At 39.7% G+C, this 144,179-nt stretch overlaps 1 protein-coding gene across 2 annotated transcripts; it reads left to right on the top strand.

Moving 5' to 3' along the window:
• Positions 1-44,085: 44,085 nt before the first annotated feature.
• On the top strand, positions 44,086-124,872 carry PTCHD4 (patched domain containing 4). 2 transcript variants are annotated; one of them, XM_054383718.1, is made up of 3 exons: positions 44,086-44,511; positions 69,289-69,769; positions 123,239-124,872. In XM_054383718.1, the coding sequence occupies exons 1-3, from the start codon at positions 44,086-44,088 to the stop codon at positions 124,870-124,872; spliced, it is 2,541 nt and encodes an 846-aa protein (XP_054239693.1). The 2 variants fall into 2 exon arrangements, with proteins under 2 accessions (XP_054239693.1, XP_054239692.1); XM_054383717.1 differs by having other exon boundaries at positions 44,086-44,685.
• The last annotated feature ends 19,307 nt before the right edge of the window (positions 124,873-144,179 follow it).

The following is a 144,179-nucleotide window of genomic DNA, read 5'->3' as shown; positions in this document are numbered from 1 at the left end:
TTCATGAATGCAGATATAGCTATAATGTCCAACTTCAGCAATTGCAATCAGCAGCTCTCTGTGGCTAACAGATACCCATGGCCTGTATGCATGATGTGAGGATTCCAGATTTAACAGCATTGTTATGAGTGATCCTTGATGGCCCTCTGTACTCAGCCATCAAAAAGTATTTGCCAGCAGAGAGAGTCCTCTTGAACTGCTATGAGATCAACAACTATCACCAGCAGAAAGCTATTTTATTAAATAAAAAACAGCAGTGGTGACTGCAGTTGCACTTTATCTGCACTACCTCAAATGTGTCAATTGCTTGGCTTACCAAGTGAGCATCTTACATGGCTTGATAAAAGTCATCCAAACCTGCCTGCTTCACATCAACACTTCTATGAAGACAGGACAAGGTCTTTTTTTTTTTTTTGTCTCTCCTTCTCTCTCCTGGGAACTCTTGAAGAATACTTTAAGAACCACTTAAGCAGAGCAGCAATTCCTTGCCTTGTGATATCTCATAGCCAAAGTGCAGCACCTTCTTTCTCAATGGTGCTTTCACTGTGGGCAGAGGACAGAAAGATCTCACCTCATCATGGGACCTCTGCATAGCGACAAGCGAAGGCTCTGGTCTGCCACTCCAGAGGCCTTAGAGAAAATCAGACAATCAAGAGACATAGGTAGGCTTGACAAATTTGATATTTTTTTCTGCTAGGATGAGAGGAGCAAATGAACTATTACAGTAGTTTTTGTCCAGATGACAAATTATATGTTAGCTCAACTTAGCCTAAGCACAATTTCACAATCAAAGCCTAACCAAAACGTGCTTATATTAGAGAATGCAAATTCCACTGACTGACCAAATGCAATTAAGCTATCCAGCTCATTTTAGGATGTGAATTTATATAAGACTCATCTTTGTGGAAGATGCCTCCCTCTGATGGACACTTCAGTTTTGGTTGAAGAGAAAAAGAGATTAATATCTTATTATTTGCTCAGCTCTGCTATTAATAGAGACATCTGGTTTGGGTCATTGCCAGACTGCAGTAGAGATATTTTTCTGAAGCTAAAGAAGTTTTTAAAATGTCACAGAGAATGAAGGAAGAGAGATATGAACTTAGACATGTTTTGCTCAAAGTCTTATATTGGTTTCCCAGAAGGCAGGATCCAAAATAACCATCTGTATGAGTGGGCAGATGCCTAGAACTAATTTTTATGCAACATGTGCAGAGAAGGGTGTTTGAACTTCCAAATTGTCCCAGTTCTTAGAATCTTGAGGCAGAACAACAGGTCCATGGAATTCCAGACCTGCAGCTGTCTGCTGGGAGTGGAAATTCTATCCATAATTTGAAAGAATCAATCTAAAATAAAAGATCAGGCTTTCTCTACACTGCAAAGTCTGGATTTATTCTAATAATCATATGTAGATCATAGTGTCACAGCATCACAGTACATTTGAGGTGGGAAAGGATCTCAGGGATTATCAGGTCCAACCCCTCTGCCACAGCAGGATCACCCAGGGCAGTCTGCACAGCAGTGCATCCAGACAGGTTTTGAATGTGTCCAGTGAAGGAGACTCCACAACCTCTCTGGGCAGCCTGTCCAGTGCTCCATTACCCTCACTGTAAAGAAGTTTCGCCTGGTGCTGAGGATGCATAACTGTAGGGTTAATATTCTAGCCATATGGGGTTGTGTGAGAAAAACTGCCCTAGATTCAGGTTCCCAGAATTATTTCTGATTTTTTAATAAAGCTAGAATGGTGGAGAGCAACTAGATATGTATCTGTGCCTCACTTCTTCCCTCTTCTCAGCCCAATTCCTCACAGACAACATCTTGTAGCCCGCTGAAAGACTAGCTAAATCACTGGGACTGCCACCATTTTCCTAGACTCAGAAAATCAGAGAAGATAAATGATAATGGTTAACTGTTGTAGCACATAATGCTTTTCATCTGCAAAGCATGCAGCCAATATTCATACAAAACCAGAGGGGTTTATGGAATAAAATTCTACTTACAGACACTTTCTAAATCACTGTAAAAAAGACTATTAGCCAAAAATCAATGAGGCATTGCCTCAGACATTAAACACTTTGTAGATGTTTCTTAAACTCATAACAGCTGGATTTTTGAGGAAATTACAGTTCAAACAGTCAAGAGAACATAAGGTATAGTTAATTTTGCCCTTGCCCTTGGAGTTATTTGCTTTAGACATGCAGTACCCTTTCAGTGTCTATGCATATATGTTTAAAACCAGGCACTTTTAGGTGCAATGTCTCTGACCTCTTTTAAACTTCCATTTTAAGATGAAACTATTCCATCTCAAAAACCCACAGTTCTCTTTACTAAAAGATAAGTGTGGTTTAGTCAAGTGTAGGCACTTTGATTAGAGACAACCAGCTTTGGTCAGACGAATGCTACTTGAAGTGAGTACAATGGCTAAAACATACTGCCTGTGTTGTAAATAATTGTGGACACTCTGTCCACGACAAATATATACATTTTCATTGTCATAAGAAGATTGTTTAGGTTATTTTTTATATAGTTAAATATTTTGATAAGTTTTGTTGTGCCATATGTAGGTCTGGCAGACTTTGCCTACATTAGTGAAAACAAAATGGGACTGGGACATGGGGTCAAATATTGCCCAGAAGAGCCTATGCTGCTAGTGCAATTCCCAGGCCAAGACTGGCTCATGAGATTCAAAACTCTCCCAAATGTTGTACAGGCCTGAAACAGGGAATAGCATCAGCCAGGGACTGCTCCCAGTAAACAATTTAGACTGAGGAATGTACAGAAGCAGATGTGCAGAAATGAGGTGGTTTATGCTGTTTGACCTCAATATTGGAATAACACCCTTGGATAATTTTATTTGATTGTACAAACATGGGTATGCCACCTTAAAATGCTTGAAGACATTGCTGAACACTTCAGTAGAAAAAATCCCAAATGGCTGCAATGTAGTATGGACAGTTGGCATTTGGTCAAAATAAGGTATAAGTGTAGTGATGCATGATTATGATGCCTTACAAGGCTGTCATATTTTTTTTCCTTGCTTGCATAAAGCTCTTTCTTTTTCTTGCATAATGCAGTGGATGCTGTGGTACAAGCTTGTGTTCTTTGAGGCAAAATCATCTGTCAGATATTAGAGCTGAAAGCATTGATTTTATTTTTGAGGCATGACGAAAAGAGAAGTTTGGAAGTGGGCTGAATGGTTTGATGCAGTCAGTCACAGTTCCTTCACTTGACTTGTAGTGTCAGTGGAAACACACAAAAAACCAAAGCAAACCATCTTTACCTTTATTACTAAATATAGATTGAAAAATCTGGTACTATGAATTGCTGTGGCAAACAAGTCTTCACTGATTTGGTGCCTTCTATGTTTTGGGCTCATTACTACCCAAATTTATGAGAAGTGAGGAAGCTGTAAGGTTTAGATTTTAAACTTTCACTTAACATGTCATTTCTGACAGCTGTGATGATCTGATTTCCTGCCACCTCCCTGTGATTTCAATTCAAATCTGACTGAGCACTTGGGAAAAAAAAAGTCACTTGGATGAGTCTGCAAATAATGTTGGGAACTTTCAGTTAGTGCTTGCATAGCTTTGAAAACTTAAGGCAGAAATTAATTAGGACCAGAGCTGTTCTCAGCTCAGGAAGTGTCCCAGAATGCTCATGGAAGTCAATGGCTGTGTGATGCAGTCTCACAAAGCACTCAGCAAGATGAAAAACTCAGGAGCCTTGATGGGTGCCTAGACTTGCACACCACGTTGCTGTAGCTAGATTTAATACAGCACCCAAACTAATCTGTTTAAAGATAGCTCAGTTAACAACAGTGAGGAATGTGCTTACTTTGTATTGATTGCAAAAGAAGAACAGTAGTTTCCTGTAGCATCAACAAGATTCAAAGAGCATGAGAAACAAGCAAAGAGACTTTTATTGAATTATTAATGAGTTATGGCAAATGTGATCTTACAGAAAGAACAGAGATAAAATGGATCACTCTCACAACCAAAGAGAAGAGGAAAAAACTGAAGCCTGTATATTTATCAGAAGAATCAATTCTGCTACCGAGGCCACTTTGGCAATGAAAAAAACGAAATACCATGAATTATGGAAATTCTTTCATATATGTGACTGCTCTGAATAGAGGAAGGTAGAAAGGCATGTCAAAGAGCAGGAAAATTAGCACCTGAATTTAGCAGTTTATAGGAAAGGCATCCATACATATGGACATATATAAATATGGACATACATATGGACAGAATACATATGGACATACATAAATATGGACAGAATACAAAAGTAAACACTTGGAAAGGGCTGAGATGTGGAAGCTGGGTAAGAAGCTGAGCACAGGCTTCATGTGGTAACAGAAAACTACATTAGTACTTGGTGAGAAAGCTTCTAGTAAAGGTGGACAGAGATATGACAGCTATCGTGCTCTGAAGAGGCCAGGAGGTGTGTAGGCAGCATAACAGAAGGCTGGAAAAGTCAGCCAAAAAAATGGAGGCTAGCACTGTGCTCATTTGGGATAGCTGAAATTAAGAGATTAGAAAGGTTTGTGAATTTGTTCTCACCATGGTTTTGAAGCAGAACACTACCCTGTTATATATTCCCCACACCAAATTTAAGGTTTAGTGCAAATTCTGATGCTACCAGATGTTTGCCTCCAAGTGCAATACTCTGTTTGAAGAATGATGTTATGCTCCCTCACAGGAGTAATAATCTGAGTGATTTAAACCTTTTTCTCCTTCGTAGGTAGAGATTTTGCTTAGAATTCATCCCCATAAGGTCATGATGTTCCCAGTTGTGGGAGTTACACCTCAAAAGAATTGTAAACCACTCATGTTACTGAATTCAGGAAACAGGGACATGAGGCTACTAACCCGTGACTTGCATGAGATCCGTAAGAAAAAGTCACTGAGTTTCAGGGCATTCAGTTTTTCAACAGAATTTTGAAAATTTATCTTTAAAGAAGCCTTTTCTGGGAAAAATAGCTTTAATCAGGAATCCAGTCTTGTGTTGGTGAAAAAACTTCAGTGTAAATTCCTCATATATTTCTGGAAAAGAAACATGATAGGGTATGAAATGTCAAAACATAGGTGGTTTGAGATGGAAAGATGGTAGAGTTACTACTAATGGCCAAGTTGTATGATTGATCAGTAAGGTGGAACATGATGGCATCAGAGGGAACAGGTAAGAAAGGAAGAGGAGAAGGAGGAAGAGCAGAAGGAAAATAACACAGCATGACAGCATTTCATATGGTGGACCTGGGTTTGGAAGAGTGAGCAAAGACAAAGAGCTGCAAGCAAACCATTGTAGTTTGAACACAGTGAAAAGTGCAGAAGCTTTTCGTTTCCTTCTCTTCACATTCTGAAATCAGAAGTTAAAGGAAAAGAATGAAAAAAATTAATAAAAGGGAAAAAAAACCAGTAAGTTCCTCTCCCAGGTGAGGATGACTATATCATTCTGTACCCACATTGCTATTAGTGAAAACATTTTAATTCAATTTAATGCTTTGGCATAATTTATCAGTGCAGCATGAAAGTAATCAAACCAAATATGGAGGTCTGCAGAGGCATCTAATTCCCACCTCCCACCTGTATTACAGAGGTTAAGGCTGGCTGCAGATGCAGACCAAGCAAAGAAGTTTGCTAAACTTTTATTTCTTAAAAAAATGTGCCCTTCATTTTCCCTCACAGAAAAGGGTCATTGTGTCTTAGTCTATCAGTGGGATTCCTTTCAACCTAAACCTGATTTTATACAATGATTTTTATTCATAATTGTAGCTGTGGGACTTGGTCCTATTTTCACATGAGAAAAACGTAGTCGATTTCAATACAGTCAGTTGTGGTCAGACTTCAGCAAATGAGATTAGAATTGAGCCTCTGTCAAACACAGTAGAGCCAGAAAAAGATTTATTTATATCATTGAACTCTTTGGGTTAGGATTTGTGCCATTAAAATGTATTATCTATTATACTTTGGACAGCATGGCCAGTCCAAACTCACACTCACAACTGGATATTTGGAAGGAGCAGGCTTCTGTTTTTCCCTTTCAGCACAAATTCATTTGAGAGATTTTGCTGATCTGGGAACCTTTTAAAGAGCCAAAGAAACAATCCTGCAAAGATCATGAGGACCTAATACCTGGTCTGGACTATGTTTGAATGAAACAAGAGGGTGCTGTTCTTCAGGATACTCTTGAGTTTGAAGCTGCATGATCTTTTGTAGACATTGATGCATTGGCTAGAAAAAATTTTGCATGCCCAAGGCTGCAGGTGCTTTGTGTTTGTGGCACGAACAGGACATTGTGCTCACTTCAGGCCTGTGCAAGCGACCTGCTGAATCTTGAGGTTTTTTCTGATTCCCATTCAACAGTAAGTAAAGTAATTCCATTTCTTTAGCACTAATCAGAAAACAGATGCAGTCAAAACAACCAGCCTTATCCACAGGAGTGCATATCCCCACTTTATCGGAAGCCTAAAACTTGCCAGAACTAATCTTGCAAACTTCCAGCATCACCCTCAAACACTCTTGGGTGAAGCAGCTAGAAATATGGTTTTCAATAACTGCAGCTATGTCTGCCAACAGAACAGGATCCCCAGGAGCAATATTCCCATTCCCTGTTTATGAATTTTCTTGTCTGACCTTGAATATTTCTACTCCGTCTCTGACAGACATGGCTGTTGTGTGTCCCACCATTTACCCCAGATAGTCAGGCCTCCAATACAGTATCCTAACTACATTAATAGGTACCTAAATTCCCAGTGAAATTCAGGTGGGATTATAAATTTGAAAGAATTCTAGGCATCCAAATATCTTTGAGAATTTGAAAGTAAGCTTTTTTTTTCATTCTTCTATACTGACCTTTATTGCTTTCCCTTGAGTTTCTCTCTGTTTCTTCCATTTCTTGAGGTCTCTGTGGTGCATTTGATTCTGTCTCTCAAAAGAAACGCATATCCTGATCCTGTCTCTCTCTCTGTCTTCTGCAGATCTCTACTGCTTCCACTGAAGTCTTAAAATAAAACTCCTTTTCATTACCCTTTGGCATTCATTTCTGGGTACAACACTAGGATAGTAGCAGTATTTACTAAAACTATAAAAAGAACATGAAAAGCTGATGTGATGAAGGGGTAAAATAAGCAGGAAAGTAATACTCCTTAAACTAGCCCTTTTAAACTTAGGTATTACGTTCTAAAGATGCCATGGTGCAGATAAAAAGGAATCACATCAAGAAATGTGAGTCATAACCCTGTTCAAAGGACTACACCATAATTAGGTTTTTCTTCATTTTGGCAGACTTACTAAACAAGTATTGAGGGAAACACTAATGGCATCGGGAGTGCGGGAGTGCAGGGTTGCAGAGTGCACACCACCACAGCCACCCCACTTCTCTGCTGCGGGGTCCTGAGGTCACTCATTACACCAATACCCACTCTGAAAGGGAGACTTAATGTGGAAACTGCCATTCCTTTATGGATCTGGGAATGGCTTAAGAGGTCAATGACCCCCTTCCAGTGTTAGCTAAGAAATGATAACTGATCATTAGAGAAGTCCTAAATCCATGCTAGAGCAAAGTGAAATGGGTTTTATAAAGAAAGGCCTCCCATTTTTTTAGTCCACATCTCACTCAAGTCGATTAATAACCATTTTTCAGCTCAGGGTAGAAAACAGCTCTTGAGGCTGAAAAGATGAGTGGTGCTAGTCACCTCATTTACTGTTCATCCAGATCTATCTGAGAGATGTACCTCAGGAATTAACAATTACTGATGTCAGCTACCCCTTACAGGGCTGTTTCATGTCAGATAGCTACTGCATAAGCAAATATTCATTATTTACATATACTGTAGCTTCAAGAATGCTAGTGAAACATTTCAGGATGCACATAGTGACTCCTAGATATGAGCTAGAAATCAAGGAAGTCAAGAAATTATGCTTGCATTGATATAGGAAAAAAATAGTTACAACCATAAACATGCATTACCTATGTTTAAATAGGCAATTTCAGTGTTTACAGGCACAAAGAACAGTCATATGGCATTTATAAAATCACTAATTACAGGAATAATTAGCTGGTAGTTTACATTCAAGATTTAAGTTTTAAACTGGCAGGTGGTCAATGTACTGGGAAGAACCCTTACCTAATTAGTATCTGAGTTCAGAAATTACTTTTGTAAAGGTATCAGTGCATCTGAAGGTAGGATTCTCAGCCTGATCACAAGTTTAGTGCCAGGGAATGGCACCTCAGCAGAGAAGCCTTCTCTTATTCTCATATCACCTAGTATAAAATCATCTGACTCTATGCAATTATCAAGTGTCCTCTATATTAAATTATTTTAATCTTTATAAAGTAAATAACTGCAGACATTGGTATTCTAAAAACAGTAAACAGCTGTATCTCATGCAAGCTGGTTTTCTGATCAGCATGACAAAAGCCCCATCCATTGTTTATTTCTTGCATATTACTACTTACATTTTCTTACCCTATTTTCTAATAAGTAGCAGCTTTAAACTGACATTGTATCCAGCATTTTTTTTCATATTGTTATTTCTTTCTGCTTCTGAAAAATTGAAGCATATTAAATGAATAATATTTAAATGATAGGCTTTATACTTTGTAGATGCATCAGAAAATCAACAGATGTTGTCCTGTAACATATAGGTAATAGAATTTAAAAGGAAAAAAAACCAAAACAAACAAACAAAAAAAAACCACAAAAGCATAAGCTAGTCCACTGATCTCCTTCAATGAGAGACAGGATTTAAAAAATACATTACATGGAAGCCTGCAACCAGGCTGGTGAGACCACATAGTCCTCTTTGGGCTGAATAGGCATCCTGCATTCATTGCTCAGGAGATGCACAATGTAGAGCTCTATTAATCATAATAAGGATTGCAATAAATCATAACAAGGATTCTGCCTTAGACAAGGAATGGAGCAAACTCCAAATGCAGGGCTGAATGCGGAGATAAGTTAATTAATCAATGAATTGTCAACAAAGAATGCACCTTAATCTTAATTACTGATAAACCACCATGTCAGAGCCCTGAAACATGTCTGAGTATTAATACAAAGAGCAAACAAAGTGTCAGCATGGAGTGATGTGCTAATTTCACATCTTCAGGTGATATTGGCTACAAATGGGAAAGCTTCTCAGATTTGTGGGCACCTTTAAGTCTCTACCATCCTCTCTTTTATATGTGATGCTGCCCTGGATGGAGTACATCAGCCAACAGCAAACTCCTTCCTCTGCCTTCTCTGCTGGAAGCTTATGGATCTTAAGCTGCTAAAAAAATGGTATTTTTTAATTTGCCTTTGAGCATGACGTAGGTGTTGGTCTGTTCTTCTGAGTGACAGGACAAGGGAAAATAGCCTCCTGTTGCATCTGGAAATGTTTGGATTGGACACTTGGGAAAGCATCTTCACAGAAAGAGTTGCCAAGCACTGGAACAGGCTGCCCAGGGAAGTGCTTGAATCATCATCCCTGGAGACAGTTAAAAGACATGTAGTTGTGGAGCTTAGGGACACAGTTTAGCTGTGCAATTGGTATTGTTGGGTTAATGGTTGGTCTCAATGATCTTAGAGGTCTTTTCCAGCCTAAATGGTTCTATGATTCTATGGTTCTATGACAGAGGAGAACATATGGCTTCTTGCCCCCAGTGTAATCTGTACAACCTTACAGTCAGCCCCCTGGTGGGGTATTAAGTCAAATATAGTTGACAGCAATGATGATTTTTATATGTGACACAGGGGTCAGGAATCCCTTTTTAATAATGGAGAAAGAATTAGATGCTTGTAAGCTGAAATGCATTATGACTTTTTACTCTTGGGAAGGCAAGACAATCATTTTTAGAAGTCACATACATATGTAGGCTTCCTTCTATTCTACTGTTACTGAGATCTGTGTTTTCTCTGTCTTGAGGGTGATGCTGGCAGAAGAGGCCTAAAGTCCTCTGTGGCTTTGTCTAAAAAAGGTATGCACACTTTTATTAAGTCCCCAAATACCTATTCCTTACATATCCAGTGCATTAAGGTCTAGAGGTGTTTAGTTACAGTAAACCTGACTGGATTTGAGGGTAGTTTTTCTTCAAGTAAGAAACTGCTGAATAAAGTTTTTAAATTTGTATTCTTATCACAAGAGGAAAATTAATGAATTTTTGCAAGTGTTAAGTGCCTGATCTGTCACACACACCATGCTAGCACTAGTTTCTGATCCAATTTAGGGTTTTTTTGTTGAGAAAGAAGTAATTAGTCAAAATATTCTCTGCTTCCTTGCCAAGATCTTTGTCTCGCAGTGCTGATTTCAGCAGTGTATTGTCAATGCCATTTATTTCTTTGTCTAAATGCTATACCAGAAACTTTTCAATCACTTTGGATTTTTATCCTCAAACATATTAAAGTGATCTGCATTCTCTTATTAATTTCTGCTATTATTATTCTCCCCTCTTTTCGATATTAACACCTGGAAGCTGATGCAAAGAAATTACTGCTCTTTTTCTAACTTGACCATTTTTATTTGTGGTTCATACCATTTTCCTTTCAAACTTCTCTTTCTCCTTACTGTACTTCGTATTTCACTTATGACTGTGAGCTGTCCCTTTCTAAGGTGACCTACAAAGGATTTTTTTTAATTGGACTTATACTTTGTCTCTTTCTGGTGTACAAAGATATTCTTTCTTTTTGTTTGTTTATTCATAGCAATTATTTTTTTTTCTTGGCTATTTCAGGAATGTCAGTGCTGGCCTTTTCTGATTTTCTGGATGCTACTTTGAGTCTTCCCAAGGACAGTTATTATTAGCTCTTGCATTGCAGCTGACTGGGTATGAGTGTTGAAAGTTTAATCTGTTATCTCCATAAAATATAATTACTTGTACCCACCAACCTTGAAACGAGCCCATATTTATATAAAACCCCTAACTATTTTTCAGTGAAAGCAAAATTTACTAGCTACGTCGTATCTTCCAGAAATGTTCTCCAAAACTGCTAGCTTCATTAGATACATATCATCTTGGATAAAACACAGCCAGGATTTCTTATCTATATAGATGTGCCTAATAATAATAAAGTAAAATCTTGCAACCTCCCACTCCCTTATTACATTAAAAAAAAAAAAAAGTTGTATCTAATTTCTTTCAAAATTTCCCAAAGAAGACTTTGCTGACACTGTGTAGCTGTCTAGCTAGCTGTTTCTTATCCTAAGATTAGTGTTTAAAGCTGGTCAGATGACTCAAACCTTAAATGCCTATTTCTCTTTGAATATCAAGAAGCATACTAGCTCTTACAGCAGTACCCTTTGCTAGGTAAGACAAAACTTGTGTCTTGTCTCCATCCCTTATTTTCCCTTCCCCAGAATGTTGTTCTTGTCCTCCCTAAGTCTGTATGGTTTTCATCAGATCATATGACGTGCAATATGTACAAACATTGGTCTCTGTGCTGCCAGAAGTAGCAGTTAAATTGCTTATGAACTTCAAAACTTCACGCACAGGTTGACCTTGACATACACAAACCACATGCAATCTATGACACTGGAACTCTGTAAAATGTGCGGCCAGGTGGTGACTTCTGCTAGCCCTAAGGCAATCTATTCTGAGCTGTAATGCACCCACATCACCACAATGAAGCCATGCCTAAAAGAAAAGGTCACAGCTTCTCATGTCTTTTATACACACATTTTCCACAGCTGACAGTGTCCCTGCCCACAGCAGTGGGTTGGAACTAGATGATCCTTGAGGTCCCTTCCAACCCTGACAATTCTGTGATCCTGCAACTTTAAAAAACGTTTTTTGTGACAATTTGGGCCTTGAGGTTAATTAATTCTCACTCTCCAGGTTTATTTTTTACCCCAATGGATTCTCATCCCTCTGTTCTCACAGTTTGTTTTATCACACTGAATAGACCAATATCCTTCAGGTTTTTTTTAACAGGAAGATCCTTTTGCCTTGTAGACCTCAGCAATTTCTCTTTCTTGATGAAGCACAGCCAGGAAGGTATTCTAGATAAGGCCTTACAGGGAATTTCTACAGGGCCATTGATAAGAAATCCCTCTCATTTCATACTAGTACTTAACTGTTGTGTAGAAAAGAAGACAGTGCTGAGGAGGAAATAGGTAGGACTGTTCCACTCAGCAAAATGCCTCTCCTCAAATTTTGCTACTATTGCTTTGTGGCCATTTGGGGGAATAAACAGCAATCCTATGTTAAAAAAAGGGACCCATGACTTGAATACCAGTGCAAAGAAGTAGCTGTTGAATTGTGTCCTCGCCTGCTGTGGCTGACTAGCTCAATGACAGAGATAAATGCAAGTTGGCAGCGTTACTGGGTCCATATTTTAAACAAAATTGAAACCTCCCTTCTACAAAGTGCTGACATGGCTATGTGGAAGGATGAGCTATTAAGTGTAGGATCCACCCTCCCTTACCTGCCGTGATGAGTGCTCTGCAAGTTGATATTTCACACACCAGTAGAAAGCTGTCTGATGTATCTAAGCAAATCTGATTGGAAAAAATGCCCTAAAAGCAATCAAGGTCAGAAGGTCTGTAAGTGAGAGTGATTCTAGGGCAGAAGTGTTTGGGGTTAACTGACCAGTGCTCTTTGGGACGTCCTAAGATACCATGTCTGGTAGCAGACTTCTCCTACATACAAGGTGGCTCTATCTTAGACCTGTGTCTTAGATGTTCTTATGCATCTCATACACCACCAGGCACAAGTGCTGAGAAATAAGTTGATGCCCTAGTTCACCAGGCCCCTAAATGTGAACTGTTATATTTCACTGTCTTAATGGCAAGTTGACTCCCATCATTGTACAGCTGAATCCCACCTCATGTTTGTGTCTTGCTATACATGCTTGCAAAAGGAGACTGTGAGTTGATATGAAGGTACGGATGCAGGACAGGAGATGAAACATGATGAGCTGGTCTGTTGGGGGACATAGACATACTCTTTGAGACCAAAATATTGTCATTATTTCTTGATTACTTGGTCCTAATTGAAAGGAATGTGCCATTTGTTTCTACATAGAGAATTAAAATTGTATCTGTGAATAAGATTCTGGCAACCAAATATGGTCTATTCCAAGAACAGGTTCATAAGGACATCATTCTTTTCCATAACAATTTGTTTCTCATTTGTTTTAGAGATTCATCCATCCATCCCTCCATCATGTGTAATTTCCAGATTCGTCCCACAAAATTCTGTCTGATTTCAAAATATTGGTTGATTGCTCAGTGAGAACCATTTGGAGTTGTCATCACCTTCAATCAGTTTCCTGACCTGTTTGTTGTCTAGTGGAGAATTTCTTACTTGCTATGTATGAAACATCAAGCCAGTCCATGTAGGCCATGTTTCCTATATGGTTATCCCTATTCCCATAATTTTCATGGAAGAGTTTGCTGTATTTCATATATGATAGTTGGTCAATTGCTTATACAAATGGTAATAGTGACACCAAATTATTTGGAAATGGTAAACATACTTCACTGTTAAATATCACCTATAAGAAAGCCCAGAATAAAAGGTCTAGGCATTAATTTAAAGAAGCATCTTATCTAGAGGTTTACATTGAATTAGAGAGAGTTGGAGCTGTATGGCTAATACAGTGATGATTCTTCTGTGTATCCCAGAGGCAGAGTCCCTTTGTGCTGCCTGCTAGGTGCTTCTTCAGAATTATGTATTACCTTCAGCTATATTCAATTTGCTTCTATACTACTACTGTCTGACAACAACAAAAATGTGTGCTCTTAAAAGTGCAGCCATTATGGTACCTTCTTTTATTGTCTGGTAGTTGCAGTGTGTTCTATTACATTACATGAAAAATAGACTCTGTCTGTTCTGTGATTAGATAGAGAGGAGAGATGGGTTCTGTATTTTGTCAGAATTTACAGCAGCTGATAGGGGTAAATGAATAAAATATTTTAAGTTAGCATTTACCTTTCTTTTTTTCCTCTGCAGAGTGTTGAGATCACTTCATATTCTTTCCTTTTATATAACAGACTCAGCCAAATATAAATTTTTCTTTCTTTTTTTTTTTTTTTTTTAATCTTCACCATATTTAGTGAATGTTGGAACTTATGACAGTGAATCCAAGTCTTGCAGGGAATGTCTGCTTTCTGAGTGGGCTGGGGGAGGATTTTTCTTGCACTCCTTGAAATGAGTCTTTTAAATTAAAACACTACAACTGATGATTATTTTTGATCCTTTAATTCCTATGAAATCATCATTGTCTGAGGAGTGTTTCTTCTGCTGCTCTATACATACATGCAGAAGTGGAACAGTTCTGTAACAGATAAATCCAAAGCCAAAACCCAGAAATAAAGATTATTTTTTTTTCTCCCTAGGTATTTAGCTTTTAATGCATGCATTGTTTTCCTGTTTCTCAGAAAGCTTTGGAGATCTTTCACATGAAAGCTGCCACAGGAAAACTAGCACAGGGAAAAATTCATGAAGCATTCCTGATATCTATTGCTAGCTCTATCAAAAACTAACCCAATAGAAGAACATCATGGCCTACATTTCTGAAGGAGGCTAGTAGTTTTGGGATGCCTAATTCTCAAAAGAGTCAAGTACCCAAAAATGTAAATGAATTCCCTTTGAACCATCCTTGACATCTGTGGTAGTCAAATTATGTGTCTTCCTTTGGTCATGATATTTTTTTTTTTTATTTTTTAAGCCTGAAAAACAAAGACAGCTTTGGAAATGTAGGAACTTGGGACTATTTGGGAGAAATAAGTTTCCATTTATGCAAAACAGAAAAGAAAAAAACAAACAAACAAATTCTTTTATATGTAATCCATAACCCATTTCCCATGCCCCATTCAAATGTCAGTATATTTCTAGTCTGACTCAACACTGTTAAAACAACATTTGTAATATCCACTCCTTCACTGTACTTGCTTGCTTCTCTCTTTTAGTCATTCTGAAAAATACCATCATCTTTGCCAATCAAGCTTATTGTTTGGGCATGATAATCACCCATACTGTTTCTGTCCATGACATCAAGCTGTTTCTAAATCTCACAGACGCTTCTAATCCATCCATCCATCAATCCATCCATCCATCCATCCATCCATCCATTATTCCATCCATCCATTCATCCAACCATCCATCCATCCAGTTCAGTTCTATCTAGATTCTGAGTACCTACCTGATGTCTCAAGCATTGATAAATATATTTTTGTCTTATTGATGTCTATTTAGAATTTGGGTGAAAAAGCAACTTTTCTACCAGAAAAGGAATTAAGATAATAACCTTCAAATAAAAGCAAATCTGAAAACATTTGGAATTATCCTTCCCTGTAAGATTCCAAGGCACTCATTTTAAATGGATCAGTGTTTTACCTCCCATCTTTACTAAACTCATCACTTACTTTTTCCAGCTTGGTTACTCTCCAAAATTAATCTAATGCCTTCTAATAAAGATTGGCACAGAGAGCCATGTTACTTGGGCATATTTACATGAATTTTACATAAATTAATAAGTAAAGTAATGGTGGTTGTCAGTGCAATATTTATCATTACTTGAGGAATCAGGAGTGCAGAGCTTAAAGGACAACTTACTAGCAGTGAGGATCTGCACAGGTTGTTGTAGCTAGAGTCATCTTTCGTGATCTAAGCAGACCAGACATCCATTATGTGATGGCCAGGGTCAGGCTGGATGAACTATACTCCCCACTGAGAAAGCCTAAGCAACAGCCTGCAGCTCCACTTTAAAGTACATAGCTTGAGTTAGGAAGTGATAGGTAAAGACAGATTCATAGCACTAAGATTTCCTTTGACATATTTACAAACTGCACACCCTGGCATGGTGTAGGATCCCAGTCTTATGCTGGGAAGATGCTCCTTCACTGAGTTACCTTTCACGCTCCAACACTGTGCACAACACCACTACTTCTGCATTCAAACTTATTGCTCAGGCTTAAATTAGCTTACTTAGTGGCATTGATTTGAAGTGAGAATCATGGGGGTGGGAGGAACGTGCCTCATAATTTTTCAAGACTTTTTGCTGATTAAATTCAGAGTTGCCAAACACTGGGAGGATACTTGTGGATTCTCAAGCAAAATGGAGTCAATACTGTATTGGACTGTGGCCCAAGTTCTATGCAAGCTCTTTTTAACATTAGATAGATAGTTGATAAAAAAAAAAAAGAGCAGTGCTTTAAAACAGTTTTATATGATCAGCTTGTTGTGATGCATGACAGCAGTTTGTTATGCCTGCCTAAACCGGAGCCATCCTGGTTTTAAGTCAGTGACACACTGGAAGCTGGGCTGCTCTCAGCTGGCCTCTGGGAGGATATCTGCACCTTTTCAGAGTTTGTCCCATTGAATGTACCCTGAGTCTTCCCTTCTACAGAAGAACAGCTATGACTTGGCCTTGGTAAGGTTGTAGTAGATGCTTTCCTTCTATCAATGGACTCCACAGTGTCACATCTCCATAATCTGTGAGAAGTCATGGAGATCAAGAAACATCCCTGAAGACTGGAAGAAAGCTCATGCTACCCCCAATCTATATGAAAGGTTCCAAGGAAGACCCAGGTCATTATAGACCCATTAGCCTCACTTCAACCCCTGGGAAAGTTATGGAACAAATCCTCTTGGAGACTGTCACAAGTCAACTGAAGCACATAATCAGGAAAAGTCAACTGGGATTCACCAGGGGCAAATTGTGCTTGACAAACCTGATCACCTTTTTTGATGAAGCAACTTGTTCAGTCAATGCAGGGCAAGCAGTTGACATTGTCTACCTGGACTTCTCCAAGGCTTTTGACATGGTCCCCCACAACCTCCTCCTAGAGAAACTTTCACATTATAGCCTAGACAGGTGGTCTGTGCAGTGGATGTGGAAGTGGCTGACAGGCCCTACCCAAGGGGTGGTAGCAAATAGTTTGTTCTCAGCCTGGCAGACAGACACAAGTGATGCTGGGTTCAAGAGCCAGGTGATACCAAATGACTGGGGAGGTGGATACTGCAGAAGGGAGAGCCACCCTCCAGGAAGACCTGGATAGGCTGAATGAGTGGGCTAGCAAGAACCTTAGGAAGTTCAATGGCAACGAATTTAGGCTCTTGAACCTGGGGATACATAACCTAGGACTGCAGATCAGATTGGGGTCCACCTGGCTGGAGGGCAGCCCTGTGGAAAGGAACCTGTGGGTCTTGATGGATAACAAAATCAGCATGAGTGAACAGTGTGCTGCAGCAGCAAAGGCAGCAAACAGGATGCTGGATTGCATCCACAAAGGCATTACCAGCAAAGTCATTGTCCCACTCAGTGCTTGTCGACCATACCTGGAGTTCTGTGTACAGTTTTGGTCCGTGCTGCACAAAAAAAGATGAAGACAGGCTGGAAAGTGTCCAGAGAAGACCTGTCATATGAGGAAAGGCTGAAACAATTGGGTTTGTTCAGCCTTGAGAACAGAAGACTTACTACAATGTACCAGTACATAAAGGATGTAGACTCCCTTTTTAGACGGAGTCATGTGAAAAATACAAGGGGTAATGGGTACAAGTTACTCCTCCTCGTTACTCCTGAGGAGATTCTGATTGGAATCCAGAAGAAATTTTTCACCATGAGAACAGTTAGACATTGGAATCATCTCCCAAGAGAAGTGGAAGATTCCCCTCCATTGGTCAGTTTTAAGATTTACCTTGACAGGGTGCTGGGCTGTCTCATTTAAACTACACTATCTCCTAGAAAGGTTGGTCCAGATGACCCTTGGGATCCCTTCCAACCTGGCATTCTGTGGTTCTCTCTGAACAAAATTGTCACAACTATTAGTTTTTGAGCATTAGGTTTCCAACTTTGGAAAGAAATGTGCCAGGGGCAGGATGATCTAGTTTTATCACAGTTCTCGGAGAGAAAAGAGATGTTAAAGAGGATAGACTCACTGACAATCTCTCTAATTTTCTTTGCTCACAGGATGATCTGAGTTATTTTAGCTGAGAGATCACATTCAACATGCAGAGCCAATGTTTGATTACACAGTTTATCACACCCCTGAGTTTAAATCTGGAGTAACACTCCCTGGTGCTTATCATGGCCACTGTGCTGCATATAAAAACTGTGAAAGCTTGTCCTCCATGAAGTGAAGGAAATCCATGTAAATATCAGCAATCAAGGTGGCAGTCCCAGCTGTGCAACAATGCCTAGCTTATAAATATAATTGTAGCTATAATAGAAATATATTATCGTCAAGAGCTGAGGCTGAGCTGGCCTCCAAAGGAATAACTGATGCTCTTTATTAACCCCTCTCCCCTCCCAGAAGGAGAAGGGAAAGGGAATAAATAAGAGAGACTTAAGCATTGGAAAAAATGTAAACCAGCTTTAATGAAACAATAAAAAGAAAATACAATTTTAATAAGGAAACAATCAAATATATATGAATATATACAAAACCAACATAAAATTCCCCAGAGTACAGGCTGGACTCTGTGGCAGATGGGAACTGGAATCAGGAACTGGATTCAAGAATTCACAGATTGGGATTGAAGGCAGTAGAATGGACATAGTCCTTCTTGGACACTGAACCATAGAAGAGAGGTCTTGTGATTCCTCAGCTTTATACTGAATATGATGTCCATGGAATGGAATACCTTGTTGGTCGGTTTTGGATCACCTGTCCTGCCTGTTCTTCCCCACTAAGGTAACATTTCTACATAGTTACAAGCCTTTCACTTGTGACAATACAACATGATACACAAGATTTAGCAGTGACCTTGATCTGCACAGGAGCAAGTATAAGCAAGAGCCTTTCTGCACACCAATCCTTAGTAGTAACTATAAACATCAAGTGTTAACACCTTCAGAAGCAGATACTGTCTGCAAAAATATGCTGTTAACTTCAGAACGTGCAGTCACTTAGAAGAGACTTAACTGAAAAGTGAAATTACGGAACAGAGAACTTGTTCTTTTCTAGTTCAAACTGGGACAATTCCATATATAACATTATGCATAAAATATGTGTAATACATGGTATAACTATAGCTACAATAGAGCTATATTGCATATACGGTCTTATCCATGCAAGAAAGTGTGTAAGGTATGAGTGTATATATAAAAATCACAGCTTTTACTCTTTCTTGCATAAATACTAAATCAGGTCTTGGTATGTATCAAGTTGAATGCAAAGAGTGTCTTCAACAGTTTTTCTTTTGGCTTGTGTAGGCACTCCCCACATGCCCTGTCCCTGTAGGGGCAGCCATTTTATGTTGGGGTTATGATTTGCACAGGATATAATATGCCATGTGCTGCTGTGTGTCCACAGTGACTGCATTTTGGTCAAAATTTTCCCTCCAGATAACACAGAAAACATCCTCCTTGAGATTCTCTGACTACTCCTAGTACATGGAGCAGGATTGCAATGTCCATATTATTCCCAGCAATCCCTCAGGCAGCTTTATTCCCTTAAACTCTTGGGTGTTTCACATTATTCAGCACATCCTCTGTAAATGGCTAGGATAAATTAGAAGATTCAGCTAGTGGGGTAGTAACTTAATCAACCCACAAGGTCACATTCAGAAGCTTGAATGTTACTTCCCAATTGGAGCTATGTATCAGATGGAAGGCTAGAGATTAAATATTGATGATTTTCCTCATTGGATAGTGATCTTTTTCCAGGGAACAGGTTATAGTTTCTCAGGTGGTGTCTGTGTGCAAGATGCATTCTTCCACCATGTATTTTTTTCTTTCCTAAGCAAGCAAAATAAATTTCAACTAATATTTGAAAAAGTGACCTGCAGTTAAGACAAATTCAGGGGTTAGGTTTTTCCATTATTCACGTTGTGTATTGAAATCACAAAGATAATTTGATACATTTGGTTTCCAATTACCCCTATTTCCACTCTGTTTATATCGTTAGGGATTATACAGATGCTGCAGTAGAAAATTAAGTTCACATCTCTTCAAAGTGGCAGGTACTTCCATGTGATGGGTAGGTTGTTCAATAGGAGAACTTTATAGATGGGTGGGATAAACAAGACCCAGAGGCAGCCATGGTACACTTAAACAGCTGAATCTAAGCACCATGAGAGGTGTTTGGTGTAAGGATGCTGGACCAGAGTAGCAGTGATTAGGACTTTTCCCTTCTGCAAATGGCAAAGTATTCTGGAAGCAGCTTTCAGACTGTATCTTTCTTAACAGCTCTTTGTGGACAACAGCTGTCACCCATTCTATGCAGCCATAGGCTTGCTATTCACTGTTTCCTTGTTCTTTTGCTCATTACAATAATTCATTGTCTTCTCTCAGCAGCATACATTTGCACCACAGAAGAACTGGGTGATATTTTTCAGTGAATTGTAGACTCCTTGAACAAAAGCTCCAAAGCTGTTTGAAAGTCTGGATGCTATTTGGAGAACATTTTTTGACTACAAATATTGTCATTTATTTGAAACTGTTTGTTTTCAAACTGAAGTACCCTGTGCAAAAAAAGCCTTATGTTCCCACATCACCTGATATTATGAAATGATCTGATGAAAATGAAAAGGAAAAAACCCTAAAAGTCCCGTAGCTAGCCCATCTACACTGAGTGCATGGATTTGATAGCCAAAGGGCAGTAACTGAACTGAAAACACTTTTTTGAAAGCTCCCAGTCTTTGTCTATACTCTTCCTATTTGTTGATCACTGGATTTACATCTTATAATATAACAGCTTCATTGTGTAATTAATTGAATGTATTTGCACAGTTTTTGCTTCACATTATTCAATAATTAATTCCCTATAAGCAGGTTCATGTATTTTGTATATTCCCCTATTACTCCTGGATTGTCTTCATTTTGGTAAAGCGATTGAAACAATCTCCTCAGCTCTTCTCTCTGTCATTCTTTTGTCTCTCTTACTCTGTCATCCAGTCCTGAGAGCTACAGCACCATCCAGTCCTCATTCTTGACAAAGCAAAGACAATTTTAATTCCTTGAACATGATCAGCAGAAGCAATTTCAGGACACAAAGAAAGTAGATAGATAAGACAGCTACAAGGTTCTTTGGAGGATGGTTATCTAATGATATAAGGACATCTAAGGATTCAAGCTTATGACTGGCTGGCTCTGGGCTTCTCCACAGTGCTAGGGTGGTCCCAGGGATGGCAGAGTGGGCTGAAAATGGTCAGTAAGTGTTTGTGAGGTCTAAGATTAACTACTGCGAGGAGTTCAGGAGACTTTATGAGGTTCCCAAGACCTGGAGTGAGTCACGGAATATGGGATGTCAGATGCCCAGTGGGTGGAATTATAGGATGAACAGGGTTTCAGAGTCCTTTCTGCATCACTACTGTGAAAGATGTCATAATATTTTTCCTGTGTGATACATTATACTGATCACTAAATATTATTATTGACATTATACTGTCAATAAATAAATGGCTTTTAATTTTTTACTCTCCTTAGGTGGATGCAGTTAGGAGAGATGAATCCTTTGCATGGTCTCTTAGAAGAAATTATTAAGTAAATTTGCATGTTTACAGGTTTGTGAATTTGGATTTGCAAGTATCTTCTCTTTCCCTCAAGCCCTTTTTTGTTCCAAGTGAAATTTCTGCCACAAAGCTTTATTACTCCAACATTTGTCTAAAGGAGATATATAAATGCAAACTCAAAATGTTGGAGCTACATTATTAGTTGACTCCTTTGCTCAAACCAAAGGGCACAATCCAAACTTTCCTGATGACTCTATTTGATTTTGGATTAAGATCTGAATGCAAAGTTTGGGTTTCAGGCACATTTCTGAAGCATAAGACACTGTTCAAATCACCAGCCCAAGAGATCTGTGCTTCAGGGCAAAGCAGTCAAAGTACAATTAAAAAATTATGTCTGGATTTGTCAAGCTTATGGAGACTTTTTTTTATCAGAGTAGCAATCACATCTTCATAATGTTAAGGCTCATCTACCTTAAATAGTCCATGGTATTCCAAATAATAGCTTCTAACTTGCTCATCTGAAATGCTCTCAGCAACTGTCATTACAAAAGTAATGCACTCTTTAGGGATTAACCCAAATATCATTGGAGTCGCTAGGAGATTTACTTTAAACATGTTGGACTGGAGATATACCTGATTAATCAGCTTTTAATCTGCTTGTTTTGTAGCTGATTTCATGATCTTTGCAGGCTGGTATGGGTTCATTCAACCCACAATATACAATGGCTGGAAACTTTGAAGTATGATTCCCCCCTCCCCCCACCCCCCCAGCCCTCCTGTGTAGCATCAGAGCTGGTTTCACACTGATCATGACTATGCAGCTTCTTGTCAGCAGTGGATGAATGAGTTCAGGTCTGCCCGCAGAAGGTGCTGCGGCACATTTTCCTCCATCAGTAGTGAACCCTAGCAACAGAGAAAAGCAAACATCTATACCTCAATCATTCAAGCCTCATCCTTTGAAAGACTCTGGAAGGACAAACTTATGCCATTCACAGAATGCAACAACACACCTGATACTTGGCCCTGTTGGAGGCACAAAACCTTTGCTGTTGGAGTTCCTTGAGCAGGCACAGCATATCAAGATCAGCAGATGGATTCAAATGCTCGGAAAGTGTGCCCTTGCTTATTCTCTCATTAAAACAAGATTTAATATGAACTTTATTTGAATGCATTAGCATAAATATATTACCATCATTCCTTAATATTTTATCATGAGAACACATTAAGATGGCTATATATGGGGACTGAGTCTCTGCTGGATGAAATATACCTGTATAATGCACACAGAGGTTTCAAACTTTCTCTTATTCCTACCAGTGTAAGGTTTTTAATAACATTAAAATCAAAATTAAAAAACCTAAGTGAAGACAGAAGTGGGGTGGCACACAGTTTCTTGCCATGGGAATAAATTAAATTTACAGTTCAGGAAAGTCTAATTAGAAAAAGGAGAAATTAATTTAGTTTTAACATTCCTCAATGAAGTGACAATCCCAAATTAAAACAGCTGTAAGTTATACACAGTAACTTGTTTAAAAATTTTGTTCTGATTTAGGATGAAAACATTTCAGAAAATAGTTTCCAAAAGTGTAAGTCTCAGTATTTCCCTCAAGATGGAACCTCACATTTGCTATTTGGTTGCAGACTCCACAAATGTTGTGTACAAATACTTGCACAGACTATGTCCTCTGTCAGAGAAAAGGGAAAATGTTCTCACTTGGCTAAGGATCTTGCTCCAAGTTCAGAGAATACCTGTAACAGATCTCCAGCTCCCCAGCATTTCTTTCTTCTTGCTCCTGTAATGATCTATGTCTGTGGTCCATGGTGTCAGCCTATGTCCTTTATGAAGGTATCTCCCATGAGTCTACTTTATTCTCCAAACTAGTGATGGTATTAATTCTTATCATTAATATCAAACCTTGGCATGCAGTTTTCTGGTAGCATCCTAATCCTAAAGATTAAATACATGCAAACCATGCTTTCCTTGATGTTTCACAGAAGCCTTTCAGTGAGATTGAAACTGTAAACTACTGCATTTGAGAAATTCATATCAGTTTTAATCTGAGAGGTGTGCAGAGTTTACATGTTCAGCCATCTTTGCAATCAGCTGTTAGCTTCTGCAGTTGCTGCTGCAGAGTCTACAGTTTCTACCAGTTCCTTCTTAGGAAGTCATCTTTACAGAAATGACTGTCTTTGGATATGTAAAGGAAACTCCCATTTTCCTCAAGATTTTGAAGATATGTAAGCTCCTCAAGAGAATGCAATTTTCAATAAAGGACGAGTTTCTTCATTGAAATAGATTCCTATGACAGTCTATGCTAACACTGATTTAATTTGATTTTATGTTAATTTTAACAAAGTCACATATTCCAAAGGAAAAATCGTTCCCAGTCAAAAAATTTGACCAGCTTTGGTATTGTCTGCGCAAATCTACACCGAATCTAGGAGGAGTACCTGTGGTCTCCAAGAATATTAAAACATAATTGATTGTTATTTAAAACAAACTCTGCACCTATTTACCTCTCACTTTAATTCCCTTTCCTATCTGGGTTTTACATTATGTGTTAGACTTTTTTAAATGCACATATTCTTTAATGTCAATGAAAAGGTAAGGAGGAAGAGAAGGGAATGTGTTTCAGTGTTGGATGGCAGCCAAAGATTTTTGGCAGGTATGACTTAAGAAAAGAAGGGCAAAGTTTTCAGAATCCTCTTCTGAAGGGAGATGCTTACCAAAAAAAAAAAAAAAATCAGATTGCCTCAGCATACTCAAAGATATCAAAAATTTTAGAAGTGAAATCGTGACTCCATTGAAATCCCTGGCAAAACTCTAACTTGTTTCAATGAGGCAAAGAAATTTCTTGTAAACTCTCCGATTTTGGACAGTTTTGGCTGGTGGAAGCAGTTGCAGTGGATCTGTTAATCTGAGCAAAGAACAATCAGTTAAGAGATGAGGGACTGCATATTGTTCAGCAGCCCATAGAAGAAAAATATCTTGGCCTTTTGTACAGAGCAGGTTTAGCCCCACCCAACCTTTGCTCTTTAAAAAGTAGGTCGCTTCTCAAAGCTTGCTGTAGAAGCTGGGATTCAGCTCCAGCTTCAAACATCTACATGTTGGCATACACATCTGGGTGGATGCATGAAAGTTTTTAAATTGCCATTATGCTCAGTGGGAACCTAGCCAATACTGTACCATAACCTGCAAAGCAACTTGATTTACACTACACTCAATGTTATGATGCTGTTTCCAGTTACAAGGAGGAAAACGTCACCTCTGGAGGGAAATTTATCCCACTGATTTTGAAATAAGATGGACCCCGATGGGCCATTTGCCTTTCCAATGGCCACAGGAGGAACTCAGAAAAAAAATTCAGGTTAGACTTCTGAATTGCTGTACAAAATAAAAGTACCTTTTAACAGGATGGATTTTGCAAGTGTTTGTGGTAGGTTAACATGTCAATCAAATTGATTCCTAATCACTACAGATTACTTGACTCCAGCAGGCTCTTGGCAGAGAGAGGATGGTGCTGGGATAATTGCCTGGGTTAAAATTTCTGGCTGGAAAAAAGTAAAGGCAGAAAATCACTGGCATTAAAGCTTTAAAATCAATAAGATGCTTGAGATTTCTGTTCACAAATATTTGTGAATGCTTACACCTGCCTTGAGCATCATTGTCATGTATCATTATATCTTCTCTGTGGAAATATGTTTTGGAACATTTTTGTCCTTTGTCATGGGACTTTTTCTGGGGGTTTTTGTGGTTTTTTTTGTTTGTGGGTTTTTTTTCTGACTCACTCGTACTGAAGAATGACTTTTGAAAGGAAGATGGCTGAAAATATAAGGAATACTGTGTTAAAAATAGGACACTTCAGCTTGGGAAAAAAAAAAAAAAAAGGAATGGTTTTATAAGTAATGACTTTTTAAAAAAGCAGTTCCATGAGTCTAATATTCACAAGGTCTTCCAACCCAAAATTTACAAAATGACAGGGATGTAGCATAGAAAGTTCATCCACTTACTATTGTAAATAAGGTAAAAATGTCAGAACAGGACAGATTTTTATATGGTGACAATGCATAAGTGTTATCTAATACCCATCAACAACTGAGTGTATTTTTCAGAGCTAGGCAGTAACACAATGCTGAACTTTACTCTCCTGGAGCTACAAATTAACAATTTGGAGGTGATTGAAGAAAAGCTGAGGTACCAGAAACTTCACTGAATCACAGAATGTTAGGGGTTGGAAGGAACCTCGAAAGATCATCCAGTCCAACCCCCCTGCCAGAGGAGGATCACCTAGAGTAGAGCACACAGGAACGCATCTAGGTGGGTTTTGAATATCTCCAGAGAAGGAGACTCCACAACCCCCTTGGGCAGTCTGTTCCAGTGTTCCATCACCCTCACTGGGAAAAAAATTTCCTCATGTTCACATGGAACTTCCTATGCCTCAGCTTCCACCCCTTGTCCTGTCACTGGGCATCACTGAGAAGAGCCTGATTCCATCCTCTGGGCACTCACTCTTTACATATTTATAAATATTAATGAGGTCATCCCTTAGTCTCCTCCAAACTAATGAACCCCAGCTCCCTCAGTCTCTCCTCATAAGGAAGATGTTCCCCTCCCTTAATCATTTTTGTGGCTCTGCACTGGACTCTTTCAAGCAGTTCCCTCTCCTTCTTGAACTGAGGGGCCCAAAACTGAACACAATATTCCAGATGTGGAGGGCAGAGTAGAGAGGGGAGGAAAACCTCTCTTGACTGACTAAACACACCCCTTCTAATACACCCCAGAACGACATTGGCCTTCTTGGCCACAAGAGCACATTGCTGGCTCATGGTCAACCTTCCAACCACTAGGACCTCCAGATCCTTTTCCCCTTCACTGCTCTCCAGCAGGTCAGTCCCCAGCCTATACTGGTACATGAGGTTGTTCTTTCCCAGGTGCAAGACTCTACACTTTCCCTTTCATTAAATTTCTCCCTGCCCAGCTCTCCAGCCTAAGTCTCACTGAATGGCAGCACAACCCTCTGGTGTGTCAGCCACTCCACCCAGTTTTGTCATCAGCAAACTTGCTGACAGTGTCTTCATCCAGGTCATTGACGAATATATTGAATATCACTGCTCCCAGTACTGACCCCTGAGGGACTCCACTAGTTACAGGCCTCCAGCTAGACTCTGTCCCATTGATCACAACTCTCTGACTTCTTTCCTTCAACCAGTTCACAATCCATCTCATTACCTGTGCATCCAGACCACACTTCTCCAGTTTAGCTGCCAGGATGCTGCGAGAGATACTGTCAAATGCTTTATTGAAATTAAGATAAACCATATCCACGGCCCCACCGTCATCTGTCCATATGGTTATGCCCTCATAAAAAGCAAGCACAGCAAGATTGCTGTCTTTGCAAGTAGGAAATTGCATGAAACTGAAGAGACTCTAAAGATGCTAAACGAACACCCATAGGCTCCTTACCATGTTGCACATAGAATATCATAGAATCAAGAAGGCTGGAAGAGACCTCAAAGATCATCGAGTCCAACCTGTCACCCTAAACCTCATGACTATCTAAACCATGGCACCAAGTGCCATGTCCAATCCCCTCTTGAACACCTCCAGGGATGGTGACTCCACCACCTCCCTGGGCAGCCTATTCCAATGGCCAACCACTCTCTCTGTGAAGAACTTTCTCCTCACCTCCAGCCTAAACCTCCCCTGGCGCAGCTTGAGACTGTGTCCTCTTGTTCTGGTGCTGGTTGCCTGGGAGAAGAGACCAAACCCCTCCTGGCTACAACCTCCCTTCAGGTAGCTGTAGACAGCAATGAGGTCACCCCTGAGCCTCCTCTTCTCCAGGCTAAACAGTCCCAGCTCCCTCAGCCTCTCCTCATAGGGCTTGTGCTCAAGGCCTCTCACCAGCCTCGTTGCCCTTCTCTGGACATGCTCCAGCAATTCAACATCTTTCCTAAACTGAGGGGCCCAGAACTGGACACAGTACTCAAGGTGTGGCCTAACCAGTGCTGTGTACAGGGGTACAATGACCTCCTTGCTCCTGCTGGCCACACTATTCCTGATGCAGGCCAGGATGCCATTGGCTCTCTTGGCCACCTGGGCACACTGCTGGCTCATGTTCAGGCACCTGTCAACCAGTACCCCCAGGTCCCTTTCTGCCTGGCTGCTCTCCAGCCACTCTGACCCCAGCCTGTAGCTCTGCATGGGGTTGTTGTGGCCAAAGTGCAGCACCCGGCACTTGGACTTGTTGAATGCCAACATGTTGGACTCTGCCCATCTGTCCAGCCTGTCAAGGTCCCTCTGCAGAGCCCTTCTACCTTCTAACATCATACACTGGAAATTCAGTCCCTCAGTAGGGACTGTTTCTAATTAATATCAAAATTGCAAAGGTAGGGCTTATGTTCTCCAGGTGAAGGCTCTATGCTTGGATTATGATGGGTAACAGAAGCAGGAGACTCAGGCCACAGGGAAAGTGTAAATGGTCAAACCAGAAAAGGAACAGCCTTGCAAAGCTGAATGCCAGATTATGAAGGAAGGAGGAGCTGCTGTCTAAGAGCTATGATACATTTTATAAATGAAATTGAACTAGAGGGTCAAAATGCTGCTACAGACTTAGCACTGGAAGATTTTCATCAGCTGTCTACCCTGGGGACTAACTCTGTGAAGTTTAATAGGCTGCAAAAGGCTATGGCTGCTACCATGGCTACTTCCATGGATTTCTTTTTATTACAATGTGTGACAAGATTAGTCAGGCTAACAAGGAGGATGGTTCTTATGGGTCTCTAAAACAATATGTCTTCAAGATATTGAGAAACTGTCCTTTGTAGTTTCTTCCAGGAAGCACATATTTCTAGAGGCGTTTGTAGACTATAAACAGTGGCTTTTCACTTGATGCACAATTTAATGTCTATTCAAAATATATTTTTGTTATATTAGCACTGGAAAAGCTACAAAGATTATGGCAGAATGAACATCATTTTCATGTTGCATTGGGTTGGTTTTGTCAGTGACCACATCTGTCCGGTCCTGGAATCTTTTCATGCAGAAGTAAATTGAGGCAAATTAACAGTGGGTTGTGTTTCCATTCTATTTTAAAGTTTCATTACTGGGCACATGTTTAGGGTAATAATTCCTCATAAGATGCATGATATTAGCAGGTTATTCTCTTACTTTTTTTTTTCCCTGCAGTAAAAGAAGTTTTGATTCTGTGATGATGGCTTGCTCCATGTTCTTTGTGCAGTAGCAAGCCCTGTTCCACTCCAAGGACGGGAATAGGCTTCCTATTTTCAGGACTTTCCCCACCAGCACCAATTCTTCTTTACCAGGCACCTGATCCAGTCCATTCCATGGACCTTGGTGTGCCTGTGTGCACATAACCTATCTGTTCAAAGACCTGCCCTAAGATGCTTTGAGCCTTTAGCAGTGTATGGCTGGAAATATCCACAGAACTGTAAATTCAATACCAAAATTTGCTTAAGAGATAATGTCAGTGCAATACAGTGCTGTGACAGCATAATGGTCTCCTGACACAATAAAACTGCCAAAAAAGAAGCCAAGCAGTTTATAGGTAATAAATGTCAAGATGGAGGTAGATGTTTATTTTCAGAGCATCACAAGCCTATTATCCTGTCAGACCCTTCTGTTTCGATTTCTTTATTTCCATTATACTAAATGAATAAAGAACAGTAAGGAATGAGATATCCCAGAGGCCAACCACACGCCTGTTCAGCCTCCAGCAAGGCATTAGCTCACATCAATGTATGTCTTTATTGAGGAGTTGCACTTCTCTGGGTCACTGACACAGGAGCTTCAGGCAAACAGAAATCCCTCCACCTCTTGCAGGAGGTGTTTACTTGCCAACCATAAAGTTCTGGTTGCTGTTAAACCACCTTCACTTCATTCAAAGGGGGCAAATGTGGAGGAAACAAGGAGAAAATATTTGTCCCTACATTACACTACTGGCTTCTGTATCAACTTGGCAGAGATGAACATTAAATGGCTGTTCAGAGGGTGTTGATGAGGGTCGTGGGCAGAGTCATTTGGGTAGGCACAATGCTCACGAGCTTGTAGAAGGTATTGTCATTTATGTCCACATTGCTGACAGATGTGGGTTGAGTAAACACAATGTCATCTCTTATTTTGACATCTTTCTTCAGATGAGAATTTAGCATCTTTCACTCATCTTTTGTTAATACTGTGATTAGTCATAAAATTATTATTTAACAATAAGTGTGTGTTTTATGGAACGGACTGGTAGAAATAATCTCTGCCCCAAAAGACGATACAGCCTGGAAGTGAAAAAAAAAAAATCTTGTATGTTGCCAAACAAAACAAAACAAGAGAAGTAGAAAAGGATCTGGTTGTGCTTTTATTTGCTGCTGCATGTAACAAATATAATTCAGAGCTCCTGTAGTGGGTAAGATTTCTTGAACAGGGCATGCTGGCTTGGGTCTGAAGCGTGGATCTAAAGGGAAGCAAGTAGGATTATCTGAAATAAGGTGAAAAGGAAGTTTCTAGAGGAAAATACACTGAGAAGCAAAACCATCTTGCAAGAAAAAGCTGTAGTGACATTTGGTCTCACAAACATCATTTCTTTTGTGTGCAGCTTTCCATTCACCAAGTAAAGTCAAAAGGCCTCCAGAAAAAAGCAGCATGACAAGGGGAACTGTTGGCAGCTTTCCTACACAGAGAATGCCAAGGGCACAGTATTAACCTCCAGACCTCTCTGGTCCCTTTCTCCTTCACTGGTTTCCTTGAGGCTGCCTCACCTTCTCTTAGGGGAATGGCATTGCATTAACATTTTTCACCCATCTTTCTTTATGACTGGAAGAAAAATGCCCAAGACAACAGCCCTTCACAGAGGAGTGTTCCTCTTGAGAGGAACCCTAATATTCCCCAGGTGGCAGCCTAGGGTACAGGAGTACAACTCATATACTGCCTAGGAATGCCTGAACATCCAAAGGTCAGCACATAAAAGGTGCAGTTCCAAGGGGAAGACTGATCTGGGAAGGGAAAGTGCCAGCCTGTTGTGATGAAGCTTTCTTGGGATTATCTCACGGTAGGTGCATGCAGTCCTTTATCTTTAATGTGAATTGTCATTGCATCTGTCTATCACTACAGAAGAGGAACAGTCTTACTGAAACATTCCACAATTTCTGCCCTGAGGGAAGCATTCATGCCCTTCCTGACCAGGTTTTTCAGCCCCAATGAACGGAATGATGTCTTTGGTAGACCGCTTGGATGAATTACAGTAGCTGACAACACAAATGACCCACAAGTCTCCAAAAGTACATTCATTTCACCTGACTTCAGCTATCTGAAGATCCAGTATCTATTTTGAACTAACCATCAAGGAGCCATCAACAGTCTCTAGAGACAGACAGTCATGTCCAAAGGCTGTTTTCATCCCCATTAACAGAAAATTCTGATAAGTCCAAGAGGAATTCCTTGGTGAATATGTCTTTTTGATGATTATTAAGGGACTAACTAAACTAGGTGAGATTTCAAAACAGATTTCCTCCTTTTTTTAAATGTAAACTGCTTTTATTTAATTTTTAAGCTATTTTGTTTAATTTTAAATGTATTTATAATTTAATTTTTAAGCTGCAACATTTTTAAACAGCTAATGTTAGGTGAGTTGTACCCTGTCCAATCAATTTTGTGACTTATTATTGCATGTTATTTCAATATTGCAATACAAAGTACACTGTGTAAAGTGACATCACAAGAAAAATGGGCAGACAAAAAAATAAAAAAAAAAATATTGGATTATACGTTGAGATTTTCAATTATGTTTTTTATTTCAATAGTAAACGTCCTTAATATTTAATTTTCAACTCTGACAGCACTGTTAATCTACTTGGAATAAAATAGAACTAATATATACAGTTACTGTCATTTATATAAATTATTTAAATTAAAACAATTTCAAGCAGTTTGAGGTTCTTACCAAAGTTATAAAAATGTGAAACCATTTAACCTGTGAAAAGCACTGACCAAGTAGCAGGGAGCAGAATTTGTTGAGAGATAAATTAATGCAAATGTCACTAATCTCTGTGTCAGTGCAGAGTATTTTCTACTTATACTGATAGTCACTGTGTTTAGATGTTAACACATTCAAAGTAAGGAAATAAAAGAAGCAGAAAAATTATTTTTTCCTATCTGGAAAGATGAGATCTGCTACTTTAATGCTATGGTGAGGTTTAGGGTGACAGGTTGGACTCGATGATCTTTGAGGTCTCTTCCAGCCTTCTTGATTCTATTCTATTCTATTCTATAAATCTTGTGGAGGTCTGAAGCAACCAGTTCCGTGTATTGGTACAGAAAATAGTTTTGCTTCATCCTAGATTCAAAACGTGTCATTAAAAGCTTTCCAATTCTGCTTATGCATCTCAGACATTTAAGATAATTTTATTTAATTAATAAATATTATTTTAAGGAAACCTTGGGTTTTGTACATTAATTAAATTCCTGGATCTGTGTGAAAGCTATTTGGCACTTACTATGTAGGGGGAGGAGAAGTTAGTTACATCTTTAAAAAATAAAAAAATTGTCATTCACACTTTTCAGCAAAACAGAAAAGCAAAAATAAAGAACATAAATGGGTTATTGTGTGTATTTTCTTATGTGAATGCATATAGATAAAGAATATCCAATATTTGCAAAGTGTGTCCCAGATTCTGCCGACCACTGAAGATGATCATAGGAACATATTCCCTGGACAGCAGCCTGTAGTTTTCTTTACCCTTTTTGCTTTAAGGGAAAAAAAAAAACCACAAACAACAAAACAAAGCAAAGAAAAAAAAAGCATCAGCCAGGTTTTTATCTGTTTTTTTTTTTTTTTTTTTTTTTTATCCCTGAGGAGTGTGAGTTTGGAGAAATATCTTCACAGCTGATTAATTTTGCACCCATATTCCTCCATTAGGAGAAACTGCAGGACACGGACTAGTAAGAAACTCATACCAGACTCATAAAGCCTTCTGGTGTTTTGAAATTGGACCATTGGCAGTCCAACCAAGAAGAAATCAGCAGTCAGTGTTGGTTCTTACCTGCACTCTGTGTTAGAAGGTTTTGGTGCAATATCCATCAACCTCTTTGCTGAAGTTTATTACATGTTATCCTAGTTGCCAATGATGTGCAAAACACAGTAGTTGTTCCAATTTTTACATCTGCTTTCCATATATTTGTAAAAGACCGTCCTGTCTCCTTTGTTCTTTGCCTTTGCATATGCGTACTGCAAGGAATATTTCTCTTAAAGCGAGGAGTCTTTTCTCAAGAGAAAAATAAAAAGGTAAAGCATGAAGAACTGAGAAGTTTTCAGAGGGAGGAAGGTTTAGGATTAGGGAGAAATTTTATAAATACTTGGGAAGAAATGTGTTAGAGTGGTCCTAACATGTAAAGTACTTCATGATCTTTGCATGGCATTTTACAAGATAAACTAATTTTTGCCTTTTGCCAGGATGAAGCCATTCATAGCAACAAGAGGCCCATTGGGTCAGTTTATAACAGAGCCCTGTGCAACTAAGTTTGCTGAAATTCTACTTCATACTTCCTCAGCATAGGGCAACGTAGAAGTGGAATCAGATCAGAAAAAAAAAAGTGAAAAAGGTACCAAATGGGTTTCACGGTCACTGACATTTCAGCTGGGCAACTTGACTTCATCAGAAACAGAACCTGAAATAATTAAACAGGTAAATTTCCTTGTGAAAACTTTTGTTTATCTTTTATTACAATTAAATTTCAAGCCACTGATATCAAATGATGAGGTTTCTGCTGTAGTAAGCTACTCAGGCAATCATTTTCATGCTGATGATGACACAATTTTGAAGTCAAAGCCAATAATTAAATTCAGCAAAGAACATCGGGGGAAAAATATTGACTGAAGCATCAATTCATAGTTTGTTGAGGTACAATATCACATGTCTTGCAGTGGAACCTGCTTGCAGTGAAGTTAGCCTGATCAATTTTGTGGCTGTTTCTTGGCTAAGTGCTACAGCAGAAGCGAGCACAGATTCCTGAAACTCACTATCATACAGACATGAATTATCAAGGGAGAAAGGAAGAGGGCACTACTGCAATGACAAACATTTCTACAACTCAAGAAAAGTACAGAGGCAGTGATGATTTATGTCTCCTTTGGGGTAAGAGAATAATGACAGTCAAATTACAAAACTGCCTGACTTATTTTTCTCCTTATGGTTTCTAATGTATAAGCAACAGAAATTATCCTTCAAAAAATGAAAAAGAGGTGACTTTTTTTCTGACCAACAGATAAAAATTAAAGTTCAGAGCAGACAGGCTATCACGAGACAGCACTGAGAATATTTTGAACGGTGTCTAGCCTTCGAATTGTGTCAGAATTAAAGCTCAGAATTTAAACTTCGAGACTGGACTGCATCGATTCCCTCATGGGATGATCTAAACCACCAGAGGCCTCCCTTCTCTTGGCCAGGAATAGTACCAGATTCTTGCAACAGAAGATGTGGGCTGGAAGGAAGGACTCTCCTTTCTTGGAACTTGAGGTCTTTGTCAAGAGCTAGGATCCACCAAAAGTAGAAAAAGCTGGTTAAGGTAGACAGTTTTAAAGAGCCACTAAATGCACATGCAGAAAGAAGGGGAAGAAGGAGATGGGGAGACATTTGTATAGTGTGGTGGTCTGGAACTGAAGTGACAGTGTTAAATTTCCTGTGGATAGGTGCAGTTCATGTCAGGTCACAACTGCCTATCAATCTTCTTGCTATTCTAGCTTTCTGCACTAATTCCCACATTTCAAAACTAGCAGGCTCATTTGGGACTGGAGCATTTTTACAGATGTTAGTACTTCTCTCATTTCCTCTGTATTCTTCATCTCCAATAGATGCCTGTAACGACACCCCTGGTTTTGACATAGCTACTTAACACAATCACAAAAACCTAGAGAGCCTGTGTGTCAAAACACAGGAAAATTTACAGGATGAGGCAACTTTAATGCCCAAGAGTTTCTGGAAAAGTGTTTCCCAAAAGAACAGAATCAGGGGGATGTTCCAAAGGGTGAGAAGCCTGTTGATGTATCTCAATAATAACAAATGATGAATGACCTAGGAAAGCCAGTGTAGCATCAATGACAGAACTGATACAGAAAAAAAAAATATAGAATTTTAAAAAGAAAAAAATCAATAATAGAGAATATTATTAATAATATGAGTCATTGACATTTTACAGAAACCACGTCTCATAAAACAGATGCAATTTAAATATTTGATGATTTTCCAAGTCTGGCTAATTAAGGTAACAACAAAGATATCAACTGTTTAGACTTCTGTATGGTGTTTGACTCTTCGATGCATAACATTTTGATTAAAACATTATCTCCATGTAATATCAATAAGGTGCATGTTAAGAAGGCTAAGAACAGCGTAACTCTCAAACCTGAAAAAGGATTTGTCAATGGGAAACCTTGATGGAGAGAATGTGCTCTTAGTAGGGTTCAGCACAGACTGTTGCTAGGTCTGTTGCTACCCCATATTTCTGGAAGGCAGTTTGCAATCATTGTTGGTAGTATTTGCAGATATCATGAAGGCTGTCAGCATGCTAAATAATGCAGAGAATGGAGAAACAGTGCACAGCAAAACACATCACTCAGTGATTTGATCCCAGACAAGGTTATATAGCCGATGACATGGAGGAAAGCGGAGGAGGATTCTCAGGGCTTAACAGGAATTGCAGTCAGGAAGGGAAGGGACTGTGAGCTAGCAAATAGGGCAAGGAGGTAAGACTGTTGAAGGACATGCATTTTTCCTTTCACTGTTACCTTAACACTTGCACCTGATTTTTCTCATGTATCTTTTCCTCAGGAGGAATCCTCTTTGCTTGGGTTGACTAACACCTGTAAACAACATCTGTATTTTTTGCTCCTCTCAGAGCAGTCCTACTGAAAGTACTTAAGTTCCCATGCAAGTAGTGATGACAGATGCCCTGAAGGCCTTGAAAGGAAGATCTATTTTTATCTAATATAGGTGAATAAATTTAGGTAGGTAAGATCTCTCCCTAGAGGCCTCCAGAGCACCCTGCCTATCTCTCCTGACTGTGTTGTGAATTTCAGCTCTTTAGAGAGGAGCTTGACACTGAGTCAGATAAACTGGATCACATTCCCAGTGAAGTCACTGTATAAATCCATAGTCTCTACTGATGGGGGAATCTGTATCATTCACTCACTGACATTGGCTAAGCAGAGCTTCTTGCTATTAAGTTCATTAAAGTAGTACAGTGCAACAAAGCCCTGATATCATACATCACATTTGCTCTATGTAGTGCATATACTGTGTCAAAACCTAGGAGCATCCAGAGTTTTCATTAAGGCAGATACATCCTGAGTTAAATTTATGCTTTACCAGAGACTTAGGGCACGAAAACTGAATTTCTAGCTGGTGTACATGGGGACAAAATCACTGAGTTTCTGGTTTTATGAAGAAATATCAGTCCTTTTATCTAACCGTATGCTTTTCTTTTCTCTTTGCCTATCTTTCCATTCCAGTCATTCATAATCCACTCTTCTATTTTTCTATTTTATGGTCATCCCACAGGAGTAATGTGAAACACAATCAATCAGTATTTGTAAAGCATTCTGAAGCTATCAGGTGGAAGGAAGTGTATAAATGCAAATTATTATGATTGCTCTTACATGGCTGTCAAGGGACCTGCAAACAGAATCAAGTCCCCATCTATTCAGATATATGTGACTTACATCTTGTGAAAGGATCTGGAAGATAAAACCTGAGGAAGCACAGGATGACAGAATTTCAGCAACATATAGGTAAAGATGGTTCAGGGACTATTTAGAAGTTTAAGACTGAATCTTTGTTAAGACACAGATTTTTGTTCAGTTTTGTGTCTAGCGCTGTCTACAATACCTGCCTTTGGAGTATCATTACCGTGTGTTGTCTATATTGATCCACGTTGTTCATAATGTAATGACCTAGTGTTTCTGGGCTGCTCTTGCAGTCAGCATTATCTAACACAGCTTTTATGGTGCAATCCATGTGACCATTCTAAGACAGCCACTTAATGACAAATAGATGTCACATCATGTGAGAAATTATGCCCAAGTGTTTCTCTTCATTGAATTCCCATTGGCTGGAGTAGGCCCAGACGACTCTCTCAGATGTAAGCATCTACATTTGATTAAGCAAATCCCATCCTATAATCACCTCTGTCAGTAGACTGAATGGTGCCAGGGAACATTCCTAAGCACTGGAATGCAGTCATCTATGTTCTTCAATTTTTAGAATGGTGCCTGGAATGATTCTGGCCCAAAACAACCAACATTTTCCCGGTGGATTCCTGAGTGTGGGTCAGGATCTAGCACCAGCCAAGGGCCATTCTGAGCTGTCGGTTTGGATGCAGCTACCTTATTCCAGAGAACGAGATACTTTAATGCTACAGACACAGTCAGGCTGTGCCAGCTGGCCCCAGCACTTGAAAATGGGCCCTGGCACTGCTTAGTTTACTACTGTAGTCATATCCACAGCTCAACAGCGATCACAACTGTGGCTGGGAACATTCAGTGGTTCTCCAAAATAGGCCTGGTGATCTCAAGTTGTTGGAGACTTACAGCCCTGCTATTTGAGTGGCATCCCACAGAATCAAAATAACAGAGTCAGAACAGGAACAGATCCCTTCCAGACAACATTCAAATGCTTCACACCCCTGTCACCACTCTCCCACTGGTGTAGTGAACAGCTGGACTGTCAGTTTGCATGGACCCATGACCATGTAGGTTTACTCTTCATAAAACATGCTCTTTGGTTCCCTATCACAATCATCTTGTGGCAATGCAGCTTTGGAGAATAATAAAGTACTTCATCTTGAAATGCTCTTCTACCTCTTGTTGAAATCACCATGGCCTTCATGTCATTGAACAGTCCACAACACTGTCAGGTGAGACTTTTTGCATGTCTCTTTATGTCACTTTAAAGAAATAAAGTCTTGAAGCTGATTGCACTTTGCTCCTTCTCATCAGTTTCTGCAGCAGCTTCTCTTAATGCACTCAGCCCTGTTCTAACAGGACTCACAACAAAGGCCATCTCAAGCCATCTCCATTGCCACATGACATCATCCTCTCATTTGGGCTAAACAACAAGACTACCCTCCATCTCCGTAAGAAGGTGAAATAATGCAAGGCAAATATCCAAAATATTGTCAGACCAAGGATTAATACCATCTATTTTCTTACTGGGATTCCTGTGCTTAGTGGTGTCTTTTCCAGCTTCCTCTGTATCTGTAACATCAAAACCACATTGCAATAGCTTCCCCAGTCAGCTTGAAAACCCACAGGACTCATATGGTCCCTCCATAAAGGCCTTGGGGAGGACATGGGTAGCACATATACTTTGCACTTCCACAGGTTTGCATCTAGAAATGCGTTGTAGCAGACACCTTTGTTTTCAAAGTACCTTTCCAAATAGAAAGGAACATGAATATAAAGACATATGGTGACAGAAGAAATGAATATTCATTGTTAGTCTTTTATGATAGTAGGAAGCACAGTAATAAGAGTTGAAAAGGTAGGTTTTAATTTTTGCCAAAGTGATAAGGAGAAATACATGTGGGAGCATATTTGTTTGATTTTTTTCACTCATCTGAGGTGGCTTCCTCAGCCATTTACATTTTCTCCAGCTCAATCAATATTTTCTCTCTTACAAAAGAAAACAAAACCACAACAGAACCTCCCCACCCACACAAAACGTATTTCTTAACTGCCTGCTGCTCCCAGCTATCTTAGCAAGCTGCCTTCTTTCAGCATTTTAATTTTTCAGTCGTCTCAAGAAGCACAATACATTAGCATTATGCATTTGATGATGCTCTTGTCACAGATCTCACAGCTCCTTGCTAACATCAGAGGCTTTCATTAGGTAACACTGCGAATTAGCTATAGTTGCTTAGAAAATGGCAAGTAAATTTTTGCAAGAAAAAACCTCCAACCCTAAACAGGAGCAAAATGTCTGTATTTCTTCAAATAATCTTCAAATCTTGATGAAAATCTGAAATTAAAAAAAAAATATGAAGAATTAACTGGGAAATAAAAATATATTTTAAATCTGCTCCCAGAAGCTTGATTTTTTTAATTGACAGTTTTCTCTTTTCAAAACTAAAATAACTTGTTTTCTGTAGGAAAAACAAAATAATCCACTAAAGATAGAATAAAACAGTGGGTTTATGTCCAATATTTTTCAAAATCTGTTTTTTCATATGTAAAAATATTGGCCAATTTTATTCAACATGTGCCAACCCTTTGAAAACCCTGGCTTGGCAACCTTCACTTATGTAAGTAGTATTTTAGCAACTTCACCAACTGCCCTGCAGATACTTAAATCACACCTAGCTGGGGGGAATAAAACTTTTAGAATTGTCATGGTTTAATCCCAGATGGCAACTAAGCATTGCACAGGCACTCAGTCCCTCCCACCCCCAGCAGGATAGAGAATAAAAGTAAAACTTGTGGGTTGAGATAGTTTAATACAACAACAACAATGATAATAATAATAATGATAGTAATGATTAATAATAATAATAGAATTAGAATATACAAAACAAGAGATGCACAATGCAATTACTCACCACCAACTGACCAATGCCACGTCAGTTCCCAAGCAGTGTCCTTTGGCTCCTAGTTTACATGCTGAGCACATCATATGGCATGGAATATCCCTTTGGACACTTAGGGTGATCTATCTTGGCTGTGTCCCCTCCCAACTTCTTGTGCCCCTCCAGCCCCCACTTGCTGACAAATCATGAGAAGCTGAGTAGTCCTTGACTCAGTACAAACACTATTTAGAACAAATAAAACATCAGCATTATTCTCCTCCTAAATCCAAGACACTGCACTTTAGTAGGAGGAAAATTAACTCATCTCATTCAAAACCAGGACAATAATAAAGCTGAACATAGGAAAAATGTTTTCATGAAAAGTATTGGTCGGGCATTGGAAGGGGCTGCCCAGGGAGGTGGTTGTGTCACCAACCCTGGATGTGTTTAAAGGTCATTTGGATGTGGTGCTTAGGAATATGGTTTAGGGGTAAACCTTGTAGAGTAGGGCTATAGGTTGGACTTGGTGATCCTGAGGGTCTTCTTCAACCTGAAGGTTCTGTGATTCTATGATAAGAAAAGAGTACACAAAGGACCTGATATTTTCTTCCTCATTTACAATAATTTAAAAGGTTCTTCAGCATCTATTCCTTTTGTTACAGCCTTCTGTGTCTTTGGTAGCAGCCTGACTGTTCATACTTTTCGTCAGTCTCAGATATTTCTGTTTAAAATCTCCATAGTCAATGGGTGCAGGCTTCTGGTCATACGGGATGCAGGCACAGGCACCTTGGTGCTTCACACCCTCCATTTCTGAAGCTGGCAGTGGTTTCTCAACTATTTTCAAAACCACTACAGAGCACAAAACCAAAAAATCAAATTCAGTCACAGTAACCACAGTTCGGGTGTTTTCCTCTGAAACTTCCTCCCCAGCTCTTACATTCTTCATAGCTCAGTACTAGGCACAGACACCCTGTGTCACACCTTTCTACCTCTGCCTTTCCTGCCTGGCTCCTGTACATTCCTGGCCCTGAAGTTCAGGGACTTTTAGAACTTAAATGTGAACCACTAAGAGAAGAGATTTTCTTCTAAAATCTACATTTCTAAAGCTAAATTCATTATCACACTGGAGGATTTTTTTAATAATTTGAGACAGAAAAATCGTCTAAGCATATGAACATGAGCTGCTAGTCTGTCTGACGTCCATTACATTTAATTTATATATACACAGCCTCTGTGACTACTCTAATTTTTACCTTGTTTTGTCACTATTTAATGTCTCCTTGTACCACTAATTTTTATTACATTCACCCAGCTAATAAACCATAAGAACCTAAAATCACTATGTCAATACAACTGTTTGTAGCTTTACTTGCTTGTTAACTAATATATGGCAATCTGGCTCTAGGATATCTCACTCTAACTTCTCAAATACCTAATCAATATACCCAGGACAACCCCTTGAGCCCATTAATAATTCTTATTTAAATTATTGATGAGTTTGCTGTGTCTCAGTAACCCTCTGAGCTGAACACAGTGCAGCCACATCAGAGTAACATAGAGACTGACCTCTCCCTGCTTTAGTAAGTAAATTTGTATTGCTTTGGCTTTCTGCTATGTAATGCTTTTTCAAAACTCTGTCCACCTTGCCCTGTGCTGTAATCTCCTCTTCTTTTTTTTTTTTTTTCAGTCAAATAATTTTTCCCAAAGTTGTCTCCTTTCTGGGAGCAGGCTACTTCAATTATTTTCCCCAGATAGAGTTGCATTTTTTCCTATGCTAAATCTTATTTCAAATATTTCTGAATGTTTCAAATCTCTCTGTTGTTTGCTATTTCTCTGGGCTTCAGACTCTGTGAACCATCATTCAGCTTCCCCAGCTAACATTCCTGATGTGTCAGTTATTCCCCTTTAAAGAGGATTCATCGGATGACACCAGGGAGGATATAAATATCAGCATATCCCAACACTGTTCTCAGAAAAGTTGCTGATGCCCTGCTTGTTTCTGAGATATACTTCAAACTGTTTTTTTAGATCCTTCATGGATTTTGCCATTTGAGATGACCAACACTTTGTCATCCACATTACCTGGTGGGGCATAAATGCCAGGTCACACTGCTACTGTGTACTCCAAGGGACAGGTCAGACCAGCTGCCAGTGCCCTTTGGCAATAGTGCTTTATTATCCTGCTCAAGAAGGAAGCAGTCATACTTTTTATTGCACATATTTCTTTGCCCTCTCTTTGCAAGGTCTGTGCTTCAGCAATGCTGTGTCTGAATGCTCCACTGCAGCATCCTGGCAGACACACAAGTTGTCCAAGACCCAGGGAAGCTGCAGACTTCAAATATTCTTTACCTTATTTAGACACTAGAGGGACCTGCTCCTTCCAGGGTGGTCCAAACTGATTGTACTGTGTTCTGAGATTTTCCTGATCAACAAAAAGATCTGGCCAAGCTCCTGAGCAATGATCAGCTCTGTGGAGGGCTTACTGCAAAAGGTCACAGTAACCAAGCAAAGTGATTGCAGCCATCTCCCTGCCAGACCAGGTAGCAACAACATGCAAGCTACAGAAACAATGAGTACCAAGGATTTAAAGGCTAGAGGCAGAACTGCTGCAGCCTGTGCTGAAGCCCACAGTGCTAAGGTATCTGTCAGTAGCACCCATAAGTTAGATACAGTGACATACTCTGTCAAAGGCTATTATAAGCCTGTGTGTATAGAAATGAGGAACCAAGTTCTGACTTCTGACTCAAGGTCTCGCTTATGTGTGTAAGTACAAAGGCTCAATAAAGCCTTTGTATTTAGACTTTATTCACTGGGAGCACTCAACCATCGGCATAAGTGTGCCATAAAACAGACAAAGTGTTGTAATTTGTACCAATGGAGCTTAGTATTTCCTGGGGGTGTGGAGGCAGATTTCCATCACAGACGATGCTTTAACATGAGCAAATAGGAGGTTGATAGCTTTAAGATGAGCAAAGAGGAAGCTGATAGGGTCTTTTCTATAGAATTTCCCACTCAACCTCTTTCTTTTGTTGCCTGTAAGAACTCCAGCTCACATTTGCAAGCACCTCCAAATCAGCCGTATCTAGGCCACTAAACAAAACAGACTGAAATTGAAAGGCGTGTGCTTGCAGTGCCATTCACATATCTAAAAAATAAGCCAGTTTTACCAGGGCAGCTGAGAAACAGCCACTGATTTTAGTCAGGTAGGTTTCTAATCCAACGTTCCCAACCTCTCTGTTGCATCCCCAGGGAAAACTTCACATCTCTGAACTCCTTCAGCACCTCAGGCTCCCAATCTGTCTCAGCGATCTAACGCAAGCCCTCCAAAGCCGGGCTCCTTCTATATATGTACTGTTCACCCATGAGCAAATAAGGGTGTCAGCAAGAAAAGGATTGCTGGATATTGGGTTTTTCTCCAAAACATTGATAATTACTTGAAGCTGATCGTTCAGTCCTGGATTGGGCAGAGTCTGCTACCTGACAGCATTGAGATCCCCAGTTTCTACTCTTCCTCCTCCTGGTTCAGCAAGAGTTCATAAATGGAACTTTGCTTTCAGGTTTGCACAACGCCCTTGGACCTTTCCCCAAAAGAAAGAATTTCTGTTTGACTAGTTAAAACTAGTTAAAACACAGCAGGAATTTGGTGGACAGGGAGACACCAAGCAGAAATCTGCATTTAGGTGGGATGGGAAGAGGGTGGAATGGGGGTGGGGTGTTTTTAAATTATGTTCTGTGATTTGGACTTATCAGTTAAGTATAAAGGTCCTGCAAAGAAAATCTGCCTTTCCTGCTGTCTCAACCTGCAAGGGGTTGTCAGATCTGCTAGGGTGGGATCTGTTGTCCCAATCAGTCCTGGCTGAAGCTTCTGGGGGAGCAGAGCATGATGCCTGGGTAGTTGTTGGGGCATCTCTTCTGCTGCAAGTGCATCCATTCTTTACTGCTCTCATTTGGGCCGGGGAGCTGCAGAATTTTTCTCCTCTTATGTAATGGTCTGCTGGTGCCTTTTGCTTAGAAAACCTCTTTTTACATGGAGGGTGTCAGGAGCCCCGTCCTACCTCTCTAGGGTCACTACTTCGAGAGTGGCCAGGGTGGGGAGCAGAGGTGCCAGGCTGTCGAGCAGCAGAAGGGAGCAGCTCACTCCTCCATCCTCCCCTTGTCCCAAGCCCTTCCTGGAGTCACTCTCCCCCTTACAAAAGCGTGGTGCAGCTCTGCCTGGGTGATCTCGGGTTGCAAATGCTGGAGGAAAGTGGCAGTTTGGGTTGGGAGCTTTGCCTGGAGTGGTGCGTGTGTTCCCGCCAAGAGCCACAGCGTGGCTAGGGCTGGGCGGGGTGCGGAGCTGGGGGATGCAGCAGGCGTGGGACTGGGGGACATGAAGCAGGTGTGGGACGGGGGCACGGAAAGCGGAGGGCAGAGCTGCCGCTGTGGGGAAGCTCTTCGCAAAGTCCCCGAGCAAAGCCCTCCCTCCTCCGGCACCGGGGGAGACCAGGGGCACCCGGGGCGACCCCGTGGCTGCGGCCGAGCGAGGGAGGGGCGCGGCGGGGTCGGGGGCTGTTAAAATGCAGCATCATCCTCCAACCCCGGCAAGTTCCCCGCGCGTCTGTGCTGTGCGTGGCGGGGGTGGCGGGAGAAAAGCAAGCAGCGGTGCTTTGCAGCGAGGGGGGGAGTGTGTGGGGGAGTACTCCCGGCGCTGTCTGCACCGCCCCGGAGAAGCGCTGCTGGCCGCGGGGCTGCGCGAAGTGGCGGCGGGCGCGGAGCGGGCACTGCAGAGCAGGCAGCGCTCTCGGTGCAACGCCTAAGCCTCGCCGGCGAAAGGGGGGCACTCGGGCGGGGGGGAGGCGATGCTAGTTGGCTGGGGAGGGGTGGGGTGGAGGGAGGGAGGAGAGAGGGGAAGGAAGGGAAAAAAAAGAGAAAGAGAAAGAGAAAAAAAAAAAAAAAGGCAAATGACACCCCCCCCCGCCCCCCATCCTCCTCCCTCCTCTGCCCGGTCCCTTCCACCCCCGATACACACACACGCGCGCACACACACCCCATTGATCAATATTTGGCCGTCTTGCTGCAACTTGCTGCAGTCTTTTAAAGGAGTAGTAGAGAGCGAGGGAGAGAGAAAGGGAAACTGACAGGAAGGGGTAAGGAGCTACACATGTCACATGTGCTTTCTAAGACGGCCAGGAGCATCTGCAGGCAGGATCTGGTGGAGGATGCTGCGGCAGGTGATACACAGAGGGCTCCAGTCGTTTTTCTACAAGCTGGGCTTATTCGTGAGCAGGCATCCGGTGTTTTTCCTCACTGTGCCCGCAGTCCTGACCATCATCTTCGGCTTCAGCCTGCTCAACCGCTTCCAGCCTGACACTGACCTGGAGAGCCTGGTAGCCCCCAGCCACAGCCTGGCCAAGATCGAGAGGAGCTTAGCCAGCAGCCTTTTCTCCCTCGATCAATCCAAAAGCCAGCTGTATTCGGACTTGCACACCCCGGGAAGGTATGGCAGGGTGATTCTCCTCTCCAAACCTGGAGGCAATATTTTGCATCAGGCTGATGTGATCCTGCAGATCCACCGAGCCGTGCTGGAAATGAAGGTGAACTACAAAGGCTATAATTATACTTTTTCCCATCTGTGTGTGTTGAGAAATCAGGATAAGAAATGCGTGCTGGATGATATTATTTCAGTGCTAGAGGATCTGAGGCAGGCTGCCCTCTCCAATAAGACAACAGCCAGGGTGCAAGTGAGCTATCCCAACACTAAATTAAAGGTATGCTCTTACTGCATGCTTTTGCCAATTAAAGAGGCAGCACTTCATTTCTTGTCCTAAACAGCAAAGAGAAATATATTCATATCTATCTCTCTCTGTCTAACTGTGTGTAATCTGGGCTTTCCTCGGGAAGCAGCTGAAAGCCATACCTTGCTATTGTTCTGTATGAGGAGGACGGGTGGGGGGACCGTACACTAACAAACCAGAAGCAGGGAGTGGAGGACAGCTTTGGGACCTGGAGACCTTGCAATGCCTTGAAGGGTTAACACCTTGGGGAAAAAGTGACAGGAGGTTGGTGGGCAGTTGAGAGCTGGGATTCCACTATCACCTTTTTCACCTTCACTGCTGTGATGTGATAATTTAATATAGCCAGTAAAGGCTTTACTCAAATGCCCAGTGAGCTCCTGTATCACCTTGCTTTGCAAGTGCCGTAGGAGCAGCAGGAGGCTTGGGCCAGGAGAGATTTTAGGTATCCTGCCCTTTTTTTGTTTGTTTGATTGTGGGGTTTTTGTTTTGTTTTTTAACCGCATGTAAAGAAGGGGAAGGGGGGTGGAATTTTTGCTTTTGGTGTGAAAATAAGTAACTTTGCCTTTGATGAATGGGTTGGAGTTTTGGGATGGATTCCATCAGCCAGGGGCTTCCAGCAAAAGTGAAACAAGGTAAAAGGTGAAAAAAGTGTCAGTCTTTCCAATTAAAAGAATAAACAATTCAGTGCAAATTATCTCAGGAGTATTTCCCTGGGACACAAGCACCCATCTGCTTTCCCTCTCATCCAGAGCAGTCCAGTCCACCAGGACTAACCTGCTATGAGCAAATAAGGTGCAAAGTTTGCAGGTGGCTACTGAAAGAAAGTTTCTGTGAATTACAGTATACCTACATGCTACCCCAGGCATTGCACCAGAGGCAGGATTTATTTATCAAAGTGTAACAAAATTCCTAGCACACTAGTTACTCGTAGCTCAGGTCATAGAGAAGAAGAAATAATTCTTCTTGTAAGACAGAGAGGCTTTTTGGGCTTACCTGTCCCTCCTTTTTTTCAAAGAGCTTCTCAAGGATGAGGAATGTAGCTCTCTTGAAAGTACCAGCGAGGTCTTGAAGTTATCGTTTGTTTCCTGCTGTTCATTTACCAAGAAAAAAATAAAGCCTGTCTCAGCCCCAAAAACTGAAGCAGAGATGTAGATTGATTTTATTGGTCTTTTAGCTTCAGTAAAAGGGCCAAATAGGATAGTCAAGATTTGGTCCCATTGCTCTAAATGTTAAGTGACTGCTTTGTGCAGAGTTGAGGCAGAGTGGAGTGTGTGGATGTGAAAAAGTGTCCTTGCTGCTGCTGGAAAGTCCTGAGTGTAAAGAGTGCTCAGAAAATGAGTTATTCTGGATTCCATATCCTGGAACAAATTTTACCTTTTAGTTTACTGTGTAGACAATCCTGCTATTGTGGAATTAAAGTCCTTTCTTTCTATTCTGCTTGCTTTTAAGTGAAGATTAATATAGTTCAGTGGAAAACACTGATAATCTGTGATAACATCATTATAAACCAGCATTATACAAAAATAGCCATTCTACCCTCTCCACCTACACTTCCTCCTTTTTTAAAGATAAAAGAAAAAATAACTTGGTCTGGATTAGAAATTTAATAGAATGAATGATTGATAGATAATTCATACAGAGAAAGGTTTTCTCAAAGTATAGATGCCTTACTATGAGCAACACCAAATACCACCCACCACCTCCAGTCCCCCAAGTAGTTGCTGTGTATCATCAAGGTTGAAAGAATAAGGCCCTTATGTACCTAGGTTTAAAGATGCACAGAGCAGGCAGTTCTCTACCTGCTCAAAGAGAGGAGTTAAAGCCACCAAAATCTGTGACTGCACTTTAGAGAAAAGCTGAAAACTGCAACGCACTTCTGTGGCTAGAGAGTGTCCCTGGCATTAGTGAGAAAGAGAAGCACACTTTGCCACAGTTTTTCGTGGTATGGTATGGTAAGGACTCTGTTGTGGTGTAATCTGAACCTCTGCTGGCCTTCAGCTGTTTTGCGTTCCTGGAGACACCTTCTCTATTCTCTTTGGCTTCAGCTGCTGGGAATAAATTACTGCCTTGGATAGATTAATTCCCTAAGTCATCTCTATCATCTCTGGCCCATGTATGAAGGGTTAAGAAGTTGTGGGTCTTGCTGTCCATCAAGCCATCTTTGTTTAATCTAGACTCCCAGGCTGCTTAGTAACCTCCCTCTGCACCTCTGAGGAAAGGCTGTAGAAACCCAGGTCTGTGTTGCTTACTTTGTCTAGCTATGTTTAGCTGGAAATATCTTAGATGCTGCAGCAGCTGAGGTAGGTCAGCCTCTAGATGTTCAGCAAAGGCAAACAGCCCCTGTGGCTGCAGCTATGAGGGTTGAGGGTTTTTTTGCTTGTTTGTTTGTTTTGCGCTGTGATGTGAAGAAGTGGTTGTGGCTAGACCGCATGGGAATGCAAGCAAGAGGATCAAATCTGCCTGCCTTAATCAGTACAGACCAGTGTTCATCACAGTGTCCATGTCCTTCGGAGCTTTCTCAGCTAAACTTTCCTGCACCGTAAGGACCCAACAGGATCTTCTAGGTTGCCTGACTTTCTCAAAACCACATTGCTTGGCTAATAATGGTAGATTTTGCTCTGTCTTATTCTTTTAGTAATAGCATCAGGTTGAATAAAATTCTTCTAAGAACAATAAACTATGAAGGTGTCCCAGATATCTTTAATCTGCAGGGACATGAGTCAAGTGTCTATACTGGTCTAGGAACTACAATGCTGACAATGCTGAGCTGTTCCATTTCTCCTCCTCCTCCATCTGGGAGTTACCAAAAACATCTTGTAGTTTTTTTCTTTCCCTCAAGCCTTGTGAGGAGCTCTCACTTCATCCCTCTTCTCATCTCCTGCTAGTGGACAAATTGGTTTGATTCTTTCATGTGAGACTGGCCGAAGACTGGCTGTGGGTGAGCTCTTGCCAGGTCTTTCACAGGAGCTTTTTGGGAGCCATGTGAGCAGGTTTCAGTAAACTGCTCCAGTTTTGAGGCAGCTGTTACTGGGCTGCAAAATCTAATGACACTGCTTGGCTTTTCCTAAAAAGATGTGTCTTTGAAGGATAATAATAATTTAATCATGACTTGCTGTGATGTTGGATGGGTTTATGGCCTCTAATAAGTCCATCTTCACTGCCCTTCTGGGAAGTCTTGGTCTCTCCACTCACCAGAGGAGGAAAGAGAGATGGCGCTTACATCCAAGGTGCAGCCTGAAGTGGGGTTTCAAATGCCTGAGATGGGGTTTAAATCTACTCTGTCAACACAGGGGTCATTGTAGGCTACTTTAGCCCAATTGAACTAGACTGTAGGAAAATGCCTGCAACCATTGCTCTGTCTAGCCTGTTCATGGTTACTGTGATGCTACACTGCAGTCTGCAGCCCAGCCAGAAAGTGACTTCCCCAAGGTCATGCAGATAGACCATGGCAGAGCAGAAAAACAAAGCTGGATGTGTGAAGTCTGAAGTCTTGATGAAGACTTTTGAGATACATCCTGGAGCAAGATAGCTTATGCTTTCCCCAGCCCAGGACAAAAAAAATCCCAACCACTGTTCCTGTGCTTGGGATTCTGCCTAACCATGTAAACTGTGCAGGTCTACACTGAGCACTGACCTTCAGTCATCAAACTGTTAAATCGTAAGTTTTGACAAATCCCAGCATCATTTCTGGTCAGTTAAGATTTTCAGGACAATGCCAGAGCATGAATTAGGAGATAGCATGGGAAAGGGTTCATTCCTGGTTGCTATATCTACTGTGTTCTGGGGATAACAGTATGTATCTTGGATATGTTGTACCCCTGCCCCTAGGGCCAGAGTATGGCCTGAGGTACATCTGATTCATTGGTATACATAAGGATTACTTCTTAGGTGCCATGAGATATGAGAAGTAGAGTGGGTTTTGACTTTGATTTGCCAATAACGCCAACAAATTTGAAATTTGCTGTCCTTATCAGGAAAAAAAAAAAAAACAAAGAAAAATCATTACAAAGAATGAAAATTGTTTCTCACACAGTCCTTTCCTTGGAGGAAAAAATAACATTAAAAAATAATGAAAGCTTTTTTTTTTCAGATATTTCACCTTTATTCTTTCTTTTCATATTTATTTGCTAGCTTATGTGAGAAAAGAAAGTAACTTGGAACTTGTCTCACTGATACCAGAACGAATATGACAACTTCTGGTTGAAATGAGCTTTCGTAAGCAGATTGGGTTTTGTAATGCTGCCTTCAATTAGTTATCAACCATTTATGAACACCGGGCTAAACAGCAGCCAATAAACCAGACATCTTTATTACCACACTTGTGATGAACACATCAGCTGGATATTGAGTCCTTTATTGCTTAAGTAGAAAAGTTACTTGCATTCACTTAGCATCTTGAAACCTGCAATTGCAGATTTGCTATTGGCCGAATTCTCTTTTTTTCTCACATGAACAGCTTGTAAATTTAATTGAATTTTGCTCCATTTTCATTTGTGTAGTCTTTCCCACTGCTCTAAGATGAATCTCTCATTAGATAATCCTGAGGCAAGGGCTACATCCATGGGACAGAGGGGTGGAACAGCCCACCTACATCAAAGTAGGCATCTGCATATACCCACAAACTGATTCCTTCAGTAAAGTTGGTTCAAATGTAAGATTACTCTGACTCCATGGAAAAGATGCTTTCTTGGAAGCAATGTGCCTTTGCACCCATTTGATATCACCCATCCCAATCCAAACCTGTAGCTCAGGATCATGTGAAATGCTCTGCAGCTAGCAAAAGCTGCTAAGTCACAGCAAAATCAGGACAGGACTGGACAGACTGAGTTCAAGACAGCTGCTCAGTATCTTGGAAGCAAGTGTAATATTTCAAAGGCACATAGCCTCTTCTGGCTCACAGATTAGGAAACATTTGGAGTGAAAAAAAACCCAGAACAACCCTCTTGTTTCTGTATTGTTCAGTAGGAATAGGAGGGGCTCCTCACCCTTCTTGCCTATACAGGCCAATGGAGCTGGATTCTGCAGCAGGTGAGCTGTCTGCCATTGCTGGGACATGTTCCTGTAGCCATCAGCTCTTGAGGACATGATGAGACCATCCACCTGCTCTTCCTGAGTAAGAAATGAAGTGTTTCCTTGCCTTTTTAGGAAAATTATCCCCTTCTTCCTTTGCTTAGTACCTTAGGAAAGGTGTCTTTTAGCTCTGATGGACCAAGTGTTAGGACAACCCTCTTGCTTAAAAGGAAGGTCAGGCTATGAACCCTGATGGCACCAGGGACGCAAAATCAGATTAACCTGTACCAGAACAAACAACCTATCTCAACATAAACAGTAGAAAGATAGCAGAAACCTATCAAAACAAGGATGGAGTTTAGGATGCTCTTTGTGCATTGGCATTCTTCAGTTATAAACTTAACTTTCCTTATGACGTCTCTGCAGTAAATTGTTTCACTCCACTAGGGCTGTAGACCAGATGTTCCTTGAGTGTGGGTCTCATTCCTTCCTGAATGAACAGTGGCCATGCAGAAGACTGCAAAGAAAATATTCTCCATTGACCTTGGTCAGCTGTTTCATGCCTTTCCCTCCCAGCTATTGCACTTTTTAGTTTTGTCAGCACTTGCAGGGGGACATGGCCTTTTACGCAATGCCAGGCCTTCTGGAGACCTTGCCATGATGTGAATAATAATAAACAATTCAAAGGTTGTTTGGATAGAGAGAAAAAGAAGATGCAATTACAAGGCTCTTTTGGTTAGTAATGACTACTCGTTGTGGATCTGGGATGGATGTCAACAACTTGCCAAAGGCAGAAAGTCCAGTAGCACTTTCCATTGCCCTACAATAGCTATTTTGTGGGTAGACAAAAATAATTATATCCTTTATGAAATATTCAGATAATGCTTGACAGTGTTTCTGTGCTGACATAACATCTTCTAATCTCAGTCATCCCTTTCCAAAACATCTTTGGAGCTCCTTACTGTACTGGCTGTGTGAGCTGTTGGAGTGCTCTGAACTGCTCCCTCTGGATTTACAACAGATGGGTCTTCTTACTATCTGAAACAAGAGTTAAATTCAGATAGCACCATGCTAGCAAGGTGAGAGAATAAAATTGGTGAGTCTTAATAAAGATGATGTGTCATCTTCTGAGCAGGCCTTTGCAAACAGCCTCTCTCAATCCTTCCTGTAGGCTCCCTTCAGGTATTGGAAGGCTGCTGTTAGGTCTCACCAGAGCCTCCTCTTCTCATGGCTGAACAACCCCAGGTCCCTCAGCCTGTCCTTGCAGCAGAGGTGCTCCAACTCCCTGATCATTTTCATGACCCTCCTCTGGACCCTCTCTGTCAAGTCCATGACCTTCCTATATTGAGGGTTCCAGACCTGTACATAGTACTCCAGGCGAGGTCTCACCAGAGCAGAGTAAAGAGTTAGAATCACTTCTCTGGATCTGCTGGCAATGCATCTTTTGATGCAGCCCAGAATGTGATTGTCCTTCTGGGCTGCAGGTGCACATTGCCTGCTCATGTCCAGCTTCTCATCCATCATCACCCCCAAATCCTTTTCCTTAAGTATATGTGGGTAAACATATTTCATGCACATCTTTCTTCAGTGGTAAACAATGTTGTTGATAAGCTTGTGCTAGAAAATAATAATTCTGAAAATAATAATTTAAGAACGAAATCTGTATGAAAGCTTTTCAGTCATTAGGACGTAAAAGACCAGCATCCAGAGTGCTGCACAGCTGTTATTATTATTCTTGTTGAAGAAACCTGCTGACTGGTTTTCCAGTTCAAGTGAATTGGGTTGTTAAAATCATGATCTCACATTTCTACAGGATGCTTTTCATTTAGGCAGATCCCACATCCATTGCACACTCCTAGTGCGAACAGTGAGACATGCTGTGCATGGCTAGGACTTGAGATGAAAAGCAGCTTTAAATACAGATGAAGCAAAGTCCTCAACAAGGTAGGAAAGCAGGTGCTGTGTGTGCTAGAAAGGAGAGGGGAAAACATCGAGAGGCAGAAAGGGCAAGCTACAAAGTCTTTTATACCTCTGTTGCTCACCACATTAGTCCTGTTCTCTGTTTTCCTACCTACCAAGGTTCAAGATGGTCATGTGAGGAACAGATAGTAAAGGAAGATCTTGATAGTGGGACTGTGAAGCATCCTACAAAGGCAGAGAGCAGTGACAGAGCTCCTGAGTGTTTCAGAGATGATCACATGCCATGACATGTGTCATTGCCCTGGATTCACTGGGTGTGAATTAGCTTCACTTTTACACTGGTTAGGCCATTTGGGAGCAGGAGCTTTGGGTGAAATGCTTGGAGATCACTAGAAAGCGTGATTTGCTGGCAGTGGGAGGACTTCTCAGTAGAAAGAATTACTGTGGAACCAATTCAAAGGGCAAACTGGGAATAATTTGTTAGTCAGCAGCTCTGGTGTGATACAGGGATTCTGCTTAAGCTTTTTGTTCTTGTTGCCTTGTTAGTGGGTAACTCCTGCACAGTGCCAGTTCTGCATGCCCTACAGCAGCTGTTCCAGATATCAGACAGCCCTCCCACAGCCCTGAGTCAGCCAGATTAGCTTTTCTCACTGGTTTTGTGGGTTGGCACCAAGCATGCCCTCCTCTGGTCCACTTTTGTTAGTATACTGCTACTGCAGCGAAGGAGCTCCTGGGGGGATCATGGGTTTTTAGACCAGCATGTCACCTAGCTAATGTTTCAGAAAGGTTTTGGTCTGATAATGACCTATAACTACAATGGAAAAAGTCAGTTGGCATCACAGGTGTATAATGTTTCCTGAGCAGATAGGCTGGCAAATGTTTCAGCACTTTCCAGAATAATTAATCTTTAAAAATACCAATTGCATAAGACCTAAAGCCTGCTTGGCGGCTCTGAGAGCATCTGAGAAGACAAAGAGCAGTCCTGCATACCTGTCCCATGCCTTTGAAGGCAACATGCATTGCAGAGACTTTAAAGTGTAATGCAGCCCGTCCATCAAGGGTACATAAACTGAGATTAAAGACCAAGCTCCTAATGGGCCAGTCTGCCACAATTAATTCCCTTGTGCAGCTGGTGGGAGACTTGGGAGGTGCCACTGGAGACTTCCACAGGGAAGCCCAAACATCTAGCATGTATCCTGTCACATTAGCAGGGAATGTAAACACCACCTATAGGACCATTTCAGGGGCACCTAAAACTTGTAGGTACCTGCTAGGTACCTAAGCAAGACAGAAAAGTTGCGCTTGTGTAAGGCAAGGTCTTGCTTTTTTCACACCTTGCATAATTGTTTCTACCAGTGTTACCCAAGTGTTGTCAGTCTGATGGAGAGGTGTTATTCTTACCACATACATGGTGCATTTTCACACTCCAGTGGCTTTGTAAAGGTGCTACGATTCAGAAGTGGCCATGCAGGGTTTTGCTGCTTCTATGCTGTCACACATTGCTTGTACTAAATCATGCATTACCTGTGCTAAATCACACATTACTAAACAGGTTTAGTTTGTAAAACAACTTGCAGTTCATTAACAAGAAAGATACTGTTAGCAGTAATTCATTATGCAACACAATCTCTTGTTGGATGGTACCGAGACTTAAATATATATCACCCTTTTCCTAACCCTTTTCCAGGATGGTTTCTTAGAATAAAATTTGATTTGTTAACAAAATACATCAACAAGTTCAGTTTTGAGCAGCTGCAACGTAGGAATATTCATGTGCATTTTTCTTCTTAAAATCCACACTTCAGTTTCCTCATGTTCCTGACTCCCATGTTTCATTTACAGATAAGTACAAAGCATCCTCCAAAAGGCATTGCACCACACAGGCTTTTGGATTCAGGTGGCAAACCAGCTTGTCTTTGAGAGGGTGCAGTAATAAATGTTCTATGTGTTTCTTTCATAACTAATGTTAATTTTCCTGTCCATAACTGATTTTCCATTTGCACATAATAAAACCTGGTCATCCAATTGATGCACAACAAATTTGTCAGTGCAAAATGCATAGAAAGTTGGAACACCAGCAAAGAAACATGAGTATTTTGTAATGTTTACAAATGTCTCTCCAGTCTTTTCTTTCACCAGACTTCTAAAATTAACACAAATATTAGGCTTTAGGTGTATGCACCAAAATAATTTTCACAATCTTGACAAGCTTAAGAGCTTTCCTGCTATTGAAAACTATTTGATGTTTTGGTTTTGAGAAAAATTTCATTTTAAAGAAGAGGGAGTAAAGCTTATACCCTTACAACTTTTACCATCTTCTTGCCTCTACTGTAAGATTTTGGAGATAGGAGAAAGAGGAGAACCTCCTTGAAGAGAAATTTGTATTATAGAAATGCCAAATATTGTAATTGCCTAGGTTCAGTGGTCTTGTCAACAGAATGTTCTTCTCCAAAGGAAAATTAAAACTGGTCATTTGTCACTACCTAACAGATTTGAGCAAAGTTCCTTTAAACATAATTCTGATACTTTTCTTGTGGAAAACCCAATTTTTGCTCTTCAAAGTAGCAAAAATGACATGGAAAAAAAAAAAAAGGCAGAATAGGACTTTCCCCCCACCCTCACTTCCTTTAGAACAGCTAAATATAAGGTAACTGGGATAGAGAAGAGCTCAGAATGAAACTCAAAGAAACTGAAATGCACCTTTAAACCATTTGAACCAGATCTTTCCTATAGTCTCTCCATTGAAGATACAAAGGACAGGAATGACATTTCAGATGCAGTTTTATGAAAGAGTAGTTTGGGGCATGGGGTGGTGATTTTGGTGCAGGATTTTATATTCTGCTGCTACTCAGATCTATCTCTACCTTTCATTGATCTTCACATCATAAAGTGTTGTGGTACTGCTAAAGAAATTCAGAGAGCTGTTGGAGTTTTATGAGCAATCTCATGCTGCTTCCATGTACCATCAAGAGGTCAAAGACATAAAAGGCTTATCAGGTCAGTGTACCCCACTCCCTGGCCTGTGCAGGATTATGAGGAATCCTAATGGAAAAATTAATTCAGACTGACTTGGATGGGAAATCAGTCATGTGGGTTGGAAACTTGTTGAAAGATTTTTAAATGAAGTATCATGATAAATGATAATGTAACAAGTTTATGGAAGGTATCTTGCAGGGTATCTGGAGAATTTGTGTTAGGCCTGGTCTCATCTAACATCTCTATTAATTATCGGGAAGTGTAATTGCATTGCACAGGAATGAAATTCACAAATAATATTAAACAAGGAGGAAATGTCAGCAGTAGCTGAGTCAGAGGATTTACACAGACAGAACCAGAACTGTTAGAAACCTGAAGAGAAAATGAAACTATTTTCTGAAGAGTTCTGATCTCATTATGATAATATTATATATTGCATTATGCCAAAGGGCAATCTAGGGTCCTCCACTGGAACGTACTCCTGCTAGCTGAGTTTTGCAAAGGTCAGCTTGAAGTTGCAGTGCTTAAATTATATGACCAAGGTCAAAGATAAAGAGTGTGTGTTAAAGCTGGGATTTTGCAACCCCCCAGAAAGGGCACTTAGTTTTACTTCTGACTCTGAGACTGCTTTGCGAGTATGGACATAACACTAATCAATGTTGTCCTTCATCCTTTGCCTTCTTGAAGATCAAGTTAGGCAGGACAAAGACAGCTCCATGTGTTGAATTTGAGTGTTGCTTTGGAGCTCATGGATGATATGTTAAATAATCAGAGAAACTCTGATTATTTGGTTTGGTCTTTGCCTTGGTCCTTTTGGTATTTCTAGAGTGAAACTGGTCTTCTGGAGTTTTGTGCTGACTATGGGTTTTGGATGGGCCAAAGCTTAAGTTGTTTTGCCGTGTTGTGCATCACCTTATTGTTTACCAGCACTTCACATTTGAGTGTCCTTATACCCCTAAGGCCACAAATTTGCTCCATTTTGTTGAGTATTGTTATTCATTAATTATATTCTGCTTGTGCCAGGGAAAAATTCTCATAGCAGACATTCTTAAAACTCAGTTGGGCAGAATAATTACAAAATATTCAGCTGGATCATTTCTACTATTTTTTGTCCAACTTGAGCATGATTGCAGACCAAGTCTTTAAGTAGAGACTGGTGATGTTTGTGAAATGGGTTATGGAGTCAGGCTATTTTTCCTTCTTTTCTTGACAAACATATCCACAATGTTGGACCATTTCCTATAGCAGCAGATGATCTGGTAGTAAACCTGGCCTGGTCTGCAGAGTTGGGATGTGACTCTGCCCTGCCACTGAGGGTCCACTATGTATCTCTTTGTGGATGCTCATAAAGAGAAGCACGATGGGAATGCAAAAGATGGGATGTATTTCTTCCCATTTGAGCTCTTTTATCTTCAGCATCTAAAGGGAGTCCAATGCACAATCAGAGGAGAGAAAGGGAAACCTCCAAAAGGAATGCTTTTTGCTTCTGATCAGCTACATTAGGAGGGGATGAACTCACCCTTCAGAGACATCACGGACCAGGAAAAGAATGGTCATATTATGCATTTACCTTCCAGATGGTTAAAATTAGGTGAGCTGAATCACATCATATATTTATTTCAAATCACACACATACACACACACACACACAATAAAGGCCACAAACTTTCAATAAGTGTGGGAATATGCTAAATATGGAGATCTGTATAGAAGAGATCTGTGTTAGGTGAAGTATTTCCCAATGACCTTGGGAATAATCGACATTTGCACTGACATAAGAAAGAGCTTCCCAGGATTTCAGGTGTAAAGTCAAGGCTTCTTCTCAAGTCTATTGCAGCTTTGTCTCATGTTGCATCTCCAATATGGTTTTGAAAGATTCTTTTTGGAATTTGTTATTAGACAGTTGCAAAAGAACTAAAGTACATTTATCTGAATAAGGAATTAACTTCCACTGAAGGAACGAGAATTAAATGCCATCCTCCTGCAAAATAGATTGCCAGATATTGGCAGTTTATTGCAGCAGGGAGACTGAGATTTTGCAGAGTACTCAGAAGACAAATGCTGAGATTCTATCATCTGGAAGTGCTTTACCATCTGATTACTCTTTGACTTAATTTATCAAAAGTTTTCCCTAAATATTTATTTGTTTGAAATCCAGAGCAGTTCCTTTGCTTTAAAATTTAAAGTCTGAGCCTTCCTGTTCTGCCAGAACCAAAACCTTTTCAAATAGATTATACTAATAGAAATTGAAAAGTCACTTTGCACTCCAGGGGACTTTGAAAAGCCTTTTTTAATAAAAAAACCCCAACTTGTATTACATTCGAGTAACTGTAAAATGTCTATTTGGGAAAAAAAGTTTCAATGTCTTGCAGGGAAATGTCTCAGAAAAGGTGAAGTTTGTTGCTGGTTTTTTTTTTTTTAACAATGATTATACTACATTTTGTAAGAAGTGCTCATACAGAGTGGGTAACTTATTCATCTTGTTATCTTGAATTCATTCTTAACAACAGCACTACATTTAACATGTAAATTTAAGAACACATATAACCTAGCTTTAAGCATTTAATGAAAGTATTTAAATTAGAGTTTAGGACATTGTAGGCTTTAGGAGGACTAAAAGCCCCAGGGATGAGATTCAGTCTATTTATGGTCAAAATTGCAGTCTGGAGTTGCCCCATTTTTCTCTTGTCCTTGAGCAGGCAGCCTGGTAATCCTGGCATTTCTACCTGGCAGGTTTGGTTGGGCAGCTCAGCACCTAACGTCTGCCTTTTTGTGTTTTGAGTCTTGTTCTGGCTGAAGAAGCACATCCAAATCAAAAACCCTGCTTGAAGTTAATAGCTGCTGTGTATTCGCCCGAAAGGACAAATACTCATCCGTGAAATACAGCCACCTTGAGGATGAAGCTATTCAGGTGTTGCATACTTGACACCACCACCATACTATGGGGTTTGAGCACAGGAATTAAAGAAACCTTCTGCCAGCTGGCAGCAAGGAGAGGATTAAGTTTTTGGGTTTTTCTTTCCTTTTTTTTTTTTTTTCTTTCTTTCCCATTGAGTTTGCATAAACATGGTTTATTTCTTCAATCCATTTCACCACATGCCACATGAAACTGCTGTTCCCAAGTTTGGCAGGAAGACAGTGTAGGCTCAGGAAGGAGAAGGAAGGGATTTCTTTGGCAGCATCGCAGTTCATATTGTGAAATATGGCAACTAAAGAAACTCCAGCCTCACATGGGAAGATCTTTGGAGCATGGGCACCTTCTTCAGCTCTGTATTTGCACAGCACCTTGCACAGACCATGCCAGAACCTCACTGATGACTTGTGATTACGGTCTGAACCAAGACTCCAGCATCTGCTGTACCTTGTGTTGGTCCTCTTGGGCCTCCACAGCCCAAGGGCTTAACCAAGATGAATTGCTCCCATCATGTGGAGCTTGACCAGTGGCAACTATCGCAATCTCTAATTGAGAATTTCAGGCTAATGGAAAATCTTCAGATCTTCAGGTTGTGTCATGCTGGTGTTTAACACTTTTTTATCACTGCATATGTGTTTTGTGCTGAGACTGCATGCGATACCCTCTCCCACAAAGTATGGCTAAAAAGATAAATTGGCTCTTATGTCAGCAGAATTCCAGTGGGAGAGCTTTCTAGTGATGGGGAGCAATGAGAAGCCCAAAGTAGAGATCATACCATGAACTTTACTTTCTTTACTTGAAAAAGAATTAAAGAAAACTTTTTGGAGAATCTCACATGCCAGCACCTTCATCTCTGTGGGCTACTAAATATGTGAGATTTTATCATGCAGGGCATGTGTTACAGGGTGATCTTGAGACAGACTTTATAAGTATAAACCCTACCTGCTGATGTGCATGTTTTGGGGGTCGAAAATCCCTTGGAACATGCTGAATTCAAAAGTACTTTGAGTGAGAATCAGATATCTGATATTCAGGTCCAGAAATCCAGCTTCAGTTATATTTTAATGCACAAATACAGGCCTACTTAAATGCCTCATTCTCACTCCACCTTTCCAGATTCTGGTCCATTGTTATGGAAAAAATAAAGGAAAAACATCTGAAACTAGACATTTTTTTGGCTCTCTCCAGCTAACAAATGGCCAAGCTCATTAAAAAAGTGTGTGCTGGAGGGAAGTGAGGGATGCTTCAGGGTAGAGAAATTGCTTCAAAATGCCAAATTTGAGATTAAAAAGAGGGAAAACTGATTAATTACCTCTTAAAAAGGAGGAATTTTCAGATGGAAATGTTAAGTGTTAAATGTATCTGATGTGTGCAGTGCCCTGTCATCATTGAGCACCAGGAGAGTGGACGCTTCTGATAGGCAAGAACACAGCAGCAGCTTGCATTCAAATGTTGGCCTTAGTTAAGCCTCCAGACTGCTTAGCTGAAAGTTAACCTCAAAACCATGCTAGCTCCAAAATCTTGCCACATCACGCTTAGCACTGTCTGGTTCTCAGTTATTTCTTTTCTTCTTGTCTTTGATAAAACATTATCACAGTGTTTCAGTACTTTGGTTGCTGGTCCCCAGAGAAACCAGGAAGAGCAGAGATGAGTAAATTAAAGAGATGTTTGCCAACATAAAACATAATTAAAAAAGAAAAAAGCACCCTTTTCTGTGTCATTACTGAAACTTCAGGTTATAAGAGCTTAAGTGATTCCTGTGGATCTGCTCTACTCCTCACTTTTTATTCTCTACAGTTCATTTTTTAACATTTCCTTTAGATGGAGTAATAAAATCAGGCAAATCCAATTCCTTTTGCTTCCTGGTACGTTTCCTTCCTAATTTCTGTTTGTATTGGACTTAAAGCAGTGGAAGGAAAACAATTAGAAGAGGCATGCAGGGGGATGCATGAAAAGAAGAGAGCCTACAAATACATCATTAAGAACTTGTGATCTCATACTTGTCCTCCCAAACCTCTTCAGCTTGGGCATATGAAGCGTGTGTTGAAGTTTGGCAAATACTTTTGCGGCTATGGAAAGAAGACAAGAAAGGAGGTTTTCATGATTTTTAGTGTTTTCTGATGTCTTTTTAATTTTACTTCATGAATCAGGTTCTTTAACTCCATGGACTTCAAGAAAACTTTAAGATTAGATGTTTACAGGAGACAGAAAGCATACTGGTGAAATATAGTCCTGTTTATTGCCATTGGAGAAAGCCAAGACCTTCTTGAACTGACAAAAGTCTCTTAGATTTCACTGGGGCACAAGATGGCTTTAATTCATTAATGTTACTTAATTTTTGTTGCAAATTTCATTCAAATCCCTGCATTTGGGAGAAGGATTTCTTTGTTCAAAAAAATGAAGACTTGAATTCTTTCTCTCTCTTCGCAGCAGCTCATTTCACTTTCTTGTTATGTTGTGGTGGGTTAAAATTCCCCTCCCACATTAACAACTCCAGACTAGCTCAGTTCAGAAGGAAATGGAGCTGTATTTACAGGCAAAACTACAATCTATAATGAAATGCAATGAATATGTACAAATATACACTATTCACAACATTTACAAATATGGACAATTAACAGAAAAACACAACAAAGCCTCCTGGTGCCAGAGGGGCCCTGCTTCTTTCCCTCCCTGCCTTCCCCAGACCCCCCTGGCAGAAGAAAGAAAGCCAAGCAGAGAGGCTGTTAAACTTAGCTTTTCAAAGTCAGTATGCAGGTGTGTGCTATCTCCAAAAGCCAGAAAAGAATCGCAGAACTGCCCAGCAGAGAAACACCAGGCAGGCTGACTGAGAGACTGCCCATACTTTGTTTTGAGTACTGACTCTTAAACATTTCTCTCTCTCCAATGGAAGTGTTTAGAATAATCAGTATTTTGCTTTCTTACACCCAATGGTGATTTTTTTACATTCTTTTACCTTTCTGCTCGAACTCTGTGAGAAAAAAATAAAGGCATAGCCTTAAAACCACCACATTTGTTTGCTGAAGAGTTGAAAATTTGTAATAAATGTGAGACTCCCAAAACTGTCTTCCAGCCATGTTATGGAAGACACTGTCTTGGTGTGTCATGGTTTAGAAATGCACAGAGACTGAAAATTGGGCTAGATGGACCACTGACCTCCCCTGAAAAGACATTTTTTGTCTTTTTATGCTCTGTAACTTTCTTCCTTTACACACTGAGTTTGAGCTGTGGATGAATGAGAATTAATATGGAGTATTCATTAATACGGAGTATTCATTAATACAAAGTCTTGATGCTGTAGATTCCCAGAGTCTGGCAGATATGAGAAGTGGTAAATGTGTTCTTCATACACATGCCTGCTTATGTGAGCATGAGTGTTTAACTGTATATATCCAAATATTGGTGTTTGGTGCATCTGTCTTGAGATATCTCTGTCTCCTCAGTGATTCATTCCTACGTTTCTACTTGGCACAAACAAAATCTTTGGGTTGAACAGTGCTGTGCATAAGACCACAGAGAAAAGCACAGCTTTTCTAAACTGCATCTGGGTATTCTTTGTGGCTTAGCACCTGGCAGAGGCCTCGATGTTGTCTCTGTTTCCATAGGTAGAGGACCACAACTGCAGCATGAAGTGTAGGAGCTTGGATTTGCCCTTCTAAAGCTGTGTGGCACCTCCTTGCAAAAGTCTATCATGAAGCAAGAATTGACTATATGAAAAATGGGTGGTCTCCTGCTTGGTCATGGGATAGAAAAACATTTTGGGGGGAAATTCTCATGTCTCAGTGCAAAGCTTCTAGGTAGCTGAATCAATCCACTATGATCTGGAGCTGGCCTGCAAAGAGTGCAGGGGGAGGAATATGGCCTTGTTCAGAAAACTCCAGTAATCACTGCATTTCCTATAAACAGAGTAAGCCTGTAAACCTGTATACCAAGTCTCTGCCTTCTCCCTCTTCCCCTGCTGCTCACCCTTTGCATGTCAACTTGTTAGAGGCCACTGGGAAGTCCCCAGAGCTGGGGATAGGGTGTAAATTCTCCTGCCCTGTACAAGTCTCTACACACAGGTCTAGGGCAGCAGAGTACAGTTGTGCAGGGCTTGCCCGAGAACAAACAGATGCCAACAGGAAGAAATAATACATCCTGAAGTGTGATTTTTGGGGTGGAAATGCTTGACATTTCCTGTTCTCTTACATTGTTGTGAGAATGTCTGGTTAGGGTGGCTAAGCCCAGCCCTGTGTTGCTGCTCTTCTCCATGCTGCCACATGGCCAGGGTCCTGTGGGGAGGCAGGTGGGAGGCTGGAGAGAGATGGGAAGGCTGTGAGCAATGAAGCAGTGCCAGGTGTACTTGTCTGCTGTCTCTGGCACAGTGGCACAAGGCACGGGAGACACAACTCTGCTGTTTGCTGTAGGATTCAAAGTAACTGATCCACCTGCTTTCTCCTGCCCTCTTTCTGGATGTTCAATGTGCAATGAGAACCGCTCACCCTGTGTATTTTTCCTCTCCTGGCTCCCTTTTTTTCACACCTTGAGGCTCATTAAGGCACCTCACTCCATAGCCCCACTTTTATTTTACAATCGCAACAAACTCCACTTCTTTTGCATCGTTGCAACTCTCTTGCTACAGAAATGCTCTCCCCATCAGCTCTTCTGGTCTGTGGTGATTCATTTTAACATCATCCTTTGTCTTGGGGGATTTAGGGGCCATGATGCCAAGACACATCCTGACATTTTGCTCTGTGATACCAAGGAAGGGCCAGGGTGTGAAATGCAGAGTGCTAAATCCATTCTTATTACCTTGAGGGCTTTTGATCTTGGACAGGACAGAGCACAATCTCAAAGGACAATATATGCTGGGGAAGCAGCTGTGGTTCTGGGCCTGCTGGAAACAAGAGGACAGCAGTATTTTAAGATCTGACCTGGTAGATTTATGCACCCAGGCTTATCTATGACTTGAAAGGTACTGCTGACATGACGGAAAATGAACTGTCACTGTCAGCAAATTTTGCTGAGCCACACTCCACAGAGATTCTTCTCCTGTCATCTCACCAGTCCCTAGGCCACTGGGCACCAAATGCCATCTTCACCCTTGGATCCATGTCACAGAACTGGGGTGCATACACAAATTCACCTGCTGCTGCCTGAACTTTAAATGGCAAAACTATTTCACTGCTGTGCCTGTGATCCTGGTCCTGGTTGAGCAGAGAGAAGGAAAAAAAACATATAGACCATATGTGCCCCAGAATTACTTGTTGCAGTCCTCTTTGTGCTGTTTGTAAATCCTATCTTCATGTACCCTTCCTCATGTAGTGTAGTTCCGTAATCACAGCTCACATGGGCACTACTTAGCAGCTTCAAGGTCACCACTTGGGTGCATGAATGCAGTTTAGGACAATCAGGGCCAAAACTTGGGTGGCAGCAAACTATGAAGTACAATCATTCTTTTCCCAGAAGAACTGGAATGGAATCCGAGATAGACTGCACAGGAGTCTGACCTCGAGAGTGAAGGATTCAGTTTAATGATGAAAAGCTTAATGGTAGGACAAAGAATACAGGAGGTTTGATAAGAGTGTAAAAGTGAAATACAGTCTATGAGCAAAGGTTTGGTGTGTAATGAACCTGGTCTGGAAGGAAGAGGACTTATCTTGTGTTTTCATTCCTGAGAAATATGCAGGAGAAGCACTCGGTGGAGGGACAGCCTTTTCTGCTTTCCCTCTGGCCTTTACCTCTCTTGACAGCTGAAAACCTAACAGGGTGATATTAAAGGAACTAAGTGGGGAGAATCAGTCCTAAATACATCATGTCCAGCACCAGAAGTTGCTCTACAGAGATGAGCTCTCTAACAGCAATTACACTTTTCTATTGCATCCTTATAAATTCCTTCATTAATTTGATTTACTTGGAAACAATAGATCTGTGTTAGGAAGACCTCTGTTATTCTCTGTTATTAATCTTAGAGTGCCTTTTAATACGTTTCTCCTGTTCTTGTCTTTTCTCAAAGTACCTGATCAAAAACTAGAAACTCAAAACAGTCTAAGCTCTAGCACAAGTCCAGACTCATCAGGGAAGGGTGCCAGGTGGTTTTAGTTACCTTTTGGATGTTCTGGGTGCACAGGTCCTGCACTTAAAAATTACACTGGCAATCCAGAATTCCCTGGAAGGGGGCTCAAGGTCTGTGTATTTGCTAACCTGCATGCCTGAGAAGAGGCCAGTAATGACAAGACAGGTCTGCTAGTTTTGTGTTTGCATCTATCACTGAAAGGGGGCTTCTATCCACTAAGTTTTTAGCCTGATAAAGTCTAGGATCAAGTCTTCAGTAGTCTTTTGCCTTTACTGTAAATGGAGAGAGACAGGCAACTGCAAAAGACAAGCCTGATTTTGAACTGTACCTTAGGACAGGGCAGATCATCCTTTTGGTGTGTCTGGCTCTTCCCTGTTACTATAAAACAAATGTGTTTGACTAGCTGGTGAGCTGAACCTCATCGTTGTCAGATAGCTGAAAATTGCTCTTTATTGCAGCAGAGACCTAGAGGATTATGTTCTGGATAGTTCTCATGGCTACTTTTGTACATGTGATTTGTGCTGAGTGAACAGACCACATGGCCAGCATGTGTCCCTGTTCCCAGCAGCCAAGGTGCAGTTTTACCTCAAATGTATTGCCCTCAGGGCTCACTTGCCTTGGACTCTCTCACTCTCCATTGCTGAGCCGTACAAAATAGCTTCAGAGGGACAAGCACAGCAAGCAGTCTGATGGGTGTGCAAGAGCATTTACACAGCTCTGAGGGCAATAAAACTGCTACACTGACATAAATTTGCATTATGTGTGACAGTTTGAAAGGGATGCTTCAGGAACTGTTGGTAATTGGTGGCTGTGTAATAGGGATTGACTGGTATATGGTGGAGCAAAAACTATACTAGGAATAGGCATAGAGATATTAGTTTGGTCCAGGAGAAAAAACTTACTCCAAAATTTTACAGTGAGGCTAACGGGATATAGGAGCAACCCAAAATGTTAAACTTTAAATGAAAAGGGATTTTATTTATTCTATTTTTTTTCTCCTTTAAAAACTTTATGTGAACTAAGGAACTGACTGTGTCCTAACATCTCTGACTTTAAATGTAACACTTTCCATGACCAACATTTGGTAGAGTAGGAATGTCTTTATCACAGCCAGGAACAATTGCATTGATTTCATTAGGATATTTATCACACAACATATTTCAACAGACATCCCTGGTTGCCTTCTGCTGAGTATTTTTAAGCTCTTAAGAGTTTAATCAATGTTGTATGCTTCATCCTAACTTTTCTGTAATGTAGCTTGATAATTATCCATCACTCAAGTTGATAGGAGACAGAAGTTAAAGAAAAATTAAAATAGAGATAAAATTGCTGGCAAAGGTCCTGTGAGTGTACAAGGTCTCCTCTCTCCTTGCTAGGGATCTAAAATTGCATTTAAGCCATTTGCCAGCCCCAACCCCCACTGAGCAGGGCACTGGGAAGCCATGCTGTCTCAAAAATACCTTAAACCATCCATTTTTTCTGGGAAAAGGAAAGTCAGTGGAGCTCGATGCCATTCAAAACAGAGAGGAGAATACATCCTGCCCAGGGGTGGTGTGACAGTGGGCAGTGACCACATTGTGGTGGGTTGAAACCTTGGGATGGGAGTTGGGGCTGCAGCAACCGCACTGAAATTATTGAGGAAACAAAAATGATCCCAGATGATTTAATAGTGAGGGAGCATTGCTAGTATCTCTCTGGACTCTGTGCAAAGAGAATCTATGCCTCTGCTAGCACCAGCACAAAAGCTATTTAGCTCAGTAGAAGCATATGGTTTTGTTTAAATAAGTGGTCCTGCACTCAGATCTGGAGCATCCCCATGCCATTTACATAACAATTTAGGATACTGTTTATGTTATTAGGATATTTCTAGCCTGCAGTAAGGTAGGCATTTATTCTTCATCCATTCACCACTAATGATTTTTACTGGCAAACGGACAGTGAATTTGGGTGTTTAACCACATGCAAGGCCAGGTCTACACAAATGCAGGTGACAAAGTCCATCATGCTGGGGGGAATGAAGGATGATGCTGCTTACATCTGTCAGCTCTCACTCCTCTGAGAGTAGTTAGCTTTTGCACTCATCCCTTTCAGAATCTAAATCTACCAAATGGTTTTTGGACATCTAGAAAAACAGAATAGAGTACACAAAAAAACAAACAAACAAAAAAAAACAAACAAAGCAACAATTTAATTGTGTTTATCAAAACAAAGATTTTTGCTTGTCCCCAGTTTAATATCAAATAGCACATGCCCTGGTGAGTGATCTGTATTTCATGTCATTTTTAAAGATGCTTAGATGTGGAGAGAATTGGCTGCCATCAGAATGGACAATGGCCCTTTTTGTCCTCTGGGAAAACAAACACTTTGAAGTTTTCATTAGAGAGAGGAAAAAAAAAAAAGAAAGAATGAGACACATGGAGACTGCCTGGGAATCTGAAATTCAGGGTCCAACCATATTAGTGACCTTGCTAAAGGCAATTATCATCCTGTAGTCATAGATCCTCTGGAGACACATGGCATGGATGTAAAATGGTATACAATCAAGAAGCATTATTACTAATCAATTTTTTGAGTTTGTTGCATTCTTCTGTGTAGAAGACTGGAAAGTAGAAACATATGTATGCAAAATACGTAAGGGATGTGTTGTCTGAAACAAGAAACTACTGTTATAAAATTAAAAATAGAATCATGTAGGCATATGTCAGGAAGGATGTGCTAATTAACAGCAGAAAGTGCTTTTTCTTGTTCCATTGAGGAACTAGGCAGCATGAGGGATCTTATTAAAACCTGCCTGGTCTTCAGGAGTCATTTATACAAGTCATTGTGGCCTCTTTCCCCAAACCTTAGGCTCAGACCAGGAGCTTAACATCTTCTTTCCCCAAGGTGGTCCTGGAGGACAACAGAGAACTTGAGGTGACAAATAACCCCTTGAAGTGTCCATAAGACACCAAGACATAGTTTCTTGGCCTGGAGGCCTCTGGGAGATACTGAAAGTTATGTTGGTAGCACTGTGTCTTTGTTTTTCCACACTTCAAACTCCATCTGTAAAATAGGATGAAATGCAGTATTTCCCCCCCATCTTTCTTCTGTCTTCCTTGCTGAGGTTGTAGCCACTGCTGTGACTGCCTAGCACACCAGGACTTTATTCTGGAGCATTTGGCAAAGACAACATAGGAACTGTATTAGAAAGAGACCCCATTTTCCCAGATGCTGTGGTGGCAGGTTCATGTCCACACACTATAAACGCAACAAAGGCAAAACCCTAGCATAGATGGGAAGCAATCTGCCTTTGGAATGAAAGGGACAGGCAAAATGACCTCAAAGCAATTCAGCATCTCTGATTTCCTTGATTCCATCTGAAAGCTTGCTCTCCATTTTGCTGACATATGTGCTGGGTGCCCTATTGTACATCAGTGTAACAAACAGCCCTTATCTTCTGTTTCATGGGAGATATGGCAGGACATGATTTATTTGTGCCTGCTCTGTTGCCTCTTTTGAAATGTGGCCCTCGTTCAGTGCACCTTTTTCAGGGGAAGGCAGATGGTCATCGCTAAGTTTCCCATAACCTTGCGGTGTGTGCCGCATAGTGAATCAATGAAACCTGAATTACAGTCTATTGTCTGAGTTTGGAGCTGTGCTGCTAAAGTATCTTGCAGTGGCTGGAAGAGTCTGAATGTCAACACTGCATATATATTGAGGATATATGACATTTTTCCCCAGAAGTTCAAAGCAGTGCCAAAGGGGATTTTTAACTGCGAAATTGCATCTGATGTGAGCAGGGATTGCATTGCTCAAACCTTAACTACCAGCCTCAGAAGGTACCTTTTTTGAGTATGTGAATGTTAAGTGTGACCTCTCCTTCAAATCAAAAAAACCAAACCCTGAATCTAATAAAGATTCTAAGATGAGATGCCAGACTAGGACTTTTTGGAGTCCAAACAGCAGCAGCTGCCCCTCTGTGCTAGCTGTCTCTGCTTATATGACATTTGCAATGAGGCTTCAGGTGATCTGAGAAGCTGGCATCAGACTGCAAATCACCTTTCATGTCAGTTTGTGCCAGGATACCTCGCCAGAAGCTGCTATTTCAATGGGAAATAACAACTGGGAGTAGGGAAAAAATGAACTTCAGAAAAGCACTTTGTCATGTTCCTTGGGCTGTGGCAGGCAAATGCTGAAAACAGTGTGAACTCCTGCATGAGCACAGGCATAGGTAGAAAATTCTCAGTGGGAGGATTATCTCCTTTACATACCAGAGACAAGGCAAGGTGAGTATACAAAACATTTTCAGTGCTGTCTCTCAATTTTTTTATATTTATTTCCTCTATGAGCAGACATGCTGGAAGCCATCTATATTTCATCAAGCCTGGTACCTTGCTTCCTTGATTTTTCCTTGTGATGGGAATCATAACAAGGAACAGGTCTGGCAATTTCAGATAATGACCTGCGTGTAGTACAGGCGTTTCTAGAAATGGCTAATGTTGGATGTAATAGATGTTAAAAGTGTTTTCCCTAAGTGCTTCTGGCCTTTTGCAGATGACTGCTTCCATGTGTGTGTGTAGGTCAGAGCATCTCCCAAATTCAAGCTGTCAGCCAGCTCATTTCCATAGCACATCTAGGCAAAGAGCATTATCTCATGTGAACTTGCTACTGCAAGATGTTTTGTACGTCAACTGGCTTGAGAATTTTATGGTTTACTAAATACAAGAAGAAAGAAATCTAAAAGTTATACTTCAATTTACAGGGGGAAATAAGCAAAATGTTATTTGGTGTGCAGCAGACATTTAATGCCTGGGGTAATTTTTTGTTTGTTTGTTTGGGTTTGGGGTTTTTTTTGGTGTTTTGTTTGTTTGTTTGTTTTTTAATTGAAAGATTACTTCTGCTAGGACAGTTTTATCCAATTGACTGAGTCTTCTTCCTCAGTTTGCATCTGGGTTTGGTCTTCTCAATCCACACTAGAAGAACCAGAGTCTTAAAAGCAAGGATATTCCATATAGTTTTTTATATCCTAGCATATACTGAAATAAGCGAGACCAGAGTAAGTTTATATTCTAGAAGTATAAAAAAAATAAATCCTGGGTAAATCAAGGTGTAAGGCAGATTCTTTTCTCTGTGTCACTGATATAAATCCATGAAATCTTAAGCAATTCAAAAAAGTCTGATTTTAATTATGCTTTACTAGAGTCACAGTAGCTAATAAACTTTGTGAATCTGTCTACATTTATATCTGTATACTGAGGAATCAAGTCTCATTTTCTGTACATTTCCAACTTTCTAAAAGCCATTCCAAAGTGTCAGAAAATCATAAATCATAAATCTCTTGGAAATTGATCTGCATCTCAAACATTTCATATGCCAGTAATTGGAGATTTGTTGTTGTCTATCAGAGCTAAAATTTGGGAAAGTGATTGTCTTCTTCAGGACGAGGAGCTTATATGCATCTGGGACTGAAATGAATACCTGAGCAGGCCCTGAACTGCAGCACAGAATTGCAAATGAGTCTATAATGAGTAAGAAACAGTTGTGGCAGGGAACAGGGACACATCTCAAAGCCCACTGAAGTGAATATTGTGACTGGTTGACTGCAGCAGCCTTTGAGGGGAGCTCGCAGCATGTCTGTGAAAGGAAGGTAGTCAAACAGTATCACTGTATCACATCTTCTGCAGGATAACCAAATGCTCATCTCTTTTACTTTCTCTCCCAGGATGGAAGAAGCAGTTTTATTGGCCACCAGCTTGGAGGGGTCATGGAAGTACCAAACAGCAAGGACCAGAGAGTCAAATCAGCCCGAGCCATCCAAATCACTTACTACCTCCAAACGTATGGCTCTGTCACCCAGGACCTCATTGGGGAGAAATGGGAGAGTGAATTCTGTAAACTGATGCACAAGATGCAGCTGGATCACCAAGATCTGCAGCTCTACTCACTAGCGTCCTTCAGTCTCTGGAAGGACTTTCACCAGACAAGTCTCTTGGCCAGGGGCAAGATTTTGGTGAGCCTGATGTTGATTCTCCTGACTGCTACCCTCTCGAGCTCCATGAAGGACTGCCTGCGCAGCAAACCTTTCCTGGGACTCTTGGGAGTTCTCACTATCTGTATTTCCAGTGTCACTGCGGCAGGGATATTTTTCATTACTGATGGAAAATATAATTCTACTCTGTTGGGAATCCCTTTCTTCGCTATGGGTAATTATTTATCTTCATAATAATAGGATTAACAGAGCTTAATGACAGGATTGTAAATTACATCCTGGGTTATAAAGTGCAGATTTTACCTTGAGTGAAAGTCTAAGTCATTTTCATCTTGTTAAATTGATCTGTGCCTTGCCAAAAGGGAAGAAAAAAAAAAAAAAAGGAAACAAACCAAAGCGGTAGCAACAATAAAGAGCAAGTGACGTTGCTGGAACCTCATCCAATATGAAAGAGGGGCAGTTTCATTGATCTTTGTTACAGAACGAAGGAGTAATTGTTATTGAAAACCAGTCAGCTCAGCACAGAAAATGGATATGTGTTGACCTGACTTTGATGGGAGGCCAGCTGAAAGAGTAAGTTAAAACAGGAAGGAAAGATTTTAGCATTCTTCTCAAGGAGGGCTTCTCTTCCAGCTCTATCTAAGGGGCAGAGGGGAATGGGTTGGTGTAAGAACAAGATTGATGGACTTTATCTCTGAAAGGAGATTACTGTTGTGGTATTTGCCAGGCTGTAAGCAAAGGGGCCTGTCAGTATCTGTAGTGCATAATCCCTCAGTTTGTGAAGTCCCAGATTAGCTGCAGAGATTTCTTTTGTGTTACAGCCAGGCAGGAGAAGGTGCAGATGAAGAACAAGTGTAAACACCAGCACTTTTAGCAGAAGAATTATTTTCATTCTTTCTGTTCTCATTTCTGTTCCAAGTGCTTCTAGTGCATCTCTGTGGTTAATGATCTTGCTGGGAAGGTACGTTGGAAAGGAAGAAGGAAGCATGCCCAAAATAACTTGCTGAGGCAGCGCTCTTGGTGTAATCACATCCCAGTTGTCAGAGTTTTTCTGTATCATGAGTCTGAACCCCAGAAATTACTCCAGTGGCAGTTGAGACCTAAAAACCTTCATTCTGTTTTTTCGACCTGTGGACAGAAGTCTTAATCTTCAACAGTTAATTTTCTAATTCCATTCATATTTCTAGTACTCAAACTCAAGTCCTGTGATACAGTCAGAGATAACTAAATATGCAAAGCCACAAGCTGAAGTCAAGGTTTGGAGAAGGATCTTGCATTTTTCTTAAAAACCTCAACCTTTTAAAAAATGTCCAACATTTTCTTGCTCTTCTCCTCAAGAAAAGACTGTAGGTATACGCATCCCCCATTCCCATGCCTCCTATTTTGTCTGTTCCCTGATAATGCATCCATGTCACTAATGAAGGAGGCCAAGCCATGGCTTCTTCAGTCCTGCACCCAGCATCTCTGGATGAGGTGGGAAGGAGTGGGGTGAGGTGGCTGGTCAAGATTCCAGAAGGGAAAGGGAGGAGTGAGGGAAAAGATGGGTTCATGGTGGGTTCAGCCTCATTAATACTGATAAACAAAGCTCTATCAAAGTCTCTGATTTAATTCACACGGTTAAATTGTGACAGTGGCCCCTGTCATGGTCTTTCTTGTGCCAACTCTTTCAATGCTAGGCACAGCTCTGTAGTTTAAGAGGACTTGATGGAAAGAAAGTGCTGAGAGGAGGAACACCAGCAGTAGGAGTAGAGCCAGATTGTGACAGGGATGTAGCCTGACCTGATCAAGGGCTTCAGAAAAGGAGATCTGCATGGCAGAATTGATAAAAGGATGACAGTGAGGAAGGGGAGGCTGGTGCTGGTTATCAAATTATGGCAACCTTTCTGTTGGCTGTCAAGAAGTTTGTATCAAAGAATGAGGCCAAATGGCACTGCATTGCTTGTGCAGCAAGCTGAAGTAAAGGCAAAATATCAGTAAAGTGATGCAAGGCACCTCCCCTCAACTGCTTATTCCTCTGCTAATGTCCTATTTTAGATGGCTGTAGATGTGGTTGGTCTATACTCTGCTTGATAGATCACAAATTTGTCACTCCCAAGGATCTCCAAACAGTGCCTGTAGGTGAAGTTCATCTTCCTGCTGACCTCAAAAGCATCATCATCCATGCAGGCCAGGAGCAGCAGCTGAAGCGGCAATAGCATCATGCTCGATTTATACACACCCGGGAGCCCCAGCGTGCAGAGACAAGACTGGGATCTTCTGAAAGCAGAGTGGTTCACTTTCTCATCTAGGGTGGTGGTAATCCAGGAGTTTGTTTTCTATCTGCAGAAAAGTAACGTTTGTAACTTTCTGCTGTGTTTTGTGCCATCATTCTTGTTCCAGTCACTGCCAAGAGCAAAAAAGCAAACAACAAAAAAGGCAAACACAAAACCAAACCTGTTTTGAAGTGAGATATTTGCACAAAATCCTTAAATCATTTTAAGTGATCTTCAGGTTAAAAAAGAAAACATTCAAGTGATCTTCAGGTTAAAAAAGAAAACATTCAAGTAACCTTCTACAGAAATTTAATTCAGAAATCTCAGACTGAATTGCACATATCATTAGAGAACAGCTTGCAATGCCTGGGAACAGCTGCTGGTAAATATTAAACAAGAGCTTTACCATTTGTTGATCAGGAAGTCTGCATTACCAAATTCATCCTGGGTTACATCTTGCAAAGTGCCATGTACCTTTAGTCCCAGAAAAGTGCTAGCTAGTGAGACCTTTGCTTTGCTGTGGGGTACCCAGAGACTTACAGACCTGTCTCCCTCACAGGGCAGCGTTTTCTACTCTATCTGCTTTACCATGAACTGGTGTGACACCTTAGAGTAGATCCTTTGAAGATCCCAAGACAGTTAATTCTGTAGAACAATACAAAATTCTAGCCCCTGTTGTACCAGCGTCCATTGCTGCTGGTACAGTAGAAAGCAAACAAGATTTCGAATAAAAACTGAGTAAATATAGATGAGAAAGTATGCAAATTTGGGTTTCTCAGAATTAACAAATGACAGATTTGAAAGTCAGCCCTTCGAAGTCAAGTTACATATGCTTAGAAACAAAAAGGCAAACCAAGCAGTAACAGTCACAAAGTGCCTGCAAGTGCAATGCTACACAGAGTACACAGGCAGCATTCATTCTGGCAGCTACTAACTTTGGAACACTTCAGCCTGACATTTGCAAAATGTCCATTTAAAGTACATTTGTTTAGTCAAAAAATAGTTTCTTCCAAAATTAACGTTTCAAATGATTAATTTTAATGAAAATTCTGTGATGTTCTTCTGCCCTTGTCCTTTTCCCGCAGAGATGGCAGGATGCTGACATCTGAATGACAAGAGTAACCCTGGACTTGTACAAATGTTTAGGTTCATAACTGCTCTTGCAGTGCAGAGCTTTTGTGGGTTTCACGTAGAAGCCCATAGAAAAGTGAAATGTTTAATATTTTTCTAAATTTGGTCTGAATGACCTCCACATTAATTATTTACTGTATTGCTGCTGTGAGGGAAATGGTCTGCTGGGATAAAGCATATATCTAATGTACTGGGGGAAACTATTAGCTCAGGCTGCCTTTTCTCTTCTTTATCATTGAAGGTGAAAAACTTCAGTGTAAAATCAGGTATGAGGACAGTGGTGGGAAATCCTACTTGCTCTGACTCCCCTCTTTCTGATGCCAGTCAGCTCAGACAGCTGCCTCAGGTAAACCAGTTTCCCCAGTATAGTGTTTACCACCGAATTTTTTGAGTTAGTGAGGAGCAACTCTTCAGAAAGGTCATTTGCAAATAGTGCTCTGGTTGCCAGGATCTCCTGCAAAGAGACACAAGAGGTTCTGATTTTTAGCTGTGCATAAACCAGACAAATGGCTAAATGTGATGAGTTAGAGAACATGGTCTTCTTTAGTCTCAGTGCTTCCTCCTTTAGGAAATGACCTAGATGTTTTGTGTGTCTGGGTGCTGGGTTTTTTTGGTTGGTTGGTTGGTTGATTGGTTTGTTTGTTTGGTTTTTGGGTTGTGGTTTTTTGGTTGGTTGGTTGGTTGGTTTGATTGTTTGTTTTTAAGTTAAGTTTTAGTAACCACCATGTCAAATCAGAATACCTTGCATTTCTCTTCTGTGGCAATTACAAACTGCAGTTTCTTCTTCAAGTTTGACACTAGCAGAGCTATCACTGCTGGATGTGTTTCAGGGAGGACATGGAGGGTCAAATTGTTACATTTCAGGCTTGTTCTTGATGTCAGAAATGGACTTGGTTAGATGTTCACATTTGCCTTTCGTGTCTGGATTCACAACACATTTCAAAGGGATGTTATGTACATGACATAATTATGGTTTCCCATGCCTAATCATCACTAATTAACGTAACCAGAAGGTTAACTACGTAATTGAGATATTATTGCTCCCATGATTTGCTTTTTAATGCACAGGAACCAGTCTGATATCATCAGAGAGATAATCATTTAACTCAGATGAGGCTCTGACTATGTATCTTTAAATGCAGGTATATTAATTCTATTATTTCACATTATAATTATTTTTGGCCAGTCCATGAAGTACCTCATTGTATAGTTTAGTGGAAATCTTGTGTTAAACATGTAACTACAGTGTCATTAGAGTGGAATTATTATTTTTATATTGTACAATACAAAGATTTCTTAGAAGGATGGATTCACAGTAGATGTAAGGAATATTTTCTGACTTTTGTAAGTTCAAACCATGAAGGCCATAAGATCTTCATGAGAATGGTTATTTTTGAGTCTTTAGAGAAGACTAAGCTCAATGGGTACCCTACAACACATTGCATATTACTACTAATGTTACCAATAACAACAGTTAGCAGTAGTGTAGTAAAGAGACATAAAAGCTTTAGGAAGCAATAGGCTACCTCTGTCCAGTTCTAACGCCATACCTGATGTAAGAGTGCAAGACAGATGACAGTGTAGACTTTTCTGTTAAAGCTCCCAGTTACTTTTTCCCTTGAGTTACTCAAATAGAAGAAGAAAGCAAGGCAAAAAGCAGACAGGACTCCAGGAAGTTATTAGTATTTCAGACAGAAGCAATCTAACCTCTTTCAAATGGCAGCTGTTAAAATAATGGCTAGTGATCTCCTCTCAGTAAATTTGAGATGTCACAGTATTACCATTGGTGGTTGAGCTGTGGAAAACTACAGGAAAAAAAGTCGTAGTGCAGATGAGGAAATGTTTTTTTTTAATCTTAGAAGACAAATATGAGTGCTAAAATGCATGCTATTGCTAGTTTACCTGTACATAAAGTATCACAGTATTTCCAAAGTTTGCTTCAAGCAGTGGACTTTCTGATTACAACTGCAACTTAGAAATGTTTAAGAACTGACTGTGACTTTGGTTTTGTCCTTTTGATGTAGCAGTAAAGGAAATCCCATATGAATCTCATATTATATGATCATCTACCTGTATGAGCAGCAAGACAATGACTCTTTAGAGCAAAGAGAACTGCTGCCATAAACTGCCACAACTCCACACCTTAGAAATAAAGTGAATCAGTCATTTTAGATGTTATGGCAGTTCATGTCCCCAGAGACTCAGCAGATCATTAAAGACTTGAAAATACCTTGACCTTACTGAGAAAATGTCAGTTCTCGACTTTTATAGTGGGAAGTGAACATTAAAAAAAAAAAACACACCAACAAAAAAACAACAAACACCCCCCCCAAAAAAAAAATCACAAAACCACAAACCAACCAAAACACAAACAAAAAACACCCATGAGACAGAAAGAGAAAAAAATGGAGGTGTAAAAATGTTTAAAAGTGCCTATTTGGATGGACAAATAACATAGATAATCATATGCATGGTTTTAAACATTCTCCATAGTGGTAAGATTGATTTCCCAATGACCTGGTATAGTCCCTAGTAAGTCTATTCCTAGTTGCAGAGGGCTGTTTTTATTTGTTTGTTTTTTTTTTTTTTTCATTTCTGTATGAAAGGATAACATCCCCAGAACAATCTTAACTGTATTTTGAAGAGAAAACAAAAGCATGTCTGGAATAGTCTGTTACACTCACACCTGGCCCTGCAGCTGTGTCCTGAAGCTGCCATGTTTAAGGAGAGGCAACAGGGCTGGGGTTGTCTTCAAACATAGGTGAGATGAGGATAATTCTGCCTGGGTCCTTCTCATGCCTGTCAGAAAGAGGTGCAAGAAGCACCTCAGTCCTAACAACAAGGTTTGTAGCACCTAACTTCTGGTGTCCAAATATTCCTCTCTGAACTGAGGTGACACAACTTTATTTGCAAGCAGTAGAGAGAAATAGGCAACCCCAAAGTAATTTGGACCAACACTTAGTATATATTTATAATTAGTTGTATTAATTTCTCTAAGGTCCCAGCCATCTCTGAAAACATGAGGGTGTGTGCTTAGACTTTAACACATAAGGTTATAATCATAAACTCTAAGTTTTATATGCAGGTATGTATATCAGCACATATGCATAAACTGACTTGAATCTCTTACAGATTGACTTCTAACTCCACTTTTCAAGTAGAGACTTGCAGAAGGTCTTTTTGTCAACTCAAATGTCATCATCCCTTAGAGCAATTTCTCCAGTTCAGGTGGTAGATCTGCAGGTCAGTGATTATGAGGCTCCCCTCAAGTTGAAGCATTCATCCTAGAATTGTTGCCCAAACACAGACTATAAGTACCAGGTTCTCCACAACAGAGCAAGTACAAAAGACATTGGATGGGATTGAGAACAGTTAGCTAAACTCTTCTTCCATCTGACTCTAGTGGGAACTCAACCCATTTGTCCAAAGTGAAGTCTCCAAATATAATTGTCTTTAATTGTTATTGTTATTTAAACATCTTCCTCAGCTCTCCATCTGCAGCTAACAAACTGGTAGCTGTCTGTTGAGATGCTTCTTATTTGCTGCAAGCATTGCTACAATCCTTTGGGAAAAAAAGGTTAGAGAGAAAGAGTATGTTTTGAGCAAAAATGTCAAAGGCTAGAAGGAATGGTTTTCTTTTGCACTTAATTTGTGTTTAGTACTCGTAATCGATACACAAATTCTATTCAGATACTAAAGGATGTTTCGTTTTCAAGTGCCTCACGCATTTGTCTGGAAGTCTTATGATTTCATTTTTCTAGCCTTTTATGGCAATGCTCATTCCTGTGACTGGGTTATTTAAGGTTCTTTAGTGTATTCACCTTTTTTTGCACGTTGATCAAATTGAGCAGGAGTTTTGTTCCCTGCATTTAGTATGTATCAATGCACATCACATTTACATCTGGCTCATTTGGGCTGGAAAGGAGCTGCATCATGGCAGAAATGATTTAGCTCCACGTATATCATCCCTAATAGGGCAATGCCAAATCCAGCCTTGAATAGCACCGTCGCTAGCAATTCCATAACCTGTCTCGACAGCTTGTTCCGGTGCTTAAACAGCCATACATTTATAAAGGTATTTCTTCTTATTTTCACTGCTGCAGCTTATGCCTATAACTTCAGTCTGTCTGGCCTGACTGTGAAGTTTAATTTTTTCACAATATCTATGTGTTTGCAGATACTTTTAGGATATTTTATTTGTAGAGCTATGCTGACTTCAGCTTGGATATAATTTCCTACCAGATCATTTCTTCCTGGTTGTTCTGCTGTTACTATTATACTTTCCTGAGAGCTCCATCCATAGGGGAAAATTGAGGGCAGCTTCTGGTCTCATCTGGAGCACTGTGGAGCTATCTGCAGGAAGGAACAGATATGGGGTAGGTTGAGAATATATCCTGTGGTCTTTGGTGTGGTGGGAAAATGTAGTCTTGCATTGTCCTTTCTCTTCTGCTATGAAGCAAAGGTGGGCTCAACTATCCGAGGAAGCATAGAGTTAATGATCCTATGCTCTATTAAGCACATCGTTGACATACCTTAGGTATTGTAGAAAAATTAAAAATTATGCCCCTGTTTTTAAAGCAAAAATGAAAGGCAGTAAATGTATTTACTTTCTCCTGGAATAGATTTTGTGTGCAAATAGCCCCTGGAACACACTTGTGAGATACGGTTGTGCCTCAGAGTTCAACATGATTCAGACAGGGTTGGACTTCACACAACTAACGAAAACATCTTTGTTATTTTGCATAACACTGCAACACTAAAACCTAATAGTAAGGAAAGAGTATAAAAATTAATAGCCACGTTCAAAAGCCCAGTTAAAAAATGGATACAGAGAGATTTTGCTGGTGAAGAAATTTTCCCACAGCTGCCCTCTTTCAGTCTGATAATTTTCTCCTGAAGAGGTAGGAAAAGGGTACAGAATGTTTGCCAAATGATCTAAATCAATATTTATCTGCTATGTTAATCTACAATGTCAAAAACTTTGCATAGAATTAAAGGCTTAAAGAGTCTATTGCAAATATAAAACCAACTAAAAAGACCTAACTCAATATTGTATCATTTATATGTCTTCCTTTGTGCAACCACTAACCAACTGAGGCTTTAATAATTCAGTTTTACCCTTCCATTTTTGGTCCTTTTTTTCACTCCATTTCTTTTCCATGAAGTGACTTCTTCTCTCTGGTGGGATAACTGCCTGCAGTTATATACAGCATGAGGAAGCCACTCTGGCTTAGGGCTCATTACTTCACAAGTGGCAACAAATGGTAGCAGCAACCTCTGTTATTCAAGAAGTATCTTCCATGTCATTGGCATATGCCTGTGTTACTGGCCTTCAGGCAAAGGTATACTGAGGTATTATAGCTGTGATTTTCCAGCTGAAGCAGGTCATGTCTCATCCATGCTTGCCTAACTGTGAGATGAAGAAAGAAACATTATTTTGGATGCTCAAAGTGGTAGTGGGAGATGCAGCCGCAATAGATGTAGGCACAGGGCTGCAAGTGGGATGAAAACCTCAGGTTTTGCAGCTTTGGATCACTAAAGACACTCTTTAATTTTTGTTCTGCAAGAGTGAGTATGCTGTCCTCATTGTCTTGGCTAAATTTCAGCACGGATGATTGCATTTCTATCTTCAAATTGTTCCTGCTTGCAGGTTTGATGCAGTGCTGATGAGCACTGCCTGTCTTGAAGTACTGTGCATCTGGTGCTCTATTGAGCAGATGCTGGTTTTCACCCAGACATGGCTGTGCTTCAGTGGTGAACGCAATACCGCACTGTGTGGCTCAGCAGCCTCTAAAATCATTTACATTCCCTGAGAATAGCTCTGTCTTGGCATGTTGTCATTGTATTTCCCAGCAGCAATCTGTGGTATTTCAGCACCAGGGATTTTTATTGCCCATGCTCTCTATTCTTGAAATCTAAGGAAGAAAAGCATTTCTCTGAAGTCTAGCATGACACTTAGACTTGTCCAACCCATACGTCTCAGCTCATACAATTGCAAATTTGCCACAGACATTTTAAGTGCTGTAGCTTCTCCTGGTTTTAAGAACTCCATTGCTGTTGATATTTTGCATGTAAAGAAAACTGTTTTGCTAGCACATCCATGAAAACAATTAATACTATGTCATTTTGCAAATTTTACACCACTCAGGAACCATAGGTGTGGTCTACTACAGGGAGCACTTGCATTGCTTTATGAAGAGGAGCAAATGGCAGATTGCTGCACACCTGGTAAGATCCTACCAGGTGACATTTTCTGTGTTTCTTTAAGTTTCTAGTTAATACTTTTACTGAGAAATTATTACCCTGCAGAGAGCACAGGGAATTGCCAAAGCTGAAGGCAAAGAGGTATTCTGCATACTGAATGCAGGGTAATGAAACATTTTGTCCTAAGCTAACTTAAAACAATTTAGCACAAAGTTTTCAGTTAAGGCAATTTAAACTTTCTGAAAGTAGACTGAGAACCCTGGGAACAGAAAGTCTGTGTTTGGAATAGGTACCAAAGCAAAAAGAAACTGCAAAGAGCAAAACCAAACTCTTCTAATGTACAATCTTCTCATGGGAGCAGTTGAAAGAGAAGACGACCCCACAGGTGAGATGCTAACTACACTACTGAAAGCATTATCAGAAAGCACAGTGTTTGGGCTGCACAACAGCTGAATATATCAGGCAAAAAAACAGTGCAAATATCCCTTCCATTACACTTCCAGTAAACTTAAAGGCACTACACTTAGGAGTGGATGCAGCTGGACTAATCTAGTCCTTGGTGATCTGCAGAATTGCAGCTCAGGGCATTTTGTAATCCCTTATGTGGGCTCTCTATTCAGAGCTAAGAAACAGTAATAACTTTATCATTCAGTTAGCCTGCTTTTAAATTAATAACCTTGGTAGTATATTGAGGGACAGGAGGCCTTGCTAATCATAGATAGAGATGTCCTACCTCTTTCTTAAGTTATTTGAAGTCAGGCTCTGAACACAGTTAATGAAGCAAGTCTCAAAAGATCTCTTTTTTACGTGGATTTTGACCTCTAATATGTTTTCCCTGAGGGGAAAGTAACAGAATCTCTTTTCCTTTAACAGTGTATGTAACTGTGGCACTGTTCCTCTGATATCTTCAATAGGAAAATGAAGCACACTGGTCCCTTTTCCACAAATATAAGACTAAGTTGTTAGGAATTATTTTTGGTTTCTTGTGGAGGGGATTGGATTAACTTTACACAACAAAACAAAGACGATGTTTCAGGATGATAAATTTTAGCCTAACACTCCTCTACTGAGTATGGTATATTAAGTAATAGGTGAAATCAGAAGGAAGCTTTAGGTCATTGAATCTACCTTCTTGTCACTTCATCTCAGGATGTCTTAAATCTGAAGCTTAGTGGATGAGTTTCATTTCAGCTAACATTCACCTTCCAAAATTTGGGCACTTGTTCTAGACTTTAGCGTGATTTCTCATATCATTACAACAAGGAATCTAAGCACGACTGCCAGATCAAGCCAAGGCTTTACCTAACAAAGTACCCTATCTCTGGCAATGTTTTGTCCTGCTGGCAAGACCAGCAGGACAGGGCAAGTGCACAGTTTCTAGGCTATCCATCTGGTTCAGAGAGGCATGGATAATGTCTCTGCACTTAGTAGCTCTTCTAGGATTTTAGTGCTTGCTTTTTCGCCATGTGAACTGGTAGCATCCACAAGTCCATCTTAACTCCATGTTGTAGAAAGAGTTACCACTTTTTGAAACTGTCATAACTATATCATCAGTTAGTTTCACCAGTTACTTCAGGTTTTGTGTAAGAAGAGAGAAAGTGAATGTATCTTCCCTAAAGACTTTCCTCATATTATTCATAGTTTTGTAATTGTCTCCTCCATTAGGCTGATGAGGTCCTATCTGTTTAAATATCAGTCATATAAAGCCTCTATATATGGGTCTGGCCATGTTAGATTATGTTTGGATGACACGTGGAACCCAAATTCTCTATAACTTTTTGAAGAGACAACCCCAAATACATGTAGAGAGATAAAGTTCATAAAGAAAAAAAAAAAAAAGACTGCTCTGCTGGAAATCTGCTCAAAGCCATAACATCCCACTCATGTGCAAGTTTTTGGTATCCAACAAGTCAGAGTTCCTTAAAAAGAAAACTTTTGCCATGAGTCAGTGGATCCCAAGTAGAAGAGATCAGCACCTCTCTCTCCACATCCCTTCATAAAGAAGCTTTAGAGAGTAATGAGGTCACCCTTCAGCCTTTTTTTCTCCAAACTACACAATCCCTGTGTCCTCAGCTGCTCCTCATGAGACACACTTTCCAGGCCCATCACCATCTTTGTTGCCCTTCTCTGAATGCAGCCAAGTGCCTTCAAGTTTTAATTCAAGTTTAAATTCTAGTTTCACCAAAAGTCAGAGAAGTTAAAGACTTCTTTCTCATAAATTCATTTGAAAAGAAATTGTCAAAATATTATGCCATTGATCCAAATGTAGGGAAATTCCATTTCCTAAGAAAAAGTGATAATTATTTCTACTTTTCCTAATTTTTTTTACTTATTACTCTAAATCTTCTTTTTTTTTTTCTTCTGAAAAAAAAAGGGAAATAGAGAAAAGCAGAGGAAAAAAATGGTATATGAGAAAATAAAGAAAAGAAAACATCCAGGAGTTCCGTTTGCTGCTTAAATTCTAAACACGCAGGAATGAAAATAACACACTTTAGTAATCAAAATATATAAATAAAAAAGATAAACCTTATCTTCTAAAATCTTCATGTTAAATATTATATCAACAGATATTTTAACATCCTAAATCAAATATTTACCTGGAAATAAATAGTAAATATTATCCTATAAATGACTTTTTTTAATGGTGCAATTATTATTTCCATTATGTCATGGAAAATAGGTCTTATTAAACAAAACTAGTTTTTAAATTTTTCTCAAAGTTTTCCAAAGTATAGAAACCAAGAAATCATGCTGGTGTAGTATAATTAAGTTAATGGTAGTGTTATTTACTCCTGCACCTTTTGATAACTGCATGTATTTGTACTAAACGAAATCTCTGTACCTTATATTAAATGTACTAATGAAATATTAATTTAAAAATGCACATTTTTTTTTCTTCAGGAAGATGTGAACAATCAGGCCAAAATATTATTTTTTCTGTGCTGTTCCACACCTTTTCCCATGTTCTGGAGTGAAAAAGAACTCAATAGTAGTAAAATTCTCAGATAATGCAAGCTTTGACAGATAAAAATAATGAAAATGCATGCCAAGCACATTGTCAGGCAAGCATTCATTTTGTCAACATGTGCTTCATCACAGTTAAGTGCTAGATTATGCATTGAGAAACAAAGAATGTGTTCACATTTGCAAGATGAGCAATTGCATCCCCGGAAAGCAGAAACAATAAGATCAGGGTGGATAACGCAGTGACTATGAGTTCCTAGCGTGCTGCTCTTGTTAGCATGGCAGGATGAAATTGCAAATGTGTGCTAGAGGAAGAACAGGAAGGTGACGTCAATTAGGTAAATGACTTTAGGAAAATGCTAATTGGTATTTTAATTGGGATTCACCTGATAAAGCGTAGATGTCTGTCACACACGCAGTATCTCCATGGCACTGCTGAGCCCTTCCTAGATTATGTTTCAAAATGTACTGCATTCCTTCACTGGAAGGAATACAATGTTCATGTTGTTTTCAACAGCAGGCAGTCATATAGGGCACATGGAGATGACAGAATAAGATCCATTGTATGGAAGCTGCAGTTAAACTACTTCACACCAGAATAAAGGTGCAATTCTTTTACACCAAAAACAATTAACCCCTAGAATAATTTTTACAGGATTTGATGGAATCTGCATGACTAGAAACTCTCAGGCTAAGACTGCATTTCTTGGTGTACAGGCTATACCTCACAAACTGGAGTTTGATAGGGAAATGATGGGATACGAAGTTTGACAGGCGATTGTAATAGCGTTCCTTAGTCTTCTTTTACAGAAGAGCAGAAACTTTGTCTTCTGTCTGTGGGAGGAGGAATGAGCTTTGCTTTCAGTTATCCTAAATATTCATCTTCTCAACCTTATCCCTCTATTCCGTTTTATGCCTATCTTTAGATTATTTTCTTTACTCATCATACTCCTACACATATTCTTACAGAAAAATCAAATAGTCTTAATGTTCCTATCTCCATGTTATGTATCTTCTTTTCTCAAGACTGCTAATTAAAAAACAATCTGTTACTTAATGCAATTTGGTAAGACTGTCACATTACTACCAACATACCAAAATTCCAAAATTACATAAAAACTTTCTTCTTAGTACACTTTACTAAGTGCCTGAGCTCCACTGATCCATTTCATAAATATAAAGGTGTTGCTGTTTTGCTTCATTTGTTCTAGAACATTTCTAGCTTTTAGACTCTTCAGAGCAGCCATGATTCATCTGGCAAATTATTTCCAGGCCTATATGTCTTTTTACTCATATAAATCCAATGTGTGTAAAATCACTGGAAAGCTATTATTGTTTGTATGGCTCACTGGCTTTTAATAACTCCTATAACAGTAAGACTGCATGAGATGTTGCATCACAAGGATTTTCTCTAGCCAAGCCATACTGCATCTCTTCTGATAGTTTCTGTTTTCATATTACCTCTAGCTATATATTAGTCTTATCAACACTTCTTCCATAAACCCACCTGGTGTGTCTACCTTGTGGCTACTGTGGAGTCCCAACAAAAAGCCAGTGGAATGCTCGCATCTATTAAACTGTGCATTGCCTCTCAGCACAGAGATTAATTTCACTTAGTTCTCTTTAATACTTATCTTTCCTTTTGCCTAGACACAAAAGCTAGTTTCTGTGGCTAACAATTGCCATACTCTGTCTCTTAAGATGAGCATCATGATTAGTTTTTCACTTTTTTCAGTCCTTTTTGTCACCGCTTTTTGTCTTTCCAGTACAAACTGGCAGCAATTAATTGAATCTAGTCCCAGCCATCATTCCCTTTACACTAGTGTGATAGAGAGTAAGGTAGAGTATTTTGGCTTTATGCAATATATTGAAGGAAGACATCTCAGTAAGAGCCAAAATTCAAGCTCTTCTTATCCAAGTCATAGCCCGTGCTCTTTAGCACACCCACTGGTTCTGTGATAATCACAATGTGGAATTCACAGCAGCATAAAGCCCATATGCAGTGTTTCACATTGTAAAGTAAGACCAAAATGGGCCACTTAGAGTTTTCTGTCTCACCAGCTATCCCTTCATGGTTTTCTTTTTGTAGCTTGCATTCCTGGGATCACTGCTGGATAGTAAATTTCCAGTATAACAGATTAAGGCAACATGCAAACCATTTGGGAACGTAGCACTTTCTGGAAACTGGAAGCGCTGCTTCATGCAATCTGTGTTTAGAATTACCAGCAGGAGGAAGCAATTTTTAAGGGAAATGGAAAAAAGCAGTTATATTGCTTTTTTTCTTTTTGTCTCTATTAAAGCAGTTTGACTTGCTGCTGACCATCTCCTACTGATATTGTCATATCATTTCCTTGCTGCCACAGATTTATCTAATCATATATTTTTCTTCTACTCTGTTTTTGCCTCTTATACTCCAGGATTTCTGTGGTCTGTGTATTTCAACTGTTCTTCTTTCTTCCTTTTTTCCTACAGCCTTATATGACCTTACTGCGGTCTTTCTTGTTTCTCTATTTCTAGTCACAGTATTTGCTTCCTATTTGCATCAAACATGACTTGTGACCACAAACGTCCTTTAACTGCATTGCAAATCTCTTCTTTGGTTCCTAAAGAATTCAGGATAACAGTGTTCCCCCCCCTTACCTTTTCATCTTAGAGGCAGCATTCCCGTAAATCCCTCTGTGCTAGCTGCATGCTGCATGCTCCGATAATCCCCAGATGAGGTGACATTGTCAAACCATAATCCATAGTCTCCTTGTTGCCTTTTCATATTTGCTAACTCTGTTCTTTTAATAGTCAAACATAATAATCTTCCAACTGACAACAAAGGCCTCAGTTTATCTGCAGAGAGTGGCAGAGGATCCAAGCATCAAGGCTGGAAGATTCATCCCAGTAACCCTGCAATATGTGCTACCTACTTGCCCAGGTACTGCTTTGTACTGTCTGCTCACACCAGATACTTGAATCTAGCAAACATATCTCAGGAGCATTGGGATGAGGCTGGGAGTGGGACCATGATGAGGAGCGCTCAAGGACCTAACTGACAAGCAGGTACTTGGCTCTCAGCTTCCGGTCACCTTTTACCACATCTTTTGAAATTATCTGGTTGCTCTTCAGAAAATGGATTAGTAAAATGACGTAGGCTGCACTGTTCATCTGCACTTTACTTCTTGGATTTTGATGGGGTAAAATCTACCATGGGCTGCAGTAGCTGTGTTGCTAATTGACTAGGTGAGATCTTTTCATGCTCCTTCACAGAAAGTTCAGCTCTTAGGTTTTACTTCTCTCTCAGATCCTCATCTTCTTCATTCACTGATGAGCTCTACAATGCCTGTGTCAGGAAGGACTTGTTGTTTTGTTTCTGGTATAAGCAGAGAAACAGGAGACTCAAGAAAAAGGAGAGCTTCTTGTACCAGATACTGCCAAACACTTGACTAAGATGTGTTTGTAATTTTCCATTTAAAAAGTCAATAAATAAAATATAGGTAACATTGGCTTTATAGTGAGACAAAATATGTATGTGGTGTGCCAGAGAAGAGGCTTCTCTACTTCATCCTTTATCAGTCTTCCCTCTTCCCAAAACTCTTCTCACTAAATCAGTGTGGATATGGAAGAAACCGTTGGCTTTTCTCCCTGGCTTCTCGTTTTCATGGCTGAATTCACAGCATGAGTCTATCAAAGTCTCAGAAGTGCTTTAGAAATTAATTTGTCTGGGATAGCTTGCAACAGATGTGCTGTTGGCTTCTACATTTATTATTTCTCTGTTCATATCAGGGACATTGGAACTAGATGATCCTTGAGGTCCCTTCCAACCCTAACAATTCTATGATTCTATGATAACATGGCCCTGTTCTGTGTGATCCATTCCAGGCCCTGAGGACTTTGCAGCACAATCTCATTATGGAGATTGAGAGAAGGTAAAACAGAAAGATTTGACCAAAGTTACAGAGAAGTACTGGCTTTAGAAATTTAATGTGACCCTTGCGTCTTTGCATAGTCTGATTTGCACCATCCCACTGAACAGATATAAAACATGGGTAGGAGTAACCATGGAGGAGACCAGATGTCTGCTTGGGAAGACATCCAGGACTTTCTGTTACTGCATGAAGAGAGAAGAACAAGTCACTCAAACTACTTTCTAATTCAGTACTTGTGAATGAAATATTTTCTCTCACCATAAAGCATCTATTTGTGATAGATGCAACTGAACTCTTGTTGGAATCAGGCCACAAGTTACTTGACTAAGGAGGGTGTTGCTGCAGAGGTGGAGGTGCATTGCACCAGTGGGATATAGCTGTTTGCTTCGTGTTTGGCCATAAGCCACCACCAAAACCCTGTGAGAGGACTGAGACAGCTGCTGTAATGCTATATGTGTCTATGCTATGCACTCTGGGACCTCCCTTCAAGTGCAGATTAGCATTTAAGGTGAAAGAGGATAAAGAAGGGGAGCAGCTTGCTCATCTGCTGGTCTGCAACCAGAAATACCACTCAAAGAGCTACAAACAAGTAAAAATATCTATATCCTCTTAGGAAAGCCATAATGATATTGGGAAAGTCACAGTTTTTCTGAAAATACCTCAAACATCCTAGATGTTTGGCTGATAAAGTAGAAAAGAGGAAAACTCTTTTGCTCAACGAAAAGATAAACAAGTGTATCAGACACAATGCCAACAGAATTGCTACAGGCACCAGCTTCACCAGAGAAATAGCATGAGTAGTGATAAATAATTTTAGTAATCCCTGACTGATATTGTCATTCTTCTGTTCAAGTATCTAGCTGAAGTCACAGCATAATTAACCTTGGCTGAGTTATAAGATCAGCAATGTCCTGAAGAGACACATGTGAGTAGGAAATTTATCTGAAAATCTTACCAGAAATTTTACATATAGCATTTCACAGCTAAATATGAGCACTTATAAGAATTTTTCTAAAAAGTGCTAAAGGTGAGATATAAGACCTAAGCCTTTGTAAGGGAACTCTTTTTTTGTATCGCAGAAGTAAGTACATCCAGAGTCATAAGCAGGATGAGGCTCAGATACATACACATTCATGGTACTGGGGTACTATGTAGTTAATGATGATTATCAATGTACTGTTGATTTGGCATATTCTTCCTTAATACAGGTCAACTATTGTATGCTTTCACATCTTTGCTGTCGTCAAATCCAACTGTTAACCTGACACTGCTAGGTCACGAAAAACCATGTCCATAAGCACCACATCTATGCATCTTTTAAATACATCCAGGGATGCTGGCTCTACCACTTCCCTGGGCAGCCTGTTCCAGGGCTTGACAACCCTTTTGGTGGAAAAGTTTTTCCCAGTGTCCAACCCTAACCTCCCCTGAAGCAGCTCAAAGCTGTTTCCTCTTGTCCTATTACTTGTTACTGGGGAGAACAGACTGCCCCCACTTTACTACGACCTCCTTTCAGGGAGTTGTAGAGATCCATAAGGTCTTCTCTCAGACTCCTTTTCTCCAGATGAAACAAGTCCACTTCTCTCAGCTTCTCTTCATAAGACTTATTCTTATACAAGCCAGGATGCTATTGGCCTTCTTGGCCACCTGGGCACTCAGCTGGCTCATATTCAGATAGCTGTCAACCAACACTCCCTGGTCTTTTTCTGCTGGGCAGCTTTCCAGCCACTCTTCCCCAAGCCTGTAGTGTCGCATGGGGTTGTTTTGATGTAAAGAAGACATTGCCTTCCCATAAAACACAATCAGGAAGGTTTACACAGCTCTTCCTGCATTGTGTAGTTATTTAATGAAGATACACTCATTCTTTTTTTTTTTGTCTTAGTGTCTGCAAGCCCACCTGGGACAGGCAGCCATCATTGCAAGACTGTTGATAAGGTTTTATCCTGTTTTATCCTTCTGCGTTGCAAGGTATTTAGGTGACAAAAAGCTTTAAAATTGCCTCTTAAGTATGGACTGAAGCCAGTTTTTCTCCTTTAAACATGTGTAGTAGATAAGGTTAAAACCTGGAAAACTACTGATGAGGTTTTTGATCTAAGAACTGAGCCTGGAACAGAACAAACAACCATGAGCACCTTTATGTAGTTCTGCCAGTAGCAGCATCTTGCACAAAAATAGAACATCTAACTATTACAGAGAAAATGTGGGAAGAAATAATTTAGATGAATATGTGTCTTTGGATGGGTGAAGGGAATCAAGATTTTTTCCTTCTTAGGACAGAAAAATATACCAACCAACCACTCATCCTAAATCTGTTATCCATTCTGATGAAGTTTTGATGACTTAAGCTTCTTCTTTGTGTTACTTAAGGTAGTTTTAATATCTTTCTATAAAAATTAATTTCTACTCTGACAGGGGAAAAGGCATAAACGGTATATTCTAAGGAGCAGCTACTATAATTACACTGAAGTTATGATGAGACTACAATATAAGCTGCATTGCAGTTAACATTGAGGTACTTTTCATGCCCATTTTTCACATAACTGACAGTTCATCTGTGTGATGCAGTAATTGATTTTTTTTCTCTGTTTGTTTCATGCTTAATAAGCATAGTTTGGGGCACAGAAGTAGTAACAAAAGCATTTTAGCCTAAATATAATTATATAGAAACAACTTCAACTTGCAACATAAAATGCTTTCACTCTCTACAAGCAGGTTTATATAACAAAGTGTACGACCATGAATGTGTAACTGGTAACTCTCCTAGCAATCAGACACTGTAGTGGCAGATCTCATAGGGAACCAAAATCAGAGAACTTAAAAAAGATTGGTGAGTCTTCCTTCAGCTGGCATATCAGATCCATGGAAGTCTGTGCTCAAAAGATGCAGTTCACTCATTCTGATTTGTTTTAAATAGAATACTCAAAAATGCAGATTTTTGAGGCATTACATGGCCTCTTAGCTCATTTGAGTATTTTAACATAATTTCAACTTTTGCCTTCTGTCCTTCCAACACACTCTTAACTCCAGTAAAAGGAGCTGAGCAAGGAACAAGCTGAAAGCAGGAATCTTTGACTTACAAATTAAAATTTGAGTCTGATAATTGATGAATTACAGTATCAGCATTGCTCTCTATTTTGAACCAAAAGAAATAAAGATGCAAGTTTGTTTTTTTTTTAATAACAATAAACATGGAGATCTAATTCCTTTTTATGCTCTGTGATCACATACAAAAGACCTAATAAAAATAATTGCATTCGACGTCCTATTTTTGGAGAAATGCATAGCTAGTATTTAGGAAGAGTCTTATTGCTCTGATTTATCTATTAATGAAGCAAAACCTAGTTAATTACCTAATTTGCATGATATTTTGCATCTACATAGATGCTAGGATGAGCACTGGGGAGAGATTTTGCATCAATCCATTTTTAATAAGTTAATGAAGTTGGCCAGGCTGACTCTGCAGATCAAGTTATTAGATGTTTTTCTCCTGTTGACCTGAGACCTTGCAAACCAAGGTGCAGATCAAACAAGCTTGTGGCCTGGGTAAGGCAGGACCTTTCCTGCTCCAGTACCAAGGTGTTACTACACAGGAGCTGCAAATTGGTAACCTGCTTGAGGTGCCCAGTTATTGTTCCATTTGTCTTGAGTGGAGGCAGTGAGAAGTAGCTTGAAGCTTCCTATCTCTCACCTGCTTCCTTGCCTACTCCACTGCACCATTGCTCTGAGGCAGGATATAACCTTGAAAACTGCAAAGGTCAGTAATACTAAGACAGAAAATGATAGGTCTACTGCTGCTTTTGCCTCCTTTTTTACATCACTCTTTCTGCGCTCCATGGCATTTCTTACCACTCTTTGTCACTCTTTTGTTCCCTTGCACGGGGATGCCTTCTTTCAACCTACCTATCCTCCTGTCAGTATGTGCTTGATGTTTCTGCACCACATGTATCTGTCAGGAGATGCCTCAAGAAAAAAAAATACACAATTTTCCCTGAGGCCTTCCCAAGCCCTGTGCAGTGTGTTAAGATAATTTGTACAAGAATGCATCTTCCCTAACATTAGCTATTTAAAACCAAGGCATCCAGTCTAAACCAGTTATCTGTCCAGGCTGAGCTTGTGGTGGACAGACAGAGCAGCACCTCCAGGAAGTTGTTCTTCCTGTCTCAAAGTGCAGGGTGAAAATAGTTTTGAAAACCTGTGGATATTCTCCTCTCTCTGTGTTGACAAGAGAGGGAGCCAAGGGCAACAAATTTAGATGAGACACAAAACTCTACATGGTTAAAGAAAGATTAATTTAATCTTGAGGGTCTTCTGACAAACCCCTGTAAGCCTTACGCAAGCACAGAAAAAGTGCTATTTCATACAAAAGCTCATTGAACAAACTAGATCTTAAAATGCAGAAATTAGGGGATTTGGCAGGATTTTTCCAAAGAAGAGCCCATAATCTTCCAATCTCTACTGCTTCAAGTAACAGCTACAATGTATGGACCATTTAATACTGAGAAGAGAGCAGATTCTCATCAGTAGAGATGAATTGCTATTCTAGAGACAGTATGAAAGTAACAACCTACAGCATAAAAGTAAGAACCAGGTAAAAAAATCTATTATCCTAATTACACTGGGTCATATATTGATATACGGTAATTTGAGTGCTGAGTCACCCAGAGTGCTGAGGAAAAAGTTTCTGCTATAAAACAAAATTGGTGAAGTCTATGTTTTCTGGTTTTAAAGCCATTGTTAGGAATAAGATAAACCACATGGGGTTTTGATCTAATCAATGAAATTGTACTTGATTTTAATCCATTATTTATTTAGTAGATTTGGAGCTTTATTCAGATTATTTACTTTGTGTCTAACATTAACAGGTAACATGATACCAAGCTCGAAGAGCAACGCGTGGTCCTTTAAGCCAGGGCACAAAGACTGTGGCTGTATCTGGATCCAGTGGAGAGAGGTTCATCTTGTGTATGTTAGCTATTCAAAACTCAGGTTTATAGACCAATTAGTTGTCTTGACTCTTTGTTTAAATTGCTGGTGACAAGCAAGTAGCCTAGGAAGTGACCAATCCTACGTATTTTACCTGCTTAGTGGTATGGCAAGGTGCCTGTCTCCTGCCACTGACTGTAGATGGACTCTGACAGCCAGTTTAAACTAGATGCATAATTTTAAGATCTCTAAAATTAGTGAATTGAATCCCACCTCTGCAGTAGGATGATCTTACAGATGCTCCTAAATTTAAAAACTCGTTGCCTTTGAAGTAGGCAAATGATATATTTTCAGCCCACTATTCTATACTCCTATTCCTTCTATACTTCTATTCCTCTATACTCCTTCTATACTTCTATTCCTCTATACTCCATTTACTGCTGGGAGGGGAAGGGTGTAATTTGTCTGGCCTGTTGTTGAGGGGAGTTACAAAACCACAAGTTGCCAAGACATTGACATTTCTAGCTCCGTGGGCATTAAATGTAAATGCCATTAAAAGATAATACCTGCCTGAAAGAAATCACAAAAATTACAGTTTAATGCCAGTGAAAGCCAGTAGAAATCCTATTAACTTTGATTAAAATTTGCATCAAGATAGCCATAATTCAAGGTAACCTCTCTGTTTATGGAAGTATTTAACACTGATGTTAAATATGACAAAAGTGAAGAAGAGTGTGTTCAGCACATACATAGTGACTGAGATGAATTAAGGCATTCTGGATGACACCAGAGGATGGGAGATCTGTCAAATGATCATTCTTATGAAAAGCTGTTACAGTGTACCAAAGATTTGCCTGAACTCCTGCTCATCCAGACTTGCTTTTACAGTCATTGGGAAGAAGCAGGGAGCTACAAAGGGAAATCATCCTGCATAGGATCTTGAAATGATCCAGGGCATCTGCTTCTCCTTTGCTGCAAAGTAGAAGTCTGTCATCAGTTTAGACATTTCACCCAGGGGTGTCTGTGAGGACAGAGGACTGTCACCTCCAACTCTAAGTCCTTGTGATAATGTCCATATCAGAAACATAAGAATCACCTTTTCCTGTTTGAATGCAGACTAGTGTGATGTGTCCCTGCCCATGGCAGGGGGGTTGGAACTAGATGATCCTTGTGGTCCCTTCCAACCCTGACTGATTCTATGATTCTATGACTTCCTCCCTCAATATTTTTACCTGGCTGTCTTTTCTGAGTTTCAACTCTGACAGAGTGTGGGCTCAATATCCTGGTTTGTACCAAGCCTTTGTTCATCTGCAGCATCTCTGAGAGTAAGGTGAGATCTCTGTAGCTCTCGTGCTCGTGGGATAATCCTCTCATGGCATGCCATGTAAACTTGATGGCATGTATTTCATGAAAGATAAAGAAACTTCAAAATACAGGTTTTAAAAACTACTTGGCTTCATTGAAAAATATCCTGGCAGCCTCAGTTTATCTCAAATTGTGCAAGAGAGGACAAATTCCATCTGATAACACGAAGAGTAAGCCGGATGATAAAAGTGTCCACTCAGTTCTGAGGGTAATCACTGACTTTTGCTGTTTTCTAAATCTTAGTCCAATAATTGCCAAAAACACCTCTGAGTTTTTGATCTGAATTGCCTAGTTGCCAAAAAGTAAATGAAGTAAGGTTAGATAATGACAAAAAAATGAAAATGCAACCCAGAGGATTTTAGTATCAGCCTAACTGTTATTATCATGATACAGAAAACATAATACAACATTGGGACCAAATATTCTGCAGCAATATATCTATACTCTCCTATCTATTTTATATTCTGATGCTCTTGAGGAACAATATGAAAAATTCCAGTTTGATTAAGCTAAAATTTCCAGTTCAGTTGCACTCAGATATGTGGTAGAGATAACATAAATCAGTCTGAGTCCAATGAAGCTTACAATGACAGCAGCCTCTGCTGTTTTATCTAAGCATTTTTCCCTGAGTGTTATTTTCTTCCCTTGGTGATGCACCAATGGAACCCTTTGCTTCATACAGCACAGTGTTACAGACATAAGCACATATATCAGCACTGTGTCCATATTTGAATCAGGGTGACATCACTATCAAGTATTGCTGGACTGCATTTCCTAACCACAATGCTGGAAAATTACAAAGATAGAACAGCTAGTAGAAAACCTGCCAATTTCAGTATTTAATAAGAAATCCTCAGGTGACTTAAGAAACTTACTTTCAGAAAACAGATATATGAGAACAAGAAAGAATAATTCATTACTTAACTCTCCTCTCCTCTTTTTTTTCTTTTTTTACAGAACTCTTCCTTATATCGTAAAAATCACTGTAAAAGGTATTCCTGAGCATAAGCTCTACTTGAGAGCAAAGTAATGTGATTCCTCTCTAATTGCCATAAACTTAGCACACTTAGTACTCACACACGTAGCACTTAGTGCATAGCACATAACAGAGCACTAGATGTCAAAATTTTAAATTCCCTAATCAGGCTGGTATTTAGTTACTCTATCCAATTTGACGGGAAAATGATCTTGAAATAGAAGTAAGTATATAACTATATGTTTGTATTTTTGAGGATAGAATTAAAATATCTTGCTTCATTTGTGAGAAACTTGCAAATTTTTTTTCAGATAGATCTGAGGTCTGTCACAGTAAGAACATGATCCCTGGGCTGGTGAAACTGGGTGATTTTCACAGCCTTGGCAGATGAGGGTTGAAGGTCTCCTGATACAGTAATCATGCACGTTCCACTCCCAAGAGGTGGGAGAAGATTACTTGAGATTTGCTGAGGGCTGGGTTTTTATGAAGGGTTTACTGACACATTTCACTGGTCTGTGCTAAAAAATCCTTCATGAGGAAAAGCACTGGCAGTTTTCAAGTTAATTCATTGTAGGATAGAATAACAACAGAGACTGTTGTGATTTTCTGATGTCACCTCCCTTCCAGGACTGACAATAGAAATTATTGCATTTCTGGAATAAAGAGAATAAAGCATAAAAAGAAGAAGCTTTCATCCTCCTTGTGCTGTTAGTTACCTTAACTCCCCTGATTTTGGTAAGAGGCCTATATTCATAGCCTTTCTGAAAAGCACAAATGGAGATGTTTCAAGATGGTACCACAAAGTGAGTGAAAATGACTGAAAATGTAGGCTACAATCTTATTTTTCCCCAAGTCCTTTGCATTGGGTCAGCCAAAAGGAAAACAGGCACTAGACAGAGTAGCTGGGAAGGAATATAACCATAGGGAATAAAAGCACTCATGAGGAGGAGAGGAGCAGGGAGACCCTTGGCAGTAGGTTCAGTTCCTATGAGTTTGTCAGTAACGACAGCCCAAAGGAAATTTGGCTTTTGCAAAGGGGAAAAAAAATGCAAATTGAAACAAAATAGAGCAGGAACTTGCATAAAAGGGAAAAGGCCTATGCCAAAAGGAAAGGAAAAGTGAGTTTAAGGACTGGCCATGATGCTTAAATAGACAGAGGTGGAAACGTTTTTCTAGTGAGATGAAGATGATAAAAATGGGAATACACATTCCAGGCTCCTCAAGCACCACATCACCTGTAACACTGACAATCAGTAGCCTCATGTTGAGGAAAAAAACAGCATTGTCATTGCTGTTTTTGTATTTCCCTACTTCCAGTACCTGTTGGTACAAGCATCCCCTAGGCTGTAGATTCTATGGCTGAGTGTCCATGACATCCTAGTCATTGCTGGGAAGTGAACTTATTCTTTCTGTTGTGATTTCATTTCTTATTAATTCCTATTTGCACAAAGTTACACCTCACTCCTCTGATGATTATACAGTCCTCACTCAAACAGAAAAGCACATCGTCAAAGAAATTCTTCCCTTTTCAGGTTAATTTACCAGAGTGAAGTTGATATGACCAGATATTATTCCTTTCCTGATGTGCATGCTCTTCTGATATTTATTATTGCATTCCCTTCACCTAATTTTTTTTTCACTTTCCTAAGAACATGACATACAAATATCCTCCTCCACTGGGTTTTGAAGACAAAATTGTCAGGAACTGCCTCTGAGTTAGATCTCTTTCTTCAGATCACAGTTAGTTTTCTGGAAATGCATCGTATCATCTGTTTGGCACCTTTTTCTGGTACACCTTGAGGCTCCCTCTGCTCTCTCCTAACTTCAGGCACTCATCTGAGATGCCTGCTTGCCCAAGGCACTCTCTATAGCCAAAGGGAAAGAGGATTCTCCAGCAGACATTCTGATCTCAGTAGCCTATCTCTTCGCAGTGATTGTAAGGAAGAACAGTGCAGCTAACTACCAGTGTAGATACCTCTTCATTACCAGAAATTAGGAGGGATGAAGCTCAGAAGCAGCATCAAAAACTGAATATAATATTCCTTGTAGAAGCTGTACAGACATTATCCCCATTTCTCAGGTTGTTGCTGACCTAGATTGGATGACTCTTTTTTTAAAACCATACAATACAGAAAGCCACCTGCTTGATCTTGTCTTTCCCAGTATCAACCATCACTAGTTCATCTTTGCTCACATGAGTATCTGGATCTTTTAATCCTTTTTATTATTAGATCGTTATTGTGATCACAATTTTCATTGTGGTTTCTTCTGTCCATAGAAATAATTCCACTGAGTATCACTGATGTCATTTTTGAGAGACAGCCAGCTCTGGCTGGTTGAAAAGAGAATATTTCTTTTACAAAGAGATAGAGCCCCCACAAGTCCTGGTAAGATGAAGGTGATCTCTTATTCTTCAGTCTTTCAAAAGATTTATTTTCTCTATTTTTGAATTACTGAATCATGTATACAACTGTGAGCAATGAAGCTGGAGCCTGAAAGGCTAAAATATGAGAACAAAATCTCATCTAAACTTTGCAGTAGACTTCTGTGGTAATGGCATCCAGCATCATTCACCACTACTAGGGAATATTCCATCATTTATCACTTCAATTTATTGCTCTGTTGCAAGTTTTTGCCAAAATGAAAAAAGATCTATGGATTAGCTATTTGGATGATATGATAGGAATACTTCCAGTAGGCTTCTGTTCTCTTAACACGGTCTGGTGGATCTGGTACCTTTTCTCTCTCATGGAAGAATGTATAAAAACAATGGAATAAAATATATCTTGACATATCTGTGGTCTTCAGGAGCCATGCCTCTGCAAAATGTGCAGATATAACACAAGCCTTTGACTACTGTGTAATCAAATAACAATATTAGTAAAGGTACAATCATTTATGCAGTTGAGAAGATGTGTATCTAATTGCTTTGTTTGATTGTGCCATACTAGATACATACTAGCAAAAATTTCAATTTTTTTCTGTCCTGGAAATAGGGTGGAAGTATTCATACAGTCTTTCTCCACAAGAGAAAATATTTTCTATGTAGTACTAGTAAGAACTTTTCTTATTTTATTATGTTAATTAAGGAAAGAAAATGTAAGAAAGCTCATCTGCAAAAGCATGCTGCTTTCTTTAAACTTCAAGGTGTTGGTGTTCCTCCTAAGAATAAAGCAGGCACATAAATTTGGGTTGTTGTAATATTATAACGGATGTCTCTAGCAGATGGCACATTTTAACGAGGTTGAAAAATCCCTATGGGTTCTAAAGAAGAACGGGGAACATAGCAAACATTTCATAAGGAAGCTAAATCCAATATGTTTAAAAAATACAAAAGAAGACCTTTTTTTTTTTTTTTCAGTAGCCAACCTATATACTGGATATTTTTATTCTCGGAGGTACTTAAAACAAAACAAACTCCAACCATTTAAAATGTATTGGTCTCCTCTAGGATGTTTCTCATGAATGTTTTACCTCCAATTTCCACCATAGGCATGCCTGAAGAATTCTGTAGAGAATTAGTAAAAATGACAGTGTATTTTTATATCCTAAGGGCTGTGACAGAAAAAAAAAAAACCCTTCCCTAATTTCCATTAGGATGGCCTCATCCTTGGAGCAGATTCTTAGACGATTAGAGATTTACTGTGAATAAAATGAAGCTGAGCCAACAGAGCTCATTTATACAGGAGAGAATCCAGAGTAATTTAAGAAATTTTAGCTGATGTATTTGGGTTTAAGGCAATATAATTGAGATAGCAATTCAGAAAAGTATTTAAGCACAGACATAACTCCATCTCTGTTCATGCACAGATTTCAACATGCATTTAAATCCAACCATTTAAGTACATGCTTAAGTATTTTCCTGAATGGGATGCTTTCCTGAATCACAGCCTAGAGTCTAGAGTGATGTTCACATTTTATGATGTGCAGTATATTTAGGTAATGTCACACTTCACAGGGCTCAGAATGGGAAGTCTAAAGTGACAGTGATGTTTTAAAATAACCTTACTGTTTATTATGCAGACTTGGCTTGTGACTCTGTGTTTAAGATAATTTTGACTTCTTTTTCTACTAAAAATAATTTTGTTTCCTGTGAATCATGAAATCGTTTGGGTTGAAAAGAACCTTTAAAGGTCGCCTAGTCCAACTGCCCTGCAGTGAGCAGGGACATCTTTAACTAGATCAGGTTGCTCAGAGCCCCATTCAACCTGATTTGGAATATTCCCCAGGGACATAACCTCCACCACCTCTCTGGGCAACCTGTGCCAGTGTTTTACCACTCTCGTTGCAACAAATTTCTTCCTAGTCTAAACTGACCCTCTTTTAGACTTACTTCTTTCCAGAGAGCTTCAGTTGCTTTCTTTAGGCAGTAGGTCTGGACAGCACCATAAAAGATGGTGAGGAAAATCAGGTGCTATATGACAAACAACATATGTGAAATTTCAAAGCTCCATTGGAGTAGTCTGAGGAGTCAAAAAAGTTAACTATTGAGATAGCTACATTTGTTTCACTATCTGGCAGTTAGAAAGCTCTTGAAACACACACTATTCCTATTTATTTTTTTCTCAGACTCTGAATGGCTAGATTTGTAATATTTAAAAATTTCAGATCTTGCCCACACATCAATCTTCATAAAGACTCCTTTGAGAGTTTAATCTCTTTAAGAAGATCAGTCATTACAGGGAAGAGGATGAGGAACTTCAAAAGTTTCTTTATATCCTATGTATTATCTAGCACAATCAAATCTTTATGTATTATTATAAAATCAACTAATCATAATTACTATCATCAAATCACTTCTTCATATTTCTCACTATAAAGAGGTACCTATTTTAAGGATCTGGAGAGTCTCTTTTCTGTATGCAGTGACCAAACAGGGAGCAGAGGTGATAATTTTGGTCTAAATTCTTTTCCTCTTGGCTGAAGATAGGGAAAATTATTCCCAAACACCCTTGCTGTCTATAATGTTATTTTCTTTATGGACTGATCCTTTATTGCAATAGGGGAATCTCTATTTCTAGACACTCCTAGATTCTCTGAGGCCACAATACAGTGGCTGAGGAAGAGTTATGAAGTCATGCTTCATTATGGCATTTATACAAACCAGTCTGGGATACTTGCATTTATGTTTCCTGACTTTTTCTTTCTAAAGCATAGCTGATCAGAAAATAATTTGTTGAAAGCATTTTTTCAGCTAAAGAATTTCTACATGAAAGCACATGCTTTCACCCTGGGATAATGCTTGTTTGACAAAACCAAAAGAAAACCATTGACTGCTTTCAGCAAACACTTGGTTTGGGGCAAAATGCAGCACATTGTGATCACTAGATATCTGCTGGTTTCTAGTTATCTGAAATCAGTTAAAAGTTCCAGCTACCTCAAACTGAAAACAGTAAAAAATTTAAGATCTCTTTAAAAACTTCACCAAAACATGAGCTTTCTGACAGAAAATTGCTTGGGTTTTTTAATCACTGTCATTCTGAACTGTTCTTTATAAGCACAGCTTCTTGAAATACTGTACAGTCATATTCTGAATGAGATTTTCTGTGGGTGTGCAGCTAATTTTGTGGAAGCATACCTACTGTGTTCACCTACATCTGTTTAGATATCTTGCACATGAAAAGAAAGTGGGCTGAAATTTCTTCACCCTTCAGGCTCTTTGTGTTCTCTACACCTTCACATGACTGAACTGATACCATTACTGAGGGCACTACTGCAACACTGCAGATAGATGCTCTTGGCTGTTTCTGCAATTAGATTGTTAGTTAGATTAATGTCATAGAATATACTTCCTTCTCCCGCATTTGAATCTCTTGAAATAACATATTATAGTCTTCAAGCTGTAAAGATTCTATGCTAATGCATTTCTAATTCTGGCAGATGTCTCTGAACAATATTTTAGTAACATATATTTATGCCAAATGGCTTTTAAAAGTTAATGGTCCGTTGTTAAAAATGGTATCTCATGGTAATGAGAATTCTTTCTGAATTTAAGACACTTCACTGTGCAAGAATGTAACCCCAACAAAAAGGAAAATTCATTTATATGAGTGGTATCTTGCTTTAGTCTCTGATTTACACCTTTTTGTCCAGTACAAATAGATCTGTTTTGCAGAAGAAATGAACAGTGAAAGAAAAAGATGTTTTAATCCAAACCCTGCATTTCCCAACTTCCAATATGTTTGGTGACATTATATCTGAAAGAGAAATGGTTTGTGGCTTCCAGATCACCTGTGGTATAAAAAATACTGGCAATCTGATCCAACAGAGTAGCAAAAGTGAAAAGCAGAGAGTGGCTATGAAGCTTTGCCTGCCTCATCCGGCAGAACACATGCAGCAGGTCATACTGCAGTGTTGGTAGAACATGCTTTGTCACCTCTCCTCCCCTCAAACTTTGCTCTCACTAGTAAGTTTGTGACCTTTTGTGATTTGAAATCATACTAAAGCAGACTACCGGTATAATGTGCTGTAAATTCATCTCCAGCATGAACTGCAAGTTTAGACCACAGTGAATTCTTGCAGAAGATGTGAAAAAATTATGTTCCTTCATATAGGCAACTCATCTTTGGAACAATAGGAAGGAGAAAAATAGGGCTTTTGCTATAGAGGAGTGCCTGATATTGGAGAGCTAGAAAGGGGCTGTGAGGTTGTTTGGCACCTAGTGCAGGAGTTATATAGAATTTCATTGTCAGATCATGGTATGCATCCTGGAATTTCCTGACATTGAAGGAGAACTATGGCCAAGAGGGGAGGAGAAGAAGATGATAAAACGGGGAAAGTGAACTAGAGGAAGCAAAGTCAGGTATTGGATGAGATTTGCAGGTATCCCCTCTATTTTAAAGGATAACTGACAGCTTTATCCATTGCAGAATACTGCATCCTCTTTGCAGAAGAGTCTAAACTCTGCTAAGAGGCCTTGTCTAAGCTTGCAAAGCTGTCTACTGTTCGCCTATTTGGCAATATGCAAGCATGAATAGAAGAAATAGCTCTAGGCCTTCAAGCCAGAGAGAAATGTTACTTAATCCAGGAAAGATAATTGAATGAGAAAGCCCCAGAATCTCAAAAGTATTTGGATATCTTATCCCACTGATAAGGTAAGAGTTAAGTTCCTGCACACCTGAGAAGATTTAGGAAAGATTGGAGGCCTTTTATTCATTAGACACCTCTACCAATCAGTTATGGGGAAAAGAAGCTTAGAATTACTGAACTGTTTAAGTATTTATTCTGACAGTCTGAAAAAGCAATTGAATTGAGACAGTTTAGGTGTCTCTGCTGACTAATAGAGGAAAAGTATTCAAGAGCTTAAAGACAAGGAGAGAATTGAGAGTGTGTTTTTTAATACATGAATGAATCTCCTATTCCAAGGAGAAGTTTATTAGTGTGTTACAGCACTTTGGTCTTCATCTACAAAAAAGGATAATTTGCAAAGGTTTTAGACTTGTTACACAGACTTTGAAACACAAAATCATTAAGGTATTAAAATGTTAGAGGGAAAATCCTGAAGGAAAACAGATTAGATGTAGATCAACCATCATTCCTGTGCAAAGTGTAAGCAAGGCAAGCAGGAAAGAAATACAGGAAGTAGACAAAGAGTTGGGTGTTTTATTTTTTAATTAAAACTAGAAAGTATTTTACGCAGAATAAAACAATTGTTATCACAGAAAGCCAGAAAGACAATAGACTAATTTTGAGTTTGCTTTATCAGGTTTAAATCTCTTCTTTTCAGTATTATGGTGCCAATTAGCTCCTGCTGAGCAATAAAAGCTCTGTAGAAACCAGATTAGAAGCCAGGAGAAACAAAGTGAGCTATGCACAGCATGGCTGTCTGAGCTGGTTCCCTGAGTAAATCATCCTATATTGCCTTTGTAATCCATGGGATTACTTTTCGGTCATAATTCATCCATGCAGATTTAGAAGCCCACCTAGACTGAAATGAATTTTCCCCTAAAAACACTCTTCATTCATGGAATAGAAAGAGTGTCTAAACAGCTAGTTCAGTTACATATGCTCAGAGAAACCCCACTCCAGATGTTTTGTAAATGCATGAAATACCAAGGAAGAAGCTAGAGTCTATTTGGCTCTAAGTAAATCTATACAGAGTAAGGAAGAAAAAAATAATTTTAAAATTGTATCTTGGGTTCCCATTCTCTTACATATTTGTGCATCTAATAACCAATGCAAGAAGCGGCTGTATCCATATCAGTTACCAAGACTGTGCCACTGTTGATTTTTCATCCTGGAGGCCAGTTGGCATTATCTGTCAACAACCATAAGTTTCAGTTCTCCTCACCTTCAAAAGAGAGTGGCTCCTGGCCTATAATACATCCTAAACTGTGCCTGGGAACTATTTCTGAGAAAGCTATTTGACCTAGATCTAATCTGTGCCAGAGATCATTCTGACAGTCAGAAATATGGCAAATGGATTTGCAGTCCAGGGTGTTGTTTAACGTACTGAAAATGACTTTATAGGACAGATTTAAAAACTTGGGCTTTGATAGCCTATAGAACACTTCAGTAGAGAGTATACTTCAGTACATGTTGAATCCAGTTCCAAGTTATCTGGCCTCCATTTTCAATAAAATATAGAAAGAAATTTGAAAGCTACAAAAGAGGGTGATAATATTGTGAGAATGAAAGACAGCTGGTGCTGATAAATAGGAATATTTGCTGAGTAACCTAAGTATACCTGAATATAGGAAATACAGTCAATGGGCACTGGGCATTAAAATGGTCACTGGCAAACAACTGATATCAAAGCAAACCAAAAAAACCAGAAAATTACTACCTCGTTTATTTCTGATCACTTCAAATAGTTACATGAAATAATCACAACACAGAGTTAAATTTACAGCTTATCTTTTAAGCCAAGAAAAAGATACATCTGGAGTTCCACAATATTACTTATCTACTGATAAGTAGATATGTAATCATTTGGTCAATGATGTATAATCATTTGGTCCAGTCTAACAGTGAGTACGTCCTGACAGCTCACACTTTATTTCAGTGGGAACAGGTGAAATAACAACATCACCAGCCATAACACTGACAAAATACAGAAGTCAGTCTGAAAATACAGATGCTAAGTGCCAGGGGTGCAGTAGGATTATTGCAAAAGATAAACTTTCTCTGTGAAGGAATAGTATTACAGTAAAAACAGTATTTGAAAATTTAAAACAGGAGAAAAGAGTGTTACCTAGAAATAGCACAGATTTGCATACCTTGTGCAATGCAAGTTGATTCAGTTATTTAAGCAAATGAGGTCTACAACTGCTTGAATCAGGCTAAGTAACATTACTTTAGAGAACTATGGGAATCACATGCTTTTGTAGAACCACAAGTAGAAACTATTAGGTTTTCTACTCTACTACATCTTTAATGGCATGACACACCTACCTAGGGGCACTTGAATCAAGACTCCTCTGGTTCTCACTGTATCAACAGAGATCAAAGAGAAGATTCAGCTGCTTAATTGCAGTTACCTTGTACTATTTCAGAACATTTGGGATATATTCTCTCTGGCCTCCAGCTGCCAAATCAAAAGGACATGAAGAGACTCTGTGTCATTCTGCCCTACATTTGACTGTGTCAGAGGCTGAGAGGTATCTGAAATGTCAGTGAATGCCCGTGTTTCCACAACTGGATTTCATCACTAGTAAACAAACATAGTCAAGAGAGCTTTTCGGTTATCAAATATGTTTATGTGCTTCAGGATGTGCTGAATACTTGTATAGATTTCACTGACTATTGAAAGGGCTTCCACTGACTATGATGAGATTATTTATACTTACATCCATGATGCATACCTACTCTGCAAATACTGAAAATTTATGTGTGTAAATCCTCATCTGAATCCTTCCTCTTTCTGTGGGTGTCTGAATCAACAAATAAATCCCACTTGCAGGGCTCCATTCAGTTTTCTAAGAGTATGAATCCTCTCAGTCATGTTTGGATATCTTGAATACTCAAGTCCTGGACACCAATGTTTCAGCATCTGAATGGAGTCTCTAGTGATTTGGGGTAACCTTACATTGTCAGTTATGATAGATATCTGCAAGCCAGCAGACTCTGATGGAATTTATTTTCCAAAGGTTCAAGAAGCTACCTGAAATAATCTTGTAAACTTTAGTAATCGCTTCCTTAAAACTTGTTGAGGCCAGGGCAGGCCCCAGAGGATGGCGGTAGGGAAACATAATACTTATCTTTAAATAGCAAGCAAAACAAAGAAGAAACCAGAAACTCACAGACTGTACAATCTAAGTGTCAAAATCAGAAAGATAGAGAAGAAAATTATTGAACAATGGCTTTACAAATACTGGCAGGATAATAAAGTGATAAGAAACATCTAACTTATTTGTCAGGAACAGGTCACATCCAACCAAATTGATATTCTTCCCTGATGGCATTGAATCATGAAGTTTAATGTGAAGACATATAAAACAATTTATTTCAGTGATACTTGTATTTATTTTCATTTTCCCATAAATAATGGATGCCAGATCATCAGTCTCTCCTCATGTGCTTTTTATGTCTTGCACATGATAAGTGCCTCTGTTTAATGTATGGTACATTTCCTGGGAAAATGTCATATTGTTAATTGACATTCTGCAGTAATTGCCATACCTTGGCAAGAGTGATATGAGGCATATGTACAAGAATTTGTGATGGAAGCATTGCTACCATGAGAAATTACTCATGTCCTTCAGGGATTCCCTTTCTTGAATCACAGGTCTATACCTCTGTCTTTCATGGTCAATATTTCTCAGTTAATCACATTCTTCATTGATGCTATTAGCCCAATTTCCACAACATTTGCACTGGACTCACAATGTCATGATCATTAAACCACACGGATGTAAAAGAGATATGGATCAAGCTCTTGATTTACAGAAACAACACTAAGTTCAACCACCCTTTTGGAGCAAAACGAAGCTCTCAGTAAAATGACTTACAAAGAACAAAAGTCCTTAGAATTTAATATAAGATTTATTGACCAGTATTTTTAAAAATCCAAGGCTTCACTCTAAGTGCCTTTTGGTAAAGTGTAATATGGTAAATATCTATGGGATTTTTTTTTTCTTTCTTTCTTTCTATTCTCTCCAGTACTACCACAGTGGACTTTTCAGCATGGGCTCCTGTTCATAGTATTTTGTTATGTGAAACCTGCACTGAATTATAAGTTGGCTTCCAGTAAAGAGTTGAGCAGCTAGAAAGCTGTATACACACTAAATAAGCTTGTGCAGTATTGTCTCAGCTTTTTTTGGTTTAAAAGAGTTCTCATGAAAATTGTTAGGGTGACATTTGTGAAGTTGAGCACAAATTAAATCTTAAAAGTGTCTAAGGGAAAACTGACTAATGTTAATATGTCTACACATGTATACCTATCATGATTTTCAAAAATGCCTTTGAAGTAGATGAAGTGACTTAGATGTCTACCAACCAGTTTAGATGTCTGCATACTTTTTTAATCTTCTTTTTTTTATCTTCTTTTTTTTAATGTTATGAATGCCTAAAATCTCTCTTTTGTCTCATGTACAGCTAGACTCTTTCAATTACCAGTGATGTGAGGTAGATATTCCCCAAGGACAATCCTTCCCACCTATTTTAACAACCAGTTAATCAGTTTGTTTGTCTAAGGAGGAGGCTCAGGTGCCTGTCTGGCTTGGTCACTTGAAAGAGTAAGCAGGAAATATCTGGGCATACCATGAACAACTTTGCAAAGCAAACAGATGAGGGTGGGAATAGTGGGCTGACAGTTTCTTATTTTAGTCAATTCTGGACTGAAAAATGAAAGCGAACAAGTGTAAGACATTAGAGTAGGACTGCATGCATTAAAAGCATAGACTATTTTTGTGAAAGTTAGTGATTACTAGGGCTGTTCTCTGACAGAAATATCTAGGTTCTCCTTACAGTCCTCTAAATGTTTTTTCAAGTTCTTTTCAAAGTTTCTTTGAAGTCTAACTTATATTTAAGCACCTACATATTTTCTGTAATATAACTCCATGGATTGGTACAATGCAGGTTCAAGGTCAGGAGTCTCAGTCTGAAAAACTTGCATCTAACTCTTTATCCTTTTCTTGCCAAAATGCTGAAAAAAGTTTGCTTTGACATAAAATATTCATTCTAACCTGAATCAAAGCACTTTTTAAAGGCTTATTGGGGAAAAAAAAATAAAGCAAAGGAAAAAAACCGCCCCTGTATTAACAAATGGTGAAAAGTATCACCCCCCTGCCAGCAGATTGATGGAAAAGAGGCCTACACTTGCTTAGATGCAGATTCAGGGTTAAATTCCCCTTGCTACCTGCAAGCATCAATGCCCACTTGGTTAAACAGTTCAGCACAGTCTCTGCATCACCATGCAGTAGGAACACTGTGGGTGAGACAGCGCCTATCTAGGCACCATTAGTCTGCCTGACCAATATTTGTTGAATCAGTGATTGAATTAAGATGTTCCTGGATTCAGTCCCAGATAAGTGACATAATCCTCAAATAAGACAGTCATTCTCTGTTCTCTCACTTTGTCTCATCTCACTTCATTTATGTATTTAAAAGGCACTTTTAAAGCCAACTCCTAAGAACAGGGTAGGAAAGAAGTCTATGGGGTTTTTAACAAAAGAAAAAAGTTAGTTGGTAACTCTAAATTTATAGTAAACCAAACCCAAAGTTTATGGTACAAAACAGTAAATAATGTGAGATATAATGTCAGCAATTCAGTTCTGAAAGAATAAGAATCAGGGAAAAAAAAATCTAGCTATGATTCTTCTTTGTTCCAATAGACTTTCAAATAAACCTGAAACACTCCTATGGCTGCTGAATACTTACCAAAAGGCTGAAGTGCTGAAGAAGAAAATTGAGATATTGTGGGATACTTCAAGAGCAGTGATAAAAATTACTAAGTATAATCACAACAATTTTGATTTTGCTCATCTTTAAGTAGATATTCAAGTCAAACTATACCTGTGCAGATTAGAATGTCTTCAAGATCCTTCTTCAAGAGGGAATGTTTGTAGGGTAAATTACTTTGTGAACAAGTTCCCTGTATAACACACCTAAAACAATAGCTGAAAGAGGATCCCAGCCTCAAGTAACTCCTATATCCGTATTTTCACCAAAGTAGCCAAGTAACTTAAAGTTGTTGCTTCCTTTGAACAAAATCTTGCAATTTCCATCAGTTTGTCAGAGCTAACTGACCAACTTTTCGCATTTTCAAGACAAAAATAGGAGCTGACAGAAGTGCAATCACTGACAGCAAGGCTGGGGTTGGTTTTCCAGCACAGCTGCAAGAATCACTGCAGTGGGAGTCACCAAGTGCCACAGGACACCAAGAACCCTTCCACCAGTGAGAAGACACTGGAGAAGATTTTCCACCTGAGCAATCTGTGAAGAATAATATGAGAATGAGAATTTTGTTTTCTGATATACTTAGCTGATATTTGAAAGCCCAAAAGGCAGACAGAGAGAAGATATATGAGCACACCCTGCCTTCATCTGGGCTGCTGTCAAGTCTGCTTGGACACACCTCCTCCCATTCTGCTGTTCCAGAAGTAATAAAATCTGCCATCATTGTTCTGCTAGTGCCAAAGGCAAAGAGTTTTCTGCATGATGGTTTATAATAAATTGATGACAGGCCTCTTGGCAGATTGCAGCAAAACATTTGTATGATGTGCTGACATCATGGTTTTGTTCCATGCTAAACAGATGCTCTGGCATCTCTTCTAGATGTTGGTATGGAGAAGGCAGACCTCCTAATAGTAATAATTCACACCCACAACAACTTTCTGTTCACATTGGCACAATTTTTTATGAGGTCTCAGAATAATCCACACAAAACAGCCAACATCTAACAGCCAAAATGAGACAATCAGACTGAACAGTTCAGGGGTGGAAATTCAGGTTTGACAGCCAACTTCTTGGCATCACCAAACGAATCCCTTGCTCACCAAATGAGCCAGTTCCTAAGACATAATCTCGGTCTTGATTTACGAACAACTGGGCTTAGCCCACCCGACATAACTGAGTCGTCTACACCTGAAGCTTTGTCTTCTCGAGCTACCTCTTGGTCAATGGGAGGAGACAAGACACCTATCTGTAGATCATCAGATAGATCACATCAGATGTAGAACTGATCTCCAGACAGGCAAGCTAGGTTGTCGTAGACTTGAAGGAGAAGGGAAATAAAGTCAGACTTGTTTGTGACTGGCTGGGGGATGACATGTCAACGTTAGAGAGACAAAGTGCTAGCAAGGCTCCTCAACTTATTACTGTGAGACATGCTGGGTACGCTGAAGCGCTCTCAAAGTCTTTACAGAGATGATCCAGGGGCTTCTGAGTTAATAGGAGGGAAACACCTCAGAAAAATCAGCCAGCCCTGACACCCCATAGTCAGGGGATGACCTACACCACTGCAGCTAGTGAAAGTGATTCAGGTCTCCAAGAAGCCTTCTCCAGGCTGAACAACCCAACTCTAAGCCTGTCTTCACAGGTGAGGTGTTCCAGCACTCTGATCATTTTTGTGGCCCTCCTCTCAACCAACTCAAACATATTTATGTCTTTCTTAATTTTGCTTAATAATTTATGTCTTTCTTTAATTTTGGTTGATTTAAAGTGTGGCTGTCTGGCAGGTATGGGCATGCTGGCCAGGCATCAGGCATTACGGGACAAAATAAGAAAAAAACTTCTTTCCTGCCTTGCTTTCGAAGGAGACATTGAGGAAACCTACACCCTCTGCTCAGTAAGGTCAATCCCCATCACTGAGAACAGTACCTTATAAAATTAATACACTTTTTGTATGTGTTCTGTAAAGCATTACTACCTGACATCACAGGAGCTGAGAGGAAGATGTGTGGTTTGCTGCTTAACCAATATTCAAGGGAGAAAAAAGATGCATTAAAAGAAGATCTCTTACATTCCATAGATAAATTTTAAGACAGTCAAGAGTTGCTAATTAGAAAGAAGATAATTCTGCTTTACAGGAATTTATGCAGAAACATGAGAAGCACCTACAAATCAGTTGAACTGCATAGAAAAAATTTAATAGGGTGAAACTTTTGGAGCAGAAGTCACTATTAAATTGGCTTTACATTTCTGAGAGTAGCAGAGAGGAAGAACATAAAAAAAGAAATATTTGTGACTGCTTCATGTTGTCTTGGTAATCTGGTGTCAAAATCTGGGGCTTTGCAAACTGAGAGTGCAGAAAAATTCATTATGCTCAGTTAAGGGTGAAGAATCTTGCATAGTCCTGGAATACCAGAATCTGGAGCTGTTACAGGAATCCCGTGTGTCACTGCAAATCCTGAGAAAACAGCATGAGGCTGGAATAATCTGGCATTGGAGTATCACAAGTGCATGTATAGTGAGAGCATGGCTCCCATTTAAAAGGCAAAGATGTTTAATAGTAGCATTACATATGTAAGGATAGAATTATATCTAAAAATATAAATTCCAAGGTGTGAATTATGTAGCAATTTTGTTTATGGGTAAACATTTTTTTTTTTCAGTAATTTACTGCTTCTCTTGAAAAATACACTTTGGAAGATACAGAGTACATCTTAAAGATCCCAGATAATGTTGTCCCACGAAGATCAGTTTTAACACTCCTTGCTGTTACCTTTTTTTTTTTTTCTTTGCTTCTGCCCTAGTGCTTTGGTTTGTATTTAACAAGCTTTTAGGTTTGTACAGTGCAGTTGGAGCCTTATGAATGAAAGCACCAGTATAAGAGTCATTTATCAGCTTGAGAGATACAGAATGAAACCGTACAAATTCCTGGCTGTCTTATAATGAAAACTCATGATGATATCTAAAATCACTTTTAGTTCTTTAAAACTGAAGGAAACCAGCAATTTACAGTGTCAGAGTTTGGATGAATAGGCAACATTCTCAGAAGCAATCATCTAAAATAAACTGATTTATAGTTTCCTGCAGGAGGTAAGTAATCTTAAAATCTCTTTCTAAAACAAAAGCTAACTTTGCATTCTATCCCACATTTAAATTGCAGTGATTTATAAGTGCAGTTTGTTCATTTTATATTTATTGTTATTTGCCTTTCTGAGTAAATTCAACGTACTGAGAGCACATTATGAAATGTTACACAGAAAGCTTTGCTGACATAAAAGTAATAAAAAGAAGCATGCCATGAGATCAGTGATTCATTGAGAACAGCCAACACCTTGCCTCTGGTGTAGGTTGTAATTTTCCTTCCTGAGTTTAGCAAGAAAAGCCCTCTTTTGGTAACAGACTAGCAGGATGCTTCTTTCTGGATTTTTCACATTTCTCAATTACATCTACCAAGCAGTTAAATGTGGCCTAGAACCTGGGCTGAGATTACTTTTGATTTATGCAATGACTGACATTTTCAAGTGTATCAAAAGCACTTAAAAACAGGGGCTTTGAAGGAGTTGGATCTATCAGTTTCGTTATTCTCCTTTTTTCTTCCACAACACTGAGCTTCTTCTAAGGAATTATCTCCTATTCATCAGAGTTAGAGAAGAAAGATAGCTAAATCAGCACATCAGATAAAAAGGCAGAGGTCGTCCTTCCACTTCCTATTACCATGAAAAACTCTGAAGTTTGTTAATACTCAGTGAAACTAATGAATGGACACAGTGAAGTCACATGGGAGGTGATGAGTTTAGAACAGCTGAAGGTTTGGTCCTAAAGCTGGTACTAGTGATATACTATTGAGTCTATCACCATCTGAAGTAAGGCAGCCCCTCTCCCTGCTACCAGCACAGAAGAAGAATATAAAAGAATGATAAACCTAATTAGCATATTTTGTTTCCTGCCACTTCCACAAAGGGGGTAAGATTCCCCAGTCATGTTTACACTATAAGCATAAAAATTAGGTACCTTGCTAGAATCAAGAAATTAAGCATCTGTGTAGTTCTTGTGTATGCACAGTGCCAGAACTGTATGACCTCTTGGCTAAAGCTTTTTCTAGAAAGTAGAACAGGCACAAGGCTGTGACTGTCCATATGGTATTAAATTGTTTGCACTCTCCCAGGCATGATATTGCCCTGCCCACAGCATGTTCCCAAATAATTCCCTCATGAAAATTAGGGTTTGGATGTGACCATTATATTTTGGAGGCTAAAGAAATAAAATAGCATAGCAATTCATAGATTGCACCAGTTTGCCTCCATGCCAGAAAACTAACTCTAAAAGTATTTAGTTCATTAGAATGGGTGTAGATTACAAATCTCCAATGACCAATGTAGGGATCTCTGCACAGCAAAAGATTCATCAGAGAAAGCACTCCCTCTCCAGTGCTCTTTCCCCTCTCTTCCTCCTTGAAGTATTAGGAAGGTACATATTCAAACTAATTTCATTTCCAAAATTATTCACAAGTGAAATTAAGGACATTCAAAACAATACTAGGAAAATGGTGGGCAGTCAGCTGGCTCAGTGCTCCCAGTATTCTTAGCAAAACAAAAATGTTTCTCATGTATTGTTTTTAAGGCTACTGTGACTTTAGTCGGCATATTAATTAAGCGAAAGCTTAATTATACACCCCTGGGACAGACTGCAAAAGGTCTGGTTTCAGATACATTAATGAGCTGCTAAATGCTAACTGGAAAAGGCTTTTTTAAAGTCCTGTACAAGCCAGCCCACTCATATTTTTAATGCCAACGCTGGGCATATCAGATGTCTGTAGGAGTTTTGCCGTGAAAAGAAAGCTCATCTCGTACTTTATTTACAACCATTTCTCTGGGATTTATGAGAAGCAGCTTGCAGATGTGGCTGTGCACTACAAAACTGGGGAAGAGCTTATTGATCTAATTCCAGCTCCTCACAGGGTCCTCTGGCCAGTGATTTGAGAGGGGGGAGGGTGGGACAGTGTGAATCAGCTATTCAGGGAAGGAGGCTTTTGTTGGTTGTTGCATCTTGAAAAGGCTGAAAAAAAACCAGAAAGGAGTTCAGAACTGGAGAAATAAACAGAGTTGAGTGATGTCTTCAAAATAGGGAAATCAACATATTTTAACAGATGTCTGTTACTTTGCATGGTTTACTTCTTTTTCATCTTGGTCTGACACTCAAAGTATGACACACACATATTTTGGTTGACATCAGGCTTTAAAGCATATAAATTGCAATAAAAGTCCTGTGTTACATGAGAACAGCAAGGCCTGGTCAACACCAAGAGCTCACTGATGGATTGCGGTGGTATTTTAAAAGTAGATTTCTTTTGGCTCACTTTCCAATCCATAAAATTGGTGTAATATCCATAACAATCTCAACAGAGGTCATACTATTCATTAAAGTATGTAGAGCATGTAGGAATTGGTGCATGCACTGCCATAGCAACCCATGGCAAAATAACCAGTTTGTAACGAGTGCTGTGTACAAAGGGCCTCGCTGCCCTTCTATGGACAAGTTCCAGCCCCTCAGTGTGGGAGGTGGATCTCCTGCAGGGTAGGAGGATGCTGCAGAGGGACCTAGACAGGCTGGATCAATGGGCTGAAGCCAATGGTATGAGGTTTAATAAGCCCAGGTGCAGGGTCCTACACTTTGGCCACAATAACCTCATGCAGCACTACAGACTGGGGGATGAGTGGCTGGAGAGCAGCCTGGCAGAGAGGGAGCTGGGAGTGCTGGTTGACAACTGCTGAACATGAGCCAGAAGTGTGCCCAGGGGGCACAGAAGGCCAATGGCATCTACTTGTATCAGGAATAGTGTGGCCAGCAGGACTAGGGATGGAATTCTGCCCCTGTGCCTGGCACTGGTGAGGCCTCACCTCAAGTGCTGTGTGCAGTTCTGGGCCCTCACTTCAGGAAAGATATTGAGGTGCTGGAGGGGGTCCAGAGGAGAGTGACGAGACTGGTGAAGGGACTGGAGGGAAAGTCTGATGAGGAGGGGCTGGGGGAGCTGGGGTTGTTTAGCCTGGAGAGGAGGGAACTTGGAGGGGACTTTATCGCGCTCTGTGACTGCCTGAAGGGAGGTTGTAGTCGGGTGGGGTTTGGGCTCTTCTCCCAGGCTACTAGTGACAGGGTGGGAGGGCATGGTGTGGAGCTGCACCAGGGGAGGTTTGGGTTGGCTGTTAGGAGGCACTTCCTCACAGAAAGAGTGATTAGGCACTGGAATGGACTGCCCAGGAAGGTGGTGGAGTCGCCATCACTGTAGGTCTTTAAGAAAAGATTGGATGTGGCACTTGGTGGCATGGTTTGGTTGATGTCGTGGTGTTGGGTTGTTGGCTGGACTTGATCTCAGAGGTCTTTTCCAGCCTCAGTAATTCTGTGATTCTGTGAAATAGGATCTGAGATCATGAAGTGAATAAAGCAAGCACTTGTATCTATTTGAAGACAGATTTCTAAATGGTGTTACTATAAGACTAAAATTAGTAAAGCCAGAATTAAGTGCTGAGAAAGTTGCACAGCTTTAATTCATTCTTTACATGCATACAGATGTCAGTGTAGTCAGCCCTACGGACTACATAAGGACATAAAAGTGTTCAGACCAAAGGGCCAATGGAGCTCAGTATCCTGTCTCTGATAGTAGCCAATGGCAAATGCTTCAAAAATGAAGATTCCAACAGTCAAGTATAAAGTCATACTTGCCCAAAACACTTTCCTAGGCTTCAGCTGCTTCTTGGGTCACTGGCTTCCAAGCTGAAATGTGTTGTTGTCTCTGACTTTAATGGCCCTTTGCCTGCAGTTTCCTTCTTGAATGTATGCAAGTCCTCTTAATGTCCTGAATGGTCCATATTGGGGTTACAGGGTTTTGAACACTTTTGATATGAGTCTAGCAACTTGGCTGAATCAGTTCCTTCATCTGCAGCATTCCATGGCACTACTGTTTGATGAATTAACCATACACAACCTATGCATCCTGGTTCTGCAGCCTGTGATCCCCATGGTAAATTTATAGGGATAAACTGGGAATATGGGAGAGGGCTGCTTCTCCCCTGCATTGGTACTGTGTGAGCAGCACAACTTGTGTGCCACAGTAGGGCAGCATCCATATCAGTGCATCAACCATCTGGCAGCTGCCTGTCTCTCAGCTGGACAGGAGGATGCTGAGCAGTCCCACCAGCGGGACCACTGCAGCCAGAGCTGCGGTGCTGCAGTGCTCCAAATGCCTCCTGCTTGAGTTCCATCTGAGGCTTGGCAAGGACAGCAGAACAGCCTTCCCCCACCTTCTTGTGCAATGCAGAATCTGGGCTTTTGTGGAAGGAAAAGGGAGATTTAATACGTATCTTTCAAATTGCTGAGTCAGTCCCCCATATTTCCTTCACTCCCAGCAAACAGAAGCAAAAGGCTAACTCCTCCCACTCTGCCTTCCCAGCCCTTTTCTGAAGTAAACAAATGTCAGCAAATCCTGCACTAACAACACTGTTAAAAATATCTCCCTGTCAGCAGATGGGTTTATTTCTTCTGGTCTGGAGCTATCTCTTCATTGCAGAAAAGGTGTGGTTTTGCATCAAGATAAGTAGTTTAGATGTAAACCTTACTGGCTGAGTGAAGAGCAGGTGCTCTGCACCACAGTGTTACCAGATGGAGTAATTTCCAGACAGAAATTATTACAGAAGGAATGGATTTGACCTGCATTAAGTATCAAGACAGAAGCGAGCCCTACTTTTCTCAGAACCTGGCCCTGAGGTAGCAATTGAAAATGAGCTATTTCAGCCAAGATGCGGTTCTCGTGCTCAATAGTATATTAAAACCCTGTGAACCAAGCTAACCACAGGACCAGACCTTCAGCCACTGTGAAAAGATGGTGCCTCGTCAGGCGTCGGGGATGTGTGAGAAATATCTGTAATCAAAGAGACTATATCCTTTTCAAAAGCAGATAAATCCCCATAAAGCTTTGTCCAGAAGTCTTTCCAGGTGTTCAAGCAAGGGCACGCTGGTTGGATGACTGATTTCACAGGGGAAAGTAAACTGTGAACTTTTTCAGGCTTCTTTATTGTTGCATTCTGGCATCTTGAAGTTCACAAACTTCAGACTGTGCAGACAAATGTGTCTTGTCACTGAAAGGCAAAGTTTTCCCCTTTCATAAGTGGGTCCCACCAGTGAAAATATTATACACTTCCCTCCAGAAACTTGTCCCATTCCCTTCAAACACTCTCTTAATTTGCTCAGACCTACAAATGCACTTGTCATTTTTTGGTCATGTATTCCTTCACAGATTTTATTTGCTTCTCCAACTATTTAACATTTCTTTTTTTTTTTTTCTTTGAGGAGTCCACAATTACTCTCTCTCTGCCAAAAAGACCAAGTTATTTTTTTCCTGTAACAATTCAAGTATAGTTTCTTCTGTCTGGATGCCAGAATCTGCATTTGATCAAAGTATCTTTCTTTTTTGAGACTCCCTAGTACCTTGTTTATCTGATTTTCTTTCAGATTATACTGGATTGTCAAATCCAGGTGATAAACTAAACAATTTGATCAGTATCACAAATCCATCCTATGCTTTTAGTATAAATGAAAGTATCCTAAAACAGTTTGATCTAAATCCATTCCCCTTGTCTTCTATATGTCACTTAAACTCAAATCAATCAATAGCAGTTTCACCATAAGCCAGGAGTGTGCTCTTGTAGCCAAGAAGGTCAATGGTATCCTAGAGTGCATTAAGGCTAGCAGGTCAATGGAGGTTCTCCTCCCACTCTACTCTGCCCTGGTGAGGCCACACCTGCACTATTATGTCTAGAATCTGGGCTCCTCAGTTCAAGAGAGACAGGGAACTACTGGAGACAGTTCAAAGGAGAGCCACAAAGATGATGAGGGGACTGGAACATTTCTTTCATGAACAAAGTCTGAGAGACCTGGGGCTGTTCAGCCTGGAAAAGAGAATACAGAGAAGGCATCTTATCAATGTTTAGCAGTATCTATAGGATGGAGATCATGAGGATGGGGCTGGGATCTTTTCAGTGGTGCCCAGTGACAAGACAAGGGGCAACAGGTAGAACTAGAACATGGGAGGCTTCACTTAAACCTAAGGAAGATCTTACTTCCTTTGAGGATGCTGGAACACTGGAACATGCTTCACAGAAAGATTGTGGAGTCTCCTTCTCTGATGACTTTCAAAACCTGCCTGGATGTGTTCCTGTGCAACCTGATCTAGGCATACCTGCATTAGCAGAGGAGATTTTGTGTAATTTCCGTACACACAGTCTTTATTTACAATGTTCATTAAACGGCTTAGATGAGAAACAGCAAAAAGCATTTTAATTCATTGCTAAGCATAGCAGAAAACTAAGCAGGACTCCAAATTTATATACAATTTGCAAGCAATATATGTGAGCTTAAAAGTAAATCTCACATAATGAGGTGTGCAGCCAGGTAACTAATCACAGCCATTGAAATGTCCTCCATGTTTAGCTGTTTCAGTACATGGGGGGTTGGGGGAAGAAGGGGTTGCTATTTTCAGTTCAGTCTAACAAGAAGAGGAGCTTCTAGATGTGAAAAATTGTAAAATTTGAACTTAAAGTGAACTGTAACAAACAATCCCTGAATACAAAGTTCTGCCACTATGGTTCGCTTAGAAACACTTGTGTCTGGACTGGCAGTTCTTTGGCTCATCTCCAGTGCTCAGCCCTGGGCTTCTACCCAGGAATGCTTATGGTGAAGCTCTGGAAAGGCCTTGTCAATATGAAAGATCAAAAATTGGATAAGATTCAAAATCAGAGATGCCAAATTTATGTTAGCATTAATTATTCTTCACTCAAATCAAGATCAAGGTCCCCATTCCACTGGTGTCTGTGCAAACACTGTTTGCCTTGGAGAGCCTGCAAAATGAGAAACAGAAAATGATGAAAGATTGAAGATGTGCTGAAGGGATGTGGCAAGTAAGTAAATGATCAACATGTGATTTAGCCCATTTCTTGTAGTTTTTTGCTCATGTCTAGGCCTCTTTATGTTGTCTGGGACAACTTTTATTTTGAGGTGGATATAAAAGGGTAGAGTGAGGGGTTGTCAAAGGCTGTGGAGCTGATTAAGTGAAAAGAATATGTAAAAGAGAGGAGACCAAAAGAATGACTAAACTGTCATTTTTCCAACAGATTGACATTAATATAATTTACAGATTGATGTTCCTTAGGCTCTTGGAAGGCAAATTAATAGAGGAACTTTGCTATGATGGTTATTATTATTACATGATTTGGTTTTCTACAGACATGTGTCTCTATATAGACTTCCTCCAGCAATGGAAAAAATTAAGAAAACAGGGTAAAGACTGAAGATATGATTATTCTCATGCAATTTTAGTAGTTTAGAGGTGAGGTTCCTAAGCTGAATATCTCCACTCCCTTTCTAACAGCTGAAAAGAGAAAAGCATGGCTTTGAGAGGGTTGTGCAGATAAGTCAACTTTGGCTGAAACAATCAACATCTCCTACTGTAGTCACTGCAGGGAGATTGGTTAGTACAGCTATGGCTGTGGTTGAGAAATTGGCAGTATTTCATGGGAGCAGTGTTAGGCTGATCCTGAGCTCTTCTGAGATATCATTATACAGCAAACACCAGAAGACTCAAATGTGTGCCTCTCTCCTCACTGTTTTTCAGTCTCAAGCACTCACAGGGTTGCTCTCCACCAGGCTCCACTGAAATGCCCATGAGATTAAGTCTTTTATGTTTTGATCTCATCAGAAATTCCCAGAATTATTTAAAAGGCTTCCAGAAGTGCTCATGTGAGCAGAAGTAAATGTAATCATGTGGAGCACACAAGAAGGCATTAGCCACAGTCTGTGTGTTTAGCAGAAGTTCCCCACGATGCACTGTTGTTTTTCTAATGGTGTTCACATTGTAGTGGGGACACACCAAAATTGGGAGCTGTAAGGTGATAATGTGTTAAGGCCTGAAAGTATCATTTTTCACTTTTAAAAAAATGTCACTGCTATGGTAGGTGAGCTGGAACTAGATGACCTTAAAAGTCCATTTCAGCTCAAACCATTTCATGACTCTATGAAAATATCATGCCCAATTTCAAAAGAGTGCTCCATTGTGTGCCTCCATCATATTAGAGTAAGCAAAACTATTGCTTCCAAATTTTTATGTTATTACTGTTAATTTAGCTATTTATGTGTTGTAACACACAATTTTTGTATTCCCTTTGAAGTTCCTCATATCCTCTAAATAATCTTCAGTCTCATTTCTCCTTCATCTGTTACTCTTTACTATACATTTCCTTCATCTGATTTCCAAACTACAAGTCCTTTTCAATTATTTCAATTAAATTTAATTTTGCTGATTTCTGACCACTTCTCTAATTTTAAACTCTTGCTCTACAGAACTTTGAACTCTTCTGCAGTTTAGCCTCATGTACAAATTCCAGAGGTGTTCATATTATTAACAGAAAATATCAAAGAGAGTCAGGACCCAAACGGATCTTCGGTACAATCTCTCTTAAAATGTCCTTGTGAAAATTAATAGATCATTGGACACAACTCCATAGGGGCACACTTTCAATCAGATGAATATCTATTTCCCATGTTTTCCTCTAGACAGTAGTCACTTAATTTGGTTGTCAGATTACAAAGTAGTATAATATTGAGAAGCTAAGTCCAGTAGAAAGACATTAAAAGGCTTACTGAGATAGATAGCCTGTCTCCTTCTCCTTCTTTCCATTAGGCCAGATATTTTTCAAAGCATGAAATTAGGTTGACTTGAGATTATTGGGTTTTGATAATTCTGTATCATTTTTTTCTAATTGCCTTCCTATATTTTCAGTGATAGCAAACTGGTTTGCAACTGCTTATCCTGTTATCTTTTGAGATAGGAACCGAACTGATGGCTATGAATTTCTGCAGGTCATCTTCTTTCCCCTTTTTGAAGATAGATGCTGTGCTGCTTCTCTCCATTTTCCTTGAACCATCCCATCTACATTCATTCTCTAAGCTGTTAATAATTCAAACATTGCTGTGGCTTAGCTTTTAATGGATTCATTTCTCTAGGCTCTTGCACCTTAGATAAATTTAACTGAATCAAATGGTCTTTAATCTGTTATTCATTCTTCTCATTTCTATCCCTATCCTCTTTAAACTCATTTTAGATATAATTGGTAATGAACCTTTTGTTTTGAAATTTGAGATAGAAAGGGCATGTTATATCTCTACCTGCTCAGCAGTCTCTCACAAGACTCTAACCTCACAAGTAATGGAATAAAAATACCTGTTGTCTTGTTTCTTCATAAGTAGTCATAGGCCATTGCTTGTCTATCAAATAAAAAATTGTTGTACTTCATTCATGTCGTGTTAGTACCAGGGAAACTTGGCAGTTTTGACCCAGAGCCAAAGACCCTGTGAATCTTCCTAGAACTGCTCAGTGAACTTAACTCCATAGTCAATGCTGTCAGTGACATTAGCAATGGAGCTGAAGGAATAGAATTTTACAGAGTGTCTGTGGTGTCTGAATCATCAGAAATGCCAGAAAATGCTCAGAAAAACATGGGTTTATATTTTTGTTGGGAAAGGGCAATAGATCTACTTATCTGTGGACAACAACAGAGGCAGACTCCATACTTAGTATGATGTGGGAAAACCAACCAGGCAATGTTTTTTTTTTTCTTGTGGTAGCAAGGGAATTGCTGCACTATATTCCTCAATTTCTGTATTTGTGTGGTAGAGTTGAAGCTATCTGTATAGGGGGTGTGAGTGAAAATTTTATATTTTTCTACTACTACTACTACTACTAATCATAAGAAATAAGTGTGAATTTTCATCCTTGTAGTTAAAAATACTGATACTTTAATTCCCTAGTATATTACTCATTCTATTGGGGGTGGGGGGGGGAAGAAAAAAAGAAAAAAGAAAAAGAAAAGTCTAGAGTTTAATTACAGTATTTTAACTTACCACATTAACACAGGTGTGTGCATACAGATTAGTGTGTACTCTTGGGTAGTCTCTGCGTACTTGTATGTTTCACAAAAATACCCCTTTCTATTAGTCATTACATATATACCTAAGATTAAACACACATATTCATAACTGAGAATGTGATGCATTAAAATTTATGAATTAATAACAATTAAAAACATGGTAAAGAGGCAGCTGTGATCATAACCTTGCAGGTGAGTAGATAAGTGAGATTTTGGAATAAGCAGAGAAAAGTGAGTATACTGTAAATTGTTAATCGAGCTGGTAAAGCATTGCTTCACCTAAGGCTCCTTTGGAAAGTGCCAATGCATCATAAACTGTTTCTGAAAAAGGACTTCTTTTGATAAATTTCCAATAGCATTGCAATGATCCACACTACCTGTCTTAACATCTTCATAATCTTAATAATGACAGGCTACAAATACTGGACCAAATTCATTCATACCTAGGAGAGGGATAGAGGTCTCAAAAACTACTGCAATCCTAGAAGCTTTGTGAAAATTAATGTTTAGAAAGAAGAAAAAAACCCAAGTTAGTACCTCCTAAAAGAGACAGGAGGCAGAACTCAGTTACTTTATAATTTATTAGTAGCATCCAGGTGGTAAATTAGCTCATGCACCTCGACCAACTAGCACAGCAGTACACACTCAGCCGTGAACATGGGGTCAAGGAGAAGTGTCAGAAGGATGAGGGACACTGGGACTATTCACATAGGAGATCCCAGAAGCAAAGGAAAAATGCATGGAACATATTTCATTAAAGATGCTACTCATGGCCCAACAGTTTCACATTTTGCTTACTTCAGCCATTAAGTTTATTGGCAAGAGTCTGAAACAAACAAAAGCAAGTCTTTCTTTCATTCAGAAAGTAATGAAGTTAAAAAGCTCCTGGTAGCAGAAGGCTGTGGTGGCCAAAAGTATGAGTGCATTTAGAAATGGATTAAACAGGTGACTAAAGGTCACTCAGAGCCTCTGAACGTGAAGTTTCAAACACAGCCTCTAGTTTTGGCAGGCTTTTTGGCTGAAGTAAGAAATCTCAGAGATTAAAACTGAAAAAAAAATACTCTATATGTGTCCTGTTTCCAACATTCTTTTCTTGAAATTCTGTCCCTGTGTTTTTTCAGGGATAGGAGTACAATAATCCCTAGTTTTAACCCAATGTGGTAACTGTCATGCTGTTAAAGGCAGAAGAGACAAGTTAGAGAGGAAATACAGTCTCAAAGTCCCAGCTAGGCCCTAAATGAGTGTTTCCAATGTGAGTTTTGTAGACCAAAGACTCCCTTTGTCTTAAATCACAGCAAGGTACCTGGGAGAGTAAGGGTAAAGAAAGGAAACTGATGTAGAAAACCACATCTCCAGCTCTGTAAGACCACTCTGCCCTCAGTGGAAGAATCTTGATGGGATAGGAAGAATGATACCAGCAATAGGAGCAGAAATCCTGTACTACTTACTCATCCCTTCAGCCTTCTTATAAGAGATGAAAGCAAAAAGCTAAAGGAAGAAGAGAGATGCCTAAAACAGCAAGAAAAAGGTTAGAAGTTGATTCTGAGTAAGAGGACAAAAAGGATGAACATAAGGGATATTAACAAGTTTTAATTGGTAAAGTTATACATAAAAGAGACCTTTTTCAGAAATATCTGGAAAAGAATCATCCAAAATCAATTGGTAGGTAGAGACCAGAGATATCTGAGGAGATCACTGTGTTCTACTGTTTCCAAAACAGAATGAACCACCACCACTGAGCATATCCAGAGAAGGGTAGTGAAGGTGTTGAAGGGTCCAGAGCACAAGTATTCTAACGAGCAGCTGAGGGAACTGTGGCTGTTCAGTCTGGAGAAAAGGAGGCTGAGGGGAGACCTTCTAGCTCTCTACAACTACCTGAAAGGAGGTTGTAGTGAGGTGGGGGTCAATCTGTTCTCTCAAGAAACAAGAGGTAGGACAAGAGGAAATGGCCTCAAATTGCACCAGGGGAGGTTTTAGATTGGATATTAGGGACAATGTCTTCACTGAAAGCATTGGAACAGGCTGCCCAGAGAATTGGTTGAGTCACCACTCCTGGAGGTATTTAAAAGACATGTAGATGTGGTGCTTAGGGTCATGGTTTAGTGGTGGACATGGCAGTGCTGGATTAATGGTTACAGTCAATGGTCTTAAAGATCCTTTCCAACCTAAATGATTCAATTATTTTTATATCATTAAATTAAGCCATACCAGGACACAAGCATTGAAAGTGTTGACCAGCCAGGCTGTCCATGCTCTGCATGGTACTTACTCACCTTAAGCATAACACAAAATTGCATCAAAGTCACTGGATTCTACAGCTTTACTCAGCCAAAGGAGCCAATTCTTTGTGCTTGATGGTCCAAAAGTGACAGTGTGCCTTGAGAATTTGAACAGAATTGCTCTAAACCTACAAGATCCTCCTGAGCTGAGATGCTGATTGCAAAGACTTCTGTAACACTGTATGTTTATCTTTCACTAGGGGCATTGACTTGCAGTAAAACAAGTAACATTCACAGACCTTGACAGTTTATGTTGTGATTTCCCCTGTTTAGAATGGCTGTCAGGAGTCTGCTCTGGGTGATATAAGCATCTGTGTGAGTCCAAACAATTGAAATCCAGCCACAAACTCAGCAGATGTTTTGTTCAGTGTAACAGATTATTTGCAAATCTGTTGTCATATTTCTGGTTTTGTTTCAAGAAAATAATCTTTGTACACGCTTTGCTGCATTTAATTCTTCTACTGCAGAGAGTGAAGGCCCACAAACTGAGGCAGGAGCATCTGCAAACTGCTTCTACTTCTTTCTCTGCCCAGCAGTGTATTTCCTTGCATTGTCCAGAGTTTTGTCTAAGACTTGATCTAAAATACAGAGAATTTTCCAATCCAAACCCATTTTTCACCAAAATTTTAATTGAAATATAGACTCTTTTGTCTGTGTTTTTTAGTGTCAATTTTTATATTTTCCCCCAATTCTCTAATAGGAAATAAAGGAATATGAATGTGTGTGTGTGTGTGTATATATATATATATATATATATATATATATATATATATAAAAAGTATAAATTATATTAATATCTATATATAATGTTAGTTTAAGCTATTCCACTAGAATAGCTTCAATATTACCATTCTGTCCCAAAGTATAGAATTCCTGGACTGTGACTGAAATGAGTAAAATGAAAGTTTGTATTCAGCTTTAATTTATAGCAGAATAATACCTCTAAAATACCTCTCCAGATGGAATAAAGTAAGAACCTGTCATGGAGCACAGGTGATGCCTGACTTTTTTCTGAATGTCCTTGCACATGAGCTAAGAGATTTCTTTGTCACCAGAAGGAGCCCTGGGTAGCTGAGACAGAAACACACACAGAGGGAGATATAATGGTGAAAAACCTCACCATGTGTTTTCTAGACAATTAATGGGGACCAATGATTAAGCCAGTACTGTTCTCTCTCTCCATCATTGCCACCAGCAACATCCTTGTAGTGTAGAAAACCGTGTACTAACACTGAGAAGTTCCAATTTCACTTAGCTGGTAGAGACTATCATACAAATTTTACTCTGGTGATTTGTACCTAATGTCAGTATATGTTTTCCTTTGTCCAGCATGAAGAATCGATATGTCACTCGGTCACACCTACTCATTTCTCAAACAATGCCTCTAATTTACACTCTCTGGAAGAAAATGTTATTTGCATTTGCGTTTCAAACTGAATCCTTTAAATCTTGAAAGATGTAACAGGATGCCACAAGGAATTTCCAGAATGAAACACAGACTTGATCTAAACATCACATTCTCCTTTGTCTTATATATGTAGTCCATTTGGAATTAATTAATGGAATTAATTAATGGAATTAATTCTCAGTTCTCCATTCTCAAGTCTCCACTAATTCCAAAATCAGTGAGTGTCTTTTAAAGTGTATTTCTGATCATGGAGAATCACAGAATGTCGTGCTGTTTATTTTATCATCTACATATGAATTCTGGTTTCTAGATTTACACAGAATTTTCTATTTGTTTAACTGGTGAAAAAATTGTAACAAAACATACCTGGCAAAATGTTTTGACTGCTGGAGGAAGAAAAATCTGGGGAATGAAGTGACCCCCTTTTGCATATGCACAGGTATATACTTTGTTTTCTCATTTCAGGTCATGGAACCAAAGGAGTATTTGAACTTCTTTCAGGATGGCGTCGAACCAGAGAGAATCTGCCATTCAAGGACAGAGTAGCAGATGCCTACTCAGATGTCATGGTCTCCTACACAATGACAAGCTCTTTGTACTTCATAGCCTTCGGCATGGGTGCAAGTCCTTTCACCAACATTGAAGCTGTAAAAGTGTTTTGTCAGAACATGTGTGTCTCTATCTTGTTGAACTACTTCTATATCTTCTCATTCTTTGGCTCCTGTCTGGTCTTTGCTGGCCAGTTGGAGCAGAATCGCTATCACAGCATCTTCTGCTGTAAAATCCCTTCAGCAGAATACCTGGACCGGAAACCTGTGTGGTTCCAGACCATGATGAATGATGGCCACCAACACACTTCCCATCATGAGAGCAACCCATACCAGCATCACTTTATTCAGCACTTCCTCCGAGAACATTACAATGAGTGGATTACCAACATCTATGTTAAGCCATTTGTGGTGATACTGTATCTCATCTATGCCTCTTTCTCCTTTATGGGGTGCTTACAGATTAACGATGGAGCCAACATTATCAACCTTCTTGCCAGTGAATCTCCAAGCGTTGCCTATGCCCTCATACAGCAAAAGTATTTCAGCAACTACAGCCCAGTGATAGGTTTCTACATTTATGAACCTCTAGAGTACTGGAATGGCACTGTGCAAGAAGACCTAAAGACGCTAAGCCAAGGGTTCAATACAGTGTCCTGGATTGAACAATATTACCAGTACCTTCGAGTGGGTAACATCAGTGCAACCAACAAAAGTGACTTTATCAGTATCCTCCAGAGCTCGTTTTTAAAAAAACCAGAATTTCAGCACTTCAAAAATGACATCATTTTCTCCAAAGCTGGGGATGAGAACAATATAATTGCTTCTCGTTTGTACCTAGTGGCCAGGACTAGTGAAAACACACAAAGGGAGGCAGTAGAATTGCTGGAGAAGCTGAGGCCACTCTCCCTTATACAGAGCATCAAGTTCATTGTGTTCAATCCTACTTTTGTTTTCATGGACCACTATGGTTTGTCAGTCACTATGCCTGTCCTGATTTCTGGTTTTGGCATCCTGCTGGTGTTAATACTGACCTTTTTCCTCGTTATCCATCCTCTGGGAAATTTCTGGTTAATACTCAGTGTCACCTCAATAGAGCTGGGTGTCCTTGGCTTGATGACCTTATGGAATGTAGACATGGATTGCATTTCTATACTGTGCCTTATCTACACTTTGAATTTTGCCATAGATCACTGTGCACCCCTGCTTTATACATTTGTACTAGCTACTGAGCACACCCGAACTCAGTGTATAAAGAACTCCCTCCAAGAGCATGGGACAGCCATTTTGCAGAACGTTTCTTCTTTTCTTATTGGGTTGGTTCCCCTTCTCTTTGTGCCTTCAAACTTGACCTTCACACTGTTCAAATGCTTGCTGCTTGCCAGCAGTTGCACACTTCTGCACTGTTTTGTTATTTTGCCTGTCTTTCTAACCTTTTTCCCACCTTCCAAAAAGCACCACAAGAAAAAGAAACGGGCCAAAAGGAAGGAACGAGAAGAGATTGAATGCATAGAGATACAGGAGAATCCTGATCATGTTACAGCAGTCTGAAAGGCTTAGAAAAAAATAGTAGTATATTCTCTTTTTAAAAAAGCGTTGCACAGAGATGCAGGGAAAATAGAGCAAAGATCTCAGCTGCTTGTGCTGGCCAGGTCTGACAAGGCAAAAGAAGATCAAGAAGGGGTATTCATGACACATCAAGGTGCATTTTTTTTTTTTTAACAAAAATAATGAAAGTAAAAATATTCTCAGATGTTTCCATTGAATCCTCAGTTCTCCACTGGGAAAGAGTCTGTTGGCCATTAGGTGTTTCTGAATCTCAAACTGTAGCTCTAATGGGAATTTCTTGTTCTGTCATATGTAGGACCGAAGCAAAGGTGAAAAAAAGTTACCATTAACTAAGTGGTAGGGGGAAAGGCAGATTTGTTTGATAAAAATGTCATGGGGAAAAAAAAGAAAACAAAATCAAACCTACCACATCTCAAATAAGAAAAAAAGAACAAGACCAAGAGATATGAAAGAACGTCATGATATTTTTGTCTTATTTTCTTGAGCCATTAGTTAGGATGCAACCTATGCACTTGGGAAGTAGATGTTTAAAACCATCTAATCCAAAGCAATTCCCAATTCTTTAACACTATAATTAGAGTGTTATTGTGAACACGAAAGGCAAAGCTATACTGCTAAGGGATAGAGGTTCTGTTTATGTAGAGGAAGAAGTAATCATACCTAATTGGAAGTTTGACATTTCATTTCTTTCAATGAGACACATGATCTTTCTCCCAAGAGGCCATAATTGGTAGCTAATAGCATGCACACATTTTGGTGTTTCTGAATTTTAAAACTCCCTTCAAACTAACCAGTCACATGAAACTAACCCAGGCCATCCACACTGCAGCAGTATTTACAGTTCCTGCAGTGTAACACTTTTGAATTCTAATTTCTTAGTGCTGACAAGAAATACTTGAGTATTAGTCAAGCAGGCACTTTAAATGTAACGATGGACTGCATATCACAGGCATAACGTGGTTGTGTAACAGCTGAGTCACTTCTGGAGCACCTGCACAGTGTTACCGTCATATGTTTGGTCCAATGGTTGAAGGGTTATGCTTGCTGGTCCCTGCAATATGTGCTGCAGGAGGTGGGATTTTCCTCTGCTTTAAGAAAAAACAGCAGTCAAATACTTGCCACACACACACACACACACGAAAGATTTTGTTAATGTCTGCATGGGGCTGAATCAACTGCTAGTTGTAAAAAGACAAATCGGTCCCCTGTGGGAAGGGGAGGGGAGGGTGAAATACATCATTATTATTATTATTTTTATTATTATTAAATATTTGATCATCTGCAAGGAAAGCTTTGTTATGGCAGCTGAAATTTTACAGGGGAGAGCACTAAATCTGCAGTTACTATGTGATACTAGAAATTGTACTGTAAAGAACTGTGAATTACTTTCTCTGCTATGTAAACTATACAGCTTGGTAGCCCCACAAAAAGGGATAAAGCAGATCTAGCCATTTCAGTTTGCTCTTGGCCCAATTCTGCACTGGAGCTTGCCATGTCCATTTCCCCTTTTAGTAGTTTAAAAGGGCTTGCTTTCTACTCTCTGGAATATGGCATAGTATCACCTACACGAGTAATGTCTTCCTGAATATATAGTATCCATGAGGACACTATGTAAAGATATCACTATATGGAGTGTTTATGTCTACTTTGTAGTACTTGTGGGTATCTTTAAAAGATATCTGGAAGCTGTTTATCTTCCAAAATGTTTATACATATCTATTTGTGGCTGATTAATTCAGTCTCAAACCTGCGGAGTCTGCTGATGAGGGTGTGTACATATATTTCACTAAAAAGATCTCTGCAAGAAATTGATTCTTTGTTATGTGACATCTCTCACCTCTTCCTACTGCTCCATGGCTAAGGTGAGCCAGAGAAAATACACTTGCACCACAAAAAGCCATTTGAATGCCAGTTGTAATGTTCATTAGCTGCTTCTGTTCCCAAAGAATGCAGCTTCACTTCTCCTCTATACTTTCTGTACTTTGCCATTACTATTTGCCAAAAAAAAACAACCTCTATGTTTTGGGAGCTTTGTGTGTTTAGGTTAAAGCTCTTGATTGTTAAAGAAACCTTTCACCTGCAACCAGTTTTAGAGAAAGATAAACTTTCTACATAGGTAAAGCTTCCAAAGTTTGAATCCAGGTCTAAACTTCAGGTGTAGCCAGATCAAGGCTATTGGTTTGACCTAAGATATTCAAGGGCCAGCTGCAAAACTGAGATCTAAACAGTTTAGTAAGGATTAGGATCAGGGTATGGTTTAATGCTGCATTATGGTTCAGATGTATCTCTGCTTGGGAAGTATTTAATGACTTTGATTTGCATCCTGAAGACACTGTACAATATCCATCCTTCTTAGAACAGTCAGTTATGAATGTCAGGCTTTCCATGCCTGTTATATTCCCTCTGCTGCCCATGAAAAACCTGGATTGTTGCATCATAACTGTGACCCTGGGATGTACTATGGGTGAACTTGTTTGTCTTCTCATGTACTGCCCAGATGTATCCCAGGGATCTCTGTCATGCATTGTGTCAAAGGACGTTAAGTTTTCCAAAGCTATCAAAACCAGGATTCATCTAACTTTGAATGTTGACAATGTCGAAATTTATATTTGAGTTTCCTTTACGGAAACAGAAGAGGGACAGACACTTCCGAACTCTTTTACAGTTGTGGATCAGGGGCAAATAAATTGCACCTTAAAAAATGCATATTTGTGTCCATTGGTGGTAAAGGAAACTCAGCACAATTAATTCAGACACAGATATCATCAAAGCAGACTTATCCAGATTTGGTGAGATTAACCCTACTTAAAATCAGCAAGTGAAAGAGAAAACAAACAAACAAACAAAAACATAGAAACTTTCCTCCTAAGCAAGGCACACAAAAATGGACTAGAGTTTGATGAGATGTCAAACCAGCTTCTCTCTCGATATTATACATCTGCATTAACATTTGTATATACCAAACTCAAGATACATAGATTACACTCTGGGACTAGAAGTTTCTTATGTCTACATCAGTGCAGGAGTGAAGCAGAAAACAAATCAGATCTTGTATGGATGTCATTTTATTACTTTATCATCAACAATTTTCCAGATCCATTAAGAAAGGTGTGACTCCTGCAGATACTTCAGTCTCTGCAGAGCAAAGAAAACTCATCTGAATCTGAAAAAAAGAAAAAACCCCAAACAACTGGAATTGTCTGAGGATGGGAAGTCCATATTTTTTAATTCCTTCACCTTTTTTTTTTTGCTTATTTTGATTTTAATCATTTTCTGTAGCACCTGTTCAGCTCAGCTAGAGTTACATAAACATTTGTGAAGAAAGGACATAGTCCATGCAAAACAATTTGACACTGATACATGCTTCATATTTGATCTTCATTGTACACCTTTGTTGTTATCATAAGCTCCCTGGGATAGTGGCCATATTTCATTAATATTTGTTTTTATATATGGTCTGCACAAGCTGCCAAGAACCCTGTGTGCATTTCCTACTTAGATTAGTTTCACTCCCTCAAAGATTCTTGAGATAATTGTTGAAATCCACAGATTCATTGTTGTGATATACCTGTCTTTGCATGCTTTTTGTCTGGTAAGAAGTGAATTCATGACAGGTGGACCTCTTACACTGTTGATGTGCTTGTTGAACAATTATCCATCTGTAGTCTATAGCCATTATTGCATGATGTGCTCAGGAGGCTGCAGTGAAGGTATATTTTCTTTCTGTAATTTTTTCTTTACACTTTCCCATGCAGGCTATTTTAACCCTAATTAATCTATTCCTCTGTCTTTTTTATTAGAGTTAAGTCTAACAAATCAGCATGCTTTTTGTGGCACAAAAAAGCATGTGGATGCATTATATCTTGCATGCATAATTTAAAGATATTGTCTTCAGAGGTTTCATTCTCAACTTTTTAGGTCAAAAACTTCCTATTTATGATGTAATCTGTCACATGCTAATATCTATTCAACTTCACTTGAACAACTCTAGTTTTGAAATTTTCCCTAGTAGGAAGGAAAAGAACCAAGGGGGAAGGAAGAAATACAAAGTAGTTTTGTAATCAGTGCTCTTTTTTTCCCCCAAAGGCTTTCACTGCTCTACTCTTAATTAAGTCACACTGAGTAGTGACTTTAGCATAATTAAGATTTATTTCAGTGGAGTTACTCCATATTTCACTATGACAAGATTTTGGCTTATTGTCTTTATGCAAGTACCACACTAAGTCCCTTTGATTAATTTTTCTGTAATTATAAACTTTAATAAGTTCTTTTTCATTGCATCACTAGATTTTTGAGTACCTCAAGCTCTCATTTATGTCCTAGGAAACACTGAAAGGACACAGTTAGGCAGCTAGTGAGCAAGAGACATGGTCTGGCACTGGGGAAATGGGACGCTTTGCAAAGAGGCAGTGTATCCTCTAATGAGACTTAAAATCAGAAATTATGCTAAGCCTACTTTTGGGATATTAAGGTGAAGTGGAAACCAGGTGAAACATTGTTTGAAGGGTAGTGTGATCAAATTAAACACAGTCAAAACTTTGGTTCTTCTTCCATATCATCTTACACAGGCAAGAAGGCATTTGAACAGGGAAGGAAATGACATAGAAAGATCACGCATCACCTAAAATCCTTCTTTTCGCTATAGGCTTGCGTAAATCAATGTCACAGTCCAAGTGAGCACAGATTCTTCCAGCTCAGCATGGGCCTCCCCATGAGCTGTTTTCATGCACAGCAAGGTTTTCACACACCCTTGGTAAGGAGATTCAGAGCTGCTTCCTTATGTGCTAAAGCTGTGAATGAGAGCTGAAAGGTGCATATCGTGGCTGCAAGCATGGGTGTTGCATGCCCTGTTGTTTGCTCTCAGCCTTCTTACTAGCAGCAGAAATACACAGAGAAGCCTACCTGTTGTTGAATGCCAACATGTATAATTTTCCCAGGATTAATCTGGAATTTGTGATTACAGCAGCTCACAGGCACACACCTCTGACCAAGAAGACTTTAGGTTTTTTTTCTCTTGAGAGATCTCCATTTCTTACCACAGAATCTCACACAGCACCTCATCTGCTGAATGTTAGAGAGGTGCAACTGCTTTTCTGACATGTCAGTGAGGCAGAACAAAGTTTTCTGGAAGCTTTTCCCTTTAATCCCCAAAGTGTTTTTTTTCCCCAGCTATTTCTCCATCATCATGTCTTACAAGTAAAATATGCAATGTGAAACTTGAATGCCCATCCTATGTATAGTGGTGTGAAACATCATTGTTTAACCATGAGGCTGAAGGGAGTTGTGTGTTTTCAGGCCAAACAGAGGGATCTGGCCTTCTTGCCCTGATTAGCAAATGTGGACCAGTTCTGAACATCATCTTTCCTTGCTTGCTTTGTTTTCTTTCTCACATACCAACATACCCACAACACTATTCTCATTTTCTTCCTGCTTTTTCATTAAAGAAAATTAAGTTTCTCTTTCCTGCTCCCTGAGGCTATCTTTCCTTCGCAGCTCAACTTACTTTGTACTTTAATCTTCTCTGTGTGCTCTCAGCCTCTTCAAAAATTTCCTATTTATTTTAGAAAGCTCTGAGAGCATAACCATGTTGAAATAAATGGAAGATGCTCAGATGCATCAAAGCATAGACTCTGGTACAGAACCCAAATAGCTAAAAACTTTCTTCAGACAGAATAGTGTCTGTAAGAAAACTTGGAAAATAATTAAGCCCAAATTTTCATTTTTCTGTGCTTTTTATCTCATAGACTTCTACTCTTTCTGTTTCTTTTCACTGTAGTCTTTTTTTTTTTTTCCCCAGCACACTTTTATCATAGAAATGCCTAGGGTTTTGCTGCTTTTCTATCTCAGCAACAAAAATTAATGGGCATTTCTTCATGCCCTCAAGAAAGAAAACACTGCCCCTCCTTGGAGCGTTTTGTGCCAAGTTTCTGTTCAGAATACATTTTCCAGGCTGAATTATACAAGTCTCTGGAAACAAGTATTCTACTGGAAATGCTGATACAGCCTTAACTAGAGAAAAAGTACTAGAGAAAAAGAGAAATCTCAACAGCATCCTGCTTAATTTCAATCCTACTGCATCAGCCTGATGGATACTCCAGACAGTACTACTAACACATTGATAATGGTCTCCCCTTTACTTGCAACACTATTTCAGCAATATCAGCTGCATAGCTCTCCTAAGCACATATCAGATCAGAATCTACTCATTTTATGTACTAAACTAATGAACAGATTAGCACTCTTTTTACTAGAGAAGGGATATTTCTCAAGGCAAGTCAGTGTGGCAGCCCTCTGCTGGAAGGCTGCTTCTCATTTTCCTAGCTGTATGTTGGGTCTTGTACTGAGATCTGTAAAGAACAGAAAGCATAATTTTTCTTTCAATAAGCCACTTGAGAATAAGACATGAAATATTTTAAAGTCATGTGTAGAAATTTTTTTACGTGGGAATTTTTACATGTAGATTAAATAGAAAATGTCTGTGTGAATACAGAAATCTTGGTGCAAAGCATTATCTTTTTTTTGTTTCTCTTGCAGTTCTGGCACGATATTTCTCTAATCTTATTTAATTTCATGATAAGAACTAAACATTTTTTTCACACTTACTACACAGAAGATAATGTCTGACCTAAGAAAACATCCTGTCTGCCAGAAGCAGACTTTCTTTTGGAGAAGGCCCCATTGGTTTCAACTCTGTGTCAAGGGAGATTTTGTGTCATCTGGCACAGCAGAAGCGTTAGAATGTACCTGGTCAGACATAGGCCTTCATTCCCCATGTGTAGACTCAAATAATAAACAAGTATAATTTGTGAGATGTGATTTTGCCTCTCCAGAAAAAGAAGGGGTAGCTAAAAAATTAGATTCTCCAACCATTTTAGCTTTCCACCCTGAGATGGAAGAGCAAAGGGTGACCAAGGATCCAGCCCAGCTGCCTTTATTGCACTCACAGGAGAACTTCAGAGAGGGCCTATCTAGATGTGAAAGCCTAAATAGTGACAGAATCTAGCCCTGTACACGAATTTGTTCTCTTCTTACTAACTCAGAGAGTCACATATACAAAAATCAACTGGTACTGAACACCACCATGAAACCTGACCTAAGCCCTGGGTGTGATAAAGCCAGGTGATGCAGAGAATTACCAGTGCAGCCTCTTAAACCTAGGCAGTTGCTCATAGGGGTGATTCTGACACAAGTACTGAAATTTAATATTCAAAACTATAAAATCTCTAGGTGAATTCCTAGCACAGCTTTGGTGCAGAAAACCAACCCTCTCCCCAGTGATTCCTGGACACAGTCTGGGTGCTGGCATGGCCAAGGGACAATTCTCACCAGACAGCTTGTTCACAGTTGCCCATTTTTTAGACTACAGGAATGTTTAGGAGTATGGATATTGACAGACCATGCCAACCTGCTTGGGGGCCATAGAGCTACTCCCAGCACTGTTTGCTTTAGTAGCAAAGTTCTAACATTAGACCCTGATGCATCTCAATCTCATACTATTTTACTTCTAAAGATCTTCATCTAGCAAAGTGCTCAAGTAAATGATTCAGTTTAATCAGATTCTCATGGACCTGGGACATCTTCACGTTTAAGTATGTGTTTAAAGTACTGAGCTAAATAAGGATGCATTTATCTCTGTGCTTCAAGTTAAACGTGAGCTTTGCACAAAAGGAGGCCTTAAAGAAAAGGCCTTTTACCCATAACATATTGCATCTTACAATTATTGCAGCAATTTCACAATATGTAGAAAGACTGTGCCAAGCACATACATTTTTCAGGGGTTTAATTTCCCTGATGTGAGACATCTCAGGGACATTGTAGTGATTTGTTACAGTCACATGACACTCAGGCAAGAACAAAGCCTTGGAAAAATAGCAAGATATTTGATTCAGGAAAAAAAGCATATGGTATTTTATTATGTTAAAGCTCATTTCTAAAAGAAAAAAATGAAACTTTTCATCTAATGTAATTCGTCATTTCTTTCAAGTGATACTCTGAAGAAGTGCTAGATGTGCCTCTATTATGGGCAAGAGAGGAATTCCTTGATGAAGCTAAATTCAGCTTTGCCCATAAAAAAAAATAAATAAAATCAAAAGCTGGCATTGTGCCTAGTGTAAAAATTACCATGGCATCATCTGTTCCTTCTTAATTACATTAAATGTGAATGGTGACATGAATGGGACAGAAGTGGAGAATCACACTATACATGTCCTTGGACTGCATCTGATGAGGAGCACTTATGTACACTGGGGAAAGGAATTAAATCCCCACTCCTGCAAAACTAGGTGCAACTGCCAAGTCATAAATATTGTGAATAATCCCCTCCCTTCAGTGGAGCCATCAGGATGTGTATAAAGATATGCCCTTAGGTCTTTACCAGTTTGAGGACAGGGATAAGCAGATATTCGAATTTGAACAGGAGGCAGAGTCTTAAATCAGACATTTCCTCAACATCCTTAAAAATCTTCCATGTAATTGATCTCTGTTTCTTACAAGAAAGTGCTTTTTCAAAAAATTGCCGTAAAACATAAGCTCCATGGAAACACAGGCACTGTAAGCATGGAAGAGTCTACTGGCAAACAGTATCTTTTCATTAAATAAGCCTTCCCCTGTGATGTCTGTAGCTGATATTTCATGGAAGCACGTGACCAGATGGAAAAGGAGATGTAAAAATCAGATATCCAAGACCTCCCTGCCCAGGTGAAGCCAAAGGTGAGAAATAGGTACTGCAATTTTTCTAGCTCAGATATCTACTTTAGGATAAAGGCCTTTGCATGCATTGGACATCAGCTACCAGGGCTGGTGAATAGCCTAGGACAGCTAGTTCATATGCTTGAAAGCATCTGTCTAAACTGAGGTCAGACCAGCCCCTCTGAGACATCTCTGTTCATTGCGACTGCAATAAAAATGTTGAGAAATAATTCTTGGGTGATGGCAATAATCAGTTTGACTCTTCACTTTTTTTTTTTTTGTGAGCAGCTGAGTGACTGGAGCAATGCAAACAAGGCAGTTGTGAGCAGGCAAAAGTGTATATAAAGGACAGAAGTAGAATTAAGCAAGTACTGTAAGAGAAGATGAAGGTCATTCCCCCCACCAACTATTATTTCTGTCCATTGAATCCTATTTCAATGTAATGTTTCTTCTTTTTGATAGCACATAATGATCAACTTTTCTATCTCCCTTCAAGGAGCAGAATTTAATTTGTTTAATTATTAGAATTTCTCAGGTGTAGGCACCTTTACTATGCTATGAACACCAGAAGTCAATATTGATCTTCCTCCCTCATAAAGCTCCCTTGTTGCTGAAAACTGTTAATATTTTTTCAAGATTATACCATGACCATATTTGTATACAGCCTTTTACTGGGCTTGAAGTTCTATACCAAACACTTATGTCTTTGAAAGACTGAAATCTACATAATCTGTTACTTGTAAATATTAGAATTTTCCCTTTCTTCAACAGAAAAGCATTCAGTATTAAGGCATATTACAGGATCATTCGTTCAGGTGCCTGTTCCTTGAATTTAGTTTTAGAGGAAATTAAAGGGTGTTTTTTTAAGAGCAGATTTGGAGCTAAGATAATGGGCAGCACCAGGACATGCAGGGCATCTCAGGGCTTGGAACGAGTGGGTCAGGGTCAGGGATCTGGCAGCTCTGAGCTGGCATATGGTTCCTCACAGACTATCACCAGATAGGCAATCTACAGCTGCCCTGGAGCTATGCTAAGTGCAACCAAATGTTTAAATTTCCCTGAGAAAGCTGACTAGATAGTAGTCTCTGTAGGACATAACACAGTACCTTTCTTCACCAGCTGCTCATACCAACAGCTCCTTCCTCACCAAGTTCTCTCTTGCTCTCTCAGCTCATCTTCCCCCAAAGGTAGCAGAGTTGGAAGTTCAAGCCCTTCCAGTGCAAAGGCATGGGGCACAGTTTTCTCAGATTTTCTCTGACCATCTCTGGGCAGTTCATAGGAAGCGGCCTACATTGTGCTCAGTGTTTCCACACAGCTACAACATCTGCGCCTGCCTTTGTGCTATCACTTCTCTTGCATGTGATAAAGGGTGTACCAGCATGGCCATCTGTCAGGCCCTTGAGCAAATACTGAGCTTAGAACATATTAAATTGTGCAGTCGTTCACACATAGCCCATCAAGTAAAAATGGCAACCTTTGGGTTTTATCTTGAATATCCTGAAGCCCTGGTCCTCTGTACCTTGTCTGGAGGGAACATATTGGAGTAAGATTTTGTCTTTACCCATGGACCTGGTTTCCTTTCAAATGAAAAGGAGGGGAATAGTGCAGGATCAGAGCCTCATTGGTCATATTGGAGAGGGCCCCTGATCCAGGATGTAACCATGTCCACCTTGGTCAAGTTATTTTCCACAAATAAACTTATTTTCCATTTCTATAACAACCACCATTTCCCCAGCTAATTCTTCCAGGTAGCAGCCCAAAAAGGCACTGGAAAAAAAAATGACACTGCTAGAAAACTACCTCTGCTAGGTGTTGGCTAGTGGTCATCTCATATGAAGTGGTACCTCTATTGTGTCTTTGAGCTGCAAAACTTCTCCATTGCCAAACATGAGTAATATTGAGTGCAAAAAAGCCATATGCCAGCAGAGTAATGCCATGGATGTTCAGCTGAACTACAAGAAACCATGAAAGTGCTTTAGTTGAAATACTACTTGTTATCCAAATTGCACAGCTCATATTGCAAATCATGAGTCATATTACAACAATTTACCAAGTTTCTGCCTAAAATTTCAGAACTAGCAGGTACTGCAACCTACACAGTAGACACTTAGCTGTAGTAACACAGCTTGTCTTATGTCAAATGGCTTCTTGCACAGACTCTTCTGGAAATCAAGATACTTAGTTTATCAGAAAGGTTCCTGCACACAAAGCCAAGAATCTCAGCTACCATAAGTAAGCCTGAATCATATGGCTGCAAAAGAAGCACAGCTCCCTACATTTTGAAGTCTTTGTCCTCAAGGTTCTGTGCCTGGCTTAAGGCTGTTTTATCAGACATGAATAGCCAGCCAATTTACTAACATTGTCATAAGAGTTTATTTCTTTTTTTTTTTCCATTTTATATTTTAATTTGACTTAACTGATTTGATGCAAAGTACACACTTTCTTCATTCTCCTTCTTCTGACAGATTTATTTGAAGGGGAAACATAAAATAATTTTCACTGATTATATCATAGCTACTTACTCGACTACCAGATGTTCATACCAGCCAAGATAATTGAAGCTGAGAGCATTAGAGGTTCTGGATGTGCAGGAAACCAGAATTCAGCATGATTTCCCCTGACCTGAACAATGTCCTGCCATTCCTCCTTGTGTTGGGTCTGTGTTAGTTCCTTTTTCATAAGAGTGGATGCAGATTTGGCCCAAAATATCAGAGCACCCTACAAAAATTAAAGTGCTGTTTGCAGTGTTTTCTAAGGAGTGCCTAGTCCAGAAATTTAATATACAATTAAGAAAAGGTAGCCTAGAACTGTGTGGCATGGAATTCTCCTCTTCGTTGCCAAGGACATCAAAAAGTTTGTCAGAGTTTTCTGTGCATGTTGCAAACAAAATAATTAGTGTCTCATTTCACCCTGCAAGCCTTAGAACTCTGCTGAGCTCCAAGAAACAAAGGTACTTTGTGCCTGGTTAAGAGATTTACCCAAAGGCTTGGGACTGCATTCAAGTAGCCATAGCATCAGGGCTTTTGTGATTATATTTGCTACTAAAATTAGGGAGAAGCTCAATATGAATTTTGCAAACAAATTTCACTTCCAGAAGCAATCTGCTGTGGAAAGTTTCTCTCCCTTCTAACCCTGGTGTGGCCTGGGAAATTTTAATGACAAAGAAATATAGATGCCAAGAAAATTTTCTTTCTATCTGTCAGCAGCAGGTCTGACCTGCTGTCCATAGGATCTTTTGTTTGCTGCTGGCCACTATAAAGAAGCAGCAATTACTGTGCTGGTAGATAAAGTCACTCAGTTGAGGATACTGGGGTTTTACTATTTTAGCTTATATTGGTACTTATACTGCCCTCCAGTGATAAAGAAAGTTGTTCAAATATGTATTCTAGTCTGCTGTAGCAGCTTGCTTCTAGTCTTTGCTCAATTTGTTCTGAAAATTGCAGTTCTTAATCCAGAATTTTAGCCAATTCTTATCTACAAATGATAATACAGTTCTAGTTATTTTTATCTGTAATTTCTGAAACTTGGAAAGTAAATCTGAATCGATTTATTGTGAGAATGAAAAAGTTACATGGATTTGAATATGAAAAAAATCCCAAAATATATCATTTTGAACCTACTAAACTGTTCACAGTGAATGACATTTTCAATTAATTCCTTTTTTTCAATGCAGATTGACTTTTTAGTTTTAGTTCTGCCAAAAAGACCTCAATTTTCATTGTTGTTATTCCTGAAAACAACTCCCTTTTACTCTGAACATTGGATCCATTTTGGTGGGGTGTTGATTGGCTCTTCTGAGTTGTTGGTTCTCTTCCATGTACCTCAGAAATCAGTGTGTTTTATGAAAGACAGGAGATGTCTCCATGGCAGCATACAGAGGAATGATGCAGTCGTTAGCCTTCGAAGTTTCTTTGAGCTTATGGCAACATGCAATGCAATTTACCAGTTTGCATAATTTCTTGCAGCAAATGAAATGTTTCAGAATCATTGGTGGGGCTGCTCTAAGACCCCATCACCTGCAGTGAACTGACCCACATCCTGGCTGATTGAGGGTATATGTAGAAGCATCAGACACTGGAAAATGATTTAGCGTATTTTACTCTGCCCATCCCATTCATGATCACTTTTTGAATTTCTGTCTGTCATTTATATTGTACTTGGGAATGCTGCAGTTGTGCTGATGGCTATAACTCCATTTCTACTCTAAAGGAACACCATTAGTTAGTGCTCTTTCCTAAGATGAATCACAGAGATACAACTGCATCTTGTACAAACATATCTGAGTTTTGGAGTATGGGGTGCAAACAAAACATTTCTGAGAAGCTGAGTATCTATCTATCTGAGTCCCTGTTGCCTTGATTATTCAGTAGGAATTACACTTTTGCTGTGAAAACTAAATCAAATAGTAGCTCTCCCATACGCTGCAGCACTCTGGTTTTGTACAGGGATTGGCAGGACAGGACAGGACAGGTCAGTACTCCTATGGTCTGAATCTGAAGGAGATAGCATGATCTTCCCTTGCTGAAGTCAATGAGAAGCAGACACCTGTTGGGTGTAACATCAGTTCAGGCTAAGCAGCTTTTCTACTACAAAGCAATAATCAGAGATCCAGTGTGAGGTGCTGTGTCCACAAGACGTCAGTACATGGAGAGAAATGTTTTCTTCCCTTTTTATTAAGCTGGTAATTTTACCAGCTGGTAATTCTTTTGGTCTAGACTTCCCTGGAATAGTATTGAACAACAGCTTGAACAGGACTGTGTGACATCCAGGCAGAAAAACTGCTGTACAGATCATACTCACTGGAAGAAGTAATATCCAAAAAGGTCTACAGAATATTGTGAGAGCATGCTGGACTTAGGTTTGGTTTTCGGCAGCCAGTTCAGGAAACAATTTTGTGTTAACAGATGATGTGCCTTAAGGTAGCACTAAAAAACACATCCAGGGATAGAAAAATACAAGACCTGGTACCACACCATCAGTTTTAAGCCTTTACACAATTGGACCTGCCCTCCTAATCATCTCAATCTGGACCAGGTTAATTGGAGCCTTCCAGCCATGAGTCAGTCTCACACATTTTCTGCATCTTTGCTAATTAAGAGATTTTTTTCCTTTTATAGTTGCTTTAGTATTCAGAGCAGTTTGCCATGGGCTAATTATAATCACTGAGTGATGCCTTTAGAATTTCATGTCTGTGATGACATTTTATCACATTAAATTGGAATCTCATAATGCCTCTTGATCTATGATAGACAAGAAGGTCATTTCTATTCTGGATGTCATCCACTGTGTAAGTTTGTGCTGGTATTTGTCATCTACTTACACTTTCATTCAGAATCAGTACAATCTCTTCTGCTCTTCAGTTGAAGAGATTGGAAACCCATATGGTTCCTGAAAGAGGAACACAAAAATACTGAGTTCAAATCCAGGTCACGAGCTAGCTATAGATACTTTCAACCTATAGATACTTTTGCTTTTTGTAATGTGGGAGAATCAGATACCAGAGTACTGAGATGCCAAAAGGAAGGAGCCTAGGCAAAATTTGCATCATTGTTCCTCCATTTCCAAATCCTTAGCATTTTGAGCACTTAGTCACTGATACAGTGTGGAAATTCTTCAGTTTGCTTGAGCAGAAGGAGGAAGTAGAAGAGCTCAGTCTCACAACACACTTGTTGCTTCTTGCAACCAGTGCTGTATCACAGTTTACAGCAGGTTTTCCCCTGCACTCTCTGACAGCTCCTGCAGTCGCTTTCAGGGCCGTCTAGCAATGCTGCTTCCCTGGAGCAACTCGATGCAGAGATCCCGAAACGTCACATTTGCTACATGGTCAATAGTTTTGCTGCTTATCACCTTAGCTGCAATAACTTGGCCTATTATCCAAGTTTACAAACCTGGACATAACTAACTTAGGGCATAAAGCAGAAGAAACCTCACTAATAGAAGCATAGTTTACTTAGACTCATCCTTCAGTATGCAAGGTAATATACATCCTGAATTGAATTCAAAATTTGTGCAAACTGTTAGCTTTGCAGTGCCTTTCCAAACTATTGTTGCAATGTGAAGACAAGGCAGCTTTGCAAGCATAGATGCAAAGCTGTGTCATCATGGCACTGTGCTAGACTCCTGCTCAGAAATAAGGGTATCATGTGAGTAACATCACACCACCACAACCATGATATTTTCAAATCCAAAGGAGTACCTTTGCACAGGTCCTCTATAACTATCACTGATATTTCTAACCCAGCATAGCTTTGCAAGCATAAATATTCTCTCTTTGCTCATATCTTTCAAGCACAGGATTACATCTCACTGGTGTCTGTGAGAAAGAAAACTGCTTATGAGCTTTGTTCATTTTACTCACATGGGATGTGAGGAGTTTATTGAACTGTAAGCAGATGGATATTTAATTCCTTCTAAGGCAGCAGTAAAGACCAGTTGAAAATGGGATTTACTTTGTTCTTGGCTGAGGAGAGAAAAGCTAAAAACGAAGTTTAGCAATGCAAAGAAACAGCGACATCATAACTATGCTACTGTTTCTTCCTGGCTTCTTGGTAGAAGACAAACTGCTTCTGGGTGCAGATCACAAAGCTAAGGAAATAACTCAGAGCAAATCAGAATTTGTTGAAGTGCCTCCTTTTCAGTTTATGTGATGCTGGAGCCTGTTTTACCAGATTTTCAGATAGACTTGAAAATTTGTATCTAAGGGGTTTTGTTGAGGAAGAAATAGTGTCAAAGATAAGGTTTGAATAACTATGACTAAGTTTGAAACTAATGACATATGACTGACCATATTCATAAGGCTTGTATTTCTTCTGTTTGTAAGTAAAGCAAATATGACTCTGTCTCAGATCTGTTGTACTGTACAGGTCACAGTCTGTTCTAAGCAGTTGTCAAAATGTAATTCCTTGAGTGTGTGTGAGCCAGCTCAAATTTTACTTGACTTGTTTTAGTTCCTTCTGTGCCAAAGGGCCATTAGATTTTGGGAAGCCAAAGCTTTCTTCTGTCAGCTCACAGTCACTTAAGTCACTTAAGGAACAAATAGTGATGTTTGAAGGTAACAGTGTCAGCAGAAGTCATAAGAAACAGATTTGAACAAATCCCTTAAAAATATTGTTAAGCATCTGCTTTCTTAAGACTACTCAATAAAATGTGCACCTGTGGCAAAGCAGAACTGCTACTCCAGAGCACCTCTCCAGGCTCAAGCATTATCAGAATAGAGAGTTCCAGAGTTATACTGCATTTTCTTTCAAAGATGCTTGAAAATACTCCTGAACAAATGGCTGGAAATTTGCAGTCATAACCATTTTCTCAGAGTATATCCAAAAGAGAGTGTCTCCAAAGGAGCCCACAGCTCTTGGCATATTAGTCAGTCTACAATTGCAGAAGGCAAGGGAAAACTCACTCCCTTCCTAATTTCTAATACCAGCCAAGAAAAAGATTAGTAGGAATTGAGAGGAGTAGATCTATTTTTAGAGCTTTAATTATTTTTTTTTCTTTCCCTTCCTGGCACTTATTCATGTTTTAGAGGTTGCAGTCTTTTCTCTTGGCAGGCAAAATCAATAAAGAATTCAGCTACTTCTTCAGTGCCCTCCCTTCTCACCTATAAGCCATGCCTAAAGCCCCTGGCTCACAGAAAGTCCCTCTTTTCTCCTGTCTCAAACCATGACATTTCCCATAAGTATTTTCCAGAACCACACTCCCAGTCTGGCTTTAATCTTTGTTATTTTTATGCCTCCACTTTCCTGGTGTCCTAGCTGGTTTTTCCTCCTACACAGAGGTTCAAACAGCCCAAACAGTCAAGTCATCCCTTCCCACATAGGCCCTCTGGATAATGTCACAGACTCCTGATAGATGGAGTTGTATGGGTTGGTACAACTCCTTGGCTCAGCAGGTGAGCTCATACTTCATTTCATTGGCTTTGCTTTCTTTTTCCCTTTCCGTCAAGGCATATCCTGTGTGATTGGTTATGAAATATGGATGAGGGTAAGAAAGGTAGTACCAACAACATCTCTTACAGTACATGATGTGATCAGTAATGGTTAAGCTTATTGACAGCATCGTCCTTGGCTTTCAGGTCAGCGGAGAGCAGGGCTTGACCTCTGAGAGCTCAAAATAAAGCTAAATTCAAGGTTTGATATTTACAGATATTTCAGATCAGAGTTTCATCTGGGAGGTATACATACAGCAGGCAAAATAATTAATCTTTCATCGAAATCCTTTTTCTTGCTCTCAGCAATGCTTTGGCTATTACTGTAAATTAGGATTATAATTGTGATCATAAAAATGCAGTTGCACTACCACATATATCCCATCCATATTCAGCCACAGAGATGACAGACATCTTTCTATATGAAAAGGTATTTTGGTCTGGAATGCACTGCAACATTAAAACTCTTCTCCAGATGAATTTGTACATGGATGGAATACAAAATAGGATGACGTCATCAGCGTTTTTTCTGACATCCTTATAGTGGAAATGTGTTCCTTTAAAGAGAGTATTATTGGTAACAACTGACAGCTTAGTAGCATGTGGTTTTTTGGTGTACTTCTGTATGTTATTATTCTCTCATTTTTCAATTCTCTCATTTTCAATTCTCTCATTTTCACCCCTTGGCATTCAAATATCAGTGGACCCTTTTTAAGTCTTCATTGGAGCATTTTTCAGCAATGGCCTCTAAACAGCACAATTTTTCCATGTCATCTTGGCCACCCTGTTATAAATAGCTCATCTCCTTTGCATAAATTTACATGTATGTTTGCAGTTAGCCAAGTTTCTATTTTTAATGCTTCTGCAGAATTCCCAGAACAACTCTCTTAAGCCTGCAGAAGTATAAGGGATCTCCTGTTCATGAAGTCTAACAAGCAGTCTCTTGACAGCTGGTTCTTGAAAATGTGATTCACGTGCTCATTTGCTAAAAATAGATGAGGCTGAACCAAAACAGAACTTCTAGTATATCAGAAACCCCCTTGAAACACTGCCAAAAGTATAAGCAACGATGACCCAAGGTGGCCAATGTCTACAAAAGTCCGGAAATGAGGATTTTTTAGGAGATATCTAAAGATGCTGCCATTGAGGCTCACTGCTTAGGAGCTTTTAAAACTCTATCAGAAATATGCTTTTCTCATTCTAAAGTCTTTGAAAGCTGTAGCTGTACAGCACCTTTGAGATTACCTCGTTAGTGGAGCTGCCTAGACTGAGAACTTCAAGAGGCCCATCTCTCAGAGCTTGTACTTTCATCACTTTTGTACCCAGTAAGGGATATCTAATCAAGGCCTTAAAAATCTTTAGATGTGCTCGAAGATCCTGGCTGTCCTAGTGTTAATGGAAGAGCCAAAAAAAATGTGAAACAGCCTAGTAATAACACTGAAACAGACCAAGTAAGTTTTATTGCTTTTGAAAAGTGTGTTGCAGAAGGAAATGGGAAGCAAGGTCAGTTAAAAAAAAAGGCATTAATCCTTTAAAAAGTAATTCGTTTTTAATAATGTAAGGCATAGGTTCCACTGCTGATGCAGATAAAGTCAACTTAAAGAAACTTTTAATAAAATCTTGCCACAATTCCTTTGATGTCTCAGCCCTCTACCTGCACTTAATGGGCAGGAAAAGCTCAATCCTATTCCCTAGATCCAGACATAGACTCACTGAGATCAATCACATTACACAGAGCTCTACCCAAGCTGACCCACTTGCATGATCAGCTACTCAAAACCAGTAAGTCTGTACTCTGGAAGATACACCCAGAAAAAAATTAGTTATTATTACAACATATTTTAAGAGTTCAAGAGGAAAATACTTTGGGAAATGGACAGGACACATCTGTGAAAATTGCATGTAAGTGAGGGCAAGATGTATACATAGTTGAGAAGTAATTAAATTCCTTTATAAATGAGGGCTTTCTAATATTCAGGAAATCCTGTCCTCTTTCCCTCTGCTCTGCAGGTGGCCTGTACTGTCCTAACACATCAGGTCATCACAAATTGTTTCAGAGATTTCACTGATGACTTAAGAGTGCTCAGCATGCTTCAATAATCTTCAGATTGAATTGCTTGTCTGAGAAGGAAAAAAAAAAAAAAAAAAGAAAAAACCCACAAACTTGTATCCATATTGTCATTTAGGTTATTCCCAAGAGGAGACAATCTGGACCCAGAGATCTGGTTTCACTCACTGCACAGTTTGGCATTGGGTGTAAAAATGTGCCCTCATATGATCTGTGATTTTTGACTTCTGTTTTAAAGTTTGGCAGCAACTGGGTCAGAACGCTTGGTAACAGGAGCTGAAAGCCACATAAAGAAGAGCAGAACAAGGAATGTCAAGTCACTGAGTACCTTTCAGCTGAGTAAGCCAAGAAAGAGTAATTTTTTCACTGTGACCTGAAACTCAATAAAGTGTAAGCAGAGCAAGCAAAATAGGAGCTTATTTTTTAATTAGATAAAGCAGACAGGAGAGAAAAACTAGCTCTACACCAACAGCCACTATCAAGAATGTATTTCTACAGACATCTCTGACATAATTAACATCACAAAAGCTTTTGAAAAATGAGGGGACTGTGCAAACCACAGGGATCTGAGAAACTTGATGACACAATAAATATATCTGCAGGATCACA

Source organism: Indicator indicator, chromosome 9 (assembly GCF_027791375.1).
Source record: "Indicator indicator isolate 239-I01 chromosome 9, UM_Iind_1.1, whole genome shotgun sequence".
Taxonomy (NCBI): Eukaryota; Metazoa; Chordata; class Aves; order Piciformes; family Indicatoridae; genus Indicator; species Indicator indicator.
This window is presented reverse-complemented; position numbering and strand designations above follow the sequence as displayed.

Excerpts from the sequence above, each read along its gene's own strand:
- PTCHD4 (XM_054383717.1), top strand. The coding sequence starts at position 44,086 with ATGTGCTTTCTAAGACGGCCAGGAGCATCTGCAGGCAGGATCTGGTGG. Across the intron at positions 44,686-69,288 it reads ATCCCAACACTAAATTAAAG|GATGGAAGAAGCAGTTTTAT; the intron begins GTATGCTCTTAC and ends TTTCTCTCCCAG. Across the intron at positions 69,770-123,238 it reads AATCCCTTTCTTCGCTATGG|GTCATGGAACCAAAGGAGTA; the intron begins GTAATTATTTAT and ends TTCTCATTTCAG.